Raw genomic sequence first — 121,896 nt, forward strand, 5'->3', positions numbered from 1 at the left:
ACTAAAAACCCTACGATCGTACTTTGCAATGTAAAATAAGTGACATATAATGCGACCGTCGATTTCACGTATTCAGGAATTAAATGCCCCCCCCCCCTTTTTTTTATGACTAGCTTCACAAAGTACATCTCCATCAACCAGGAATTCAGAAATTTAATTTTGCCACGCTTTACATTCTTTGCTTGTTAGTGAATTGCTTCCTAAATCCCAGGAATGATCAATGAATGCTGTAGATTTTTTCTCGACAAGCAAATTATGATCTCCATTCCCACCAATGAAACTTACACGAGTTAACTTGACCTGGCATTACTGTACCATATATATATATAAGCATTGATTACCATCATTAAATTAAAAGAAGGAATGAAGAAACATATCACAGAGCATATGTGCCCCCAAAAATCTAATTTGGAATTAATGTTATTTAGTAAAGAGTTTTATTTGCATATATGATTTAACAATAAGAAATAAGGTGGGATATAAAATGTGGGAAATAGTTATCACATGTATGGTAGCTTGCGCCCACATTTGAACTGTTAACTTAAATCTGCACCTATTTTAGGCATTGTTAGTTATAACAAAAATAGGGCATGGTTTACTTGTCAATAAAATGCTAGTGCTTTCACTAACTGTAGAACAGGACAATTTCTTGAAATAATCGGTCTCATAATCAGTATCTGCAATTTTAATAATCGGCTATACGCGGTATCTGCATAATCTGCAAAAAGTGACATCGGTACAGCTTTAAATCAAATAATCATTTGTTTCCAAAGATCTATCCATACAACAAAAAGGGTATATAGAATTTAAAAAAATCAGAAGTACACCTCTCATTCTTTATTCCATATTTCCTTTGAATTTTCACTTATTTTATTCATTTTAGTATCAGATTTTTACGTAAGATTTTCCTTTCAGATGCAAACAATTTTGATGATCTTATTGTATCATAAAAGAGAATAATACATTAATGAAAAAATGAGAATTTTCAGGTGAGACTGAACAACGCCCAAAAATGACAATTTCCGTGGTATAGTTTTGGACCCATAACAAAAACGTTAAATTCCTTACCCATGAAACTTCAGGTACATTTAGGGCACACATTTTCTCATGTTTTAAATCAAAAACTTGAAATGAGTCAATAAATGTGATGCAAGAGGAATATAACAATTACAAAAGAGCCAAATACAGTATTTTAGCCAGATACTAATTGAGCCAATCAACTGTTGTTGCATCCTATTATTGTCCTAAGAAAAAAATTAATGTTTCCTGATTTTTCATGCAGATTTATTAGACAGTAAAGAATGTTACTTCATCGAATAGAAAGCAGCATTAAAGCCAACAGAAAATGTTCACTGAGTTCAGCCTCTGGATTTTTGGGTATGATGACTAAAGCAACATGATTTGGGTAGTTACTGATAGGTCACTTGCAATAAAAAATACTAATTATTTTATTCAGAAAAAGCAATTATTTACAGAGAAAACAATTATTTACAGAAAAAACAACACACTGATGGAAATTATAGAATATGATGTATGCTAACAAGTAAAATAGTCTTGATGCATATGAACTTCAAACTAATGCACCAGATTTCATCACAAATCTGAAAATGTGAAGGAATACATAGGAACTTGGATAGTGTAGTGATGTATGTAACATCCCTATATCTTACAAACGTATTTTAAAATGATTTAAGAATCAGTTTTAGGAAGAACTCCCTAAATTTTACAAATGTGACAAATATCTGCCATCTGGTAATTTAAGATATGTTTGAAGGTAAAGGATACAGATGGCTGAAGAGGCAAGAGAGGGAACAAGTAATTCATTCAATTTCATTCTTTTATACAGATCTTCATTAAACAGACTGAGGACGAACTATAGAATCCAACTGGAAGCTGAATATTCAATTCCAATGTAAACATAACCTAATCTAAAATGTCATCAACATTAGCACATGATCATCATACATAATTAACAACTTGCATATGAAGTTAAATGTGCATAAACATGCCTCATGATTCAGGGACATTTTTATTTTTGCCTTCATCATCAAAAGAATCTCCCCCAATTCTCTGTATGATGCTCTTTGTGTCTTCGTCTACTTCTTCCCAGTAAACAGATGGTATCATTTTTGATAGTCTCTGTGAAGGAAGGACGCTTTTAGATCTCGCTCTTACAAAGAGAGCTTGAGAATTTTTGGAATCAAAGCCAGTTTTTGATGACTCAGCATCACAATAACTGCTTGACTTTTTATCATTGATATGACTCTTGTCATTCTGAGATCCATCCAATGAATTAGTGTATTCCTGAGGAAGAATGCTTGCAAGTCTTTTCATGGGCGACAGGGGTCGCATTTTCATATGATTGTCCAGAAAACTTGGCCCTCTGCTGTGTGAAAATGGAGGGTTTTCTTTAAGCTTTTCAGGGTCAACAGATGTGTATTTATTCTCATTCCATGTTTCACTGTCATCAGGAACTCCATCTCCACCATCTTTAGAATGTGGAACAGGACAAGTTGCTGATAATGATATTGTGCTCTTACATATAACATGAGAAAATACAATCCTCTTGGACAAGCATCTACTTGTTTGGCATATAGTTCGTAGTGCACAGTTATGGGCCATCCTGGTTTCCTCTTTCAGTTCACCAGTGCCAAAATTCTGTCACCGTCATGCAATCCTGAAGAAAGAATATATATATATATATATATATATATATATATATGATCTCAAATGGGTAACGATTTAATATTGAATTTATGAAACAAGTTGAATAATGTCCAGCTTTTGCGAGCCTTAAATCAAGTTTCACAAATTTAATATTAAATCATAACCCATTTGGAATTCTTTTTATCACATAGCTTTTATTTCAGTGGAAATTATTTTGATAGAAGAAGAACGAATAATTTTGTTCATTCTGACAGACGGTGCACCTTTCATTTGTTGTGCATAAAATATAGTCCCAAACAAAGTTGAACTAGAAAAAGTAGATTGTACATTTTTACAAACTGTAAATCAAAAAAAAAGTTTCCATCCAAATAAACAGAACATTTTATGATGACAAAATCATTTTTCAAAACAGAATGGTTAATGCGATGTGATGCCCCATTGATATGGTAAACAGTACTGTTACAATTTTTATGTGAAATAGGATTAATGGATGCAGAAATTCCAACATTTACTGCAATGCGTTTGTGACCGGATATTTACAGTATTTGACTGGAACAAAAGACTGTACAGGAGACGTAAACAAATTTCTTTTTGAGTCGGATTTGCATCCCATATATATTGTGTAATGATGCTGTGGTTGGATAAAGTTCTGTTGGTTAGGAGACCCATATATGTCCAAATTCTTCGGTGAACAGAGGTGAGTTTATTTACTTCTGTAATTTAACATTTAAACAACACTTGTATATACGGTGAATTATATATCTATGTTACAGATATACCATTCCCTCTCCCCACCCTGCCATCAAATATGCAATACCCTTAGTTTTACTTATTGTTGTTCTTGTCTTGTAGTTTTACGCTATGTTTCTCATTATGATATTGTTATACATGTCCTAACAAACCCTTGTGGGGGTAACATATCCATATTCAGACAGCGGAGGTAATTTTTCCTCAATTTCCTTTTGCTAGTCAAGTTCAAAAATGGCCACCAAAAACAAATATATATATATATATATATATATATATATATATATATATATATATATATATATATATATATATATATATATATACATGTATATATATATATATAACCAGGAATAGAAAGACCCACTTCTTTCACATGAAAGTAATGTGTGCACAAGTTAGAAAACAGAAATGAAATTTTATATAATGCTATTTTTATAACTACTTTGTGTCAGTTATACTTCTTCAGCTTCATAATACTAAGAAATTATACTTTTGTAAAATTCAATTCTCCAGTCAGCTTTAAAATAACGTATTCAACTCACTTTTTAAGAATTGTTGTACAAGTTCTCAGCATTATGTATATATCAGGTATGAATTCATTAATATGTTCTTTGACATTTGTTAAATCAGAGGTATAGCAAAATGGGTAATTATTATTAGTCAGCTGTTCCTTACCTTACATATACTGGTTTAAAAGAATATTTCTTAAACTTGAGCGGAGATCGTAGCCCGTTTAGTTTTGTTAGGCCTCTATACAAGGACAGTGGTTCAAATTCTGCTATAGACAAAATCTGGTTCAGTTCTAATATTTTCTGCTTTGACTCCTATTTTATTGCTTGGATTGACCTAAGACAGTTTTCTTGAAATAATACCTTAACAGAACATCAGCAGAAAGAAAAGGTTACATGTGTTCCAATGCTTTGGAATAAACCTGCAAAGGTTTTGTCCACCAGTAAAATGTCAGCCCCATTTTAAGCCTTTTTATTTCACGCATCCATCTGAACTATTTGAAGAAAAAAATGTCAACAATGTCACATTGTGTTGTGCTTATTAGCACACTACTGGAATTTATTGGTATGATTGTCTTATTCCCATTTATCTGTGTAACTAAGCAGTCTTCATTCTTTTATTTTATTATCATAAAATGCTAGTTTATGTATTTAGTTTTATGGACACAAAAAGTTACATAAACCTCAACAGAAATAAGACAACTCAGACACATGGGTTCTAATGGTGTGTAACTATATATCAGAATGAAGGTTTACGTCTGCATTAAATGAGCAAAATCAGTACATTTTTGTCCTAATATACTATGGTGAGGTTAAAAAAAGTTCACAATCATGAAATCTATGCTCAAGACATGACTTTACAGTGACTGGGGCAGACATGGAAATTAAAAATGTTTCACTGGCCTGTCTCAAAGGATAAAAGAGGAAAGCTGCCAAAAATTGATTATTTGAATAACAGGTCAGAGAGCATGATCTTGCTCTTGTTGTTGTTGTTATTGTGGGGTTTAACGCCATATTTCAGCACACAATAGGCTATGCATGGCGGCCAGTATTAATGGTGGAGGAAGAACCCTGGAAAACCCCGGGAAGAACCACCGACACACGAGAAGCTACTGGCGAGCTTTCTCAAATACCCAAGTTAGCCGAATCCTAGACTCGAACCCACGCAGACATAGGTGAGATGGCAGTGATCCATAACGGAGATCGCTTTAGACCACTCGGCCACTTAGGGCCCCAGAGCATGATCTTGAAGAAAAAACTTAACTTTGACATATGAGATGCAATCAAACTGAGAAGCATGTACCAGAACAGCTTTTATGTAAGCAGAAACAAAAGAAACCTTTAAATACTGACATGTGACCTTGACCTTCAAGATAAGACCCCAAACACATGATGCAACACAGCATCAAGTGACAATATATAATTACACCAAGCTTCATCCAATTATCTTCAAAAGGCACATATCAAATATTAAATCGATTTCTGTTTCATTTGTTAATCTATTAAATTCCAAACAAACACCTTAACGAAGTAAAATTCAAATGTCAGTAGGTCTAGTTTACAGACTGCTTCTTTGTCTGCAATCAACATTGATCTTGCTGACCAATCTTGTGTGGTCATTATATTTTGCCATTGCTTGAACAATCTATTGCCACAAAACACAATATAAAAGGTGTGAAAGCTCATCTCCTGGACCCATAAAATCTTTAAGTGAACAAAAGCCACGGGTCTTTACTATCAACATTATACGAGTCCCTTGCAACATGGGGTTTGTTGTGTGTATGTCAGCACACGATACCTTTAGAACATATTATGTGAAGCGATGGCCAGAATCAAGGGAGAAAAAAATACTAGCAACAACAACTAACTTTTATTATTCTCCAAGACTTTTTTTATATCATCCTCCAAGATTTGTTTGGGTTCTAAATCAAATAAAACTTCTCCATTTGACTATTATACTGGAAATTAAAGCTGTAACAATTACCCAGATAACTGCTGACTTTTTTAATATTAGTGGTAACCTGTTGCTAGCCCCACCCACCTCTTAACACCAAGTGTATTTAGTAAGCTGAATAAATGTATGTGCAAACTGAGAATGTTAATGTCCAACATGTACAGAATTATATTAATACCATCTTCCCTTTTACTTTATGCCAACATGTACACACATTCACAAACACATGAACCCTGTTTTCTTTGACACTTCATGTATCTTACAATTCTGTGTCAAAGTCATTTTAAAGCTGGAAATACTTGTTAAACACTTAGCAACCAGCGTGATTGGTTCACTGCATGACTGCATGAAATAGAGAATGACAAAACAATGGTGGGATGTATATTTAGAGCTTGTGCATAAGCAAGAAAGAAATTATGTTGTGTCAATTAGTGAAGCTTTAAGTTTCACCAGATTTTTTACATTGAATTATGTGATTATGCTGCAGTCAGCTTATTTTCAGTTATAATTTATAAAAGCATTAGTCTGTAAAACAATTCAAAAATATTGTTTTTGGGACAAATTATTTATAGAAGAAATTAGCTTGAGAAGAAAACAGTTCATCATGGAAGAATAATATTAACACTGAAGGATCAAGCAAACCCAGAACTGTAAATGACAAATTCCAATAATTTAATAATTAGGTATTTCAATGTTTTCATTCTTGTCAAACTATATACTCTGAATATCTTAGATAGACTTTGACCTTGATGATAGTACTCCCAACACCTTCAAGTGATGATGTACAAGGTACACGGTTTCATCCATTAGTAACAACTTTGTTGAAGTTAATGAATGGAAGGAAAGTGATGAAAATTTAAAATACTGACATGTAACCTTGATAGATGCCCCAATTTGGTATGTGAAACACCTTCTAATGATTATGTATATCAAGTTTCATTCTTCAATCTTAAGAACTTTACATTTATAGGGCATTACAGAAAGGGTGAAAACTTGAGCTGTGATGAGCAGTGACCTTGATAACAGCATGCCTACTGCTGTATGCAGTACACCTTCTAGTGATGGTATAAAAGTATACCAAGTATCAGCCTTTAATCTCAAGCAGCTTAAAAGTTAAGAACTTAAGGGAAAAAGAGATGAAAACAAAAAATATTGAGTGGTGACCTTAACCGTGAAGATGGGGCCTCCAATGTGGTACATGACACACCATCTTGGGATGATGTACAAACATGGTAACCAAGTCTGACTCAATCTCAAACTGAAGTATATTATTCAGCAGAAGAAGAAGCGATGCTGAAAAACTGATACCGATCAATGACTTTAATAATGACCTGAAGATAAGAGCTCCCAAATCTGTCACATGACACACCTTCTACTGAAGATGAACAAGTGTACCAAGTTTCATTCCTTAATCACAAACAGCTTTTAAGTTACTGAGCTGAAATGACAACATGACAGACAATGGATGTCCCCTGATGATACCAAGAAGCTGATTGATTGCTGCTAGGTTCATATGTAGCTGAAAAGTCATGTCACTACAATCTGGCAAATAAAAGGGAGATTTTGCAAAATTACTACAGATTGTAATGAATATGCCTTCATTAAACAGGTTTCCAATAAGATAAGGAATACAAATTGCATCAAAATCATTTTTTGCTTTTATTTTCAGTAGTTTTACTTCTGGACATTGAATATGCAGTGAGGTTGCAGCTCTTGAGTTGTTGTGTACCAAAAAAGAAGGGTGCATTCTGTGATTGCTTTGCATGTCTTGTAACAAAATTTGAGCACTGTGACCCACTTTTGCTGCTGGTTTAACATCATGCAGCATATTTCATAACATTAAGGGTGATGTTATATATTATATAAGAATGTTTTTTAATGTAGAACAAGTTATTGTGTAAAATGCAACCAAGATAATAATATTAGCAACCCCCTAACAGCAATAAAGTTAGAAATGATAAATTAATAAATGAAACAACAAAGTTTCGTGCAAATTTTATATCTTTGATGCTTTTTGCTTTTAATATTGCAAGGGGAAAACAAACTGCTGGGGGTGATAGGCAAATATTTTAAGTGGTTGTACCTAGAGAACTGCAGCATACTCCCAAGTTAAAAGCTCGTGTAAACTGTAGTTACACTTCACAAAGTCTTTAGGTGACATTGAGGAATCTACTAGATTTATCTGGAGTTAAACTGACAAATAACATGTCCATGAAGAGGTACATAAAGTAGTAAACAAGGCTAACAGTATCTTGGAGTCGAAGTATCCAGACCAAATTATCTTTGGGGTCAAAATACATGCGGGTTGAAATATGTGGCAGCCACCACCCACCAGAGGCAATTTATTGTAATCCGGGCTTGTGTAATTTGAGTCAGAGCTTGTGATTCTTTTACAGCCACCAGCCTGAGACTCTATTTAAAATTTTTGTATCTTTGAGCAATTATGATACTATTTTTCCATTTTTCAACCCTATAATCACCATTACTCTTCCACATAATTTTCCCCCAAAACCATGTGCATTCAAGTAAGACATGTAAGCTTCTATTCCCAAATTTGATGCTGCATCCAGGGCCAGATTACGGTTTGGGGTGGGTCCAGTAGTTCTACAAAAACAAATATATCAAGGGAGGCATCTTACACTGTAGGACTATGGGTTGAAGGGAACTTAAGATGGGGAAACCCTTACAGATCTACTAATACACCCTGAAAGCAGTCCTTAAAACAGTCCTTTTATATGTATAATTGTTATAGCTATATTAGGCTAGGTGTTAGGTGGTTTAGACCTATATATGGTTTACTTAAAAATGTGTAAAAGTGTACGTGGCAACGGGAGCTAGTCCGATAAAACAACCCCACAAATCTGTGTTGATACTGATGGACGATGTTGTGGGTCTGATGTCACCTATTCATTAAAATATGCTATTTTGCTGCATGCAAATCATTCCAGAACAAACCCGCATACACTTTAGACACATACCAGTAATTGGCAACAGCCATGTCAAGCGCAAAATTCAAAATGGCCACAGGACAGATGGTTGTGCTATTCCATGTGGATTTACAAGTCACTAAACATGATTTGCTAAGGAAATATAATCTACACATCACCAAAAGGACTCTTCAGCCGACGGTATCTGCAAAGCCATGAGAAATACCAGTAAGTGTATAAAATATACATGAATGTGTGCAGCCAAATTTGTATGCAGATAATTGCAGCTTTTAATGAATAGGTGATATCAGCCCCTCACCCGAAAATCAATATCATCATGGGTGAAGGGATGATTTATCGGCGTAACCAGTAGCTTCCTGTGGGTTGGTGGTTCCTTACTTCTTCCTCCACCATTTATATGGCCGCCACGTATAGCCTTTTGTGCTGAAAAATGACATTAAACCCAACAACAACAACAGAATAATTGCATTAACTGTCCTGACAAATCTATGAAAGCTCACAGCTGATACCTTAGTCCTACAATGTAAGACGTATTACATTTTATTTATGTTTTAGACGCCCAGTACATAAATATCATGGACGAGGTCTCGCACTGTAGGACTAGCTGATACCTAACTTAGGTCCTAAGACTTGGGCTAAGCATCCCAACTATATTTTTGTTTTCATATTGGAAGGTCATTTCTGACACAGTGATAATCACATAGTAAATGCAACCCCTTCGACTTTGTCATAATTTTCACTGTTTTGTACTAAAGAGACTGATGTAATTCAAACTAATTGCCATCCATGATCCAGACTGTTTCTGTGTTAGTCGACTTGCCTTGAACCCTACATGTGTAAACCGATGTTAATGCTATGGATGGCTAGTTCGGCTTCTTTGCCGACGATTGGTGCTGCGCTGTCTGTTGATACTGTGAGATAACAGAGGTCTCACTGGACAGTTTATCTAGTGAATTTTCATCCAACAATGACCTATTGCAAAAAAATAAGAATAATTTTACACTGAAGATACAAATAAAAACAAACTAATGATTTTTGTAGAAAGCATACATGTGAGATTTTGACTGCGGCAATCAGGTTAATTCCTAATGCAACTACTGGCTTTTATACTGAACCAACACTGCCACCAACCCCTTTTCTTACATTCATTTTTGACAAGAGATATTTTGAATATTTTCCTGTGACAAGGCAGCTAAAAGAATCATTATGTGCCTTATGCATGAATCAAGTTCACTAGTACTATAACAAATTAGTATACTTTTCATCACCCTCAACCATCTCGATTTTTAGATATTTAAAACTGTAGCAGACACATGTCAATACGTAAGCCAAGTCGGCTGCTCATTTGCAGCCTAAGTTACGCATTTGATCTCGTCTAACTGTGACAGGCAGTCGCCAACAATACAAACCATTTCCAAGCCTAACTCAAAGTAAATCTCAACCATATTACAAATTTAGCTTATGGGTGAATTTATAAATGCTAGGCTTGTGATAATTAGGTTCATGCCTTCTACCTTAAAAAGTAGAGGGTGTCAAAATACGAAACTATCCACTGAGACCTGAGATTCACTTGCATCATCTCAGATCCAATAACAGCGTACGCCCGAAACATCTAAATCGTAAATATATCCATATATTTAATTGTGAAACAATAATCACTCAAAGTCACATGACAGACTTCAGAAATTCGCCAATTTACGAATATGCACCTAGTCCTGCACGTAAGACCTTGACACTGATTATTTATGTTGTGGGCGTCAAGCACTAAAACAAAAATAACGTGCTATGTCTTACACTGTAAGACTAATCTACACCCTACTACATAAAGCGGAAATAAGCTGAAAGTACCAACGCAACATCAGGTAAATTATAATGCGTATGTATAAATGGAAATGGAAATAAAAAAAACAATACGCAGTGTTGCTACATTAATATGAAATATCAATACATTGCATGTAGATTGTTCTCGTGCTGGCAGAAAAGTATGCGCTACAATAATTGAAACATTACGTTCGAGCGAATTATCGGAATAGGGGTTCAGACAAAAAACAATGTACTTATCTACGAACAATTTCCTTTTAGAAAAGATCTTCAAAATTGTTTGTGTCAGATATGACAGATATTCACGCAAGCAAGGACTATATGGTCTAAAATTCACCTTTACAAGTTCTAGTGACAAAATGGTGACTAACAATAATTTTCTGAAATCTTTCACCCAAATGAGATGGACATTTCTACCCCCAAAAAATAAAACAATTACAATTATGAGTACTTTTCAAGGTCGTATTTTAGTGTTTAGTTTCAGTGATATACAAAAATCTTATATTTTTATTTTGTGCTATTTAGATATTGTTTTTTGAGATTTTTGCTAATTACGGCATAGCACGACAATAATCAAAATTAAACATTTAACTTCTTTGTAGAGAAACATTAAACTGGCATTTACTTTTTTTGTAATTTATTGTTGACTTTGTATTCGCCCGTGATGGAGACCAATTATTTACAAATTTATTATGTGACCATTATTTTCGTTTCTAGCTGCATCTTGCCTAAATGTAATGATAATATGATGGACCAAAGATTGCAGGAATATATATATATATATATATATATATATATATATATATATATATATATATATATATATATATATATATATGTGTGCAATCTGGAATCAAAGTTGAAATTGTAATAGTAATGCCATCTGAGTACACTAAAGAGCTACGACAAATCACCATAAACTAGAGTATTAGTCACCATATCATTCACATAACAAAAGAAGAAAAGTTCATAAACAACTAACCTGTGGTACACCACATGATATTGTCAGATGTGTGGATTCTGTATTGTTAAGCGACAATCTACATGAATCAAATCATTCAATGGACGCATCTCCTATTCCTAATAAGTGTACGTACACATTATATCATTGTGCACTGTGTCACAAAGCTATCTGAAAATCGAGTTGGATTATTCCGGTATAGAATACTTTCGACAACTGAGCTTTTATATGATCAGGGAGATGCATCCAGTATGTATCGGTGGGTACGTTCCGTTATTATCCATAATTCACAGACCAAGACTCTTAGAAATAATACTGAGTATATTAACATAGTTTGACTGGCTTGTTCATATACCTTTAAGAGGTTGTTGTAGGGTTTAACATGGCGGACAGCATCAATGGTGGAGAAAAAACTACAGAAAGAACCACCGACCCATGAGAGGCTACTGGCAAGCTATCTCACGTACCCAAGACTAGAACCCACCAGACAGAGGTGAGGCGGCAGTGATCCGTAACGGTGAGCGCTTTAGACCACTCGGCCACTCGGGGACCCTCTTTACAAGAGGTCTAATGCAAGCTAATTTCAGTGTAGCAAGTGCAATTATTTGACATAGATATGTTAACATTTATGCCACTGGGATTGTTAAAACACTTCTTTGACAAACATTGCTGAAATGTTGTGAAATCCAGTACCTTTAAATAGATTAAGATTATTACACAGTTTTATATAAACAAAATCTTCGCTTACAGGTTGAAGTTGGAGGGTGTTAAGTATTATTTACCTTGTAAAATTCTGTTTAAAAATGTCGAGCCTTTTGTAAATAAATTTGAAGACGATGCTTTCTTCACGAGAATTTATGCTGCATTATATTTTTTTTAAATGTTACGCAATAGCACAGGGATCACGGCAGTCGTTTTCATAAATAGACATAGTTTCTAACTTTGTACATTTTTCAACACATATTAACAGTACTTTATTCTTCCTGCAGATATGGAATAATTTAAATCCTTTTTTGGAATGTATCCCAATATTTCAGTTGTTATCAATAGTTATTTTCTTTGCTTTCATCAAACTCCCTGACTAGACAAATTGGCATTGAGAGAGATTTGTTAGTATATTTCTTTATTAATCCCAAAAGAAATCAGCATTATCATATTTAAAGAGCTCTTGCCAATTAATAGTGTTACCATTAAATCGATAAAGTTAAAGTTTGAAAAGACGTATTATCATGATTATACTAATAAAGATACTCTAAAAAAGTATAATAATCTTAACTTCTGACTCACTTGACCATTGACCATTATCCCCTAACTTTCGATCTTTATGTCTAACCTCAGGCATTCACTCTAAACCACTGATCATAAAAAGTCTACTACAAATATGGGACACCTAGACCACTGGCGTGAAAATATTACTTTAACTCACAGATCGCTGACCTTCCCATTTAGCTCAGTGGCCGCCTAATTTGTACGAGAAAAACCTGGCTCTCTGTCTTCAGAATTTTATGAGCGAAGGTCTTGGATCAGTTTTCGCCACAATTTTATCAAAAAGTATTGCTCAGTGGTCGTAAAATAGTTGTTGTAACCACAAAACCCTCTAACGATGAAAATAATTGTTAGTCACTGGATCATTTTATCAACTACATTACACTCTTAAATGTCATAATGTGAAATCAATGATCATTTATAGAAAACAGTGTGGTATGACATTTTGGGCAAAATCTGTTGCACAGAACAGTATTGATGCAAACATCTGGCTGTGGAATATCTTTTTTACATTTATTAGATAAAAATATACTTGAGTTAGCTAAATAAGTATATAAGTTTCGCATATACTTTCATATTTAAAAAAAACACACAAAAAGAAATGCAAATTGCGGTCAAAATGCTCAGTGCTATTACCATATGATAAACGTTTAATCCAACAAACAACAATTCATTCCTAACTCAGTTTGCAACAACTTGTAATAACTGTAACTGTCCATCATACGATGATCGGATACCTAAAAGTAAAGAACTTAGCTCTTAATTGATAATTTTGGAAACTATTACAAAGTTAAGGGAGATACAACTAATGCTAAGAAGAAACAAGGACCCCCCACACCCCAAAAAAACTTAGACAAATATTGGCAGAAAAGATTGTGTTTACCATATTCTTTTGAATATTATACCTCTCAATCAACATCAGATGAAAAAGTATGATTTATTGTTTCATACAAAATAGACGCGGATGAACAAATGAAGGAATGGCACATCTAAAGATCATTAGATGATATATTCTAGACTATTCAAATGTTAAGACCCTTGATCTTAAACTATATCACAGAAAGAAGCGAAACCAATCACTTTTATAAAATCAACAGTTTATTTCCCTAGAATTCAAAGTGAAAATTCAAAAGACGTTTTCACTATTGTGAATTAAGTTCCAAAATATCATAAATGTCCTATCAAAAGTCCAAAAGTTTAGAATGTAGCAAATGAATTCAAATAGTCTTGAATGCCCTTATACACCAATAACCTTGAATGTCTTGATATACCAATGATGCAATCCAGACTGTGCTTGAATTAATTCACAAAAATCCAAAAATAATGTTCTAATCCAGTCCATGAGCACTGTATATTTCCAATGAATGATTTAAAAAAATAATTGTTATAGAATTATATCTTAACATAAATACAAATAATTCTACATACTGATCTTAAAACAGGAAGTAATTATTTGTTTACCAAGTCCTCTTAATATACATCCCCACCTGACCTACGTCGCATCAGTATGCTACAGAAACTGATCATTTCCATGGAAAATTCCACTAATACTTGAACTCACATTTTAGTAAAAATAATCTTGTTTATCATTTAAAATCATGACATAAGTCAGATATGCAAAACCTTTTTCCACAACCCTCAATCACAGAACAAAGCCAAGCAAACATTATAAAATAAATATACATAACACGTCCCTCACAAACAAAAGAAAAGAAAGATTTATATAATAAAGCTTTCTTTTACCTAGTTGTCAAATATACATACGATACTATAGTAATTAAAATTAGACAAGAAGATGTCTTAAGAATGACAACAATATCTGATTTGTGTTTCTCATTCTGATTGTGAAAGTAAACGGCAGTGTGTGTGTGTGTGTGTTTGTGTGTGTGTGTGTGTGTGTGTGGATCACTGAATACAATAATAGGACAAGGAGCTAAACTAATATACAACTGAAACGCTGCCAAGCCAATATAATAATAATAATGAGGACTTTGTATAGCGCCTAATTTTTAGAAGCTCAAAGCGCTTTACAAATTAGACAACACGTATAAGATAAAAAAAAGCAAAAAACAAAACATAATGATATGATTACAAACACAAACACCATGAAATTAGAAAACATAGAAAAACTTGCTGAGAATATTTAAGGTAGAAAACATTAATAGGTCTTCAAATTTGTTCTTGCAGTCGAAATAAGTGAATTTTGAGAGTACTCTTGAATGTGATCACTATGTCTTTGTGACTAAGTTCAGAGGGCAATTCATTCCACGTTGCTGGGCCCTGGTATGCAAAAGAACGCTGTCCATATGACTTTGTTTTCATAGTGGGAATAATGAGTATACGATTGTCAGAAGAGGAGCGTAAGTATCTTGCTGGTGTGTGACATCGGTGAGGTCGGATAGGTATGTTGGACTAGAGTCCGTCAGTGAAACGTAGCACAGAGAACAAATTTTGTGTTTGATTCTGGATCGAATGGATAGCCAGTGTATGGTACAGAGCAGCGGGGAGGTGTGCTCTGATCGTAGTACTCTAAGTATGATCAGAGCAGCTGTGTTTTTAAATTTTTGGAGTAGATATTGAGATGAACCAGACAGAATTGAATTACAATAGTCCAGTCTTGAAAGTACTAATGAACACACAAGTGTTTTAGTGGCATCAGCTAAAAGATATTTGCGAATTGAGCTGATGTGTCTCAGCTCAAGATATGCAGCTTTGCATATGTTCATGACATGTTGGTGCAATGTGAGAGTACTGTCCAGAGTAACACCTAGGTTTCGTTATGATTGTGTGAATTTAATGTTGGTGTTGCTGATATTTATTGTTTGAGGTAAAGGATGTGAACGAGAAAGTCTTTGTGTTGTAATCAGAATGGTCTCAGTTTTATCATCATTTACCTGCAGCTTGTTACATGTCATCTATGATTTCACATCAGAAATGCACCTCTCTACACCTTGGATGGTAGCATCAACTTCAGTTGGGTGGCTAGATTTATATATTTGGGTGTCATAAGCGTACAGTTGGTGAGACACTGGATGATGATCTATGACACTTGAGAGTAGATGAGTGTATAGAATGAAGATAACAGGTCCAAGAACAGACCCCTGTGGAACACCACAACATAGATCAACTGGGCTGGAGTGTATTCCATTTGCAGACACAATTTGTGTCCTGTTGACCAAGTAGGACTTGAACCACAGTAAGGCTGTATCATGAATGCCAAATACATGCTGGAGACGGTGAAGTAATATATCATGGTCTATTGTGTCAACTGCTGCAGACAAATCAAGGAGGGTGAGGATTGTAATCTTTCCGCTATCCAACGCAGAGAGAATGTGATTAACTACTTTTAGAAGAGTAGTTTCAGTACTGTGGAAAGGGCGATATGCAGATTGTACATTGCTAAAAAGACTGTTTGAATTCTGATGAGATACAAGCTGGGATAGAACAACCTTTTCTAAGATTTTTTTATATGAATGGGAGATTAGAAACTGGGTGGTAGCTCTTTAAATCGTTATGGTCTAGTGTTGGTTTCTTCAGCAGAGGCTTTACAATGGCAGTTTTAAAAAAGGATGGGAATTCCCCTGATGAGAGAGGGGTATTAATAACATCAGTTAGTGAAGGCAATACTGGATCTAAGCACTCAAGCAGCAGTGATGTTGAAATCGGATCAAGTTCATATGACTTTGGTGCACTCTTCATCAGGATTGTACGTACGAAATCCATAGAGACAGGTTCAAATGCTGCTAATGGCTGCAGCTCAATTTCTGTATCCCAACTATATGGTGACGATGAGTCAATTAAAATTGTGGTGTCAGTCTTGTCTCTAATGGTTTGTACTTTGTCACGGAAGAAATTTGCAAACATGTCCGGAAGGTCGACTGGAGAGAAGGTAGTTGGAAGTGCTGTAGATTTGTTCCTTGACATTAGCTTGTTAATGATCTCGAAGAGCTATTTGCAGCTGGAACTTTCCATGTATCAAAGCCAAACTTTCTTCTCGAGTTGGACTAATTTATCTTTTGTTTGTTCGGCTTTGTATTTAAAATAAATAGCACACTGGATGATCCACGCCATTTTATATTCTTGAATCAATACTTATACCACCCCTACACCACTTGCATCAACTGCCATGTTTAATGATTGGTTGAAATTTGGAGCTTAAAATACTAGTGCACATTTAAGTATGGCCTTTAATTTGTCGAAAGATTAATTACATTTGTCAAGACAAATTATACTTGGATTGCTTACTCAACAAATTTGTCAGAGGCTTCGTAACTTTGGAGCAATATGATCATTAAACATTAATATCAAGGAATACCCCAAAATCGCATCATTTGTTTTTTACTGATATGCACTGGGAATTCGGAGAAAGACTTGACCTTAACTTCTACAGGTTGAACTTGGCCGTCTTCCACAATATGTCCTAAAAGGCGACACAAGCATGGCAAAACTGACCTCTACCTACATTAACTGTCCGATCTGCATCACTGAGTCGATCGATGAAATTCTATATGGTTTCCAAATGATCCTTTCAGGTATCGTTGTAGATCATGATGTTATTTTTGTTAGTACAGTAATTCTCCAGTAAATACTGAATATTTTTTTAATAAACATTACTGCTTGAGAGGATTCCTTCTATAATTCTGCTGTTTTACGGGCACAGAATCTACACTCTCAACGTCGTGCTATAATTTATTTATTCCTGTTTGAACATCTGGATACGTGTGTTCACATTCAAATAATAGATGTCTTATTTCATTCTTTTCCTGTCTTTGTAGATGTTAAAGTGTCTGCTTCAAAATGTTTAATATTTCTGAATTTCGAAGATCGGTTAAGCCAAAGTCGCTACAACCGAATTGCATTCGATCGCTTACATCCTCACTGTGTGGGACAGGTACAACTAAATTGACGATGATCAGCTGGGCGATCCCTACCAAAATACTCCTCTAACATATATTAAAAAGTTGTTTCAGTTTTATCCTTCAAGAAGTGTTGATGATATAATTTAAGGCACTTGCTTTCTTCTCGATCGTATATGGACCATAACATTTAGCCCGAAGAGGATATTGATGAATGGGCATGAGAATCAGAACTGTATCACCAGGCTAAATCTCCTTTAGTGTGCGTTTCTGTCATATCTTATTTTAATATTTTTTGACTGAATAGAGTGGATATTTGTTGAAACTACTTCAAAATCCTTTGCCAACTTATTTTGGAAATCGTACGCATGGTCAAGAAGATTACTCATGGAATCATCTGTTTTTCTTTTAATAATTGTAATGGTCCACGGACAGTATGTCCAAAATCCAGTTTAAAAGGACTAACACTGCACGATTCTTAAACTGACTCCCTAACAGTGAACAAGAGGAAATGAACACCTTATACCAATCTTTTCCTGGTTCAGAGTAATATGACTAAATCATGTTCATTAAATTTTTTAAAGCCCATTGACTTTCAGAGTGATATGTAGAATATTTGAACTGTTGGCTGCCTAATTCACGCATAGTTTTATTGGAAAATTCCAGACCTAAAATTTGACCCTTTTTCAGACTAGACAGATTTGGAAAGGTCAACAATTTTACAAAACTTAATCAAAGTTTTTAATACGGTTTTAGCTAATATTTCTCAAAAGAAATGCCTCTGGAAATCTTGCAGACGCACACATGATGGTCAACAAGTATTGGCTGCTCGACTAGGTCTTTGGTAAGGAACCTACAAAGTCTATCGTTGTTCTGCTAAATGGCTCGTCAGATGCAGGAATTAGTTGCAGATGAGCCTTGGGTAGCTTTTGATTGGGTTTTCTTAAAATTTGACAAGTGAGACAAGATCTACAATATTCATTAACATCATTTTTAATTTTGCTAGTAAAAACGACGTAAGATTTTGTGATAAGTCTTATCATTTAACTCCTAAATAACAAGTCAGTGGAGGTTCATGGTCTAGACTAAGAATTTACTGTCGATATGACATCGGAACGAATACTTGATAGCTCTCTGACAACTCGTCACCAGCGAGTATCTCATATTTTCTTCATTTAAATGGATCGGTACCCAAGTACAAAGCATGGAAACATTACTGTGGAGGGAGAATCTGAGAAACATACATTTTTAAAATCCCATTGATAAACGGAGATGGTAAATTATATATTTTGTTACAGATAATATTACAATATTTCAACAATCACTAAACAAAAAGACAGCTAAATTGGTTTTAAAAAAATACGTTCTACTATATAACCGATAAGAAATAAACCAAGACCATATTGATACCTGGAGTGACTGCAGATAGCAATAAAGAGAACACATGTATTGAATGTCAAAAACATATTTCACCAATACAACTCTGAATTAGTAGGATTTAATGGTGTGAGATATATAAATACAGCTACTAATTCAAATACAGTTTCTGGATTTTTGAAGCCTAAAACTTGTATATTTTATCACTATAGACAAACAATTTAATTATTAAAGTAATATATGGAAAATGTGAGAGGAACTTACGCTACAATGAAGTAAATCAAAATCAGTCCTTATAAAGGTCTACGAAAGTCCTAAACGAAATTAAAAGCCCTTTAAAATTTTAAATACCGAAAATTTACTGGTTCTCCAAGAAACGTGACGTTGTCAAGATGGCGTTGTCCAGAATTCCTTCGAATAATTTATAACTGTTCCAGAATAATATTATAGTCCAAATAATGAGCACTTTCTATTTCCACTGAACAGTTCAAACAAATGTTATTCCTCTCGAAACATATGTAAGTACAATATAAAATAAGTCTACAGACTTACAACATGAATACAATAAGTGTGAATGATTCCAAAAATCGAAATGAATCTGATTGCTTGACTTTCTCCATATATACACCGTATATTGCAACTGTACTTCGCAATAGACTCCACATAACATCATACACGCGTCAGTTAACAATATTCACATGACCTGTCACAACCACTGGGAAGCCACATAATTACTCCGGAAATATTGATATCGCTTCAGTCACTGAGAAATTACACTACAAACGCCATTTTGAGTCTTTTTTTATTAAGATCACTATTACTAATTGTCAACACATTCGTAAACATATATTCATAAATCTTACATAATGATGTACTCAAGACACGTAGACCAGACTGAACTCAAGATATTCTGCACACATTATAGAAATGAATAAGATTTATATAATTAACTAAAATCGTGTATCAGAAGTTACAATGTATAGAACAAATGCTATCAAATTAAAATTCGAGAGCAACTTATAGTATTATAAATTTAATCGAAAATAATCCTTAAAATGGCCAAAAGAGCGAAATCTTCTTTATAAATTTCAGATCCACGAATATACTAATCCGCAACAGTCCACCTTTATCAAATGGCTTTGTCTAGAACTCCTTTGAATAATCAACAATAGTTCTAAAATAGAATTTTAGTCCAATGAACACTTTCTATTTCCACCGAATAATCCAAACAAGCGTTTTTCCTGTTAGATAATATTGGAATACAACACAAAATAAGTTTGCAGAACTGATGTTACAACAAGAACACAAGAAATAAGAAAAAGAAAACTGTCCAGTCCGAACTATTTATATACAGGCCAAAAGACCAAAACATGCATAAATGTTACTCCGACGTGACGAATCGCAGAATTTCCAACTTCGAAAAACAATTCATATGATTTAACCTATCCAATGGAAATTAATTTACTTCTTGTAGGACATCACCTGCCCAACCTGTCCAGTGGTGAAAAGCCAGGAGCTTGTTAACATATTTACTAATATTTTTTATTATTAGTAACTGTTAACACGTATGTAACCATCTGTTTATAGATCCAATGCAATGCTGAAGATTTCAGAGTTACTTAAAGAGTTTACGTTTGTTTGCAATGTTTCCAGGATAAAGTAGTAGCTGTCAATAATAATTTTTCACAATTTTAGAGTAAGAATTAATTTAGAGAAATCGATAAAGAGGACTTAAAGAATAAGGTTAATGTGAATGAAAGGACAACCAAAACTGTGAAAATTACCTCCATCTTATGTGATAACAGGGGACTAGCGAGAGCTCAAAAATGAACAATCATCTGCAATACAACTTTTTTTAAAAAGATAGAAAAGTATATACAAAGAAAGAAGTCATTAATAATGTTGTCATGGTACCAGAAAGTATTGATGAATTAGATAAAAGTTGTAACGATTGAGAGATTTTAATGACTTATGACAAAAGATGACAACAGATACAAACTAAATATAGAAAGAAAATACTAAATTGAAACCAAATGAACAATGAGATAGATTTTTTAAAAAGTACTTTCAATTGCCGAGAGATGTATTACAACCAAATCAGAAAGAGAGAAACAATTAACAAAAATAAACCCGTATGGGGGTAAAGAGTAATTCAGTTGATGATATTAATAAAAGCTTGGATGATCATAATGCAAGGTCAAAGGTCATAATACAAGGTCAAATTAATGTGATGATGAATTACCTAGAAATAAATTATTTTTCAATATTTATTTTATAAAAATGGATATATTCTGGTTAAGAAATAAAACCATATGCGAATTCTAGTAGTAACAGAATTAAAATATGTGTTAAAACGATTTTATTTTCACAACACCACAAACAGTAGCTACTACTTATGGATTTGACTATTTTCTCGATTGGCCGAGTGATCCCGAGAGGACGCCTTGACATATCACTCTCACCTCGCCTCTGTCAGCGTTGGTCCGAATCTCGGGCTAATGTGTGTATGTGAGAAAGCTTGCCAATAGCTTCGCATGGATCGACGGTTCTAGCCAGGATTTTCACGGGTCCTTTCATTCCAAATATACTAGCCGTCATAATAAGCTCATCGTGTACTGAAACATGGCGTTAAACCCAAAACAACACCAACATTTTCCATCCTGTTTTTCACGTTACAGAGATCCCCGAACATCATTGTGTTATTAAAATAAATAATTCAGGCTTATATTAAAGTATATCAACTTAAACAGACAACGTTCAAGCCATTTACAATTTTATATTGTATCATTGGTAAATAATAAGAGTAATTCTTATGAATTAATATGAATGAAGAAGTTCTAGCAAAAAGGTTTGCCAAAAGAAATTCAGCATAAAAAGTATTATAGAGTTAAAGGATCAAAAACATATTATTTGGAAGAAAACAATATTTATTTTCGTTTAGAAGGGTTAGATAAGATATTCGTTTCTCTATTAGTTTAGATTTTGATATTAGTGACTAGCAAACAATTTATATCATTAAATATAAATGTAAAATATCTGGTTGGAAATGTATGCCAATGAACTATATCTTTAAAATAATGAAGCAAGTTTTATCGCTTTATTATTTGTTTCTTGTTTTCTCAATATCATTTTAATTTAAAAAAAAAGAAAAACGTAATGACTGAATTATGACTAACACTTCGGTTAATGTCTTTACGAGGTCCCCATTCTTTAATTTTGGAATAGCCAGGCAAATTTGATACGGTGAATGAACTAGATATTTAAATTTTTACTGAACGAAATATGAACAACAACCATATTAGAAATTTACTTGAGGTAGCAATTTAACTGATGCATCTACTCGACTATTAAATTCAAAGATAACAGGTATCAAAGATTTCGAGGGAAATACATTTGAAAGATATAACACGGAGAGGAGACAATGACAACAAGTAAATGTTATTGGTGATAGCAAAATCGAAACCGTTTAAACAAATATTAAGATAGATACAGAGCAAAAAGGAAATAAAATGTTGAACCAAACCACATCTATATCTTAAACGGAGAAATAAGTAAAACGCTAAATATAATATGATTTAGTATTATAGTCAATATGTAAACATATAGTTTGACAAATACAGTAAAGAATTAAATATAAAATGAAACTAAAACAAACACTAAAGACCTCACTAAGAAAGCTAATTATGGAACTGAAAACGTTTTATCAGTTGAAGATCTAACTATAAATTATATTGTCGAATTAAAAACAATTGCTAAAAAAACAGTTTTATTATTTAGCTTAAAGTTAAACATTTAAATTAATAATATTTTGGTCGATGATTATAAGAAAAGGTTATATCAATTAGAAAATGAATCAAGAAAAAGCTTGATTTATGATGATAAGAAAATGTTATATTAATTGAAGATGAATAAAGAAAAAGCTTGATTTAAACGTATGCAGATGCTGATCCAAATTCGTTGAGAAAAGAAGGCGAAAGTACATTATTATATGGTTTCCTGCATATATTCACTCCTTTCATATGGACAGAACACTAGCGAGTACCTTGGATATATTTACTCTTTTCATATGGACAGAACACTAACGAGTACCTTGGATATATTTACTCTTTTCATATGGACAGAACACTAACGAGTACCTTGGATATATTCACTCTTTTCATATGGACAGAACCCTAACGAGTACCTTGGATATATTCACTCTTTTCATATTGACAGAACGCTAACGAGTACCTTAGATATATTCACTCGTTTCATATGGACAGAACACTAACTAGTATGCTGGGACAAGATTATGCAACATTTTTGGTCAAAACCTCAAATATAAAATAAACAGGTAATGGCGAGTTAGGGGCGATTGTTATGAAACTATAACATACTTCTTGTATATACAATTGTATTTAATTCAAACTTAGAAGTTTAGTATGAACTACAATAAGGATGTCCTTACGTTGTTTTTTGATGATCAATAAGTATAACTATATACATGGCCGAGTGGTCTAAAGCGCTCACCGTTACGGATCACTGCCGTCTCACCTCTGTCTGCGTGAGTTCGAGTCTCAGGCTCGGCTAGCGTTGGTACGTGAGAAAGCCTGCCAGTAGCTTCTCGTGGGTCGGTGGTTCTTCCCGGGGTTTTCCAGGGTTCTTACTCCACCAGTTATACTGGCCGCCATGTATAACCTATCTTGTGCTGAAAAATGGCGTTAAACCCTACAACAACAACAATTATATTTATATCTCTGTCTGTGTGCGTATGTGTGTTTGCAGAAATATAATAGAATAAGGAAAATAAAAACATTATTCGGAAGGAAGAAAAAATCCAATATTTTGTTTTGGATAGTTAAACGATCAGAAGACCAAAATCATAAAGTGTGATTTTTTTTTTGTCATTGGAGACATTATTAAAATGTATTATTATCAAAAGGCAGTATGCAAATGTACTATCATCAAATAACAGTATACAAATTTACTATCATCAAATGACAGGATACAAATGTGCTATTATCAAATGACAGTATATAAATGTACTATCATCGAATGGCAGTATACAAATGTACTATCATCAAATGACAGTATACAAATTTACTATCATCAAATGACAGTATACAAATATGCTATCATCAAATGACAGTATATAAATGTACTATCATCAAATGGCAGTATACAAATGTACTATCATCAAATGACAGTATACAAATGTGCTATCATCAAATGACAGTATACAAATGTGCTATGATCAAATGACAGCATATAAATGTACTATCATCAAACGGCAGTATACAAATGTACTATCATCAAATGACAGTATACAAATGTACTATCATCAAATGACAGTATATAAATGTACTATCATCAAATGGCAGTATATAAATGTACTATCATCAAATGGCAGTATACAAATGTGCTATCATCAAATGACAGTATACAAATGTGCTATCATCAAATGACAGTATACAAATGTGCTATCATCAAATGACAGTATACAAATGTACTATCATCAAATGACAGTATACAAATGTACTATCATCAAATGATAGTATACAAATATGCTATCATCAAATGATAGCATATAAATGTACTATTATCAAAAGGCAGTGTGCAAATGTACTATCATCAAATGACAGCATACAAATGTACTATCATCAAATGACAGTATACAAATGTACTATCATCAAATGACAATATACACATATACTATCATCAAATGGCACTATACAAATGTACTATCATCAAATGACAGCATATAAATGTACTATCATCAAACGGCAGTATACAAATGTACTATCATCAAATGACAGTATACAAATGTGCTATCATCAAATGGCAGTATACAAATGTACTATCATCAAATGACAGTATACAAATGTGCTATCATCAAATGACAGTATAAAAATGTGCTATCATCAAATGACAGTATAAAAATGTGCTATCATCAAATGACAGTATATAAATGTACTATCATCAAATGGCAGTATACACATGTACTATCATCAAATGACAGTATATAAATGTACTATCATCAAATGACAGTATACAGATGTACTATCATCAAATGGCACTATACAAATGTACTATCATCAAATGACAGTATGCAAATGTACTATAATCAAATGACAATATACATATGTACTATCATCAAATAACAATATACACATATACTATCATCAAATGGCACTATACAAATGTACTATCATCAAATGACAGTATACAAATGTACTATCATCAAATGACAATATACACATATACTATCATCAAATGACATTATTAAAATGTACTATCATCAAATGGCAGTATTCAAATGTGCTATCATCAAATGGCAGTATATAAGTAGTTAAGTGCGGCACCCTAGCGACAATGGGAATTAGCATTACAGAGACCCCTGGGCAACTCTAGCGACAATGGAAATTTAACATGGAGAAAAATCGTGGGCAACTCTAGCGACAAGGGGAATTTAACATAGAGTTTGGGTCTGTCTAGGGACAAGGGAAATTAACATGGGGAATAGAGTTTGGGCTTGTCTAGGGACAAGGGGAATTGAATATGGGATCTTTTTAAAAAAAAAAAAAAATTTTAAATTTAAATTTAAATTTAAATTTAAATTTAAAAAAAGGGTAGGCAATTGAAAGGCTATCTCTTTTCGAGAAATATGGCTGGCCCTGAAAAGGGCCTTTGGGTTTATTCTGCTTCTTCTTCTATTTCCTCCATTTCCTCATCCATCCCCTAATCTTTCCCCAAATTCCTTTGTTCTTCCTTTTTTCTTTTTCAGGTAACCAGTCTGGGTGACCCATAGCCCTGAACTTCTCTTATATCTTGATCCAATTTTGATTGACTTTGTCAAAGGCCTCTTTCTTCTTTGTTGTTTCCTTATCCTGTTTTTCTTGACTCCATTTTTCTTTTATCTTTTTCACCTCTTCAGTCATCACTTGTTTCATTATTTCTTCTCCTTTTTTCAACCTGTTCAGTCCCCTCTTCATATATGACAACTCCGTCCAATACACTATATGTTCTAGGAAGCACCGGACTTGGATGACATAATCAAGTGCTTCCTTCAAACTCCCCACTCTGACATAATGTGGGTCAATAAATCCTCTTGATTTGTTGACTTCATCTTCTATCATTCCTTCTATTATATGTCTGGCAGTCTTTATACGTTCGACTTGACTGGTTACCAAGTGTTCTTTATCTTCATACTCCCATTCCTTTTGTATCCTTTCTATAGCGTATTCTGCATCTATTATCCAGAAATAGATATGCCTCAATTGATTAAATAAATCAGTCACTTGCGTCATCTTGTCTAGATTATTCTTTGTAGAATGGTTTGAACGACGAATACTGTGGGTTCTTATACGAAAAGCGCGGACGTGAAGGAAAACATCCCCCTAAAAACATAAAATTGATCTTACCTAGATCATGACCAAACATCGCGCGGACGTGAAGGAAAACATCCCCCTACTTTCTCATTTCATATAATAAAACCGAAACTATACTCTCCACATACGCTAAGAAACTACTATTCACACAAACTTACGTTAACAGTTACAAACACAAACACATACACTTGCACTATCAATAAAGAGTTAGTGTTTATATTCACACTACTCTACCTACACACATTGGCAAATTAATAGTTATTTCTTTTCTAGAGTATTGGGTAGCCCTGAAAAGGGCTGTTGGTTTTTTTTTTGAACTCCAGATGCACCTATCTAATGGTTGCACCTTCCTGGCCTGGCGCCACACACGCATCTTCTTCCCCAGTCTCCTTTCACCTTTCTTCTGGGGAGCGCAGAGGGAGGATGATTCGCTTCAGCACCCCAATCCTCTGTCTCGGGAATATTGTACGACATCCTCTCTTCTATTTTCTTTTCCTCTTCTTCCCTCTCTCTTCTCTCCTCCTCTTCCTTCTTTATTCTTGCTTCTTCTACGATAGCCTCCGCTGATAGTTCATTTACTATGCGCCTGGCATATTCCAGGTGCATCTGGAGTTCTAACAGTTTCACAATTCTCGTGTTCATTCTTCTGGTGGTGTTGATCAATCAACAAGGGTAGCTAGACTGACGAATGAGTTTCAAGTTATAGTGAAAGCGCGGACGTGAAGGAAAACATCCCCCCTAAAAAACATAAAATTGATCTTACCTAGATCATGACCCAAAACAACAACGCGCGGACCTAAACGAAACACTCACTCACTTTTTTATGCTACCCATTCCTATTCTAAAAATTTTTTATAAATCACTTCAATTGACTATTTACATACGCAAAGCAATCCAATCTAACTCCAAATATACACCTCAAACACCCAAAAAACATCATTTTAATCTACTATCCACACCAACGTACGTGAGCACTTACAAACACACAAACACATACACTCTCACTATCAATAAAGAGTTAGTGTTTATATTCACACTACTCTACCTACACACATTGGCAAATCGATCGTTATTTCTTTTCTAGAGTATTGGGTAGCCCTGAAAAGGGCTGGTTTTTTTTTGTTTGCTATGGCATTCTTTTTTAGTTTCTAAGAATGCGATGTCCTCTGATTATAGACTTTCTGGCAATAGATCTGCTTCTTCGGAAAGAGAAGAAGAACTCTTTGGTGTCGATACGGCAATCGACAAAGCCACTGTCAGGTTCAGGTTGCTGCTGCTGCTGCTATTGTTGTTGTTGTTGCTGTTGCTGCTGCTGTCTCTGAAGTCTGTACTTCTCTGTCCATTCTTCTTTTTCCCTGTTCATTTCTTCTCTGAAGAGCTCTTCTATCAGGTCTTCAGTGATTTTTAACATTCTCACATTCTCTATTTCTTCTGGCTTCGGTATCAGACTGTGTCTGACCCTATGCAAATTCACGTAGGCTTCGTTGAGTTTAGCTAGTTTGGAGCACATCTTTATAGGAGGATGAGTCGACAATGGATGGTTAGACTGGAAACAACCCCGGTTCTTAAAGTCAAAGCGCGGACGTGAAGGAAAACAACCCCCACACGGTTTTCGAGCCGCAACGTTCATGAGAGGGATAGTAAGAAATGAAAGAGCATCAATCCAACATTCTTATAGCTAAACAAACCACAAAGGCATTTTTTTCAAAACACAACATTTTTTATTCAAAAAACACTTAACAACAACAACTCTAACATTTTTAACAATAATCCAACAATATAACATCTAACAATCTTTTCAAATCACAAACATTTTTTTCTCAATTGACAATCTACTTTAAACAGGGCTGACAACGTTGTGAATGAAATTGTGATTTCCACTTTTGGAAATCATTAGGCCATTGATGGACACTACGTTTCCTAGCTTGAGACAAAAGATAAGCATAATGGTCACAAAACCATCGATCTACTTTCACATCATTTCTTGAAGAAGAACGAGGATCAAAATGAGTCACTAAATGTTCTAAGGAATAGCCCAGGCTGCGATGATGCAGAAAATACACGCAATATTGTCCACACACCAAGGAATCTGTGCCTTGTAATTTCACGTTATTGAATCGGGTGGTCTGAGCATTTCTTCTCATAAAGTCGATGATATCGTCTTCCAAAGGGGGCAATCCGTACGAATCGAAATATTCCACACATCCTTCTTGAGAAAAGTAGACGGCTACCCAGTGGGTTCCTGGGAGATGACTGTCGTCCGTGTTGATCACGTAAGCTTGATGGTCTTTAGGTTTGCGATGAGGGAGTTCATCTTTAGCACAGACGACAGGATTCCAAGAAGACGTATACGAACTGTGGTTCAAAAGGTAATAAAGTTCCCAGGTATCCATTGTTTTGTCTGTGTTGTTTTCTTCTTCACGGATAATAATAAGTCGTCAATTCGATCCTGACTTTTTGCTTGAAAATGTCTGACAAATAACCGTTTCTTCGCTTCGTCTCCTCACTCCTCTGATTCAGGAGAGCTTCGATACGATGGATCTCTTGAGTGGTTAATGGTGGACAAGAATGTTCACTGGTGCAACACGTCTTTGTCCGAGATGAGACTCCAAGCATCGTCCAGATACTCGTCCAATTTTTCTTCTTGACTCAGCATCAGGCATTTATCGTGTTGAATTTGACTGGGATGATCGTTTTGACATCCATAACAATTTTTCTTGATCAATTCCGTCATTTTTTCGACCAAGTGTTTGGCAAAACAGGAGACTAAATGGGCTTCTTGTTCTGGCCATCTCGATTTCATCATGATCACTTCTTCTTCTTTTTCCACAGTCTCCTCACATTCCATGTCCAAAGTTTCTCCACTAGGTAAAGAGGGATAACAATCTTCCATGACTTCTAATAGTCTAGAATGACTTCTCTCAAACTGTTGATTTCTATGGTATTATCGAATTCTGCATACAGGATGACGTTCAACGTTGGATTAGCAGTAGCGGGGTCTGGTTGGATTGCAAACTGAATTTCCACACGAATCTGACCTGATTTTATAGGGTGGAAATGTCCTTCGTCGCTGCCTTGGTCTGGAGTGAAATCAAAAGCCCACAAAGCATAACCTCCTGCATAATCCTCGTACGTAATGCCGTGACTGGTGTTGGTTCCTAACTGTCCCGTGGCTTCGTACAGGGACAAGTACGATCTCAAGTAATTCTTCTCTTTAAAGTCAGGTTCAAAAGGTCGGGTACACAAGGTCTTGCCATCGCGACTGACTTCGATCTTGGACACGTCAAAGTGTTTAAAGTAGAAAGGATTTTTTTTATAGCTCCGTTGAAGGCTTCATTCTCGACGATACCAAGGATTAAACGTTTGGGTAGCTGTCCTTGGAACAGATGATCTTGGATCATGGATCGCTGTCCCTTGGGAATGGTGAAAGTTTTCACTTCCACGCGTCGTATCGGATACTTGGCGGTCGTTCTGCTCAACGTTTCACTGATGTCGTTTCCCACTTTAGGTAACACTTCCACACGTCGCACGTAGAGTCTGGCTTCTTGGATTTTAGTTTTGTAATTGTCAGCATCAGCCAATAAATGGAAAGCGGCACTGCTACGATTCAGTCTCAAGCGGACATCCACCCCGTTCAGCAAATATTTTTCTTGCAACCACATGTCCAAATGCAAACGATCCATTAGTTCAAAACTTTGGTTGGGTCCCATGATTCTCTTTCTTCGTTCCACAAATCCCTCATTGTCTTCTTTCTTTTTATCAGTTGTATCAGTTTCTGATTCTTCAAACTGACCTTCATCGTCAGCTTCCCATACCACACAGGCATTGAGATGAGTGTTCTTGGCGTCTATTCCGTACGTCAAGAGATTTTCCAGGTAGGCACGATAAGGGTAAGTATCCATGCTGCTACTGACCAGTTTGTTATTCAAGTACAAGTCCACTCCACTGAACAAGGAATGCATGAAATTGTTGATGGGAGCTACTTTGGACGTATCAGTGAGAGGGTCACCGTCCGCTTCGGTTACTTTGACTTTCAAGTACAAGTAACTGCTATTCAGATCGATGTAATCTTCGGGCTGTCCTTTGATTTCAAACTCGATGGGAGCTGAATCGGTCAATGAGGAAACGGGGTGAAATTCCACCCATTGGGATTCTTGCATGGTCATCATGGTGGGCTGCATGGCAAACAGGTCCAGTTCCGTCTTGGAACAAGCGCAAGATTCTCGGTGCATCATTTTTTTGTTGCTGTGTCTCAATAATCGAAAACGTCTAAGTCTCGGACGGTTCTTCTTCTTTTCTTGGCCTTTCTCGCTTGAAGTCTGGTGAAAGGGTGTTTTCTTCGTCGTCTCTTTCTGCCTTGTCCTTGCTGAATGCCTGATTCGGTAGCGTGCAGGGCATTTATAGGTGTGTCTCGGCGGCCCAAAAGATCTTTGCCCGTTTGCAGCAAGACATTTTTGCCAGCCCTCATGAAGGCTTCTTTAGGGTTTTGTTTGTCGATGATGACATTTTGGAGAAATTCTTTGCCTTGCGTCAGTGCCGCATCTTTCAAGGCGTGCAATCCGCGTGTCACCATCGGTTTCAACACCGGGGCCACCGAACGAAAGGCCGATTTTAACATATCTCCTAAACCGTGTCCTCGCTGTCGAGCAACCCCTCGGTACACTGGATACATGACTTACTTACGAGTCGTGAGAGAACCGTTTTCGAAAATGGAGTTTCACCGTGACTTTTCCTTTGGTGAATGGAATATTTTGTCCCAAATCTCCTTTTATAGCAATGTTGACGGTGTCCAAATACGACTTACTGACAGGCAAATAATGAGGATGTACAAATTCGCGGTGGACGTGATAAGTGTTTCCACCTTCCTGGTCACTGGTCGTGGTACTATCCACTTTGAAAGGAATGACACGCAGTAACGGCACAGAGGTGTGTCCCACCACGTTATACTCCACCACATCGGAGTACACGAACATCAACTTCAGTCCTTGGTTCAGTTCTACAGGGAATCGAAAAAACTTGTAAAATTCCGTATTGCTGTTGATCTTCGGTTTAAAATTTGGAGCCATTTTTGTGTCTCCACCTAAAATATCAAACAAGTCACGATTAAAACTGATGGACAACGTTTGGGTATCCTGAAATTTCATCAGTAAGCGAGAAGCCACTTTATGGTACTCCAGGGTGACACTTTTTTTGACTGTGTTCAGGGCTTTGCCAAAGGCGAACTCGAACCTGGAAGTAATGGTGTCCACCAAATGTTGACCACTAATATAAAACCCTGCCGGAATTTTCAAGGTGTAGATAATGAAGGCTGGATTGCTGGCTGGTCTTGTGTCCCCTGAAAACCCGATGTCATTCATGGCTTCTTGTAATTGTTGGTTCAGGATTTCGACCTCAGAAGTGTTTTGCTTCTCGGTGATGTTTTGGATTTGTGTAGGGTGAATCATTTCCACTAAAGCCACTTCCCAATGGGCTTCGTGATCTAAGGGGATGGCTTGAGGTAATTTAGCCGTGTAACAGCACAACGTGTTGTGGTGAAACACCTCCATGGAACTGTCACTGGGTAAGGTTAAGTAAAATTGGCTTTCGTGACTCATAATTCCAGAGTTCTGTGGCTGTCCGAGGGGTTACTGGACGTCAGAGGCGTGTCTCCGCTCAAAATGGGGTTCTGGTTGTGGTTGGACTGGTGACTGGCACTGACACTGGACACAAGGTTCCCGTGGTTCCCGTTGGAAGAGAATTTCAGGGAGGGATTGGGAAGTAGGTAACCGATGAAACTGCTCAATAAAATGGTCCACAATTGTTTGTCTCCTTGTTGCAAACTCAAATTGGCAATGGCTGCCCCGATGACACAATACACCACGAAGATTTGGCAGAAAAGGACGATTTGCGTTTTAGGCACACGTTCTCCACACCACACCCACAAGGGTTGTTTTTGTAAATCTTGCACAGAAGAACTGGGTGAAGGAGGAGTGGTCGACGTAGCTGCGTCTGCTGTGTGAAAGGGCATGATGGTCACTTCTTTTTATAGTCGATGACTTGCGAAGCGTCGATCCAAGAATCAAAACTGGGTGGATATCCTTTCCAACGTACTTAGACTTCTTTGACACGTCGTTTGCCCACTTTACGGGTGCTTTAGATGTCGTACACGTCGTCTTCTTTTTTGGTGACACGTTGTAACTCGGGAAAATAAAACGTTCCTTTGAGCACTTCTCCGTTCATGTCTTCCAATTTATAGACGGCAGGATGACGGCCATGCACTCGTCCAGTGACACGAAACAGTTCGGTCGTCCAGTTAGGTAAGTAACCTTTGTCGAAAGTGCGTTTGGTTTTGCCAATGCGCACCCAATCTCCTACGGCCAACTCTCCACTTTTCTTGGGGACAGCCCTCGTCGGGGACGTACCGAACAGGCGCTCAAACACCAACACTTCGTTCTCGGGAGTCACGTCTTGCGGGGCACGTCCGATGCTTCGATGGTAAGATTGGTTGTACGCTTGCACCAGGTGCGGTAAGATGTCGATGTACTTCAGAGTGTGGTGATGCGTAAAATATTTCCACATGCGTTCTTTCAAAGTGCGTTGAAAACGTTCCACGATGCTGGCTTTGGTTTCGGGATTCTCGGTGGTAAAAAAATCAATGTCACGTTTCTTTAATTCTTTTTGGAAAGCTTGGTTCAGAAATTCGGTGCCTTTGTCCGTTTGCCATCGAAGAGGGTGACGACCACTTTGTTTCAACACTCGTTGCAGGGCTCGCACTAACTCGCTGCTGGATTTGGAAGTCAAGGGCACGACCCAGACAAATTTGGAAAAGACGTCGATGACACAAAACAAATATTTGTAACCACGATTGTAGCTGGCCAAATGAGAGACATCGGCTAAATCGGCTTGCCATTGATGATCGATGCCTTCCACTCGGGTGCGACTTCTGGCAAACTTGCGTCGAATGGGTTTGTGTAAAGTGTTGGTAGATTGTTCTTGTAACCATCGTTGCACTTGAGGTAAACGGAGACTTTTCAGTCGCGTTTTGGCAGCACGATACAATTTTTGAACTCCTGCGTAACCTGCAGGATGGGAGGGATCGTAGTAAATGCTGGCTAAGACTTTTTCCATTTTTTTTGTGTGTTTGTGTGTTAATAAGACACCCACTCTTGGAGGATGCTACTCTTTTTCTCTTGGGGTATTTTCTTGGATTGCAATGCTTTGCGTGTGCGACCGGCAATAGGTGTTGAAGAGGAGGATGTCTGAGCGGGGGATATCGGTTCTTGTTTCACTTCTGTCTTCACTTCTGTCTTCACTTTCTTTTTCTCTTGTGATGAAGAAGGGGTGGCCATCATCTTTTTAATCCATCCAATTCTGGAGGTAGGTGGTGTTGTTAACTTGCGTACATTTTCTGGTGGAGTTTGAAACCTTTCTTCTTCTTCTCCTTTTTCTGTCTTGGTCACTGGTTGTGGTGGGACTGGTACTGGTACTGGTGATGGTGCTGGACTTTTCATCAAGGTCTTAAAATCTTTCAGAGTGGGTAGAGCTGTTTCGTCTAAAGCTTTCTGGTGAAAGAGTTGCAGTCGTTGCAAGAGTTGACCGTACTTTTGCGATTTTTCTGTTTCGGACAAATCTTGGCGATCCATCAAGGACTGCAATTCGTGTTGTAACTGGGACATTTCGCTCAAATTGGGATTGGGAGGTAAATGCGGGGTGCGTTGTTCTTGCCACCGATGGTATTCCATCCATCGTTTGTAAGGCACTAAAGCTAGTTTTCGTCCTTCCATGGGGTTGTCAGGGGTCGATTCTGAGATCTTGGGACTTCCGAGGGCCTTTTTATCTTGCTCCCACTAGTCCTCCCAACATGGTTCCCAAGACTCCTTTCAGTATGGGGCCTAACAAGAGAGGCAAAATGCCTCCACGTTGCACTAACATCTTCTTTTTTTGACGAATGGGAATTTTCTTTCGAACCATTTGGCGAAGAACGTGACGATGTTTGCTTAAGCATTGTTTCTGGTGTTTGGACAAAGGGATCGTGCCTTTCAAAACGTTCAAACAACATTCGCACACGGTATCGATGACCTCTTTGGAGGCTGTTTGAATGAGTTTTTTTCGTAGGGGTGGAGAAGCTTTGGACAGGACAGATAACATGTCCCCATGTTTGGCTAAACGTGGTGGCAGTCCTTTCCTTTTCTTTCCTTGGGGTTTTCTGGAGGGTGACATCTTTGAGTCTTCAGGAGCACCAAAAAAACACTGATACCCTACTTGGTCACAGACCTTTTTTATACTGGAACGCGTCGCCACTGATTGTCTTTACGTCGTATCAGTTTGAGGACAGGCATGACACGTCATGCAGGGGTACGTAACGGACTAAATCGAGCCAGTTCTTGCTTGGACAAATCCAGTAAACTTTGTAACATGCCCGATCTTTCATGGACATTGATTTTGGGAAAAGGTACTTTGTGAGCAGCAGCCACTGCCGCTAAATTGGAGGGTCCTGCCACTGGGGAAGTTCTTTTGGGGGTCATCAACGGAGAAGTTCTTGGTGTGATCAACGTCTCCAAGTACTCTTCAGTTCCTGGTGTCATCAACGGAGAAGTGGACAAACGTCAGGATGCCGGAGACGTAGTCACTGCCGTGGCAGATCGTGGTTTGCGAGTGTAAGGTTGCGTCCTGGCCGAAGTGCCTCTCTTGCGACTAGTTTTCTTCTGTGGACTTTTCTTTTTCTGGGGACTTTTTCTCTGTTTCTTTTTCTGGGGGCTTCTTTTCTTTTTCCGGGGTGGTGGTGTCTGGTCAGAGGAGGGTCCTGCCACTGGAGAAGTTCTCCTTGGGGACCTGGTCTTTTTCTTTTTCTTCTTGGGGCTTCGTTGGACTTTTGTCTTGGGGATAACTTTGGGGGCATTAGGATCCCATCTTAAGAGTGAGCGAATGATGACCCCTCCTAGAGTACCGCTCCCTCCAGGTTTCAAAATGATTTGTTTTTTGGTTTGAGTGTCGATGCGGGGATCGGCCAGTTGGACCAAAGCGACTTTGTTTCGATCGAAAAAGCGTTTGGTTTGATGAGGAATCTGAATGATTCCTTGGAGTAATTGACGTGCCGTCACCGTGAACCATCGTAAGACTTCTTTGAGACTAGCTTCTAAGACACGAGCTCGTGTTTGTGGATTTTTTTCTCGACTGATGCCATACAAGGCACGAATCAATTTGACGGGAAGATGCGACTGAAGGGACGTCATATTCAGACTGTGTGAGACAGACGAAAAGGGGTCTGAGGTTTTTATAGATTTTTTTTATGGGGAGTGAAATGAAGTCGAGGACGGAGACGTGTACAGGACAGGCCCTCCGTCTTGGCACCAGTGGTGAAACAAGTGAGTACGAAATCGCAAATACTCGGGAGTCGTAGGTTTCAAATCGACGAGTAAATAGGCGTGTGGAGTTTGAGTGGCATCGTCGTACGCCTGAGTCAGCCAAGGCGTTCCTAACTGTTTGGCTAAGACTTGCACTTGCGATTTATCTCGAGGGCTTTTAAACAAGACCACGTAATGCGCATTGAGACTGATGGTGCGATGGGCTTTACTTTGTTGAAACAAATTTTGGGTGATGTAAACGACACTGGCATTACGGTGATGCCCTTTGCGCGTGAACCACAGTTTAATTTCTTCTTCGTCTTCTCCTAACATGTCGTCGAAAATGACCAAATAGGTTTGACGGGAGTCAGAGACGATGCCGTCGTCTTCTTTAGGAATGCCTTCCACAAACACGATGGAATCGCCTTGACTTTCTCGCAAGAGGCTGTACGCCGATTGCCACTCTTTGTAACACCACACGATCCGCTGAGGTGGCCGATCGATCAAATGATGTTTATGTTCGATCAAACGTTTGACGAATTCGGTTTTGCCTGAACCGCTAGGTCCAGCAATGAGCATGTTAAAGGGATGGCGAAGATACAAAGCCTCCCAACTGGCACGATCTAAGTGTTCGTCGATGAGTTTGATAGTAAAGGAAGAGGGAGGAGAGACAGCTGAGGTAGCCATTGTGTGAGAAATGTCACTTGTGACACGAAAACAAACAAGACAAGAGTTTATATACTTTTTCAGAACACCTTTATTGAATGTTTTTTTTCAAACATGAATACGAAAGACAAAAATACATAAAAGCCAAAAGCTTAAGTACAAGGATAAAAGGCACATGATAACCATGAACGTGGAATAAAAACAAGTGTCTGTACAACATGTTTTGGGTAATGTTCTAACCAGTTCTATAATAGTAGGGGGTAAGGTCACACAAGTGTCCTCCCGAAAGGGTCTTTCAGGCCTGTCCACGACAGTCCCGTCCTGGGTGACGGGTTCTTCTGGCACCGTCACTAACACGGGTTGAAAAGTAACTTTTTTCCTTGAACAACTCTCGTGCATACTGGGCCACTTCTTGGGTCCAAGCCTCAAAACCCCATTCTTTCCAGGCACGGGTATCTGTCCAGTGGGGATGTAAGTCACAAGCTACACACACATCGTCATACACGTCTTGGGTAGCTAAAAGTTGACGAATCTTTTTTTCTTGTTGAGGTCGAGAAGTATCCAGATGAAAACGCAAGGCTTTGAGCAAAAGGAGTTTTTCGTGACCATTTAAGGCCATTGAGGTGGTAAGTACTGATCGTAAAGAGTCCACAAAGAATCGGCTGGTAAACGAAATCCCAGAAAACAAGTCACTAAGACACACACCACTTGTCGACCCAAATTGAATGGATACAGTTCTTGTAATAATCGATGGTAATGATCCACGGTTTGAATATGGTCATTGAGTTCCTTCCACGGAATCTGTTCAATGACATGTGACATAAGCCGTGGCATGGCAGCCTGTTTTTATATTCTCTTTTTTTCGGATGCAATACACGTACTTTCTAGCCAGAGATCTTCGTTCTCCAGTAGGGAATCTAAATCTTGCATACTGTAACCGAAACGTCAGAGTTCGTTTAGAAGTTTCCTCTTCCGCTAAGTAGATTCCACGTAACAAATGTTGGTAATCCTTTAACTCGTCTTCCTCAATGCGTTGCACTAGGTGAATCTCGAAGTAACCATAATTATGAACATGTCGATAATTAGCGACCTCAAAGTTTTGAACAATGTCTGACCATTGAAACAATTTCTGATGAATCAGTTCTCTTATACCATTCAGGTACCAGTGGTTAAAGATCTGGTGACGTAACGGATGCAATTGTTCTTTACGTTTCACTTGTATTTTGACCAGCTCTCGGTAAATCCTTTCTCTCAATTCCACAGGCAAAGCACGAATGTTCTCTTGTAAAGTATTCATGAATAAGTCTGTCCGTACAATTCACAATCTTCTCATAGAGAGCAAAAGTAATCCACATAGTGAGTAATTTCTGACCACTGCCATTCAGGGTAACGTCCAAGAATGTCACTGAACTCTTTTGATGTAAACGGTCTAAAGCGATATAATAGGATGAATGCACCCTTGACCCAAAGAAATCTAACACACTGGTTGACTTTTTTCACTTTCCTCTTATGAATTTCTCGACACAAAAGTTCTACAGTGACCCATTGAGATTTCACTCTGGCAAACCCCTGCCAAACTTCCTTGTAAATCTTCTCTTGCAGTTCTTTAGGTAATGATTCAATATCGTTTTTGAAATGAAGTTTAAATACTGGTCTCGGTGATGTCCAACATTTGACTCCTAGCCAATCTGGTTTCTTCTTCGTCAACGACATGGTAAGTTACTTCAATGTCTCGGTCCCACTAAGGGTAAGTAATGACAATTCGGTGACCATCGAGCATGTTCAACGTAGGCCGAATCTTGCGGTTCCCAGTGGTGAAGTGACACACCGCAACTGAAGCACTTGACTTTATCTCCTTCGCCCAAGTAGAAAAATCCGGCTCTGGCTAATTCTTCGGGGGCCGGTCCTCCCAGATACTTAGGCCATTTTCCTTTGAACGATTGAAGACGATTTTCAAAGTCGCAGTATTCCGACAAACGCACAGGAAACGAATATTCGTCTTTCACAGGTTCGTTTCGATGAGGGTTGGGTGACATGAACAGGAGTTTGCTCAGGGCTGGATGACATCCGTAGGCAGGTAAACGTGAAGGTCGACATTCCCCTTTAAACCCAGTAAAATGTCCAAGAGGACGAGCGGCATCACTTTCGCATCCCTCAGGTTTGACACGCACAGCATCCCTTTCCATGATAGGGGTAGTGACACTAAAGTTCCCATGATGCTTTCCGGCATCGCTCAGGTCACAACGTACAGCATCGTACCCATCGCAAGGCTCACAATCGCACTCGTCTGCAAACTCCGTTACGCAGTTACAATGGTAACCACATGGACAATCGCAGTTTCCTTCCGGACATTTTCCGTCGCAATGCCTGTTTCTTATCCATCCAGTATTAGTCACACTAGAGGAAGATACAACTTTTTTTACAATCCCCAAACTGGAACGATGTCTCTTTCAAAGTATTCATCTTGTTCGCTCGGTCTTGGTAGTCCCAATGAACTATCGATCTTGCCTAGGGTTCCTTTTTATATACAGACCAATACCGACGTGTCCATATGGTAAGGTGAAATGATTGGGAAGTCGCACTCGCTTCTGGTACACGATTTGATAGACTTTTTCCAGGGGTCGACTAACGATGTGGTGAGTGGGTAAACGTACAATTTTGTTCAGTTGATAGGTGGTCACTTTAAAGTTTCCATCCTCTCCCGATTGCAAGGCTTCTTTCAATACCCCAAAGTTGATCACTCGACTGGTACGATGATTCAGAGTCAGTCCTTTCACTTTGCACGTCGTGTGCACTTCTCCTTGTTTGTCACGGTATTCGTAGCCGTAATTTTTGGGACCGCCACTGACGAAACTTAGAATCTTGTCGTCGGGATGCTCGTCTGTCCAGGCTCCTAAACGGTCTCCTTCGATGTCAGGGTGATGTTGAATCGGGTGATGGATGTAAATGCAACTGTCCGTGTCAAAGTACAGGACGCGTTCTCCTAACAGTTCTAAAGCTTCGTACAATTTTAAGCGAGCATGGGCTGTCACGTAAGCCGCAATGATGACATTTCCAAAAGGGTCGTCTTGTACAAAGTCCAGATCTTCTTCGTAATTGACCAAGATCAAATCCTCTCGAACGACGTCCACGTGTTTCATGTATTTGGTTTTGTCGTGAATCATCTGGAAGTAGCGGGAAGGCTCTGTCAAATATTCCGTCTTGGGTAAACACGGTCGTTGTGCCATTTTACCCCACAAGCAATTTAACATGACTTTGGCAAAAGATCGCCTGCCTTCGTTTTTCTCGATGTGGTCTAAAGTGATGCCTTCTTGTTCATAGTATTTCTCTTTGAATTTTATTTGGTCTTCGGGAGTGTGACACCAGGAAGGATAGCCGCTGGCTTCTTGTTTCAGTTTCAAAAAGGCATCCACGTAGTCGGCGAAAATGCTTTTCTGCGTGGGGTCACCCTTGTGGTACTGTTGTGTCTTGGGAAAGTGGCAAATTTCGTACACTTCTAACAGTTGGTATCCCATGTCCAGAGCTTTGAACAATTCCACGCTGACCCAGGTTCCCGTCAAGGCCCGTTCTTCCTGGCTGTGCTGACAAGGTTGGTCTTGGTTGCACGTTTCGGCACAAGTACGGCACAAGGGAAGCATCAGTTTGCCTTGACAATGGTGAGGTAAGACGGGATGGTATAGGTTCGTGGGAGGCAAAACTTTGCACTTGATCAAGCCTTCGTATTGTCGAATGTTTTTCAGGTCGATGTGTTCCGTCAGCAATTGCGGGTGCCCTACAGGAAAGCGACAATATTTGCACACGTAGGGATACAGCGAACACACGTCCAAGTATTTGATTTCTTCTCCTTTCTCTTCGTCGGCTTGGTACAGCAAACAGGTGGCATTGGTCCTTCCTCCGTACAAACTATCCCTCGGGTTCAGCGGGTCCATGAACTGGTAACTTTCCACGAGGCGTTTAAACTCGGGATCGGTTTTCATACGGTGATTGTATTCGTGTTCCCACATTTCCACCACTTGGTATCCTTGCTGTTCTAACTTTAGGCGCCGCTGACAAGTGTCCTGGTACAGGTCTTCCATGGTCCGTTGTAAAAACTGATTTTTAGTGTCTCGGTCAGGGTAGCAGACGGGACATCCGTGAAATAAGCAACCGTTAAACTCGTACACGATCTTGGGGTTTTCTAAGTCCCAGCCATCGACCGAATACGTTCCGATGGTCTTTTCGCCCCCTCCGTTGCGGGCATGCTGAATCCATTTGTCTTCCTTGTCGCACAAGTAATGTAACCAACGTAGGGCTTTGACCGAGTATTGACGTTTGACATAGTGGGTCGTTTGAGGGCTGATGACAGCCACGGTGTTTTCAGGCATGAATCGTTGTCGGTACACTAAGGAACACGCATTGGCAATGGTGCAAGCTTCTTTCAAAGGATCGACCCCTCCGTGTTCCATGAACAGTTCTCGAAATTTTCCACAGCAACGTCGTAAAATGTCCACGTCGGAACGACAATACTTTAGCATTTCTTCCTGAAAGTCGAAAGGGTCCGAGGTGTGAGCCTGGTACCAAGCGTAGAAAGCTTCTCGTTGTTCGGTACGCATGTTGTCGGGGTCGTAATAGTGAGCCTCAGGCAAATGGGGTAGAACGGCGTGTTGATTGGCTTCCGTATTGAAAAAGTGTGGAAAGTACCCTTTAGCCATTTCTGTCATTCCAAACGTTTTAGGCATTCGACTCAAAGGCATGGCCAAATAGCTCATCGAATCTTTAAACTGTACTTGTCCCACTTGCATGAAAATGATTTTGGCTCCGTTCAAAGTCACTTTAGGACGTTCGGTGCCATGTTCCGTATAGTACCTCAAAAGAAACTGTCCATCGTATCCGGAGAAATTGTGAGCCATCACCGTGGCATGACGATGACAATCTCCGTAACGTTCGATGTCCTCTTGGCTCCACGTCTTGTCGATGGGATCTAAGACCCATTGGGCAAAATCGGCTAACGTGTTCGGTCCTCGAAAGATTTTTTCACGCCCTCTGGGAATTTTGCTGCAGTGAGGGCAATGACTGAAGATAGGTTCTTGAATGCACTTCTCGCACGCTCGATGAGCCACGCAGAAATTAGGAATGTGAATGCCGGTCTCTTGCATGCATTCGAAATCAAAAAAGATGAAATTGCCTTTCTTCTTGTGACCGTCCTCTTTCTCTGGTGGGGGTTGGTATTTTTGCACGTAGCATTGGTGTTCCAAGTCCACGATGTGGTGACAAATGTGACATTTTTTCTTTCCTGAACATACGTGTGCCTTGGCATTATTGGTAAGTATGCCTTGTCCACACGTAGGGCACAATCTCAGCAGTTGACAAGCACATTTCTGCTGTGAACCTTGTGTTTTCAAATGTTGTTGGTAACAGGTAGGGCTGACAAACGTGCGCAGACAAGTCGAACAAGGCACTGGTTCTTCGCTCAGACAGGGTGGAGAGGCCAAACATCCTGGGCATTTCCATCCACAATGTTTGTGTTGCTCTCGATTGTTAAAACCATAATCACATTTCTCACAATAATAACTGTATCCCAGGAATCCGGTGATACTGGTAATGGTATCGAAATGTTCATCGTGATAATAGACATGAATGTATTTTCCGTCCTTAAAATGTTGGCCTCGAAACAACAGAGGCCCGCGCATTTCCTGAGGGTGCACTTTCAAGGTGTATCGTGGAGCTAGGGCATCTTGCAATTTTTGCATCTCAGGAATGCCACAGGGTGTGTCTTTGTACAGTCTGGCTTGTTGTAACAGGAGTTCTGCTTCATTTCGTTGTTTGGCTCGATCGGATCGTTGAATAGTTTTCCAGGTTCTTTTCCATTCTACCGTGTCGTTCTTGTTGACATAGGTTCGTCCCACCACGATGGCACGGGCTAAACACATCTGGTCTTGAGGGTTGTGAATTCGGACGAGACTTGTTTTGGTGTTGCGAATGTCGTCCACCAACAACATCTTTTTGCGTCCTGTCCCTTGAGGAAGAGAGACGTGGGCCATTTTCAGTGTGGCTTTACCATCGGTGATGTCAAACTGGTCATTAGATTGTTGTACGTGTTGAATCTTGTCCATGATTTTGGAAGGGGTTAGTTCTGCGGGTCTGCTAAACTCGATCCAAACAGGGGATTTCAAACCGTCGTGATCTATGGATAGTGTCAAGCGATCGTCTTCTTTGGGTTGACATTGTCGCTTGAGTGCGGTGAGCAAATAATCCCACATCTCGGTGATAAACCCTTCTGCTTTCTCCAAGGGTACGTCGGCCTTGAAATCTTTAAACTTCACCTTGTAGGTGTAAGCCGTGGTTCTAAATTTTCTAGAGGAGCGCTTTTCCGTCTCTCGAATGGAATAGTACTTTTCAGGGTTGACTAAGGGTGACGAACTTGGTTTAGAGGTTTCAAATTCTGGTTCACTCATGTCCTCTTCAAAATCACTGGCATGAATTTGTGCCAAGATTTCAGCTCTGGTACGAGGCGATAGATCACGTTTCTGCCTCTTACTTTCTTCTTCTCTCTTCTCGAATGAATGGGATCGTTTCATCTTGAGTGCAAAACGTCAAATGACTCAAGTGTAAACACCATAAACTAATTTATAGTCATGGCAGACCAGCGTATATAAAAGGGTGTGTGTCTTGTCCTTTCACTATTCATTTCACTCTCAAACCGAGCACAACGATGGAAGAGACTAACCAAATCGAACGTTTCGTCAGAGCTTTGCAAGGGGTCATTAGAAAATTCTCTTCAGACCAGCCGACGGACTACTCTCCTTCCTTTCGAGATAAAAGTCAAGATACTTGCTATATCTGTCAGAAGAAAGGGCATTGGTCTTCAGAGTGTCCAGACCGTCAAAAAAGAAAAAAAAACAGGGGCTAAAAACGACAAAAGTCAAGATACCTGTTATTATTGTAAAGAAAAAGGACATTGGTCTCCAGATTGCCCAAAAAAGAAACAAGAGGAGTCAGAAGAAAAGAAGGATTCTTCAGAAGAAGAGAGGGATTCTTCAGAGGAAGAAGAGAGGGATTCTTCAGAGGAAGAAAGAAGACAATTCTATTTACAAGAGGTAAAGAAACAGGAGAAGAAAAGAAGAACGGAAGAAAATGAGGAAAAAACGGTGAAGAAATTCAAAAAACAGAGAGACTAAACAAGAAGAAAGAAGAAGTCAATGAACTTTTTATTAAAGTGTTGTGTTGTGAATTGTGAATTGGATTGTAAAAAAATGGAGAAAAGAATAAATTAATGATATAAGGTAAGTGTCTTTGAGTTTTGATTTTAAAATAAGAAGCTAAACTCACGCACTCATACACAGACACGTACTATAAGGGTAAAATGGGTGGGGTTCATTTTTTTTGAATTATTGGCAATTGAAATTGTATTTCTTTTCGAGAAATGTGGGTGGCCCTGAAAAGGGCCTTTTTTTGGTTTTAGGGTGAGTTTAACCAAGCAACTTTAACTGCCTTAATCCTTTGCCACGGCCAAGGCCTACTTCTGAACTGCGTAATGTTGATGATGATGATGATTGGGTTGAAATCACTAAGGGTGGTACGGCAGGCTTAGTCACAGGGTTGACGTGTTTAGCTCGGGAAGGTCGTATTCTCTTCGGTCGTGATAAAGAAGTCTGATACATTTGTTTCAGACTTCTTAACTCCGCTAAAATGTCCAACAGTACCGTGACCGTTTGATTTTCACCCTCTTGTTTCTTTGCTGCTACTTCTTCTTGCTGTTGTTTTTTTTCTTACCTCTTCTTCTTGCTGCTGCTGCTGCTGTAGGAGAAAAGCTTGTTCCGCTTCCTTTTGTCGTTGTATAAATTTCTCCAATTCTTCTTTCTGTCTCTGTCTAAAATTCTCCACTTGCGGTAATGAAGAAGGTAACGAAGGTTCCGGAACAAATTCTTGCGAGGAGAGAAAATCCACAAAATCCCAATTCACCTCTTCTGAAAGTAAGTCCGGGTTCCCTTGGGCGGTCTCCCCTGTTGGTGCACCCCAATGAATCGTTTTCTGAGTTTCCGTCATGTTGAATCGCTGTCGCATAGATTGACTGCACACAAGCGCTAGCGAATCTATATAGACCACGTGACGTCATAGACTGCTCTCTTCGGATTGGATGCAAACTGACTGAATTTTGTAACGCGTGTTCGGATTGGTGAATGAACTCAATCTGTTTCAATCCTACCTGTACCTATAAATAAGCGCAGTTCACTGCATTGATTCACCTGTTCTCGTCACTTCAAGATGTGGACCACAGTTGAGTCATCCACCCTTGTGTCTTCCATGATGTTTAGGACGGACATGCTCATGTATGTCCGATCCAAGTGGACCATTGTCCACAGGACAAACACCAGCCTGTGGATACGTAGGATCTATGTTGAAAGACAAGGATGCCTGAAAAGAGTGCTGATTTACGGACCAACAGTGAGACGCAGCCTAAGGACAAAAAGAAGACCAATGCGGTGCCCTTTATGTTAATGAATACATTAACATAAACCCAAAGGCCCTTTTCAGGGCCAGCCATATTTCTCGAAAAGAGATAGCCTTTCAATTGCCTACCCTTTTTTTTAAATTTAAATTTAAATTTAAATTTAAATTTAAATTTTAAAAAATTTTTAAAAAAAAAAATCCCATATTCAATTCCCCTTGTCCCTAGACAAGCCCAAACTCTATTCCCCATGTTAATTTCCCTTGTCCCTAGACAGACCCAAACTCTATGTTAAATTCCCCTTGTCGCTAGAGTCGCCAACGATTTTTCTCCATGTTAAATTTCCATTGTCGCTAGAGTTGCCCAGGGGTCTCTGTAATGCTAATTCCCATTGTCGCTAGGGTGCCCCACTTAAATACTTATACAAATGTACTATCATCCAATGACAATATACACATATACTATCATCAAATGGCACTATACAAATGTACTATCATCAAATGACAGTATACAAATGTACTATCATCAAATGACAGTATACAAATGTACTATCATCAAATGGCAGTATACAAATGTACTATCATCAAATGACAGTATTCAAATTTACTATCATCAAATGACAGTATACATATGTACTATCATCAAACGACAGTATACAAATTTACTATCATCAAATGACAGCATATAAATGTACTATTATCAAAAGGCAGTGTGCAAATGTACTATCATCAAACGACAGTATACAAATTTACTATCATCAAATGACAGTATACAAATGTGCTATCATCAAATGGCACTATAGAAATTTACTATCATCAAACGACAGTATACAAATTTACTATCATCAAATGACAGTATACAAATGTGCTATCATCAAATGGCAGTATACAAATGTGCTATCATCAAATGGCAGTATACAAATGTGCTATCATCAAATGGCAGTATACAAATGTGCTATCATCAAATGAAAGTATACAAATGTGCTATCATCAAATGGCAGTATACAAATGTGCTATCATCAAATGGCAGTATACAAATGTGCTATCATCAAATGACAATATACAAATGTGCTATCATCAAATGGCAGTATACAAATGTGCTATCATCAAATGACAGTATACAAATGTGCTATCATCAAATGGCAGTATACAAATGTGCTATCATCAAATGACAATATACAAATGTGCTATCATCAAATGGCAGTATACAAATGTGCTATCATCAAATGACAGTATACAAATGTGCTATCATCAAATGGCAGTATACAAATGTGCTATCATCAAATGGCAGTATACAAATGTGCTATCATCAAATGGCAGTATACAAATGTGCTATCATCAAATGACAATATACAAATGTATTATAATGAAGTGACAGTATACAAATGTGCTATCATCAAATGGCACTATACAAATATACTATCATCAAATGACAGTATGCAAATGTATTATCATACAATGACCGTATACAAATATATTATCATCGAATGACAGTATACAAATGTAATATCTTCAAATGACAGTATACAAATATACTATCATCAAATGACAGTATACAAATGCACTATCATCCAATGGTAGTATGCAATGTATTATCATAAAATGACAGTATACAAATGTACTATCATCAAATGGCAATATACAAATGTATTATAATGAAGTGACAGTATACAAGTTTACTATCATCAAATGGCAGTAGCAGTTGTATTAATCAGAGGGTTAATTGCTAATGTTTTGAATTCACTCTCGGTTGTTTTCCATTTTAGTTATTTGATCGAAGAAGACCAGTTGAAGAAAGAAAATTACATTATTCATTTGAGAATATGCAGAGAGAAACTACTGAGTTCAAAGAAAACGGAGCAGAGACACATGGTTACATAAGTAAAGCAAATTAAGAATGCATTGTTAGATCGTGAGTATTTAAATTATTTAAATAAACCTTTTGAGTTGTATTCTATTATTATCCAGCAGATAGATATATTACTATAGAAAACAATCTAGTCAACCCAAACTCAGTGATTTTATTAACCTACTAATGAACGTAGGTCTTATGTGTATGTTCCTTTTAAGGTTTTGAGGGCTGATTGTGTTTAAATTGGATATAATAATAAAAAAATTCAGAAATAATAAACATCGAACGAAATAAATATGACTACATCTGGAAAATAGATACCGCCTTACTACCGGGCGTTAAGTATCTTAATCTATCAAACCGCTGTCTCTCACCCATCCCAGGTATTAAGCATCATCTGCAGGTTGTAATGCCTGGACTAGTACAAATTGCTTCCATTATACCAGGTATTTTTTTCTTATCGTTGGATATAAAGATTGAAGGAGATGCCACTAATTAAGTTGTAAATGATTTAAGATGGAGAGAATTGGTTATAAAGTCAATTGAGGTGCACTAACGACCTCTTGGGTTACGGGATGATGATGATGATGATGACACGATTGGATATCCGACTTGATCAGGGAAATAGACCAAAACCTGGAGAAGCATCAGTTAACCAAATTGTTCCGACATGCTATCCATATAAGTGGATAGTCCGTGTTTGTTAGTACAAAATTTCAAGGTCGGTAGATTAGACGCATACACTTGATATCCCCCATGAAGAACTCAGCCTTGATGATAAATACTTAGTTTTTAATAAACTAAATGGAAAAGAAGAAGAATTTGAGAAATACCAGCATCAGGTTAAAGGTGAAAATATTTTATTTAACGATACGTATAAAAACATATTCATATCAACAAAAGCCATTAGATAGGTTCGTTTCGTTAAAGAACTATAAGTCACCTTTAACCTACTTCGGCACCCCTTTAACCATTTTAACAAAATGAAGTGTATGTCAACGGAAGTTGAAAACGCGCTCACTTGGTAGTGTCAGATTTTGATTCCATCAGAAAAAAGACATTAAAGTAAGTAATGTCCGACTGAAGGAATTAAACTTTTATTTGTGGAAGAGTGTCATTATGGTCTACTAAGTGTACGAGATATTTCCGAACGATTGATCTCCAGTTCCCCTATTAGTAGACCGGGGAACACGCTACACGTTAAATACAATTTAGTTGCTGAAGTAGATGTTGACCTAAAGTAAACAACCTAAGTATCAGGGTAGACGTCCAATATTGTGGGATTAGTCTACTGTAGTAGTGTCTTTCAATTTATATGTGTCATTGTTCCATGTAAGCTTCTATAGATGTTTTGTCAATGAAATGCGACGAAAATGTGAGACAACATATAATAATCGTGTTGTCACATATTTTCGTCGTACCCTGTGATCAAAATGGGTGTGGGTGTACAAGAAACATCAATAACCTAACTACTCACCGAAATGCACATAAATATACGGCTATTTTGTGTTGTCACATTTTCGTTGTAGACAGGAGTGCATATGCTATCTTGACATTGATAAGGGTCGTTTCAAAATAACTTTGTAGTTATTTGGACTTAGTAAATAGACTGTTCTAGTTGGAGTTTATTCAGTAATGTTACCAATGTATAATTTCAAAATAGTAATCTAGGTACTACAATTAGTTATAATTTATTATAGATAGGGATGGACAGCTACCTAGTCCTACATTGTAAGATATAGCACATGTTGGTTTTGTTTTTTGTGCCCAAAACATAAATATCAGCATCAAGGTCTTACATGTAGGACTAGACAGGTACTCGGACTCGGCTGGCATCTACACTATTTATAAATACAGTTGAACCCGGTTATGTCACCGACCTAGGGGTTTGCCAAAAAGCGTCGAGATAACCGATGATCGAGATAAACGAAAACCAATATGGCGGCAATATATTAACATGTGCTTGAAATTTCTTTATGTACATGATGTGCGTTAATAAATGAGAATGTACATGCACGTGTTTTTGGAGGTTTTTTTACACAACAGCGTTGCCGCGATTTGTTTGATGAAGCGATCGGCATGCTATAAAAATGTACATACATGTTTGCTAACAACAAAAGGCATATGTGCACCAACTAACAGCAGACATTTACCAGTATACAATACAAACCACCGTCGATTCTCGATACAAACCTTTATTATATTCTCCAACATTGCAAACACAAAGACCGCTCACAAAATCACAAAAAACATGCGGGGTGTAGTTCGTTTTTACAAAAAGCTAACCAGTGTCAAAATTAAATTCGCGAGTCATTTCACTCTGACACAGCTCTGAAAAGTATCGTACACGCGGTTACTATGGTTTCTTTACAAAGTCTAAAATGCTTTGTTGCTTTTTGCCTTTAACAGTCTGCTTGAAAACATATGCTTCAATATTATTTATGCTGTCTAAAACAGTTTCATCTCCTACAAAAGAACCATACCGTCGAATTTTCTGTAGCATTTCTACCACCTCACCAGCTGAGGGAATTGGTTCCAAATCTTCGTCCGCATCTTCTTCATCTTCTTTGTCATTGCCGCATGCAGATGTGCTTGCCTGTGCTGACTGCACACTTGATACAATGTCTTCATCGGTGATCACGCCATCAGTAACGACGTCTTTGTCGATTTCTATATAATCTCGGAATTCCTAGACAGTGATGGCTAACTCCTGTGCCTCCTCTTCCAAGATAGCATCTGTAAGGCTTGATTTTTCCGCCACTTCCGCGAGTTCTTCTGCAGCTGCACGGCACTGTGCCTGAAACTCATCATCGGAAATATCCTGAATGACGCAGAGCATCCAGCAGTTTGAGATTGTTTCCTTCTTCATGTCATTCAAGGCTGATCTCAGGAAGTTCATTGCATCTAGAGGGGAAGGGGTGTACTGTGCCTTCTTTTCATCATGGAGCAGGTATTGGCGCATCAGCATTTTCCTGTAGTACACCTTAAGCACTTGGATTATCCCCTGGTCCATTGGTTGGAGCTTACTCGTTGTGTTAGGTGGGAGGTAAAAGATCTTAATGGCCTTGAGACCAGGAACATCCGGATGAGCTCTACAGTTGTCCACGATCAGTGCCACCTTCCTTTTCTCTCCTTGGAACTTCCTCTCCCACTTTTTCACCCATGCACTGAATAGATCTCCTGTGATCCAGGCGCTTGGCTGGCCATCGTAATCACATTGGAGAACTTTGGTCTGCTTACAGCATCTGGGATTCTTGGACTTTCCTATAACGTAGAGTGGGAGTTTTTGGCTTCCATCCATGTTAGCAGCAACTAGCACTGTAAGTCGGTCCTTCGACTTTTTTCCACCGTGACAAGCCTCCCCACGAAACGCCATAGTCTTGTCTGGAAGGCATTTCCAAAACACCCCAGTTTCATCAGCATTAAAAATGTTCCGAGTCTAAGTAGGTATCCAAAATTCTGTGCATTTCAGTCTTCAGCCATGAATCCACTTGTTCCTGTTGAACCGCAGCGCTCTCTCCACAAATTGCTTTGAAGACAATGTTGTGCCTCTTTTTGAAATGATCCAGCCACCCCTGACTTGCTTTAAAGTCAGGGTGTCCTAGCTTTGCAGCAAGGATGTCCGCCTTCTCCATCAGCAAGGGACCATTGACGGGAAGGTTTGTTGCTCGCGTATTTGTGAACCATTGAAACACTGCATCGTTGACATCTTTGTGCTCAGCCACTCTAAGTTTTTTTCTTGCTGGATCAAAGACAGACTTCTCGTACATTTGCTTTATCACGTCGGCCTTCTTTTTCCATCCTGAAATGGTGTTTGCTGGAATGCCATGCTGACGACTAAGGTCTGCCGGTTTTGTTCCTTTTTCTAGCTGCAGTATGATTTCATACTTTTTCTCTATTGACTGATTGTCCAGTTTTCTCTTAACACCTCCAGACATTTTTAGAAGGGAAAAAATAAACAGAATAGCTACAGCATGTTATCCTTCAGACAAGATCAACAAGAGTGAGTGAACTGTCATTGGAGTGAACGACCATATGGACCGTGATCACATGCTACATGAACTCAGCACATGCGCAGGTCATGGGGATTGAGATAACCGACCTTAAGTGGCAAATTTGGCCCTTTTTTGTGCTCAAGATATTAGGGTTCGGCGACATAAAAGAATCGACATAACCGATGAGAAAATGCTAAGACAAAGAGAGAATTTGGCAGTTCCACTTCAAAAGCGTCGACTTAATAGGGTTGGCGAGTTAACCGAGGTCGAGATAAGTGGGTTCGACTGTACCTGGCTTAAGCCAGGTTTTAAGATAAAGCTTCAGTAATGCTGGGCTGTTATCCCCACCCCTGTCTTTCTGGGTTTCATTAAAAAATTTATTAATAAAATGCTTTATGATTGATAAAAATTGGGTTGAGAGAGGGGGTGAGGAACCGAGACAAAATGTGACTGGAGAAGCAAGACCTGGTAAAACTGGCCTGGCCAGGTAGTTCTAGGCTGGGTGCCTGGCAAAATTTCCAAATTCGTCCATCCATAATTATAATGTACTGTTTTTGCTGTGTCTGTCTAAAGTCTTTTGGTCAAAGTACTTGGTGTAATGTCAGAAATTGTATGATGAATTTACCAATACTTCTAATAGGGGCTGAACATGACCTAAAGGATTCATGGGAGCTTGATGTTAAATACAGTTGCATATACATACCAAGAAGTTTCAAAGTAATTTGAAAAATCTATGAAAACTTATTTATCATTTATAATTGCTAAATTATATTTAGGTGAACAAGTTAGAATCAAGATGTACAAAGGGCAAATGGCATAGTTATGGGATCAGAACTACAAAGGGCATATTTATGGTATCATGGTACCAATTGTTTTTCCATAGACCTTAATGCTAATGTTTGGAGAAATAAATATATTTTCTATCCTACTTTAGCGTGCATGTCACACTTTTCTAGAGAGCAGTGTTAGATTGTCAATTTGACAAAGACAAAACCAGGTACTCCATTGCATTTAAGAGAGATAACTCTGCTGGAACTAGACAGGGGTAAGAATTATGTAGTCACAACACAGTTTCAGACATGTGTACCACATTTTAAAAAAATCATAAAAAATACAAAATTTCATCTAGATAGGAATTAACATAATCTCACATGCTGCCAGGAGGCACAACTTTTTTTTAAGCCTAACAGAAAGTACAACTCTTACATAATGCACCAATCACAGCTAGTTTTGTTGTTTATTTCGAAATACAATGTTCCCTACACCTTAAGCCATGCCCACCTGGACTTGCGCAATTGGTACCGTTATACCTATATGGGATAAGAACTGTGAAGGGGATAGTCTTGGGATTAGAACTATAATGGGCATAGTTATGGGATTAGAACAATGAAGGGCATAGTCCAGGACCACATACATTTCCTAAAGAGCCAAAGATCTTGAATAACTAAGTCTGTGCACTCAAATTATGGGATTAGAACTAGAAAAGGTGGGGCCCCGAGTGGTCTAAAGCGCTCTCCGTTATGGATCACTGCCATCTCACCTCTGTCTGCGCCAGTTCGAGTCTCAGATTCAGCCAATGTGGGTATGTGAGAAAGCTTGCCAGTAGCTTCTCGTGGGTCAGTGGTTCTTTACAGGGTTTTCCCGGGTTCTTCCTCCACCATTAATACTGGCTGCCATGTATAGCCTATTGTGTGCTGAAAAATGGCATTAAACCCAACAAAAGCAACAACAACAGAACTAGAAAAGGCTTAGTTATGTGGTTAGAACTATGAAGGCATCATTATGGGATTAGAACTGTGAAGGGCATAGTTATGGGATTAGAACTTCAAAGGGCATAGTTATGGGATTAGAACTATGAAGGGCATAGTTATGGGATTAGAACTACAATGAAAGAGACCTGCCATTCCTTCTCTGCATCACTAAATGTCTCAGTTGTACTACTGGGGTCTTCCAGCACTTTATATATCAACCCATTGCACATTAGATATTAACCATTGCACATTAACCATTGGTGATTTGTGTACCGTTTGAATTCATGTTGTAGGTATATTTTCAAACATAAATAGCAAAATAAAAATGAAGTAAATGAACAGAAGGAATTTAACTTTTTGTTGTAGTATTTTAAAGTAACATTTGCAGTTTTAGTTTGGAATGCGAATGTGAACCTTAAAACTATACCGGTATTCTCTGTCACAACATTAAATTCCACTTTTGGAGACCTCTTTTAATGCTGGTCAATAATAACATGCTGCAACAATATTTCAGTACACTGACAACAATATTTCAGTACACTGACAATAATATTTCAGTACACTGACAACAATATTTCAGTACACTGACAACAATATTTCAGTACACTGACAATAATATTTATACACATGGGTAATGATATTTCAATATGCAACAATATTTCAACACATGACAACAATATTCAATACACTGACAATATTTCAACACACTGGCAATGATATTTCAACACACTTAAAACAATATTTCAACACACTGGCAATGATATTTCAACACTTGACAATAATATATCAACACACTTGTTATGATAGAAATTGCATGAGCAGGAGCCATGAAGAAAAGTTCATGACTGAGTTCAGTTTTATTCCTATAAAGACAGTACACATTCAAGCTGATACAAGACACAGATTAAACCTCTGACCCTTGCTTTCCATAATACGGAATTCCTTTACATCTGACCTTGCTTTCCATAATAATGAATTCCTTTACCTCTGACCTTGCTTTCCATAATAATGAATTCCTTAACCTCTGACTCTTGCTTTCCATAATAATGAATTCCTTAACCTTTGACCCTTGCTTTCCATAATAATGAATTCCTTAACCTCTGACTCTTGCTTTCCATAATAATGAATTCCTTAACCTCTGACCTTGCTTTCCATAATAATGAATTTCTTAACCTCTGACCTTGCTTTCCATAATAATGAATTCCTTAACCTCTGACTCTTGCTTTCCATAATAATGAATTCCTTAACCTTTGACCCTTGCTTTCCATAATAATGAATTCATTTACCTCTGACCCTTGCTTTCCATAATAATGAATTCCTTAAGGTTTGAATGCAGAACTCATCATCATTTAAGAATGATTAGTTAAATTTGCTGTTTTAATTTTATTATTTGATTTTTGACATTATTTAAAGACCTATGGCCAGTTTCTGTGCTTGCCATAAAAGAGCAGATGTTTCAGCATAATGTTAGCAGTTCTCATAGAGAGAGAGTATTGTTTTATGATTTTACTCCATTGCAAATTGCAGCATCTTGTTATAATGCAGTTCCAACAGTTCTGTCATCGTGTATATCACTTTAAAGTGAACTAATCTCAGTATTTTTAAAAGTGTATCCAAAGCGAAAAGGTTAAGCAGATGACAGTGCAATAATGATGAACGGTGAACCTCAAGCTAGACTCCAACGTTTATGTATCTACTTATTTTTACCAATTTTATACCATAATTGTACTGTCATAGAGCAGAAGGGCTTATGAGATGATCTGTTCATTATCTGTTGGTTTTTTGTCATCACTCACCTAAACTACTTAAAGAATTGCCATTAAACTTTGCAGACTTATTCATCACAGGGTCTAGATGTTCCTAAGTGAAAATTTTACAGCTTTGAAATCCAGCATAGTCCAGGACCACATACATTTCCTAAAGATCTTAAATAAATAAGTCTATGCACGCAGATATTGTTGTCACCAAAAATTGCAGGGTATTTACTGTGTGGCTACTGGATGATAATTGGCTAGCTACGTGTAGCTAATTTATGCAATGCACAACAAAAATCAGCAGTAGTTTCTTGAAACAAAGCATAAAATGAACAAGAATATTTGCTTTGCAGTCATGTTTTTCATTTGAAAATTCTCAAAATAGTAAAACAAATGTTACATTTTATTTAAAATGTTTCACAAGGTTGCCATACGTTTTTTTTCCCCATGAGTTCAGGGATTTTCAAAACAATTACATTAATTTATCAAACCAATGCCCACACATACATTTATAAACAACCATGTTATAATAGAGTTTAAGCATCTGTTTACATAGGTAGGTATTTAGATAGGTAAGTAGGCATACCTGTCATCTTTTACACCAGGAGAAAAAAAGCTCCCTATTTTGGGGTCATTCCAGGCTTATCTCCCAATCTCATAATATCTACTATTGTTTGCAGAAAAAACCTCCCAATGTTTACATTATATCTGTCATGTTATGCAGTCCACAGAAGCCATGCTTAGTTTTATCCCCTGTGAATATTGTTCACTCAAAATTATTATCACATTACAAAGAATTGTTTCTTCGGTAAATAGAATGTTAGGTTTTAACAATATTTGCATAAATTTGTGAAGGTCTTTTTTTTTAGCCTTACAGCAATACTAAGATAAAAAATATACTACAAAAAAACCCCACAACAATAAAATTGTTAGCAGTTAGTTTCGATCCCTATAGTGAATGATGTGTAATTTCTCCACAAGTAAAATAGTGAAAAAATACATAACATGCAGCATATGTGGCCCCCCAAAGAAACTACTTCAGAATAAATATTTTGTTTAGTAAACATTGTTAAATGTCTTATGAGTTGACCATAAGGAAATAAGGTCAGATATTAAACGTGAAAAAATAGCTGCAGCGTGTACGGTTGCCTGAGACTGCAGATTGAACTGTTCACTTAAATTCACACACACTTTGCACACCATTAGTTACAACAAAATTGGGCATCATTTATTTGCCAGTCTGTTGCTGGTGTAGTACTGCATATACACACTTTAGAACATGGTTTCTTTTGAAGTATGTTAGAGGGCCAGTCCTTTTGGTAAGTTAATTGTAATGATAAGGATTAACTGTTAATTAGCCACACCAGCTTTCTTGCTTGTTTACTCAGGTCCAACATTTAGCTGTTATTATGCAGTTTGGCCACAGCTGCCCAGAATATGAAAAATGGGCACCTCCCTGGGGGAAAAAATGCGCATCATAGGGAGAAACAGTGTGTTCTTTGAGAATTTCACACGTGTTGAGCCAAAAAATGTATATCTGACACTTACAGAAATGTCATAAAAACCTGATTTTTTATCCCAGTCTCTCTAACTGGCTTTTGAAAAGTTGATAGGTATGCTTAGGTAGGTAGGTGGGAACCAAGATAAGTATGTAGATAGAACATAAATGCACTTCTGATTTATATGCTCATGACTACTATTTCTCCTGTGTTTCAGGGCTCATACAGGTGGATTGTTTGGTTCATACAGGTGGATTGTTGGGCTCATACAGGTGGATTGTTTGGTTCATTCAGGTGGATTGTTTGGTTCATACAGGTGGATTGTTGGGCTCATACAGGTGGATTGTTTGGTTCATACAGGTGGATTGTTTGGTTCATACAGGTGGATTGTTTGGTTCATTCAGGTGGATTGTTTGGTTCATACAGGTGGATTGTTGGGCTCATACAGGTGGATTGTTTGGTTCATACAGGTGGATTGTTTGGTTCATACAGGTGGATTGTTTGGTTCATTCAGGTGGATTGTTGGACTCGTTGTGACCAGTGATTCCTGTTGATTATTTCTATGAAGCACGGACTTCATTTTATCATCACATACTTATGTTTCCCGTCAACATACCTGATTGCTATGGATGTCAGACCCCAACAGGAGGTCTACACGCCAGATTATCACTACTACCACAACCTGGATGCTATCGACAGGGATTTGGTTGAACTTGACAACCAGTTCCCAAATTTTGTGCAGCTTAACAAATTCTACCACTCTAGGTTTGGCAGGTCACAGTACCTCCTGAGGCTTACGGATTTCAAACAGGGACGTACTAAAACCCTCTACGCTGATGATGAAAACAATCAGTCTGGATATACAAGGCTGAAAAATGAAAAAATCAAACTCTTGCTTTCCTATGGAGAGCATGCAAGAGAATTCTTACCTGTAGAATCTTTATTTTATCTTCTCAGGAATTTAACCAATGGACTATCATCACAGGCAGCTCCCGACAGCCATGCAAGAGCATTTTCTGTTGAAATTTTGTCAACTTTTGATATATATGTTATTGTGTTAGCCAATCCAGATGGTCGTTATTTTGTTGAAACAGAAAAAAACTATTGTTGGAGGGGAACCAGCACAGGCACAGACTTGAACCGCAACTTTGCTTGGGAGTTTGGGAATAAGGGCAGCTCAGGCAACAATCGTGATGAAGAATACAGGGGAAGCAAGGCTTTTTCAGGTATTGCAATAAATGCTCCTTGGATATACTATGCAGTTCATTAATTTTCATCGATATGTTATTGTCCCCTGCCTTTTAAACAAAAGTGTGGGACATTGAATCCACATGTTTGTCTTTCCATAACTATATCTTAACACTCTGTAATTGTTTTAAAGCCATTTGAGATCATAGGATGAAACTTGGTTTACTTGTATATCATCATTAGAGGTGTGTCATGTACCACATGGAAGTTGGCAGTGCTATCTTCAAGGTTTCAACTTAATATATTTTATTTTCTGTGACACTTTCCTTTCTGCTTTATAAACTTAATGTAATTTGACATTATGAAGTGAAACTCACTATATTTATAAATCATCACTAGAAGGTGTGTCATGTACCACATCACAAATACTTCATTTTTATATATTTTCAATGACACTTTCCCATCTGCTCTGTAATTTTAGTGCTATCAAAGCTAAAGGAATTCACTTTATGTTTCTAAATCATCACCAGAAGGTGTATTGTGTAACACATTGGGAATCATATATTGAAGGTCAAGGTCAGGGCTCATTTTACATCTAAATTATGCTTTCTGAGATTAACGATGAAACTGTGTATGTGTGTGTGTGTGTGTGTTTCATTGGAGTCTGGCCATGGTGGGTGTTATATGCTGTATTTGATATCACACTTCTTGTCCGTACTTTTAGAGCAATTTGAGATGAAGGGTTGAATCTTGGTTTGGCTATATATAATTACAAAAGATGTGTCATGTGCCATATTGACGGTCCTATCTTCAAGGTCAAGGTCACAAGTCAATGCTTTACATTTCAGTCACATTAGCTATTCAGTCTTCCAACTTCACAGCTGTTAAAAATGATTGAATGAAGTTAAATATATTTATATATCACATTACATGTTTGAAATCTTATCTTCACAGCTCACTATTTTAAGATTTCTTTTATTTCTGCTTTGTCTTAAATTTGTTTCATTTATAGAGATGAAACCCGGTACACTTATGCTTCTCAGTTTGAAGGTATCTCTTTTTTTCTTTAATTCCTTTTGAGATAGGACAGTGAAACTTGGTTATTTTCTCTGTCTTCCCATATTGATCGTCTTTTAGATAGGGCAATGAAACTTTGCTACTTTCTATGTATTCCCATTTTGATTAACTTTGAGATAGGTCAGTGAAATTTGATTACTTTCAGTGTCTTCCCATTTTATCCCCTTTGAGATAGGGCAATGAAATTTGGTTACTTTCTATGACTGGGTAATGAAACTTGGTTCCTTTCTAGTTTCTATGACTTCCCATTTTAATTCCCTTGGAGATAGGGCAATGGAATTTGGCTACTTTAATGTCTTGACAGCTTCACTACCTTGAAATGTTTTTACAACCTAATAGCAAGTAAATACTGCCTAATAAAAGTTTCATTTTGAAACCCAATTTTGATAGAATTATGGCCTATGACCCATGTAGAACTAGCATGTTTTTATGACTGAAAGTTGGAAATACAATAGATGTAAGCAGATTAAACCCAGTTATTGTACTTACATAATTACATGAATGAGCTCTAGGTTGATGTGGAACAAACTGTGGTAAAGTTCATGTATAATTTAATGTTACAACTGATATAATGGTATGTCATTCCCTTTGTACATGATACATTTCTTGGCAATGAGAGACCATGGTGATGTTAATTGCATCTTGTTGATAGCAGTATCATTCTTAATTTTAAGCATATAGCTTTTGCTCAGTAACTGCAATGATTGACAACCTAACTTTAGTTGAATATACTGCATGGAGAGTGAACACACATAATGGGGAGTTTGGTTGAACACATGGCATAGGGAGTTTAGCTGAACACATGGTGTTATGAGTTTAGTTGAACACATGGCGATATGAGTTTGGTTGAACACATGGCGTAGGGAGTTTAGTTGAGCACATGGTGTAGGGAGTTTAGTTGAACACATGGTATAGGGAGTTTGGTTGAACACATGGCCTAGGGAGTTTGGTTGAACACATGGCATAGGAAGTTCAGTTGAACACATGGCATAGGGAGTTTAGCTGAACACATGGCGTTATGAGTTTAGTTGAACACATGGCAATATGAGTTTGGTTGAACACATGGCGTAGGGAGTTTAGTTGAGCACATGGTGTAGGGAGTTTAGTTGAACACATGGCATAGGGAGTTTGGTTGAACACATGGCATAGGGAGTTTAGTTGAACACATGGTGTGGGAAGTTTACTTGAACACATGGTGTAGGGGTTTGGTTGAACACATGGCATAGGGAGTTTGGTTGAACACATGGCATAGGGAGTTTGGTTAACACTTGTCATATGGAGTTTAGTTGAATACTTAGTGTAGGTAGTTGAACACATGGTGTACTGAGTTTAGTTGAACACATTGCACAGGGAGTTTAATTGAACACATGGTATAGGGAGTTTAGTTGAACACATGGTGTAGGGAGTTTAGTTGAACATATGATTAGGGAGTTTAGTTGAACACATGGTATATGGAGTTTAGGTGAACACATCGTATTGGGAGTTAAGCTAAACACATAGCATAGAGAGTTTAGTTGAACACTTGGAATGAGAGTATACTTAGCATCAGTATAGCATATTAAGTGATGTGTTGAAACATTTTTTGTTTACGTATAAAACTTTAATTTGCTTTTCAGAGCCAGAAACAGAGGCATACACTTCAATTACAGAAGATGTTGAATTTGATTTGTTTATTTCCTTTCATTCTGGGGCACATCATATCTATGTTCCTTATGCAGGTAATGTCACCCAATCCGTCCAATAAAATTAACAGACTGATACCAAATTAAACTTGGAATATCTCCACACCAACTAAGCATAATGATGAATAGATAACAGGTAGAACATATTTTAAGATATGTGAGTTACTGTCAATCCTTTCTGTTGAAAAGCAAGCTTGTTGTTTACTTTTTTTAATGTTTATTATATGCAGAGATTTGGTGGGGGGGAGTATGGAATCTTTTTTAGGTTAGAAAATGATCAGAGCCTTCTTGTTCAGAAAATAATCAGAATGTTACAAATTTTATAGAAATCTGAGCCAGTTGACTTGGAAATTGAACTTGCCCTGGGGAGATTTGAGCTTGCCCCAAATTATAACATAATATAACAATGCAAGTTAAACCTAAGGTAAGGGATGTTTTCGTCAAATCACATTATATTCATTTTATAAATAAAGAATATTTGTTTTCTGTTTTCTTTCTTTGCACCATAAAGAGAGAGCTGTTTCATTAAAAGACCATGAACTGAAAAATTATACATGTGAAAGAACAAAACTGTGTTAACTTTATTTTAATCATCAGTAATGAAAGTTAGACTTTTATTGATTTGCTGAACAGTTATTAACTAGTCATTGAAATTGCAGCCATGCATGAAAACAGTCTTTGAGAAGCTGGCTTTTCAGAATAATTTATTTATCCCTTTAATTATTTGCAAAACAGTCTGGTAGTATTTATCTTGTGTAATTGTTATGTAAATGATAGATGGCTTATGACTGATGGAGTCTCCATACACTGAGCATGCTTTTAAAGAAACTAAGGTGGCTAATCATTAAAGGCAAGTGCCTTTTATTTCCAAACACACTTATCAAAGAAAATATCAGGAGCTATATGATTAACAATTATAACATAGTTGCCTTGAAATCAGTTACATGCATGAAAACCATCTTGGACATGTCAACTTTTGAGAATTTATAATCTTGGGACAGTCATATCCTAGTTGCAAATTGCCCCTGACTAGGACTTGATTGTCAAGGAATCTGGTATTCTTGCAAGTGTTAAAATTAAAATGTAGCTGATCAGATGAAATATAACTGTTTACTAGCTGCATAGTGTACATATTCACATTATCACACGCACATTAAAAAATGCAAGACTGTGATATTAGCGACAAGATGGGAATGAGACTTTGACCATATAGCAGGTGAAATAAAAGGTTTGATATATAAAAGAAACTGCAGAATAATAAAAGAATACAGTATGTGTAACCACTGAAGGTGTTGATATATGTAATGTGGTGAGATTGCAAATTGTATAACTTGCATAACATAATACATTATGAAATGAATGCGACCCAACTGTTATTTTTACTTGCCCATTGCCAGATACCATGCAAATCTGAGTTTGCCCTGCCCTGATGATTGCAATATTATTGCTTTGTTAAACAATGCTTTTCTGTCCATTTAATAGACTTTGCTTTGACACACATGACTTGTTCCTGAAATATGTATATGTAAGGTCATGCAGGTGTATATAGGCATTTATCAACCATTGTCAGGTAAGGCCTTGCAAGTGTATGTAGGCATCTGTCAACCAGTTTCACATAAGGCCATGCAAGTGTATGTAGGCATCTGCCAACTAGTGTCGCATAAGGCCATGCAAGTGTATCTAGGCATCTGTCAACTAGTGTCACATAAGGCCATGCAAGTGTATCTAGGCATCTGTCAACCAGTTTCACATGAGGCCATGCAAGTGTATGTAGGCATCTGTCAACCAGTGTCACATAAGGCCATGCAAGTGTATGTAGGCATCTGTCAACCAGTTTCACATAAGGCCATGCAAGTGTATGCAGGCATCTGTGAAGTAGTTAAGAGGAAGTATGCCTTTCATTCAACTGGGTTTTTTATTGTTTACTCTTTATGAAATTTTCTGACTTTCTACATGTTATAAAAACATTCTCATGCTCAGACTCATACTCCACTAAAAATTCTAATGTTTGGGTTGTTGTGCTCAGAAATTAGCCACTTTGACATGCATTTTGTCAGTGCTCGTACATTTGCCAATCAGAATTTTGAATTGAGCCTGAGTCTAAGTGTGAGAATGTTTTTATAATGATCAAGCCAGATTCTTAAAGTCAGTCAAAATGTACATAGCCTTTTCTTTCACATGCTTGAATAAACCTTGGATATAAATAATGGCTATTTTAAACTGCTCTCATCCTCTTGCTTATCATTTTATTATAAGAACTTGATAAACATCACAATGACTAGATGACACATCATCACCAACAACAATGTTAGGAGTAGTTTTAGGCTGTTTAAACTGAATGATTTTTCAATTTCTTAATTACAGGGTGGCAGCAATAACATCAAAAATTAAAAGTGATCAGTTGTGATCAAGTGTTATTTTTGGTACCAATAATTTTATAAGAATCTGTTCTTTTCGTAACCAGTGAATGTTCATCCACCAAAACCTTACCAGTTTGGGAAGTGTCACTATGATTGCCTCCAAGTCTCCTTCAGAGAGTTGAATTTATTTGACTAGCATCAGAAAGAAACAAGGATATTCTCAATGTTCTCAAAGTTGATACCTTAATGTTGCCAGTTCCAAGTCAGGTATGAGAGCCATCTTAATGATGTATGAAAAAGTTATCCTTAAAAGTTATCCTCCAACTTCATTCATTTTGATCAGATACCGTGTCCAAGGCCACTGGGAGAGAGCCGGAGAATGTAAAGCAGATGCTGGAACTTGCTGCCACATTGTCCGTGGCAACCAAACATGGATACCAGTATGGGAAGGCCACAAAACTCAATGAGTACACAGCAGATGGCACCATCTTTGACTACATGGCTGGGGTTAGAAAGGTACTCTAATCATGTTACTCTCAGCATGTTTTGTGTTGATATCTTACTATATGCATAGGTGTGTTGATTTATTATATACATATGTGTATTGATGTTTTATTATATGCATAGGTGTATTGATGTCTTTTTATATGCATAAGCGTGTTGATGTCTTATTATATACATAACTGTGTCAGTTGTTTATGTTGTATTATTTTATCTGTGGAAGTGTACATCATTATTCAGTCTATGGAAGTGTACATCATTATTCAGTCTATGGAAGTGTACATCGTTATTCAGTTTATGGAAGTGTACATCATTATTCAGTCTACGGAAGTATGCATCATTAATCAGTCTATGGAAGTATACATCATTATTCAGTCTGTGGAAGTGTACATCATTATTCAGTCTTTCACAGACCAAAACCAAGGGTTAGAAAAAGGTTTCAAAAACCAGTTTTAATGTTTTTATACTCTTACCTCTGTCAAGGCAGGGGTATATAGTAATCCTCATGTCTGCCTTTCTGGCACTTCATGCCATTTTTGATGAATTACCCTGAAACTTATTAAATAGTATGTTCATTACCTGAAGATGAGGTTGTCATATGCAATTTTTGTTAGTGTCATTGCCATTTTGTAGCTTAACACAGTGTTTGAAATAATCTCCATGCAGCTAGTCATGGATTGCTAAATATTAAGGCCTTGACCAGAAGATGGGCTGCTTATTGACAAATCACCTCGCTGCCTCAAATTTTGTTACAGCTACTGCCATTTTTTTTATGCTGCAGTGTATGACACAAAAACATAAGTGCAACTAGTCCTGCGGTATTTGATTGATTGATTACCATAAAACATGGTACAGTGTGACCCTCCTATAACACGGTAGTTGGAAGCCATAAAACCTGACCACGATATATACCGAACCGTGTTATATGCAACCAAGTCAGTTAGCTGAAGAAAATGTACCCCCACAAAAAAAATTGTGTGGGGGTGGCTAGGGGTAATAAATGTGGACAGTAAAATATGTGCTTCGTTGGCATAGTTACCATTTTAAAAATTGATGCATATTAAATAAAAAATACACCTGTAGTGAAAACAGAGAAGACATAATATAATAGTGTACTTTATTTAGAGAACCATGAATTGGTACATATATGTAGCCGAGTGGTCTAAAGCGCTCTCCGTTATGGATCACTGCCATCTCACCTCTGTCTGCGTGGGTTCGAGTCCAGGATTCGGCCAATGTGGGTATGTGAGAAAGTTTGCTAGTAGCTTATCATGGGTCGGTGGTTCTTTCCGGGGTTTTCCCGGGTTCTTCCTCCACCATTAATACTGGCCGCCATACATAGCCTATCTTGTGCTGAAAAATGGCGTTAAACCCAACAACAACAACAACATATATGTAAATCCTGTTTATATATAAATGTCTAATGTATAGCATGACTAGAGTATCAACACCGTATACTCACCAGCGAACCTCATCATATACATTGAATCCACAATACAAGTGATTCCATCGAAAATATGCACACACACAGCTTTAAAATATTCATTATTTTTGTAACAGGTCATATTGGTTTGAATTCAGTGGAAAAACGTAACACAATCACATAACAAATGACAAAACACATTTGCTTTAAAGTACGTTCCAAGTCGGTAAAAGTTAGTTTGCATTTTAAGCCACCGTTGGTAGCGTTCATAGCCATAAACTTTTTCCTTACAAAAAGGAAACTTTTACAGCACAATTAACGTGTTCCAGTCACGTTGGAAAATAGAAAAATCCATCAGATTCCATCACTTTTATTTAAGTTTGGTATTGACGTCCTTTGAAGAAAAGTTCTTTGCTGTTGTTGAAAGATTGTAGTCGGCTTTCTTTGATGAAGGGTGCATGCGCTATTGAAGTAACCGCTAAAGGACAGCTTTGGAGAACCAAACAAATGCCCATTTCTTATTGTGGCGGCAACATCAAATAATTGTATTGCATGATTGAGACTGGTAATTTTTCAATTTGCTGAGTACGTTTTCATAACAGTTGGTGCTTCAAAGGTAATCTTTTTCCTTTGAAATTTTGGCAAACTATTTTATCTGGGTACATTTTTAAAAAGGAATTGGCAGTCGTTTAGACTATTCTAGTTACCGTCCCTCCATGCCTACTGAATAAACCAATAAGTAAGATGTATTTTTTTAAAAATTTATTTTATTATTTTTTTTACATTTGTGGTAGAAGCGTGATGCTGCCTTCCATGCATTGACTTCTGAAAATTAGCAAAGGGTCAACAGACGATAGAGACGCAGGTGTTCTGATGACAGGGATTTTTACAGAAAACTTGAGTTTTCTGAAGGATTTAATTATGAGTGAAAAGAAGAGGAATTTTATTTACCATCCACATTTAAATGTCAGTCTTTGTAAATATATTACTAGTGAGCGGCTGAAAATCCGATGAAAGATAGATTACGAGACAATGCCTCATCTGGTTGATCTCCGTTACCAGAAATGTCAACAGCAAAAAAGCAGATATTTCAGAATATACAGAACTCATGCTAGATGTCAAGATAAGCAGATTATGATATAACAATGCACTGTTTAGATGGTTTGTCAGTATGGACAAAGAATTTGTTGTTGTTGTTCTAGGGTTTAATGCCATTTTTCGGCACAAGATAGGCTATACATGGCGGCCAGTATAACTGGTGGAGGAAGAACCCTGGAAAACCCAGGGAAGAACCACCGACCCACGAGAAGCTACTGGCAGGCTTTCCCATGTACCCACGCTAGCCGAGCCTTGGACTCAAACCCATGCAGACAGAGGTGAGATGGCAGTGATCCAGAACGGTCAGCGCTTTAGACCACTCAACCACTTGGGGCCCCCAAAGAATTTGTTTATGTAACAATAGATAAATTTCAGTGCATTTTATATCCAGTTTGTGGCTTCCTTTCATGGGGCCTCTGAATTTCTGCACTCCATACCAATTGTTGTATAAAAAAATTTAAACAGCCAACAATGTGGCCAATAAATAAAAAAACCACATGGTATGTTTTGCAGTCAATAAGGAAAAACAATCCAGGTTTGCAACATTGGCGAAAACCTACGCGATCCCAGAATAAACTTTTTATGTGTTTTTTTTTCTTCTTACTTTTAAGAAGAAAAAAATACTTTTTCGTGTACAAGAAAAATGCATATAAAATTTCAGGAGCCAAGCCACGATCGTCTTGTATTATTCATACACGATCTCTTCCCCAAAATGATAAGCAACTTTTTTTGCAGTTTTTCTTTGAACATTTTAAGATTGTTTTTTTGTGCACAAGAAAAATACATGTATATGAAATTTCAGGAGGCATGCCACGACCGTGTTATATCTGAATTCGCGTTATAACGGAGTGCGCTATAGCAGGGTCACACAGTATATATTACCACCCAAAAGAAATTTATTGCCCTTTTTATCTTCTAGCTTGTGGGTTTAATGCCATTTTTCAGCAAATGATAGACTATATATGGCATACAGTATATCTTATACAGGAAGAACTAAGGAGAAGAACCACCAACCTATGGGAAGCTACTGACAAGCTTTCTCACTTACCCACCTTTTCTGAGCCTGGGACTCAAACCCTTGTGGACAAAGGTGAGATGTTAGTGATTTGTAAAGGCAAGCACCTTAGACCACATGGCAACCTGGGGCCCCAATACAGTTAGTTTAACTGGTCCTGTAGCTTAGATGGTTTGTCATGAAACTTGGTAGATAATATGGGTATCATGGGAAGATACATATATTGTCAAATCACTTTGCTCTTGTCATATTTGTTAACCATAATTGGCCTTTTCATTTTGTTGTTTTAATACGGTGCAAGACATCATCTCATTAGCACAATTAGGCATGAAGATTGACTTGCTGTGAAACTCCATCATATAAAGATGCACATATTGACGAATCTTTGTTACAATGAGTTTTGTAAGAGTTATTGCCCTTTTTATACTTTTACCTGGATGCAGTGTATGACACAAATGTGTGTATGCAGTTACTTCTGCAGTGTATAACACATTTTTGTATGGAATTACTCCTGCAGTGTTTCGCACACATTTGTGTATGCAATTACTCCTGCAGTGGATAACACACATTTGTGTATGCAGTTACTCCTGCAGTGTATCACACACAGTTGTGTATGCAATTACTCCTGCAGTGTATAACACACATTTGTTTATGCAATTACTCCTGCAGTGTATGACACACATTTGTGTATGCAATTACTCGTCATTTTCAATGGATTGTTGTGATACTTAGTACATATAATAGTCATCATCAAAAGATGTGCATGTTGGCAAATCATTTTGTACTCCCACAATTTTCAGATGTTATGTGCTTTGCTTTACTGTAGATTGGTCAACATCATGGGGCAGGGGTGGGATGCAAGATGTGTGTGTTGGGGGGGGGATATTTACATAGGCAATTGCTTGCCATTCCTCAATTGGAAAAACGTAAATGGTCCTTTCTGCGTCATTGTTTGAATGATGTATTTTTTTTAATGATGGCTAGTGAACATAAGTAAAAAAAGATCATTTTGCATTTGTCTTTTTTTGTGGGGTTTAGCACCATTTTTCAGCACAGTTTTTTACTATACATGGCAGCCAGTATATATGGTGGAAGAAAAACCTAGAAAGAACCATAGACACACTGCAACCTACTGACATACTTTCTCACAATTCTGCTTCAATATATTATGGCATGAATGAGTAATTTCTCTTGTAAAGAGCAGTATCTAAAAAACTAAGACACCAAAAAGGACTAGGATGAGGGTCAAAAGTTCATTTCTAAAACATTCTAAATTGTCAGCACAATTAGGTATATTACTAAATACATAATCAAAAAGAAGGCAAACATCAGATGAACCCGATTTTCCATGGGGAATACCAGTGTCCTACTAGCAATAGAGCTACATGCAACAGTGAATAATGTACCAGTTGTAGCACTAGATCTTTATGATACATAGTCACAGATATTTATAATAGATAATGCTGAAAAATAAAAATATATACTAAATTTATTTTAAAAAAATATTTAATTACTGTACTATTTCAGGATTTTTGTGTCTTTGAATTTTCATGCAGCATATGTACAATGTGTCATTTAATTATTTTAGAAAAAAACTATTGTATTGTTAAAAGTTCACAAATTTTAGGTAACTAATAAAATGATAATTTTGCTTATTGCCATTAATTATTTTGTATGCTGAAAAATAATTAGTAAAATATATATAAAAATTACAGACAATACGCTGGTTAAGTAATAAATACCATGAATTAATTTATGAATTGGGTATAAATATTTGGGGTTTGGGGGCAGAATGTTATTTTTGTATGTTTTCTAAATTTGTTGATTGGAAAAGATGCAATGTTATTTCCACATGTCACTTTGTGTTGGTTCTTTATTATAATGGTTTTTAAGAACTATGCAGTCCGTAAAAATTTATATGATATGAAAATAGTGAATTCATGATATATGCATACGAGTTCTTTAAAATTGATTTCATATGAAAATTGTGCATTCAGAATATATGCATGTGAGTTGTTGATCAGGTGGGATGGGATATGACTATGAAATGAAAGTACACATATACCTAGTATATAGCATTTAGAATTAGAGGATATATACATTACCAAGTAGGAAGTACATTGTAATACAATTATTAGCAAGGCTTGCTTTTGATGCATGTTATGGAGGTAGAGGTATTAAGGAGTCTTGCCATTAATGCATGTTATGGAGGTAGAGTTATTAAGGAGTCTTGCCTTTAATGCATGCTATGGAGGTAGAGTTATTAAGGAGCCTTGCCTTTAATACATGTTATGGAGGTACAGTTATTAAGGAGTCTTGCCTTTAATGCATGTTATGGAGGTACAGTTATTAAGGAGTCTTGCCTTTAATGCATGTTATGGAGGTACAGTTATTAAAGGAGTCTTGCCTTTAATGCATGTTATGGAGGTACAGTTATTAAGGAGTCTTGCCTTTAATGCATGTTATGGATGTACAGTTATTAAGGAGTCTTGCCTTTAATGCATGTTATGGAGGTACAGTTATTAAGGAGTCTTGCCTTTAATGCATGTTATGGATGTACAGTTATTAAGGAGTCCTGCCTTTAATGCATGTTATGGAAGTAAGCCTCATATCTCGTACAGTTGTAATATTGCTATGTACCTGCATGCACAGATGCTCGACGCAAGCTTGGTGTTTAAAAAAGAAATAATATGAAGGAATAAAATGATAAAGAGTGACAAAATTTCCTCATATTACCCTCATGACCTGTTCTGACATAGGACCCTGTCTATCATACTATAAAAGAGACAAGGTAAGTAACTTTTTCTGAGTTGCACCAAGCATACGAATTTCATGAATTTTGCTTGGGGGGACATAGTTGCACCCATATGCAATGTAATAAAACAAAGTAGGTAACATCATGAACCAGATGCATGGATGTTATTTAAATATTATCCTTGGAGCCTATCATGTTCACCATGTGTGCTGCATAGTCAGGATATTTTGAAAATAAGTATTTGTGTGTAATTCTTCTTTGGAACAGAATTCTTTGAGTTGAATCGTGTTAATGGTAAGTAGGAACATACTTTTGCATCTACCACTGTTGTCAGATTAATGAATGAATGTACTGTAGAGTCGCAAACACTGTATCTCTCAGTAAAATAGAGCTCATTGCACAGGAGTGCTTCTTCTATACAATGATAAGACAGGGTCCTATGTCAGAATGGGTCTTCTGAGGCAATTTTGTCACTAAATATGATATTTTCCTTCAGATTATTGCTTTTTTTGTATATATCATCAGGCTCGCATTGAGCACCTGTGCCTGCATGTTTGTTTTACTGAGTTTGAACTTTATAGTATGTTGCTCTAATTTTACCATGTGATAATCAAGTCAGTTGATATGTTGAATGGCAATTATTCTGCATATATTTTACAGATTCCTTTTTCTCTTGCCATTGAGTTGTGGGGACCATTTCAACACAGCGGTCCTTCCTGTTTTGATCTCTTTAATCCTGCCAGTTACAATCTCATGGTAAGCACTAATATTATGTCACTGTGAGGAAAATAGCGAACTTGCAGATTGTAGGTTAACCATGTTGGCAGCATTGGTATCAGTGATAGTAAACTACCGGTATGATCAATAAACTACATGTATCTCACTGGGCTTTAGGTCTAGTTAGTAAACACCACAATGATCAATAAACTACATGTATCTCACTGGGCTTTAGGTGTAGTTAGTAAACACCACAATGATCAATAAACTACATGTATCTCACTGGGCTTTAGGTCTAGTTAGTAAACACCACAGTGATCAATAAACTATATGTATCTCACTGGGCTTTAGGTCTAGTTAGTAAACACCACAATGATCAATAAACTACATGTATCTCACTGGGCTTTAGGTCTAGTTAGTAAACACCACAGTGATCAATAAACTATATGTATCTCACTGGGCTTTAGGTCTAGTTAGTAAACACCACAATGATCAATAAACTACATGTATCTCACTGGGCTTTAGGTCTAGTTAGTAAACACCACAATGATCAATAAACTACATGTATCTCACTGGGCTTTAGGTGTAGTTAGTAAACACCACAATGATCAATAAACTACATGTATCTCACTGGGCTTTAGGTGTAGTTAGTAAACACCACAGTGATCAATAAACTATATGTATCTCACTGGGCTTTAGGTCTAGTTAGTAAACACCACAATGATCAATAAACTACATGTATCTCACTGAGCTTTAGGTCTAGTTAGTAAACACCACAATGATCAATAAACTACATGTATCTCACTGGGCTTTAGGTCTAGTTAGTAAACACCACAATGATCAATAAACATCATGTATCTCACTGGGCTTTAGGTCTAGTTAGTAAACACCACAATGATCAATAAACTACATGTATCTCACTGGGCTTTAGGTCTAGTTAGTAAACACCACAATGATCAATAAACTACATGTATCTCACTGGGCTTTAGGTCTAGTTAGTAAACACCACAATGATCAATAAACTACATGTATCTCACTGGGCTTTAGTTCTAGTTAGTAAACACCACATCATTTAGGTATGATTAGTATTTTGTCAAAAATAAGCAAAATCATTTATTTTTTATTTTGGTTTTTATGGTTTTGAGGACATTTTTCAGCACATTGATAGGGTATACATGGTGGTCAGTATGTTTGGTGGAGAAAGAACCTGAGAAGACTCAGGGAAGAACCACCAATCCACAGGAAGTTTGTGACAAGCTTTCTCACATATCTACATTGGCCAAGCTGAGATTCTGACCCACATGGTCAGATGCAAAGTGCGGTAGACCACTTGGGCACCTGGGACCTCAATATGCAGAATTAGATTGCAACTATTGGCAGATCTGCTTCACATTGTATTCACCAGTCATTAGTTATTGTGTTGTGTATCTATCTATCCATCTGTTACCCATTTTGTTCTGCATGATAACTTTAGTTCTCCACCACCTGAAGGTTACTAGACTGTGGATGGCTTGCATTTGGGTAAGGAAGAGGCCTATTGATTTAGGCATCAAAGTTCAAGGTTGCTTTGACTGATTGAATACATTTGGTTTTTACACAATAACATTAGTTACAAACCTAAAACAGACTTTGTTGTTGACTTGGCTCTGGAGTAAGGAAGAAACATGTTGATTTTGGGGTCAAAAGGTCCAAGTTCAGTGTAATGATGACTAAAGGAAGAAGCATGGTTTCACCTCATAGTAACATTATTTCTCAATAACAGATCTGGACCAAAATGTGTAGATGGCTTACTTGTAAAGTGGGTTAGGAAGAAGCCATAGAATCTTAGGGTAAAAAAGTCAAGGGTCAAGATAACTGTTACTTTAAGAAGAAAAATAATTTATGTATAAAAATAGTAGTTCTCAGCTATGTTCCTTCACCAAAAGTTTGTCAGTAGCTTATACATTGGGTTAGGAAAAAGCCTTTTGATTTTGGATTGAAAATTTCTAATTTCAGGGTCACTGATTGAAAGTAGAAAAATGATTTTTTTTTGTGTCTAATAACTTGTAACTTGTATTTGATACCACATACTTCATAAAAGAATGTCTTCTCTGCCCGATTTGGAATCTGCAATACCTTTATTTTCATTCTGCTGATGCAGTTCTTAATGGTTTTCTTGCATTATTGGTCAGCATGTTTTGGAGCAACCTAACCTTTATGTTGCAAGGTTTCTCGAATAAATATGCTTGTAAAATATACTGGAATCTTTATAATCAACTTCTTGTGAAATAAATGTATCACTTTATAATGGAATAGTTTCAGACATGATGCACAAAAGAGCTAAATTCATCAAAATATGTCACTTGATATTTTTAACCAACATCAAAGAATACAGAGATGCGGTTTGCTTGGTGAAAATTTATCATTTACTACTTCAAAAATAGTTTTCTTGTGTCAAACTGTTGTTCTTTGTAAAGATTGATTACTCAAAGTAAGGGGTTGAATGCTTTAATAATAATGATCAGAATTGTGGCATCACCTTCACACATGCAGTTAATTGATGGAAAGGTTTATTCAACATCCTTAATGTGAGATGGGCTGGTTTGATATTAGGAGTGAGCTACTCTCTGCAATCAAATGATTATTGGTATTAATATTAGACTGTATAATACGATACAATTTCCACAATTTTTTTATCATTATAATTGCAAGCACTTGTGGAGCTTTCCAACCAAACTAATACTATAAAAAAACTACCCTTGATATGAACTTGGTTAAAATAAATGTTTTTTAATACAAACAGATTTTTTATCCCCATCATCTTATATATAATTCAGAACAATATACCTATGATGGATAAATCAAGTGTGACAATTTTCCTTTAGAGGTACACATAGCTTGTTTAAAAGAAAGACCTGATTAGCTCCCCCACTCTAGGGGACCCAAGTGGCCGAGTGGTCTAAAGCGCTTACCGTTACAGATCACTGCCATCTCACCTCTGTCTGCATGGGTTCGAGTCTTGGATTCGGCCAATGTGGGTATGTGAGAAAGCTTGCCAGTAGCTTCTCGTGGGTCGGTGGTTCTTTCTGGGGTTTTCCCAGGTTCTTCCTCCACCAATTATACTGGCCGCCATGTATAGCCTATCTTTTGCTGAAAAATGGCATTAAACCCCACAACAACAACAACAACAACAACCCCCACTCAGAGTCAAATCCTTTAAATTTATTGAGTGATATGATTTATACACAATCAGAAGATTTTATCTCAATTCAGCCAACTGTTAAAGAGATATTTGAGTTTAAATGCCCATTTCACACAAAATTTCCTCAAGTCATTCTTGCTGTGCAGCTTTCTCTGACCAAAGTCCATGTGATATTATGTGGGGAAGGCTGACTGGAGTCCATGTGACATCACATTGGGAAGGCTGGCCAAGTCCATGTGACATCACATGGACTCTGGTCAGACTTTCCTATGTGAAGTCACATGGAGTCAGGTCAGCCAATATGATGTCACATGGACTCTAGCCAGCCTTCCCACTGTGATGTCACATGGATACCTTTGATGTCAGCCTTTCCCATGTGATGTCAGATGGGCTGACTGGAGTCCATGTGACATCACATTGGGAAGGTTGACTGGAGCCCACGGTTTTTGTCATTTTTATTATCATCTCTTTAATTCCACTCGTATAAATTTTTAGAATATTCTTTAAAAATGGTGACTGCAGTGCAGATGGGTTTCTTCAAAAGTTAACTTTGCCTAACAGAATAATTTTATTGATAAGCTAGTTAGTTAGTGAACTAGTCTATATTTTTAAAGAAAATGGTGCCAGATATTAAGTGAAACACTTTACAGTGTGAGTTGTGGATATTATATGACTGAAAATCTTAGAGCAGATTAATCTTTTCAAACTTCAAAAAATGTCAGATCAGAAAAAGGGACATATCAACACTGCTTACAAACTTTTAAAGAAAAATATGAGTAATGTAATACAGCACTCGTGAGAACCTGACCACGGTCATTGCAGAATTACAGTTCACAGTCATTCAGCGAAAGTTACACATGTAGACTAATTAAAGTGAGTGCTGAATATAAATAATTTTTCAGTGTACTTTGTGTTTGTATTCTGGTTCTAATCCATGTGGATTTTGCCCATTGTGACAAGAATTTTGACCAGCTGCTGAGATTGGTTTGCTAGTAAAAATATATCTGTTTCATATATGCTGTAATTCATGTTGGTCAATAATATTCAGAATCAACAATGCCCTACTAATACCTGCAGAGATTATTCAGGATGGGTTGCATTTACAACTAGTACGTGCATAGATTATTCAGCATGGGGTGGTTGTACAACTAGTACAGAGGTCTTGCTAGGATTTTAAAACTAGGAGTCCAGGACTCCAATTTTAGTTAAAATAGGAGTCCCACCAGCAAAAGTTGCAGTCGCTTCCCAGAAAACTGCAAATTAGAAGAACTATTGGTTGCCATTGAGTTTAATTTCTACATTCTTTATAACATTGATATAGCTCTTGTTTGTCCATCAGAGAGAGACTGAATTTTGTCAATCCAAGAAAGCTCTTTCTCCAAGCACTAAGCTAGGTATCACACACTTTCTTACACTTTGTCACTGTCCCATTTGTTCTAACAACTTTAGCTCTCTTCTGAATCTCATTACAATCTTTGTCAGTTTGCCGCTTAACTCCAAAATACTATCCAAATTTGTGAATGGCATTTTGTCTAAGTCTCAACATGTCTTGATTCCGAGGTCACGTGCACTGCTTATTCCACTACACTTGGAAAGCTAAAGTTGTTTATTTGATATACTTCTTATAAATGACCACATGTATATCTCTGTGTCTTTCTGCCTCTGAATTCAATCACTGTAAATATGAGCACAATTTCCCACCCAGCAGCCAGTCAGTGTCTTTGAACTTGCTGCCCAGCTATTGTATCTTGTTCTTTTGGTGTACTCTTATAAATGACTACATGTTCTTCAGGTTGGTCTTTCAGCCACTGACTTCTGTCATTGTAAATATCAGCACAGCTAATTGATCAACACATTTTCTCACTAAGCAGGTGGCTGAAGCAGGACTAGCAAGTCTTTGAATGTTGCCACCCACCTATTAAATGTGTACAGGACTCCCGCCTAAGTGATTTTCTACATCCCATATAAAAAAAAATTGGCAGTCAAATATGCGTGATTAAGCATTTCTGAGACCTTTATAGTACCTGCATAGACTATTCAGCATGGGTGGGTGTACAGCTAGTACCTCCATAGATTATTCAGCATGGGGTAGGTATACAAATAGTACCTGCATAGATTATTCAGCATGGGGTGGGCATACGACTAGTACCTGCATAGATTATTCAGCATGGGATGGGTGTACAACTAGTACCTGCATAGATTATTCAGCATGGGGTGGGTGTACAACTAGCACCTGCATAGATTATTCAGCATGGGGTGGGTGTACAACTAGTACCTGCATAGATTATTCAGCATGTGGTGGGTGTACAACTAGTACCTGCATAGATTATTCAGCATGGGGTGGGTGTACAACTAGCACCTGCATAGATTATTCAGCATGGGGTGGGTGTACAACTAGTACCTGCATAGACTATTCAGCATGGGGTGGGTGTAACTCTAGTACCTGCATAGAGGACTACTGATAATGAGGTTGGTGTACAACTAGCACCTGCACAGAGGACTGTTCAGCATGGGGTGGGTAAAGAAATATGTTTTGTTCTCTAACTCTGTAGTTCATGTTCATATTTGTACTGATTAGATTTTCTTTTTGGCATTAGACCAGGATTGTAATTCTGATATGTGCAAGAGGGGTGGTGCGCCATGTTTTAGAGCTAAAAAAGTAAAAAGCAAACGGTGCATGTATTTTCATACCTGAGCGATGGTTAATACCCAATTTGGGATAGAAATACTTTACATTGCAAATTCTCATAATGGGTAATATATAAACCTTCACCGTGTGGGTGAACATTTAGCACTGAAGTGATTCGCATAGTAAGGTTGTGTTTGAGCAGTGGTTCCCAACTGCCTGATCTATAGTACAAGTCACACAGGTCATGTAAGTGCATTTACTGATATAGGTTTAATAAACAATTTTATTTTAAAAATTTAATCATAATAGAGTCTTATATTACGTGTTTAGGCTTGCATAAACAGTAACACAAGAAAGAGTGAAAAAAACAAGCGTTGAAAAATTTAACAATTTTAATTTTCCCCTGGAAAAATACTGTAACAATGAAAAAAATAAGAACTTATAGTTTCAAGATTCAAATCCAAAAATAATCCAAGAATAATTCACGAATACAGTTTTAGAAGTCCTAATAATGAAATGTTCTAAAGATTTCAAGTTCGAGTCCCGACGAAGAATCCAAGATGAAAGGTGATGACATATGCTGAATCCTGTTCATTGTTGTTGTCGACAGTTCCTTGTACAAACACAAGAAATAATCCTCCGGTTTTTGGAAATCCAAATAATTTTTTTAAGAAATGTCTTTGTTCAACAATTCTGTATGAGCACTCAAAAATATTTCCAGAATAACGAATTAATCCTTTTTAATCCAAATAATTTGAATGAACATTTAAATGTAATTCCCAAAATAACACAACAAAAGAAACACCTTTATGTCTCAGTGTTTAGAAGCCCAACTGAGATTATTTCTCTAAAACAATGGTTTAAAACTTGAATTTTATGCAAAACAGATGTCTGGATAAGGGTCACGTGATCATGTTTACATAGGAAAAATCACGTAGCCCCTGTGTGTCCTTGATAAGAACCAATCATTTTACTCAGAGAATAAAAATTGTTAACTTCACTACAAACTATTTACAAGTCATGGGTCATGTATCTAACACAGCCTCAATCTCAACTTTATTTTTCCCACAATAAAAATAAAGTTTAAAAATACTTGTTGAAATGACTGTTACTAAATTGGAATTAAGGTCGGGAACCAGGTCTGGAAAAAATATGAGTTTCTAGGAAACAGAACCACATTATTTTGACATATAATAAAAATATAAAATAAAAAGATTGTAAAACTTACAAACAATTAAATCAGATATAAATTAAATATACATGACAAGAGTTATAACAAAGTTGATGCAGTCATGATTATTTTAGTAAACTAGACATTAACTGTCATAACAGAATTTTCAGATGAAAATTATCAATCACTATGGATTTTTACATTGGCAATTCGGCATTACACTGGTAAACAAAATCTATATCGAATTGAACTATTAATAGTGCAGGAGGAATCAAGGTATGATCACGGGAACAAGAATTCGCACGCACTTCAGTTATCTCTTGTATGGATGTTCAGCTGTGAATGGGATAGGGAGTAACATGCAGAAGTTTTAATCTTAGTTTGTACGTATGACATTTCTTCAAAATGATAATTTAGGATGATGTAAAATTTAAATAAATAAGTCTGCATTGACAGCAGTGTTTCTGTAGTCATTTATTTTCATGAAAGCACATGTTTATATGGGAAAAATAGGTATTATGTAGGAATTGAAATAAAAGACATGACATACCATATGGAAAATATATATGAAGTTACATAATTGCCTCCAATTTATTGGACTTGTGTGTCGATTTTTTCCTGCTAATATTTTTCCAGGCTTTGTCTATAAATGATGACATATTCATGTTGTTGTAGGACTGTTTACGATAGTAGAATTTTCAGTGAAGTTGTAGGACTGCTTACCATAGTAGAATTATTTTTTCTGGATCTTGCAGAAGGTATTGGAAGAGATACATCCACTGTATGTGACCCTATTCCAGTACATGACACAGTGGAAAGAAACACAGCTGATGATGGCACAGGCAAAAGAAACAAGTGTGAGTAAACAGTCATAGTTCCTCCACTGCCTTCTCATCACCAACATTTACATGTTTTGAACAATTGGACAAGACTAAAAGAATTTATTTTTTGTGGTTTTTCAGTAACCTCATGGGACTAGAATTATATTTAGTACATAATTAATGTCATGACATTATATCATAACAATTGGCCATCACACCAGTGTTGCACCTTGAGTGTTGAATTACATGCTAGTGACAGAGGGGGCTCATTTGTGTGTGTGTGTGGTAACTTTCAGAAATACACAGATTGGCATTTAATCAATGAATTTTTAATTTGGAAAGAAAATCAAGAAAAAATGTGAACTTTATGATATGCAATGCAAGATAATTAATGTCCACTTCACTAATTAAGGGACAATCATTTTTGCTTTTACAGTTTTGCCATTTGACCTTAAAAATCTTCTCTACTGCACTGTTGTACTAGCATCTCTTTATTCTTTGGACACCAATATTATTACTGTAAACATTTGATCAAGTTTTCATCTAACCCATAAATATATTTACATCTTTGGACACTGACATTATTGCTATAAACATTTTATCAAATGTTCAAATAACGGACAAAAACATTTACATGTTTGAAAATCTGGTTCAAGAGAAAGGAGCTGCACTTTGATGGAATTTTAAACCTTGCTCTCATTATTGGTGCCCAAAGAATAAAGAGATATAGTACAGCAGTGCAGTAGAGATGATTTTTATGGTCAGGTGGCAAAACTGTAACAGCAATAAAGATTGTCTTTTTTTTTATATCACTACTAGTGCAGGAAGTAAAATATAGTTTTTCTTTGTCTGATTGAAATTTTGCATCATCCTCAAATTCACATGTGGACACAAAATCCCCTGCCCCTGGGATTCTAGGTAGACACAAAATTCCCTGCCCCTGGGATCCTAGGTGCAACACTGGCACACATGGCATAACACTAAGCCACATCACTGAGTAATACAAGTCTTAATGTTATGCAATAGAATCAAAAGATTGAATAGCTGGTTAGAGGAGAAACATTACACTCTGCTGTGTTATTTATGGTTTAATCTCTTTTCTGGAAGCTAAAGACTAACAATAACGTGATGATCAAGCTCAACATTAAAATGAATAGAAAAGAAAATGTGGTTCTTTTTAAGGGTTTTGTTTTGAGCTTTCACCTTTGCGCAGGATATTTCAAGCTTTTATACCTTTGTTCAGGTCTGCATCTATATTAATTATTTTGTTAGCAAGCAGTGTATTTGTTAAATTCTGATTGATTTTTGTTTTATCACTGACAGGGTGTACTGCCATCCATGGCACTGGGAAACATTCTGCTTTTGTCTGTCATTGTCCTTACTGTAATGATAGCCGTCCGTGGAAGATTTGCAGCCTGGCGATGTTTGAGGCAGAAAAGTGCCAATTTCCAGAGGTTGCTTACCAGCACGTTTTCAGTTGGATGGACCAGATCTTAAAGTGTATTACTTATTACCAGGGATCAATATTTTCAGGTGTTGGGTTTGTTTGATGGGTCACGTTTAACAAGTCTTCAAAATATATAAAAAAATTTTCTGCAGATTTATCCTCTTGAAATTTGAAGCAACTAACTATCAATTTTTTTACATTAATTGATCAGTGTTGTTCATTTATATTAACAGATACCCGTTCAGAGATAGAAATTAAAAAACAGCCGTCGAAAATTGTCTTTAAATTCAGAAGAAAATACTATGGAATAATTAACCTCATCATAATGCCACCTTCACTCACCAGCCTCGTATTTGGACAACAATGCCATATCCTACACTGATTGAAATTGGTATGATGCCAAGTAATTTTATTAATGAATTATATGTACAATCTGTCTTTTGAATGAATTGTTGGTGTTTTTGAGTAGCTTTGTGTGAAAAATACACAGCAGACTACTTAGTGAAAAAGTGAGATGATGATAGCCTTAATATTGAGTTACTGCTTAGTCACATTCTAAAGACTGGGTAACAGTTTTAACACACTTTGATTGTAAATAGATAAGAAACTTATAACATTTTACCATTCAATATTGGTAACAGTCTGTAATTTATGTTTTGAGGGCCATTCCTTTTGACTATATATTGTTCTTTGGAAATGGAGCTGGATGTGAATCTATTAGTGCATTATTGCAATTACCATATTTACCATATATATTGGGGCACAATAAAATAATTTATGTCCTGTCCTATTTATGGTGAAACGTTTTATGGTGAAACGTTTTTCACTTAGGTGATATGTCCCATGACTTAAGAGATGAAACAAATTTGTGTTGAATTTGTGTCCCCCCCCCCCCCCCAGGCTTGCATGTTCAGTAAAGTAGATAAACAGAATGCTTACTTGATAATAGAATGAAAGAAGCTAACCCTGTGTTATTATCATTTATTCCTCATTTTTTCATCATGAGCATTAAAGAAAAAAAAAATATCCATGACTCTGTATATGTATTGTAGGCATCCATGCTGTAACGTGTATCTCTATGTCCAGTAACACATGACACATTGTTCATTGATGTGAACACAGAGAAACAAGTCATGTTTGGTTGTACTCAAAGGTCTTAATATGTTATAAGACTGAAAACTGGATCAAACAAAATCGCATAGAAGAGAGGGAAATATTAACCGATTGCTTGAAGGCATCTGCCATTCATGCATGGCATGATGTTAGGTGCAAAATAGCATAGATTGTATTATATCCAGGTCAACTATATGACAGTAACTTGCAAATAAAAATCATTGTTTGAAAATACATTTACTGTGAGTCCAAATGACAATCTTTCCATTTGCATCGGTTAGAAAAAGTGTTATTCAAGCAAGTTGTTGCTGTGTATATCATTTACCAGACATAAATGCCCAATTGTATTAATTATGACTACAGATGACAAGCAAACAGAAGCCCTGGTGGTGAATAAACACAACTGGCACCGAGCAATAGACTCATTGTTTGAATTTACCGACAGGATATGAAATACGAAGTTATTTTATTGCAAAACAAGCTGACCTCGGAAGCCAAGTTTTTATTCTTGTAAGTGTGCTGATTTTTTTTTAATATATAAAGTTGGCCGACATAGGGAAGCCAACTTTGGTTCCTTTTTACTGGTATTCAGGGGAATTTTTAAAATAAAATGAAACAATGGAAGAATTTTTTAGTGACGCAATATAGTGCTTCATGCATGGACATCAATAATGCAACATTGCCCAGAAGATTTGGAGAAAATAGGATCATTCGATAAATTTGCAAAGGCCAGAAAAGAAGATGATGATTTTGCCAACAATATGATCATTAACATGGGTGAAGTTCCTGTGTACTTTGATCTCATTCCTGGATGGACTGTCAGTAAGGTCAGGGTTAAAAGTTTGAAACTTAGCAAGACTAGTGCAGAGGTTTAAAAAATCTGTCTTTAGTCCTTGTAGTTTCCGTTTCAGGAGACTTGTTGCCTTCAGTGATAATTTTTCTTGGCATGAGAAAGCAAATAAATATTCATGCACTGAAAGGATGGATCGTAGGTGAGCAGGAGAAGGATTGGATTGATGAGATGATGCTCCAGTGGATTCAAGTTTTATCTCAAGTACACAGTTTTAAGTTTTTCAAAAATAAAATTTGCATTGGAATGCATTTTCTGATATGTAATTTTCAAATAATTTAAAAAGTTGTCTCACATCTTACGACTTAAAATAAATGACTTATCCCAGCGCATACAGTGCACAAAAAATTAATTTATGTTGTCCCAACAAATAGATTGTCCTAACATATACAGTAAATATGGTAACTATGATTTTAAAAATTTAATTTTGTGCAATGTTATTTTTTGCAGTGATTATATAGATGTGTCTATCCTTATTAAAGTAATTAAGTACACAACACCTTATACTACCAACTTAGTTATAAAACCACTTTTGTCTATGGACGTTATATAGAGTGTGGACTGTATATACTTCTTAATGTTGAATAAATAAAGATTAGATCTCCATACTCTTGCTTTAAACTTCTGCATAATGTATACTTACTGAAGATGGTGGAACTGGATAAGTAGTATCCATCTGTCAAGTGCCTAGTGTACTGGATAAGTAACATCCATCTGTCAAGTGCCTAGTGTACTGGATAAGTAGCATCCATCTGTCAAGTGCCTAGTGTACTGGATAAGTAGCATCCATCTGTCAAGTGCCTAGTGTACTGGATAAGTAGCATCCATCTGTCAAGTGCCTAGTGTACTGGATAAGTAGCATCCATCTGTCAAGTGCCTAGTGTACTGGATAAGTAGCATCCATCTGTCAAGTGCTTAGTGTACTAGAGTAAATATCACCCATCTGTCAAGTGCCTAGTGTACTGGATAAGTGGCATCAATCTGTCAAGTGCCTAGTGTACTGGATAAGTAGCATCCATCTGTCAGGTGCCTAGTGTACTGGAGTAAATATAACCAATCTGTCAAGTGCCTAGTGTACTGGAGTAAATATCACCCATCTGTCAAGTGCCTAGTGTACTAGAGTAAATATCACCCATCTGTCAAGTGCCTAGTGTACTGGATAAGTAGCATCCATCTGTCAAGTGCCTAGTGTACTGGATAAGTAGCATCCATCTGTCAGGTGCATAGTGTACTGGAGTAAATATAACCAATCTGTCAAGTACCTAGTTTGCTCATGGTAGGGGTTATGTTGTTAATGATAACTGAATGATGCAATATGTATCTTCCTTTACAAAAGTGATCTGATGTTCAGGTTAGCATAGCATTAGTTTTTATCATTACAGGAATTTACATTGCTTTAAATTAAGCCAAGGATGCAATAAACTTTTCATTGATCCCATGATTTTGTTTAAACTCAAGTACATTTGGTAGTCAGTCTAATTAAAATCAAGATCTGCTTATAATAAAAAGTAGCTCTGATGGACATCAATTAAGGTTGTGAGGACCTTGGTATTTCTAGCCCCGTTATTTTAGTAACTTGTCAAATAAAGCATTGCATTTTGTGTTAGGGAGAGGTCACATAAAGCATTGCATTTTGTGTTTGGGAGTTATCATTAAGCATTGCATTTTGTGTTAGGGAGAGTTGTCATTAAGCATTGCATTTTGTGTTGGGGAGAGTTATCATTAAGCATTGCATTTTGTGTTAGGGAGAATTATCATTTAGCATTGCATTTTGTGTTAGGGAGAGGTCACATAAAGCATTGCATTTTGTGTTTGGGAGTTATCATTAAGCATTGCATTTTGTGTTTGGGAGTTATCATTAAGCATTACATTTTGTGTTTGGGAGTTATCATTAAGCATTGCATTTTGTGTTGGGGAGAGTTGTCATTAAGCATTGCATTTTGTGTTAGGGAGAGTTATCATTAAGCATTGCATTTTGTGTTAGGGAGAGTTATCATTAAGCATTGCATTGTGTTAGGGAGAGTTATCATTAAGCATTGCATTGTGTTAGGTAGAATTATCATTAAGCATTGCATTTTGTATCGGGGAGAGTTATCATTAAGCATTGCATTGTGTTAGAGAGAATTGTCATTAAGCATTGCATTTTGTGTTGGGGAGAGTTATCATTAAACATTGCATTGTGTTAGGGAGAACTGTCATTAAGCATTGCATTTTGTGTTCAGGAGAGTTATCATTAAGCATTGCATTTTGTGTTAGAAAGAGTTATCATTAAGCATTGCATTTTGTGCTAGGGAGAGTTATCATTAAGCATTGCATTTTGCATTAGGGAGAGTTCATTAAGCATTGCATTGTGTTAGGGAGAATTGTCATTAAGCATTGCATTTTGTGTTGGGGAGAATTTTCATTAAGCACTGCATTTTGTGTTCAGGAGAATTATCATTAAGCATTGCATTGTGTTAGGGAGAATTGTAATTAAGCATTGCATTTTGTGTTGGGGAGAATTGTCATTAAGCATTGCATTTTGCGTTAGGGAGAGTTGTCATTAAGCATTGCATTGTGTTAGGGAGAGTTGTCATTAAGCATTGCATTGTGTTAGGGAGAGTTGTCATTAAGCATTGCATTGTGTTAGGGAGAATTGTCATTAAGCATTGCATTTTGGTTAGGGAGAATTATCATTAAGCATTGCATTTTGTGTTCAGGACAATTATCATTAAGCATTGCATTTTATGTTGGGGAGAGTTATCATTAAACATTGCATTTTGTGTTAGGGAGAATTGTCATTAAGCGTTGCATTTTGCATTAGGGAGAGTTGTCATTAAGCATTGCATTGTGTTAGGGAGAATTGTCATTAAGCATTGCATTTTGCGTTAGGGAGAATTATCATTAAGCATTGCATTTTGCGTTAGGGAGAGTTGTCATTAAGCATTGCATTGTGTTAGGGAGAAATGTCATTAAGCATTGCATTTTGTGTTAGGGAGAATTATCACTAAGCATTGCATTTTGTGTTAGGGAGAGTTGTCATTAAGCATTGCATTTTGTGTTGGGGAGAGTTATCATTAAGCATTGCATTTTGTGTTAGGGAGAGTTATCATTAAGCATTGCATTTTGTGTTCAGGAGTTATCATTAAGCATTGCATTTTGTGTTGGGGAGAGTTATCATTAAGCATTGCATTTTGTGTTGGGGAGAGTTATCATTAAGCACTGCATTTTGTGTTGGGGAAAGTTATCATTAAGCATTGCATTTGTGTTCAGGAGAGATGTCATTAAGTATTGCATTTTGTGTTAGGGAGAGATGTCATTAAGTAATGCATTTTGTGTTTGGGAGAGTTATCATTAAACATTGCATTTGTGTTAGGGAGAGATGTCATTAAGTAATGCATTTTGTGTTTGGGAGAGTTATCATTAAACATTGCATTTTGTATTAGGGAGTTATCATTATGCACTGCATTTTGTGTTTGGGAGATAAAGCATTGCATATTGTGTTAGGGAGAGTTACCATTAAGCATTGCATTTTTCATTTTGTGTTAGGGAGAGTTACCATTAAGCATTGCATTTTTCATTTTGTGTTAGGGAGAGTTACCATTAAGCATTGCATTTTTCATTTTGTGTTAGGGAGAGTTATCATTAGAAGTGTTCTGTTCCAAATCATGTTTTTAACTTTCTTAAACGTGAAGGTCGTATTTTGATTGGTGAATTTCAAGGCCAAAAAAACCACAAGATATATCATTGAAGTCCATTAGATCTGCATTATTCTGCAGCTCTAGATTTTAATCTGATTGATTTCATCCTAAAATAATGTCTGGTACAGACTTTAAAGACACATTTTATGATTTGCTTAGTTGTCAATGATTAATGAAAATTTCCAGAACATATGTTACAAAGAAAATTACATTTGAACACATGAGGAATTTGTATATGTATATGAATGCCAATTATTTTATATCATTGTAAAGAAAAATATCAATTCTGTTTATATATGAGGATGGATTTTTTATATAGAAAGTTTGTATTTTTCATGTAATTTTTATTATTATTATTATGCATAATACTTTTAATATTCCTTCTTTGATAAATAACACGAGAATATTTTTTACTTATTTATTTTCATTCTAATTTTGATCTCAGTTATTGCAATAATATATTCCAACTTTCCAGCATTGTTGAACAAGACCAATAAATTTGCAATCAGCCTTCAAAATTATTGTCATGGTTGTCTTTTTATACACTTTGTTATTACTTTCTGGTAGATCATTTTAAGAAATTCCTCAATCACACGTACAGTAATAATGTGCTAAAAATATCAAAAGTAGGACTCGAGAAAAATGGTCTTTTTCTCAAGGTGTCCAAATGTCATGATCCTATATCTGAAGTCCAGCATTTATGTGATTTGTGTGATGTGATTTTGATTTATTATGTAGCTTTAACAATTTTTCTGTTATATCACTATGGTGTCTGCAATGTGGCAGTTTATAGTGATGTCTAGCACTGGGGCATCATGCTGCAGACATGTAGCACGATGTCCCACCCAGTCACATTATCCTGACACCAGACCAACCAGTACTAACACTAACCTCTTAATGCTGAACACCAAGCAAGGCAGCTGTTAGTACCATTTTTGTAAGTCTCTGGTATGACTTGGTCGGGGATTGAACCCACAACCTCCAGCATCAGAGGCAGACACTCTGACCACTAGGCTACCAGAGCGGTCCTAGCATTTATGTCCATCTTTGTATATGTATTCTTTTAATGAAGTCCAGCATTTATGTCCCTGTTTGTGTATGTATTCTTTTAATGAAGTCCAGCATGCATGTTTATCTTTGTATATGTATTCTTTTAATAAAGTCCAGCATGCATGTTTATCTTTGTACATGTATTCTTTTAATGAAGTCCAGCATGCATGTTTATCTTTATGTTTTCTTTTAATGAAGTCCAGCATGCATGTTTATCTTTGTGTATGTATTCTTTTAATGAAGTCCAGCATGCATGTTTATCTTTGTATATGTATTCTTTTAATATAAATCTTGTATACTGACTGATAAGTACATGTACTGTCTTAACATGAAATTTCAATTATTCATCCTAGGCATCGCTCACCTGAAGAAAAATGTAAGGATATAAAACTTGTTTTTTATCTGGTTATACATACTTCATTGTTCATTCCATTTGTTTGTCTTTTCTTGTATTGATAAAACTTAAATGTTTGGAGAATAAGTCTCTCAAACTTTTGTGACATCTATTCATATTGTATTCTCATATGTGTTTGATTATGAACATTTTATATAATTTTAGACATTGTTCCTGATTTTCCAACTGACCATTTTTCATTGCCACACGTAAACTATTAGTCCAGTTTGGATCTTAAGTATATTTAATGGCTAGCTTTACACTAGCAACATTTCTCTTCAGTGCAAGGTCAGCATTTCATATCATTTAATCAGCTGTGGCCATGATTTCAACTGTAGTCTGTATACAGCTTGTATTAACATAATCATTGGTTAGACTGATTGTCAGCATTATACTGTTTGCATTTTATTTCAGATTTAGGATAACTGTTTGAGTACATTTTATGAGGTTTCAATTCATAGGCACCTTTTTTTGACTACATGACTTCTCTCTTAAATAACATGACAAATTAGTTCCTGTGATACTTTGGGGAAAAGAGTTACCAACCATTTTGGAATTTGGAATTATCCATCCGCTTACTAAGTTGTATTTAAAACAATCTCATCCTAGTATCCTGTCACCACGCTGTCATGAAAAGCTTTATTCTAATAATTTCTAAATTAAATGTAAATCCATTGGAGGATTATCTCTGCAAAATTTGGAAAATAATCAAGATCCATAGTTTTTCATTCGATTGCTACAAGTGGGTGCTCTCAGTTGCTTCCAGGTATCTAGTTTCTTTGTACAAAGCACATATTGCTAGATTTTCAGTTCATCCAAATGCTTTTGGTATTAGGAGCCGATTTGATGCCAATATACCTGTTACAGAATAAGATTTTAAATGTATTGCTTCCTATTCATTTATCAGTACTTATAAATGCAAGATGAAATAAAAACAAACCTGAAGTTGCAGAGTATTATGCATTTTGTAAAGATAAAAACAAAAACAACTTGTTTTACCGGTCTCATTTGTTTGCAACTGGCAAGAAGTACGCATTCACCTGTACTGTTTTACTAACTTTATATGTTTCTTGTACATGCTACTTACTGTTCTCTTGTTGAATGTCTGAAGGGGTAAAATATCGAGCAAAGATACTGTTTGTCATTAAGTTTTCCTAATACATTGTGTAATGCAAGTTCATCCAGTTCTTGTCAAACTGGCTTTTTCATAGTACCGTATTTTCCAGCCTAAAAGTTGATACTTATTTACTTAAAAGTTGGGCTTCGTCTTGTACTCTGTTTTGACTTATATGGATTATGTCATTGAAATTGCACCAATTTGTATATGGATTATGGTATTTTGGTATGCTATTAAAATTGCTCTATAACCAGCATAATCGAAAACAGGTCACATAGAAGTATCAATTCTAGTTCAATTACTATGTCAATAAATTGTTATAAACTAATATGACTGCGTTTATATTTATAAGTTTTGTCATTATTTAGTTTGCATTCTGCATGTATTTTCTAACATGAAATAAAAGAAAACAATTACCGGTAAAAAAATTAACCAGGCCGCATAGCACACTTATGGTCTATACTCTATAGTGTATTGTACTAATTCAAAGCATATTGTTTGTTCCTAAAAAAGATATGAAATAATTTTGTTTTATTCATCCTTTTTAACCATACCTCATTCTTCCTGATCACATTTTAGAAACTGGTCCATTGATATGATTCTCCAGTATACTGTTGGACACACGAGCGATTACTGGTATAGCTTTTTCATTTATATAAATATCCTACAAAGGGTTGTAATCCTTATTAAGTTGAGCGTTCTATGATTATTTAGAAAAATACAGTAGATTATGCTTTCTGCTCAAACCCCCAGATCATGTTTATAATTGTATTTGACAGTTTCTCAAATAAATATGGTTTAAACTAAACTAAAATCAGATATATCGATGGACTACTCAGATCATCAATGATCCATTTTTAGTTTTGCATTTAAGTTTAAAATGTCAACACATCACATATATTCTTTTTCAATCAGCTGTTGTTTCAGTGTCTCTCTTTGATTATACCAGTAGTTGATAAATTTGTCTCCAACAATCAAAGCCAGTTGCCGCAATTGTTTAAACCCTGATATTGGCTTTAGCTACCGACACTAGTTACCGTATTGCCAGTACCCCATTAATCAGCAACCCGTTTTCAATATCAAGTGGATTTAGAACTACAGGAAATGATGCCCACTCCCTTCTCTGGATGTAAAAAATGAATTTAGCCGTGGGCATTGTTTTCATTGCTATAGTACTGGCACATTTTAATGAGTGAGGTATGTTTTGATCAATCTTTTCAGTCATAATCATTCATATAAATATCCCTGTACAAATCAAACAATGCCTCCCGTCGAAGCAGGCAAGTCTTACACAGTGGCTTTTTAAGCTGGAAGTTGTAAAGTTTGCAGAAGAGAAAGGTGGGAATATGGCTGCTAACAGGAAATAGGGTGTAAATGAAAAATGTGTCCGGGATTGGCATAAAGCTAAAGTTGCATTATGCGTTACAAAAATACAAAGAAAGCAAATAGTGGCTGCCAAGCTAGATGGGTTAATATATAAGTATAAGTCTTGACACAACGTGCAGCATGTCATGAAATGAACTCTGTTGAACTCAGACTCAAGGCAAAGAAATCGCAACAGAATTATGAATCAGACTGTTTATTCAGCTGTGTCAATTGATAATGGAATATAGCAGTGCCTTGTACAGGAGTAAAATCACAAGCATGTTAGCATCGGTGAAGAAATTTCACGATTGCCGGCAATATGGAATATCATACTATATTTTTCAATTTTAGCTAGAAATATTTCTAATTTGGGAGTGCCTGTATTAAACAAAATACAAGTTATTGTGTAGAAATGCAAGTGAGATGGATTAACAGCCCATATTTACGGTCCTTTTATTTACCTAAAGAAAGTTTTAAAAAAAGAGCTACTGGAACTGCAAAGGCTTGACACTAGAGTGTTTCTACTTTTTGTTTTTTCATTCTTGGATCATAACCTCAGTAACTAGAATGTAATCACCAATTACACAGCTTTACTCTACTCCTATAGCTATTGTAAATATTATCAGGCAGGAATTAAATTCAGACTAAGGTGATCTTGGTCCTTTTTTAAATAATTTTTTTGGTTGCAATCTTTATTCTTACATTTGAACTTTTAATCATTCTAAAATTGACAACCTTTACTTTTTAATCAGTAATATATAATCAGTATTGTGCTGACATATTATGAAACCATTCACCAAACTTCAGTGACAGGGCATAAAAGACATAATAACAAAGAACATTCTTTTTTCAGTTATCAAAGTAGATTTACTATAACGGTTTCATGCTGTTTTGTATTAATTTTAAAATTCATCATACATATATCCACCTGACAAGCTATCATCATTGTTGACCTAGACTCTACTGCAGGAAATTAACAAGCTATGAGTAACTTTGGAGAGACATATGGCTGGACATTGTTTATACATCAATAATTACCTTGATCAGCCTACTGAAGACTATATATAGCATGCAAGAACCCAAAAGGTTACAAGTTATATACACAATCCTAAGCTACAATGTGAAATGAAGTCACAGTGACCTTCCTTTATGGTAAGGCTGTGGTACTGCAATAGTTTGATGACATTTGCATGAGCAGAGCTTGAGAAATAAACAACGTTGAGTCCCTCAAAGGAACTAACACTCTACTCATTCAAAACAAAATTCGAGATTTCTTTTTAACCACAGGGTGTTGAAACCATCTCTGATATTCGAGTTCAAAGACTTTCTAAACAGCCACTATGGCAGCCATTTTGAATGCTAGACTGGCACTATTTTTTATTGGATACCAACCATACATTATTAAAAATTCTGGCAAAACCAAAACAATGCCAGTCCTTAGTTGCTACACAAGCATCTTTTTAACCATCTTACTTCAGATACAATGCACCATTTATCTAAAATAACACGCCAGGCTGATAATTTTTTTCAACAACTTGCCAAAGTGATTTTAGAAAATGCACTTGCCCCTCCTATTGATTAGCTAAAATAACAATGCAATCATGACACTAGTCTGTATAATTACTTCAAGATGGCATGTAAACAAAAAAGCAACAATATTTCATACATAATGGCTGCATTCACTGGATTGGAATTGTAACAAAATTGTTGTAATTAAATTGCAACCCAAAACGACAGGAAGTCACTATCTACTTAAACTACTAGGATTATGTTGTGTGCTTTTTTATGGCAAGTACTGAAACTATTCACAGGTCATGAAATAATTTACAAAAATGCAAAATCTTGGTTGAAAAAGCAAATTTATCTGTGTGGTTGTCAAATGATCAGTTTTACAGTCAAACTATAAAGAATTCATTATTATTACAGAAAGCAAGTGTCAGTAGTTTAATCTTGTAGACATTCCATGTGATTACGTATCAGCAACAGCATTACTGTCTTTAGGTGAATAAAACATTACCAGTGCATACAAAGTGTGTGGCTGATGCACTATAACTGACAAGTAAATAATGAGGGCAAAAAGTCAAAGTTTGAACATTTTTTAAATTTATTTAATGACAAAGTGAAGATGTAAATGAAAAAGCCATGTAGCCATGTACAAAATCATGAAACTTAGAAATTTTAAGAAAATTATTTTACCTTGTCACCTCTCATCTCACATGTAAATGTACACACAAACACACCCATGCATACACAGAACTCTACGCACATACAATTTCTTCAAAAGACGTACATGAAACTAAGTTGTCCTTTTCCATATGTTTTCACTTAGAAGTTGCCAAAGGATTTCTAAGGACTAAAATCACTGAATCTCCACGCAAGAACATTTTAGAAATGAATCTGTCCTTATTGACAGGCTTGGACTTTTTCTTCCCTTTCCCTGTTTTAGGAACTTCCGTCCACATTTCCTTCACATTTTCCAACACCATATTGCAGTGCCTGAAACAAAAAAAAACATTAAAAATTTGGGTAAATAACGACCAGAACCTCATAATGGTACTAGCCTTTGGAAGTAATAATAGAGCATTATCAAAGCAATAGATGCTTTGAACAATCCACTGACAATACCATCAATGTAACAAATATTGTCATTTCCCATGAATAAGTCTGTCAGAAAGGTAAAAGTTATATCCACCTTGGCCTTTTAATCAGCAATTTTGATGCCAGTTAAATAAAACAAACTTTCTGATTAGCCTACATCCATATTTCTCAATCAAGCTGTCACCAGCTATGGTAGTGTATATGCAACACAGTGGGCTTGGTTATTGTGTAGCCTCTGTTGTGGGGTTTAACACCATTTTTAAGCACACAATAGGCTATGCATGGTGGCCAGTATTAATGGTGGAGGAAGAACCCAGAAAACCCTCAGGAAGAACCACCGACCCACGAGGAGCTACTGGCAAGCTTATTCACAGACTCAAACCCACGCAGACAGAGGTGAGATGGCAGTGATCCGTAACGGAGAGTGCTTAAGACCACTCGGGGCCCCATATACATGTCAGATATTAGACCTTGCCCTACTTGATTATTTTAGTAATAAATATAAATATACTACCATTCTTTTATGTGTAAGCTGAAGCAAATAAAGTGAAGCATAAAAGAATAAAGAAAATAAGCTGGATAACCCCAAATTTCAAACTAAATGCAAGACATTTACCAAGGCTGAAAAGATGATTAAATATAATAAAAAGTTGAACAAAGTAAATGGCACTGCTTGCAAAGGTCCACTGGCAATCAACTGCAGAACACATATATGGTTTAATCTAGTCATCATGTAATAAATGCACATTTCCATTGATGATTAACAACGAGAACATGTGTATGGACTATTCTAGTCATCATGCACTAAATGCATGGTTCTTTTGGTGATTAGCAGCAATTACATACCGTATAAGCTCGCGTATAAGCCGAATAATTCTGGAAAAAATAAAGGCCTGGAAGAAGGGGGGTAGGGGTTGGCATATCTGCTGGCCAATGTGTAAACTTTACAGTTTGTAGGTCTTTTTGCTGATTACTGTAATGGCTGTAAATCTTGGGACACACGAAAAAAATTCCATGTTCTAAGACATAGGCATGTAAAAAAAAGGTAACTTTTGATGACCCGACAATTATTAAACTGTTATAAAGTACTATGACCGCTCAGGTGGCCTAGTGGTTAGAGTGCGGATGCGGGAGGTCGTGGGTTTGATCCCCGACCAAGCCATACCAGACTTACATAAATGATACTAACAGCTGCCTCGCTTGGCGTTCAGCATTAAGAGGTTGGTGTTAGGACTGGTCAGCCTGGTGTCAGGATAATGTGACTGGGTGGGACATCATGCTACATGTCTGCAGCATGATGCCCCAGTACTAGACATCACTATAAACTGCCACATTGCAGACATCACAGCGTTATGACTGAAAAATTGTTAAAGCTACATAAAAAATCAAAATCACATCACATCACATAAAGTACTATGATTGCTTTTGTTAATATTTTGCATGTGCATGTGCATATTTTCTGTATTCTCCAACACAAAGTTAAATAAAGTAAATACAGACTTAATAATTAGTGGGCCAGTTGAGTTTACCAGGAGACCATGCTGAATTATAATGTACAGTACTTACACAGTGCAAAGCATTACTTAAATCCTTACTTATTCCCAAACACAGATGCAGATTTTGCTTTATTCATTGTTTCGGCCAATTTGAATTCTTCCAGATAACATTTCAGCTAGTCCTTAATAGCTGTTTCACTTACATTGAATCACACACGCATGACTTACTCATTTCCAATGATATGTGATCCTACAAACTGAGGTAATATTTTTAAAAAGGTACGCACGTTTATTTGTACAAGGCACATAACCATCATAATTTACATGTCCACGAAGAGTGGTAATAATAAAGGCTGAAATTCTCATAGAGATCAAGTAAGACGAACAAAAATCGATTTTAGTTTAGTGTTTTAGCTGCACAAACATAACTTTCCACGCAATGGAAAGCTAGATGTTTCGGTATCTCCTATGTTGAAAGTTGGCGAATTTCTCTTTCGTTTTGCAACAGCAGTACAGGCTGGTTAATCATTAGAACCCTGAAATTGGCTTGTGATAAGAGGGAATTTTGACCAGTAACTATACCAGTTTAACACTGGTATATAGGGTAAAAAATGTCAGGTGTTCATTCGGGCAAGTTTCTTTCGTGGGAATGGAGCTAAAGCATATGGAGTTACAGCATTGGTAGTGATCATTCTTGGGACTGAAATTAATTGTGGACGATTTTATTGTTGCAGTTTATTTTTTGTTCTTGTTTATTTTATTTTTGCATTATTGTAGAGGTTAAAAAAAATCATTAATTTACGTGAATAATGTTAAAACTTAACATTCTATTTAGTGAAGAAGCGAATTCTTTATAATAAAATAATTATTTCATCACAACAATAATTCACAGGTGATACAACAAAACATGTAAGACTTTTCTTGTTTAGAAGATCTGAAAATCGAAGACATGTAATAATCAGGTGTTCTCTGCAAAAATCGGAAAGTCACCCCCACCCATGAAAGTTGACAGGTATGGTGTAAGGTCGCTTACATCAAAGCAAACTACAACTCGGCTTTTATGGTATTAGCATAATTTTCGAAGCATTATTTCCGATCAATTTAGAAGTACACTGCTCCGGTGGCCTAGTGGTTAGAGTGTCCACCTTGGATGTGGAAGGTAGTGGGTTTGAACCTCGGCCCAGTCATATCAAAGACATAAAAATGGTTCGTGCAGCTGCTTTGCTTGGTGCTCAGCATCAAGAGGTTAGTGTTAGGACTGGAGTCAGGATAATGTGGCTGGGTGGGCTCCATGTCTGTGACATGATGCCCCTGTGCTAGACATCACTATAAACTGTCAAACTGCAGACATCGTAACAATATGACTGAATTTTTTTGAAGCTGCATTAAAAATCCAAATCATAACACACACACACACACATTAAAAATAGTTGTCAAGCAAGCTGGTATTTACCCTGTGATCAAATGAGTTTGCTGAATTATTTTCAAAAGGATAGTAATAAGGAAATCTAGGAGAAGGAATATTCACATGAAAGCTGAGAGAAAAATGTAAGACTGCAACAGAGTACGAGAAAACTATTAAACATGTCAAAATTTTAGCAAGTCAATCCTAATGAATGGTTACCCTGGGTACCCGATCAAAGGGAAATTATATTAACTATGAACCTGAATTGCTTTGTCGTATGTTGATCCATGCTAACCCATACCCTCCGAGAGGTATTAACATGATTTTTCACTAATATGGGTGGCAACAGAGAGCAATCTGAACATAAAGAGAGTAATCTATACATTGTCACGGAATTGTGTACGAGTTATATCAATATGTATATGTTGTCAAAAATGTACTCTGGTTTCGTTGCCGCATACAGTGTCACCCAAGGGTGGTATATTTTTTCTGCTCTAGTTATTTCGAAATCCTGAGTGAAACTCAGACCCCTGCACATGCATATTGCCTGCAGCGGGAAACTTAAGTACCTAGCTGTGCATATCTGTCACAATGTACATATAGAGCAAATTCTCTATAACCAAATCACATTACACCGAGTCTTGTCAGGAAGCTTACCCCTTTACGGAAGGAAACCTCCAGCTGTAGAGGTAATGAAATTTACTTTATTACTATTCGTTTATATGACAGAATTGTTTTCATATTTTAGATGTTTTAGAACCTTAATTAAGGTTTCAAAAAGACGTACATCTGCAAACATATTCACTGATTGCAGTAGCTAATGAGCAGGAAACATATATTTATTCTAAATTCTACAGAGAGTCAATACCTAGGTTATACAACGCCATATTAGAAATACTATAGCTTGAGGATTTTAACCTAGACACAACTATCAACTGTTGCCTTAGCAATGGTCCTGGTGGCAGATGTGTACACTAAAAAATAAATTTCAAATCCAGCCGCTGAAACATAAATACCTGAAAGAGCAAAATGTGAAGTATCAACCAGTATTTTTGTCAAAATTCAATTAATTTCTTTTAAAAAATAATTATGTTGTACATTATTTTGTTTCTTATTTCTATGGATTAATGTGCATATATCCAATCAAATCATGGCACAAGTTAAAAGGTGGGACAAATTAATTTTCCGGAAAAACTTGTCCTGGACAAGTACATGAAAACAAAATTTGATCAGCCATGTCAGGATACCAAGATACTACAAAAGTACAATAATAAACAAGAATGGAGAGTTATGGACATATGCCGTGCAATTCCAACCCAAATAATGCAACACATTACAAAAGACAAGACAAAATCTCATAAAATCAGAATGTTGTAATCATTGTAAGATACGTCTTTAGAAAATCTCTACCAAATAAAATATTTAGAAGTCACAATTACTAGTGATCTTAAATGAAACCTTCAAATTCAAAAAGTATACACACTACAGCAAATTGTTTAGGTCTACAAAGATGTAAATTTTCATCTTGCCCACAAAATGCAAAATTAATCAGCTTCCATGGGTTTAGTGCAGACCACCCGAGTTTGTGAACTTTATTCTCAAATACTGAAGGAAGAAATTGAAAGAATCCAAAAATGAGCTGCCAGATTTGTTACATCAACTTAATGATTATATCCAAAGTTGCCCATTGCCAACCAAGGTAATTAGGGACATGTGGGTAAAAATGAGTTATTCTACTGAAAAAAATTGGGGACATTTGCCACAGGCAATAATAATTCTACATGGACGCCAGAAGAACGATAAAATAATTAAAAACATTACACAATATGCCTATATAGTTATATAGCACTATTTACAGTAGATAGTTCTTTGTTAAAAAAAAATAATTTTGTCCTCCAAAGTGCTCCTGGCTCTTTTCAGCTTTGCTAGAAGCTCCTTTTCCGAAATTGTTTCATGGCAATTACAATTGTTATCCAGCATCACGATTCTTGGCACTAGTTGGGATCAGAGGGAATCTGACCCCAGGTATGGTCATGAATCCAGTCTCGTCTTTTTTTTAACCAATCTGAAAATTCTATCTGAATCAGAATTAGAATGAAGGATACTCATGATGGCCAAAGGTATCCATGATGAAAGACATGGCTTTACAATAGTCACTAAACTTTCTTGGATTACAATCACTATCTGATATTTACAAGCCGAGACACACACAAAAGGTTTCTTGAAAATATGGCGGCCAATGTTTGTATGTGAGAAAGCTTGCCAGTAGCTTCTCGTGGGTTGGTGTTCTTCCTCCACCATTAATACTGGCCGCCATGTATAACATATCATGTGCTAAAAAATGGCATTAAACCCTACAACAACAAAAATCTTGAAATAATACTGATTATAGTTCACAAATAAAACACAAATGTTGTAGAAATCTAATTAAATAAAGCATGCAACACAGTATATCCTGAAGAAAACAATCAAAGAAAAGAAGTGTTCCAACTGATCATAAAATATGAATACCAGGAAAGACCAGGAGGACTGAAATTAACTGTTCTCAATAATAGCAAACTACTAGAAGAGACTTGAAAGGACCAAAGACACCTCAAGTTATATGCCAGAAACCAATAATAGATTACAAATTAGTAAAAGAGACTTGTAAAGGACCAAAAATACTCCTATGGATTCAACTACGATTTATTTCATTTCCTGGGTTGTTTGTTTTTTTTTTTTACAGAAAAAATCTTGATTTTTTTCTACAGCATTTGAGAACATGCTTGGCAGGCCATTCAAACTCAATTCAGGATGATGGCCATCTGTTATATGTCAGAAGATATGACCACAATATTCAACAAGTTGTCTTGGTAACCTTTAATCTATTGCAACTTAAAAACTGATTAATATTCTTTTACCGAGATTCCAAATAAAAATAAAATATATTGTTGCCATTTTATAAAATAAAACAGAACCAGTAGTAATTAATGTGAATATATCCTCCTGATACCATATGCACAAACTGAGTGACAAATTTTTCTCTTTCAAAATGTTTATCACAATTACTAATCTTAACTAAATTTTCAGTAAACAGTGTAATGTCTTTTCAAAGTCAATGAGGTCATGTGTTGTATGAAATTGTAAATCTTTCTGTCAAAGTTAGTGCCACATGGTACATCACTGTCATTATGAGATGGCAACTAACTAGTCTAGATCAATGGACCACTATTTCCTAAATCGAGGTTCAATTGCTAAAATGAGGTTCATTTGCGTTGTCTTGAAATCGGACATCAATACTTTACCTATCAAAAGCTTTCACACGACCCAAGAGTTTCTTATTGTTTCTGCAGTTGATGAGGACCTGGGTATTGTTTTTCACTGACTGTGTGAGGACAGACAGCGGCCCAGTGTTGAACTCCTCTTGCTCCCTCTGTGCCAGTTCCTCTGGGGTCATCTCACCCTTGGGCTTCTGCATCAGACTCCTACAATATACCAAGATATTTTGTGCACTGCATCTTATACCAGGAATAAAACAAATATCAATGATGTCAACTGCATCCCTACCATAGCAAAAGAGGATATGGAATCCCGAAAAATTTAGTCTTTCATTCCCATCAGTAAGCAGAACATGATACAAAACACAAATTTATTTAGGCAGCAAGACATCAACCCAAACAACATAAATATCAAGGCAGACTTCTTACACTGTTAGACTAGGTATCCAAGATAAACATTTGTGCAAAATTCATTACACCATGTGAAGTGTGGCTTCAGGTACCACATCTGTTTTTAAACATCATGAAAGTGAAATTGAAAAAGTGTAAATAGCACTTGTATTAGATAAAGGTACATTTGAGGCAATGATACATTGACTACCATTCCCTGTGCCCAAGATGTCTTCCCTGATATTTGTATTTTTGGGGTTGCTGTCTTACTGCCTACATAATGGCACTGTGTATCATGTTCTGAGATCAACAAACATTGGAAAGAGATAACAGATTTTCAGGAATATCTCACTTAGCTGCCCATGTCCATGCTTCAGTCATATTGCCTTAGTCAGACTTTACTTACTGTCTTTTTTAAAAATTAATTCAAATTCTCACACGAGCAAATGGATATGTTTTCATGCTCTGATGACCTATATTTAATTCAGCTGGAAATGCCAAAATCAGTTAACAGGATAACGTATCTTGAAAGAAACAAAGCTAAACACTTCAATTTAATCTGATTTCAGCATTCCAGACTTTTACTGTAGGACTATGCCATACCTACACATAACTCCTGATATTTGTTTTGGTGGTCAAGGTCTTACTGCCTTAATAATGGCACTGTGTAGTGTGTTCTGATTTCAAATAATGGTAGTTTTATCATTTGGTATGATTTTTTTCCTTCAGATTATTGTTGTCTTTCAACATAATCTCGTATTGAACACCTGTGGATATTGCAAAATGTCATCAAAGACTATAGTCCTACAATGAAAACGCTCAACCATGATATTTATGTTTTGGCATCAAGGTCTTACTGCTTAAATAACAGTGCTGTGTGTTTTATTGTTGACTGACATTGTAAGTAAGGTAAAATTTTCAGGAATATCTCACACACTTGGCAGCCCATGATGATGCTTTTCTACAAATTAAAGTCATAATGTTTTGGTCAGACTTTACTTACGCTGTCTTTTTTTGAAGAAATTAAAATTCTCACAAGTAAATGGACCTGTTTTCAAGTTTCATTGGCCTACATGTCAGTTCTTGAATGCAATAGTAGCTGGGAATGCCGAAATCTGGTTAAGTCGAAGTACATTTAACAAAACGAATAAAAATATACTAATACTGAAGAAAGTGTTTTGATAACTTTGTTTTGTTCAAAGTTCTTATAATCCTTTTAACTGCTTTTGGTAATCTCGGCTTCCATTGCAATCCAGCTAACTGAAATCTAGGCCAACTGAAATTAAAAACATGTCCCTTGCTTTTATGGGAATTAGAATGTATTAGGAAAAAGACATCAGAGTAAGTAAAGTAAAAATAAAACAGTAAAAATAAAACATAACTTAATTTGCTGAAATGGGCTTCCAAGCGAGTGAGATATTCCTGAAAATTTGACTTCTCATTTCAATGTTATCAACATCAGAACACGCTACATGGCGCAGTTATTTGGGTATTAATACCTGAATGCCCAAAACATAAATATCAGGGTGGAGGACTAGTCCTACAATGTAAGATGTATAACACGTTATTTATGTTTTAGTGCTGTCTTACTGCCCAAATAACAGCCTTGTATAGTATGTTCTGATGTCAGCTGAAACTGTGACTACTATACAAGCCCGTTATCTGGATAAGAAGACATATCACTTAAACAAAAACAACATGTGCTATGTCTTACATTGTAGGACTAGGTCGAGGGCTTACAGTGTAGAACTAGAATGTCTAATATTAGAAAACGTGCAAGGTACATGTTTGAATGCTACTTGTCAGTTCATCAGAAAATGCATCATAAAGATGAGTTTCTTTTTTAATTCAGCACTCTCAAATTAATCAGAAAACAGTCCAGTTTTATTTATTCTGATGTTCCGAAGTACCTGTTGGTAACAAATATTTGGGTCGATGTCTTACATTGTTTAGAACTATCCCAATCGTGTTAGACAAGGCGAGATTTGTTTATTTTGGTAACAACTTACAGAAGGCATTCAATGCAATTTAAAACTATTTTATCATTAACACTGAAAATGACGCTTTTAAAAATCAATGTAACAAAATATCACGATTAAGCAATAATAGATGGTACGCAGATGCCACTTCCGGTTTTAAAAGTTCCATTTTAATCATTTTTAATGACTTGAAAAAAGAATATTTGTACATAAATACAAATGTACATATATGTTAAAATATTCAATTAACGATTATAATGCTATATGATGCTTACGCCATTATTAATATTGATGATGTCGTCTGATAACTTTGAAGATAGCCAAACGTTTACGACGTACAACAAGCGAAAATAGCGCCACACAAGCTCACCCTATTACACAAACAGGCACCATCATATGTGAAGTGAAAACGGAATTTTGATTAGGGGCCGCATTTGTGCAGCAGCAGCAGTACAACAACGAAAGTTGAATGCGAATAATATTTATGATGGTGACTGGCTGATACTTTTAATATTTATTCTGTTGCTTTTATTTAGGCTTGTCTGTTGATACTTAACATCTGGGCTGCTGATTAAGGGGATCATAGTCCATCGACACGAAGAAAATAGCTAGAGAATTTTTTATATAAAAATAGTGTTTAAAAAAATACATAATTATATCATATTTGCATGGAAAGTAGCAAGTGACAAAACTGTATATGAAAAAATGTGATTTTTTTAGGGTTAAATTATCAGACATTGTAACTTGATCTTGATTTGGTAATTTACTACACAACAACATATGTAGCTTATATTGTATTGTATTGTATTGTATTGTATTGTATTGTATTGTATTGTATTGTATTCTATTGTATTGTATTGTATTTGCATTGTATTGTATTGTATTGTATTGTGTTGAGTCTAACATTTACGTACCAAAAGGACTTTTAAAAAAAATAAACCCTTAAAAACACAAGGCTAAATAAAAACGTTTATTTATTTATTTATTTATTTATTTATTTATTTATATGTTTTCTTTCTGAATTTTGATGTCAGTTTAGCATGGGTTAACATTATTATGCCAGCAAGGGTGGATAAAAAGTTGGAAAAGGACCAGTCCTATTTGAGAAATGACTTGCCTTCTGAGAAGACGACCAAGGATCTTTTTACTAACAGTTGTAATCAACATTTTTATTTTGCAACTTAAATGATTTGTGTAGTGACTCATTTTAAATAGCATTTAATATATCTTTTTAACACAAAGTGTTAAAATTGGTCCATAAGTGCTTACGATCTGTGAAAAGAGCGCATTACGTTTTTACAAAAGAATCAATCAATATTTCCGTTTTCCAAATAAAATTGTTCTGTGTAGTAACTATTTTTTCATAGCATTTAATATATCGTTCTTAATAAAGTGTTTAAAATGGGTCCTTCTAGCTAAACAGGTTCTTTTCATGATAAGGACTTACCTTCTGCAAAAATGGACCAGATACATATTTACTAATAGTTTGGATCAATATTTTTATTTCACAAATGAAATTAATTTGTGTATTAATTCATTTTATATAGCATTTGATATTTCTTTTCAAGATAAAATGTAAAAAATGGGTCCTTTTTGAGAAAAGGACTTACAGTCTGCAAAATGTTTCCAGTACGTTTTTAATGACAGATTCAATCAATATTTTTCTTTCATGAATTAAAATAATTTCTGTATTTACTGAATCAGTATTGTATACAGATTTATTTCTTTTAATCCAATAAATCTCAGTAACCTCAAAAATTGTATGTCATGAAACAGGCATGAACTCTGGGTTATGTTGTTACAGATTTTCCTGGTAACATTATAAATTATTTAGATAATAGTTTTAAAATAAGGATGATTCATTAGTCAAACGAAACTATCGGGAGTGGGGAGGAGGGTGGGGATGGGGTGAATATAAATTTGCTGCAAAGTAAACAGACTTTATAGCTAAATCCAAAGTTGTCCTGGTAATTTTTCAGATTTATTGTATCTATATGTATCTCTTATGCGTCACACTGAAATGTCATGCATTTGGAAAAAAAATGACATCATTTTTCAAAGTACCTCATAGAGTATCTTTATACTAGCGTATTGTTAATGATATACCAACAGTATTATTTCTTAAAATAAAAGGTCTACAATAAATTGAAATTACAGTCACTCTCCTAAGTTGGATTAATGAAACAAAAATGCATTCTAAATTTAACTTTAAGTTTAATTTCTTTAATGTGACAAAAAGTATTAGAGACACTTTGGAAATGAAGAAACCATGGGATGCCGCTGCAAGTTTTGAATCTGCACCTATTGTGTGTTAGCCTTGACACAGACAAATGTGGGTCTTTATATATAAAGATTCAAGAAAGTTAATTTCCCACAATATCCTAGATACAATTATGACAAGTATAGTGGAAAGGGATTATCTTATAGTTATGCTAGGTGTATATTGGCCTAAATTGTGGAGCAGTTGTAATGATTTGTCTTGTGTGGATACTTGGCTTAATTTCTTGTATGTGTAAAGGCTTGCTTATACTTCAATAAACTTCTTGATAAACATTGTCCTTCATTGATAATTTTTATGCTTGAAAATTGTACTACTTGGAACTGTTCTTCCATCTACCCTCACCTATGCCATTTTAACGATTTTATTCACTTAAACGGATCACATCAAATTCAAGCCAACAACAAATATTAAATGCTACGTAAATTGAGTTAATACAAAATTAGTTTCATTCATTCATTCTTTTGCATACCAGGACCCAGAAACCAAATTCAAGCCAACAACAAATATTAAATGCTACGTAAATTGAGTTACACTGTAATACAAAATTAGTTTCATTCATTCACTCTTTTTCATACCAGGGCCCAGCAACCAAATTCAAACCAATAACAAATATTAAAGGCTACCTAAATTGAGTTAATACAAAATTAGTTTCATTCATTCATTCTTTTGCATACCAGGGCCCAGCAACCAAATTCAAGCCAACAACAATATTAGTTTCATTCATGAAATATAAATATTAATTTGAACTGTTAACAAAAGTATACTGGGTCCTTGTTGCAGATGGTAAGTCCTTTTCGCGAATACAGTTAATTATTTATATTAAAAAGAAATATTAAATGTCATGTAGAATGAGTAAATACAGTAGAAATGATGTAGAAATATTGATTGAACTATTAGCAAAAACGTACTGGATCATTTTAGCAGACGGTAAGTCCTTTATGCAAAAGGACCCATTTAGAAGAAAAAAAGGACAGAGTTTTAAACACTTTATGTTAAAAAAGATACATTAAATGCTATGTGAAATGGGTCCCTACATACACAATTTCTTTTGTAGGATATAAATATTGATTGAAACTGTTAGTAAAGTCATCTTCGGTCCTTTTTGAACACGGTAGGTCTTTTTTGCAAACAAACACACGTCCGTTTCGCGAAAAGGAGTCCTCTTCACACCTTATAGCCACCGTACCAGCGTGTACTTCCGTTTTCGTCACTCTTTAACTTTTGGTTCCTTTCACGAGGGGACCGGAGAAGCTGCTCACACCTTTTTTTCAACTCAGTTCGACCTTTTGGTTCTTCTTTGATTAATAAGTATATACAAAAATAACACAATCACTCAGCTACATATAAATTAGAATTAGTTTCAGTGCTTACTTTCGTGTATTGTCCCACCGGTTGGTTAGTCCCACAATATAAGACATCGACCCAGATATTACGTTTTGGGGTTTTTTGTCTTACTGTATATGTAATGAAGCTGTGTGGCGTGTTTCGAGGTCGACTTACATCGGAACTAGAAGTCAAATTTGCCGGAGTATCTCAACACTTGGTTGTCCTACAATGTAGGACGTTTCACATGCTATGTTTTGGTGCTGTACTGCTCAAGTAATGGCCTTGTGTATGCAGATTAAGTTATGGCCGTCTGAAGAATTAGGTCTTTAATTTTGTCGAAAAACATCAATATAGGCTGCCAAGTGTGCGAGATAATACAATATTTAATACTTTTTAAATGTCGGGGTCAGTGTCTTACGTTGTAGAACTAGGTTATGCAGTGTAATGAAAGTCTTGTGTAAGATGCATCACACATATTTGTGTATTTGGTAACCTCCAAAACAAAAATATCAGGGTAGGCATTTTACATTTTAGGATTTATGTGATGGTTCATTGCAGGTACTTGAACAAAAATAAGAAAAATTCAAAGTGTTCAAGTTCATCAGAACACTGCATTTTACAATGGACCCCATATATAAACTGCATTTAGTATTACAGATGGGGTTAAGTTTTGAAGAAGGTGAGGAACTGTAGTCACTATGTACGAATATTTCTTCAGGTAATTGTTTTCTTCCATTGAAATAAAATTCATCCCAATATTACCCTACACTCCATAAAAATACACCAGGAATAAAACTTCTTGCAACTGACACAAATTAATTTGTAGATTTGTTTTAACTAAATAGTGTGTTGGGGCATTATTTCCAGGTAAATTGATGCTCTAGATCAGTGTGAAAGACACGTCAGATTTATGTGATGATTCATTGCTGCTATTTGTATAGAAATATTTTAAATAGCTTTTCTAAGTCTTATTTATAGAACTAGATCCGTAATTTTATACATATGAAGTTATGATAATGTTTAATTCATAATTCTGGTTGTTTAGAAAGCTGAAAATGGATCCAAATGACAACTAATTTATTTGTAGAGGACAGTTGCTGACATCATGTGGCAGATGAATTAAAAATGGCTGCCATTTATAGCCTATCTTGTGCTGAAAAATGGTGTTAAACCCTGCAACAATAACAACAACATGAAAATTAAATCTATCTTTCTGTTACCCGATATTTCCTTGGTCTTAAAAGTTCACAAGTTTTTTGACTGAAATATTTGTTTCAGTTAATACAAAAAATAAAGGTTAAAAGGTCTAATTTAGTGGTGTCATTATGGGAGTTTGGGATTAACTGAAAAATTATGGTTACAGATCCCTTACCCACTTCTGATACACCCAAGATTGCTCTTCCACTTGGGATTTTTGTACATGCATGCATTCATGATTGTAACCCACTCAGAATCATGATATGATTCATGTTGTCACTGCTTGGTTTGTAAGCATAAGAATATGCTCAAATGCTTTGAATATGCTTTGAAATGACCAAGCGAATTTTCCATGAGGCATCCCAGTATTATATTACTGAAGACAAATTTATACACTTACAAACATTTACTTGATTTTTACTGCCTGTAGATCCACTACCTGTTTTGAGTCAGTAATGCAATGGTTTTATATCTGTAATCTGTGACATCAGTGGTTTTCCATTTCTGTTTCTACCAGCATCATTTTGATCTCCCATGTGTTAGTAATTTTATCTTCAATGGCCATTGTGTACTTCTTGGTAACTGAACTTGAGTTCACCCAGGTACTGTTGATATGTTTGAAACTGGTCTGTATAATCACTTGCAGGATGCAGTGAGGATAAGATTGCCATTCAGAACATTGGTTCTCATAATTCTTTCATTGATCGCTACTTGCAGTGGAATTTACACTGGCGATGGAATGTAGTTCGATCCACAAAAAAGTAATATCCATCCTTGACCCAGATGTAAAAGTAAAGTTGCCAGTGATATGATTCATGTTGTTACTGCTTGGTTTGTAAGCATGAGAATATGCTGAATACTTTTTGAAATCACCAGTGTGCTTGTTCAGCTTGAAATTTGGCACTTGGAGTCATTGACAATCATGCACATACTTTATAGCCTTTGTGGCTGTAACATCTCTATTAATCAGTGACCAATTATGTGATTTCAGCCCACTTGTCCTTGGTATGTAACTGCACTACTGGATTGAATAATGGGGATCCTATAACTTTGTTTACTAAGGCAGCAAGTTGTCCTCTCTCAATGAAGCATTATTTGCATATTATTTTAAATGAACTCGGTACTTCAAGTACTGGAATAAACCAGTTCAACTAGATGTACTGATCAATTTCAGGATTTTTCTTTTTTCTTTAAACATTATTTATGTTATAATGAATAGTATATTTAATGTACTAAGCGCTTCACATACTGGGATAAACCAGTTCAGGTACACAAATGAATTTTGGGAATATTTTTTTAATTTTAAAATAATCTTTTTAATAGCCTCTGTGGAAAAAGTACAAGGGTCATATTATTTTGGGCATATAGATAATATCAATATAGCCAAATTGTCTCTCAAACTGTATTAATACTACTATACAGCTTTTCACCTTGAAAAGGATGATCAACATCTTTTGTAACAAGTTAGTTTCCACTTTTACTTTATTCAAAGAAGTATGAACAGACTTACTCAATGACTTGACAAGACCTTGTTGAGGTTCTCTTGAACAGTGTAAATTTATCTGACTGTTTAAACATGAAAAGTAATCCTTTGAGGTATGGACAGTTAAATTCTAGATGACAACCACTTCTGTTTAAAAACACAAAGACCAAAACAGAAAACACTGAATTTACACTTTTAAATGTGAAACTGTGTGTGTAGTGCTTAGACAGTAATGGTCCAGTAATCAGGCTGAGTTTACATGTACACAACTATATACTTGATCATTTCAGACTGCACATGTACTGTAAGGGACTGGTCATTTAATTTATGGGGTTAAATTGATCCTTCTGACTGGGGTATTCCTTATTCTGTCATTCATCATAAACTGCATTTATTTTAAGTAAAACAGGATATGGCATAGTGTCCATTTTACAAATCAGAACACTACTTTAGTTTTCAAGCTGATATCACCCCACTTTAGAAACTTAAATGGTCACTTCATAATAAAGACTTTGCCTCAGCAGATGATTAGAAATTGTCAAGGCAGTGACCATTTGTAAACACCATTATAAAATGCTAGCGTCAGTAGATAATATCAATTTCAGCTTGGGAAATGTTTCTTTTTTTTAACATGTGAAGCCTTCCAACTTGGCACATAGTACATAATAGCTCAAATTATGGTTCTGTCATTAGCAGTGGAAGTTTAGTAATTGTTCCTAATCTGACTTCATTATTTTGTTAAAATGAATAATAGTGTGAAAAACTGTGAAATCTTAAATGTTGAGAGATTTTATTGCTCTTTCTCCTTCCCTCCTCTCTATGGATAAAATGGCATTAAATTTACATTTGTCTAAGATGATGTTGTAACTTTGCACAAATAAAAGCATGATTAATAGCAGTAATAATGTTTGCTTTATCAGTTCCTTTGACCATTAAGCAGTACAGTTCTATTTTTCAGCAAATGTTTGAATCACAGTCATATACAGTACGATGCAATAATGAATCAGTCTGAGTGGAAACGACTGTATGGATCTCATTTATCACATTTTATATGTAGTAGAACCAGTTAATAAAAGAAGTTTGGTCTCTACATTTATCTTGTATTGGTTTAGTGGTTTCTACTGCATCCTGCAGAATCCTCTACTTAAAGTAAAATACAAGCATAAGAAACTGTTAGATCTATCTCAAGTACTTTTTTGTGCAACAAATCATATTATTGTTTCTCAGTGATATGTTACTGGAATGAACATGTGCATTCATTTCCTTATTTCTGTTGCAGTTCGCACAATATACTTTCTTAATTATATGAAAGTCAGTGATATTGCACTCCCTGCAGTGGACAGAACGAAAATGAAAAATAAACGTCCCAAATTTTTTTTAGAACAAAATCATTCATTCCTGACTGAAGTAAAACAATATTGTGCAAGTTTTGATAGTTACCCCATACATTAGGCTGAGTTTACTCTGACTTCAATATAAATGTTTAAATATTGAAAATGAAGTGGCAAGGATAATAGGAAACTCAAACTATCCACTCAGAAGTCCTCATTAACATAATTTAAGATATATGTGGAGACAAAATGATATACATTTGTTGGAAATGAAAATCTCATCTGAGATTTTAAAATTGTCCACATTATTGTTCATCTCAATGATTCACTGATTTCAGAATATTTATAAACAATTAATAAAATTCACTTGCTAATGACAGAACAATAAATTGATCTGTTTAACATGTCAAGTTGGATGGCTTCGTGGGTTTGAAATGCACCTTTCCGAAGCTGAAATTAACATCATCTTCAGATGATAAAGTTTTATAGCTGTGTTTACAATGGTCACTACCTTGATTTCTGCTGAACATCCACTTAGCCAAAGCCTTTACTAGGGAGAGGCCATTTAAGTTTCTTTGGGGAGGGGAGTAAATACTTGAAAAGCGATGTCTTGTTCTGATTTATAATATAAAAGGGTCATTATACCATTCCTTGCTTTAATTGATTTTTTAAAATTATTTTGTGACAATTGACAGAATAAAAAATACCCCGATAGGAGGGGAAAATGTAGGCTTATAAATAAAAATGACCAATACAGTACACATGGAATCAGAATTGAAGTTTCATAGTTGTGTATTCAGCCTTGTGACTGGTTCATTACTTTATAAGGACTAAACATGTGGTTCCTATTTAAGTTTAAATTTGTTGTCTGATAAACAAGGTGTGTCTCTCAGCAGGTAATTCATAAGTTTGTTCAGATTTTTTAAAACTGAAGTAAAAGCATTAACTTATAACAAAATAAATCTATCAACATTTTATAAATATACTGAATATACAAGACTTTGAAATTAATTTTTGTTGCCTATATATGTGATTGATGTCTCAGTCCATGGTTATTTTTCATTTTATTGGCTCTTCAAATGTCAATGGGCAAAGTCTAGGCGCTATGGAGATTTGTAGGTATTTATTGGTCTGTCACGGAATGTTATCGTGGAGCAAAAGTGGAGGGGATTAAGTCCACCACTGTGACACGTGGGTTCCTAAAATTTATGTGAGCTGTACTGTGTGAGTATTGAAATGTGATACTATGAGTAATGGCATGTTATTCCATGAGTAAAGGCATATCTTATTATGAGTATTGACATGTCTTTCTGGGAGTAATGGTGTGTCTTACTATTAGTATTGACATGCCTTACCTGGAGTAAAGGTGTAGTTTACTGTGAGTATTGACATGTCTTATTACAAGTATTGACATGTCTTACAATGAGTTTTGACATGCCTCACTAAGAGTAATGGTGTGTTTTATTTGTGTATTGACATGTCTTATTACAAGTACTGACATGTCCTACAATGAGTTTTGACATGCCTTACTAAGAGTAATGGTGTGTTTTATTTTGAGTATTGACATGCCTTACTATTAGCATTGGCATGTCTTATTACAAGTATTGACATGGTTTACTATGAGTAAGGGCATATGTAAAACTAATGGTTTATAATTTAGAGAATAAGTTTAAAATTCAGTGCAAGGGAAATTACAGCTTTTTATTCTGATTTTCTTTTGGATTAAGTACGGAATCTACCTCATCAGGTGAAGTACCTGCTTTTTAATGTAAATTTTTAAACAGAGTTGCATTTTATTCTGTTTTTCCCCCACAGTAAAAAAGCAGATTTTGTATATTTATTTTTTTGGTCCTTTGATGCATACTGCTCCGGTGGTCTAGTGGTTAGGATGTCTGCCTTGAATGCAAGAGGTCATGGGTTCAATCCCCAGCCGAGTCTTACCAAAGACTTATAAAAATGGTACTAACAGTTGCCTCACTTGGCATTCAGCATTAAGAGGTTAGTGTTAGGACTCTTCAGCCTGGTGTCAGGATAATGTGACTGGGTGGGACATCATGCTACATGTCTGCATCATGATGCCCCAGCGCTAGACATCACTATAAACTGCCACATTACAGACATCGTAGTGATATGACTGAAAAATTGTCAAAGGTACGTTAAAAAAATCCTAATTGCAAACACACAAATCCTGTGCTGCTTAACAAATTTAGACAAAAAATTTCACAGGTCAAAAATATGTCAGGTATCACTCTATGGTCTTAAAATAAGTAATAGAAAAGAGCAATAACCAACAAGTTTAACATAATTTTCTTTTTTAGAATACAAAGTGCAAATGTAAAAATAATGTACAGTATTGCGAATTAAATCCTGAACAATCCTAGAAATACTAAAACAAGCCCTTTTGAATAAAGTTAATGAATAAACTTTAGTGATATTTCAAATAATTTTCTGTTCTGAAGGTGTTGATGTGCCATTAATGGTCTCTAGTCACCAGTACAGTATACTAATTAATATACCAATGGCTATATTGGGAATGATTTGCCAACAGTCTTTTGCTGAACCACAGCAATATAATCCAAGGTTTCCTTGCTTGAATTCACTTTAATTCCAAATTAATGTCTTGTTCCAAGAATATTTGAGAGCACTTATGTATTTCAAGAGAATTATAAATAATTTCACCCAAATCAAATTCTGAATACAACAATACTACTGATTTGTATAAATATTTTTGTTTCTGTTGATAATGATTCTGATATTAAGAGAAAGTATTAGCTATGTATTAGTTGTTTACAGAATTAAAAAAAAATAAAGGATTCTGGTCAAGTAGGCCATGAACTTGATTTTGGATAAGGTCAGCTAGAAGATAAAATTTTACATAATCCATGGCATATAGTGAATAAAAAAAACTAACAAACATTGCAAATTAAATGTACATTACTCAAGTTAAATTTTAATGCATATGAAACTTCTCATTTGGCTTGAATCTCTAAAATTGATTTTGTGATATTGAATTCTATATTAGGTTTATTTAAGGCCAAATCTTTGCATACATATTTAATGGAAATGGTCATTTGGTAGGAAGTACCCCTGCTTACCATTCTTTCATATTTTTTTTTTATCTTGCTTAGTATTAGACTTTTAACTTTATTCATAAGTATAACTTTGGAGATCAATAGATTTAATGAATCTCAGTAATGCAAAATGTTGTTAATAAGGATGCATTTATTCAGATGGAAAATGTAGTTACAACAAGTTCAATGAATCAAGCCACTGAAGAGCAGTTAGCATCTTACTGGGTTGCTTTTTTAGTCTTGCACATTGTTTTGTGTATGCCTTTGTTTATTAAGACATTTGTAATCCTGACCAGAGATACTGACTACCATTCGTCAGTTAACATTGTAGACTAATTTGCCAGCATGTCCTTTCAAATCAGATCTAGAGGGCCCCAAGTGGTCTAAAGCACTCCGTTTTGGCTCACTGCCATCTCACCTCTGTCTGTGTGGGTTTGAGTCTAGGATTTGGACAATGTGGGTATGTGAGAAAGCTTGCCAGTAGCTTCTCGTGGGTCAGTGGTTCTTCCTGGGTTCTTCCTCCACCATTAATAATGGCAGCCATGCATGGCCTATCATGTGCTGAAAAATGGCGTTAAACCCCACAACAACAACTACTAATCAGATCTAGCTCTTTGATGATATTTGGGCTGTACTCTAGAACTGATAATTAGGGGCAAGTTTCCTCTCAATAAAAAAAGATTAATTTTTGAAAAATGGTAAATTTCATAAAGTAAAAAGGGTGGGGTTTGCAAATATGACAAGCAAGTGTTATAGTTGACTTTTAACATGAATTCTGTAATCATATATCCTAGAATAGACCTTGGTTGGATGGGTGCAACAGTTTTTCAGTGTTATATACTTGTATGAATCATACTGTAAAAATGTGAGGTCACAATCTCCAATAATTAGATGTATGGACTTTGTAGTCTGAAATAAAGAATTTTTATCTTATCTTCTTATCTAATCTTATCTTATCAGAGGGTCCTTGATGGCTACATAGTTTAAACTGTTCATCTTGATCAATCACTGCCATCTCACCTCAGTCCACATGGGTTCAATTCTTGGTCTTGGCCAGTATGGATTTGATAGCTCACCAATATCTTCCTGTGGGTAGTTGGTTCTTGGGTTCTTCCTCTACCAGTTATACTGCCTGCCTTGTATAGCCTATTGTGTGCTGAAAAATGGCATTAAACTCAACAACAAAAATTTTTATACAAGAGAATATGATATGATTTACTGTTCACAGATTTATGTCTAAGGAAAGCAAGTAACCTGAATATATTGTCTTTTCAGACCTGTGCAGGATGAGGTCTAATGGTGTGTGCATTGTTGTGATCTTCATGGGGTTAATATGCCTCAGTAAGTCAGACGATGATGAGAAGAAAGTCAAGAAATTGCAGATTGGCATTAAGAAAAGGGTGGATCCGGAACAGTGCAAAATGAAATCGAGGAAAGGAGATGTGCTTAGCATGCACTATACGGTAAGTGACACAAGTGGAAATATCAAAGAGTGAGAATAGCAAATTTTTATCATTGTTGAATAAAGAAAAATGAATTCTTATTTTTTAGTTAATCTTGAATGAATATGTAAAATAAATGTAAATACATACCACAATTTCATTTAATTCCACTGAGCAGTTTTATGATGTGGCCAATTTATTTCCAGCAATCAGATTGATAGCCAAGGGTATGAAAATTGCCACAATGGATACAGTTATGACATCAGTAAGTTTCTCATGGTACAGCCAAGGGTATGAAAATTGCCGCAATGGATACAGTTATAACATCAATAAGTTTCTCATGATACAGCCAAGGATATGAAAATTGCCACAGTGGATACAGTTATAACATCAATAAGTTTCTCATGATACATTGGTTGACCAATTTGCTGTTGCTGTAAATTTCATGTTGGATTTATTAACAAAACTGCACTGAGCAATAATGTTACATTATGTAAGTGAAGATGAATACAGATTATGGAAATACACAAGAAAGCTCTACATGCTGTCAGATATGTGCAGCCGATTATGATAACCTTGACACAATAGCAGTATGACTATAAGTGATTCATTTTTTGTACTCTTATTAGGAGACTAGTAAGCTGTGTTATATAGAATCAAACTATATCTAAATTAAATCCAAACTTTCACCAAAAATTTCAAGTCACAATAAATTGTCATCTTATCACATTCCAGAATTAACTAAACGGTGTAACAGTATGGATCATTACTGCTTTCACAGATAAAGAGCTTACAGACAATGGCAGCATCCTTTGCAGTTAGTTGTTTATCAATTGGAGGAATGAAAGAGACAAATTATTCTACACAAAAGTGCTAAAAGTAGAAACTTAAGTGAATGCTGAATTTTATACTCCTTTTCGTTGAATAAAAATTGGTCAGTCACAAGCAGTTTGCTGTCCTTTAATGTGCATGGTAACAAGAATAATTAAGAATCTGATCGATGAATTATGTGGACCTCTATAGTAAGCACTTTTTTTCTCTCAGTCCATCCATCTCTTGAGATGCCTATTAGTGTATCAATGTGCCCTTCACAGTTTGACATGATACCTTTAATGGGAAGTATTGGATTTTGACAAAGTTTTATTTGAATTTCATGTAGTTGAGATGTCAAAAATGTTTGAGTTTTCTGTCATCTTCAGAGTGCTAGTCCTCTTTATTTTTTTGTCTCTGGAACCTATCTTTACCAGGGATGGTTGAATTTCAGTCAGATTTGGCATGCTGCTGAGGCCATGAAGTGGTTTAATCCACACTCTGTATTATCATTTGCATTTCACTCTGACTGCCGGACCTGCTGGCTTTGACATTTTGGCATTGTGGATTGTTGGATTTGATGAAACTTTCAATGAGTTTAATTTCCAGAAATTCATATTATGACAGAAGAATCATGACCCATCCTCCTTACTTTGGTTCCACAGCCTGACTGGTAGAGCTGAAATGGATACCTTAATTTTCCTATTTTGAACATTTCTTGATCGAGTTCATATAGGATTAAAATATTACGTATCTTTATTGACATCCCTACCCGCTACCAGGTAGCGTTGAGAACTCTTGTCATCAAATATAGAATTAAATTAAATGACATTTTAGGGGTCTTGAGTAAATTTGTGAGGATATATGAATGAAAGTCAAATGAATATATGCTATTTTCATCTTCACATTCAGTATGAACTTAAATGTTTCTTTAGTGCTGAAGACACTATATACAGAGGTAAAGAAGGGTTGAAACTTGATAAGGGCTGTTCCATTAAAACATACATGGCACCCAAGGAAGGCATTTTTTTAGTTATAAATTAAATTAAAAATTAAAAAATCACAAATTTTAAGTAAATGCTAGGGTGCTAGGCTTACTCAGTGAAAAGGATACAGAGTGCTACATTTCAAGATTGCCTGAGCAAAAATGAATGGAAATAGCTATGTTATGTGCAACGTGATGATTCATAATTTATGCATTATGATCTCCTTGTAAGTTTCAATTTCAGGTCATTTAGCAGGCTTTATTCAGTTTCTATGTAAACTAATTCAGCATTGCTTAGTTTATATTTTACATGATTGTTTCTTGTAACAAATGCTGCCAAACTCACTAGGTAGACCCACAAATATTTTTCAATTTTCTTTTCTAATAAGAAAAAATGGTTCCAATTTGAATATTATATTATTCATTTCTGACCATAAATCATAACTTAGGAAGGAACATTAGAAATAAAGAAAACTTACAATGCTCCATTGAATTGACAAGATCTTGAAGGAATTGAGATTCCAGTATTGCATGGAATCATGGTCCTTGAATACTCATCATCTTCTGACTTGAGATTTGCAAATTAATAATTTTAAGGCACTTATCATGAAGAACATGCATTATGCACCCAGTTCTTGTTATTTTGATTTTGGTCCTTATGGTGCATGGAAAGATGTATTAACTTTGTGATTCTTAAGTTGCATGAAACACTTCAAGTATGTTTTCTCAAATATAAAGTACCAAAATTTAGCAAATTACTGGCCCAGTATTTACCTCATGTCTTAGCTGTTCAGTATAGTTGGCACTGGATATAGAAGTGGATTCCATCAGTCCATCCATCCATTTGTCAGTCACACTTGAGTTTCTTTAACATAATTCAGACAATTTAGATTTGTAAATAAAGCTTTGTAAACATATCAGTCTTATCCCTATGTGTCATTTGTTATGAAGAATTGTGTTCAGTAGTTTTTGTTTTACATCATGAAGTAGTTTATTGAAATCCTTCGTATTTTTAATGACTGAGAATTTTCCATCACCTAAATATGTAGCTGACTTCTGTCCATGTACACTTCATATGCAGCTATGATCTATCTGAATTATAGAAACTTTTTGTGTAAGAACACTTTTCAGTTTTAAGGCTTTAGCAATTTCCATTGCCTTTTAGTATTAATGTACAAGGTGTTTTGGTACCAATGTTCTGTACAAGGCCTTTTGGTATTGGTGTACAAGGCCTTTTTGTTTCAGTGTTCAGCTTTTCACAACAATATACGCGGCGTTTGGTACCATTGTACAAGGGTTTTTCAAGTTGCTGTGAAAAGTTAATTTGCAGCATTCATAATTGTCTTGCATGCAGAACTCATCTTCATGACAGTACAAATGCAAAGTCTAGTATACATGTATTATTTTATTGATTTTGGTGTCCACAGGATGAGAGGTTGAAATCTATTAATTTTTTTTAAAGGGTAAATTGGAAGATGGTACCGAGTTTGACAGCAGCTTAACACGGAATGATCCTTTTGTGTTTACCCTGGGATCTGGCCAAGTTATTAAGGGATGGGATCAAGGTTTGCTCAAGTAAGTGTATATTGTCTTTTTTTAAAGCTGTCTTAAATTTTTCATGTTTTCTTGCAATTTGCATACAACTTTTCTCCTTGAATGCCTACTATCTAATTTTAATCAAGTTGCTGTTTATAGTTGGCCATGTTTAAGACAGGTAAGTGTATATTGTTGTGATGTTGTATCTACACACGTGTAAGTTAACATAATGAATTTTTAACATATGTTAATGTTAAAATGATCAAGCAATTCAAGGCACAGGCTGTAAACATGATTAAGAAAATGCATATTCATAAATATATACATTTTTAAGGCAGACAGGTTACTGCAGCTTATATTGCATGTATTGGTGTCATTAGTTTTCAGTTGCTGTAGCCATATGCTTTACATGCATGTAAAATGGCTACATTTCTGTTTTTTTTTACAGCATGTGTGTCGGGGAGAAGAGAAAGCTGGTGATTCCCTCAGACATGGGATATGGAGATAGGGGATCTCCACCAAAAATACCAGGTATTATAGGCCTTCTTTTTCATTTATGACATCTGTGTAAATCTGGCATGGTACTAACTTATCCAAGTGTGGTGTTTATTGTCATGAATAATCCAAAAATACCAGGTATTATAGGCCTTCTTTTTCATTTATGACATCTGTGTAAATCTGGCATGGTACTAACTTATCCAAGTGTGGTGTTTATTGTCATGAATAATCCAAAAATACCAGGTATTATAGGCCTTCTTTTCCATTTATGACATTTGTGTAAATCTGGCATGGTACTAACTTTTCCGAGCATGGTGTTTATTGTCATGAATAGTCCAAAAATAGTGATAAATACTTAAAGACACAGGTTGTTTCTTATATCATTGACCTCCCCCCACCCCACCCACCAAACATTGTGGCCAAATACAAAGGGTGATAAACAAAACGAAAGGCAGGCTGGTGTGGAATGGAGTAGTGGTAGGATGAACTATTAAAGTGGTTGAGGGTCCTGCTACACAGCATCTGATACTTGCATTGACCTAAAACTAGACAAAGTCCATCACATCCTGTGTTTATTTTTCTGCCATTTTTGTGTTAATTTGTTCCCAAACAGAATTTATACGGATTTGCAAAATTAGTTTTTTCAGTCTGATCTTCAGAACTTTATATTAGATTATTAAATTCCTTTATACAAAACAATTCTAATAAAAATTGTGTACATTTTTAGACTTTGTATGCTCCCTATAGCATAATCATCGCAGATCTTACAAGAATAGAGAAATTTGAACTGATAGAAAGTTTGAAAGAAAAGACAGATAGACAAAGAAATGTAGAAAAAATGCAATTTTGCTAGAAGGTTTCCTCATTTTGGTCTTTTTTTTCTTTTTCAATCAGGACTATATTACTTTCACAGAACACATGCACAGTTGTGTACAGAAATCAGATTTAAAAATGTTCATGCACTGTTGTATGCAGGCATCAGATTTAAAATATTCATGCACTGTTGTATGCAGGCATCAGATTTAAAATATTCATGCACTGTTGTATGCAGGAATCAGATTTAAAATATTCATGCACTGTTGTATGCAGGCATCAGATTTAAAATATTCATGCACTGTTGTATGCAGGCATCAGCTTTAAAATATTCATGCACTGTTTTATGCAGGAATCAGATTTAAAATATTTATGCACTGTTGTATGCAGGCATCAGCTTTAAAATATTCATGCACTGTTGTATGCAGGAATCAGATTTAAAATATTCATGCACTGTTGTATGCAGGCATCAGATTTAAAATATTCATGCACTGTTGTATGCAGGCATCAGATTTAAAATATTCATGCACTGTTGTATGCAGGAATCAGATTTAAAATATTCATGCACTGTTTTATGCAGGAGTCAGATTTAATATGTTCATGCACTGTTTTATGCAGGAATCAGATTTAAAATGTTCATGCACTGTTGTATGTAGAAATCCGATTTAAAATGTTCGTGCACTGCTGAATGCAGGAATCAGATTTATAATGTTCATGCACTGTTGTATCCAGGAATCAAATTTAAAAATGTTGAAGTACTCTATGCAGATAAATCTTAGTGTAAAAAATGTGTTTCAAACTTGAACTTAACTATACAGTTATGCATTGGCTGAAAATGAAAATGTAATGCAGAATTGACACTTTCCAATGCAGAATAGACACAAACAAAATGAACCAGAAAACAAATGTGAATCAAATAAAGAATGCACATTTGAAGACAATGAAGAACACATATGCAAAATGCAGAGTGTGTGTGTGTGTGATTTGGATTTTTAACGAAGCTTTAACAATTTTTCAGTTATATCATCTTGATTCTGTAAAATCTTTATTTGAAAAAGAAAATGGAAAGGAAAGAAAGTTTTCTCACAAGTACTTAACTGTTGTAATTTTACACTTATTGCAGTTATATTTTATCACAAATTCAGTTCAGTTGATTTCATTTTATGCACTTTACTTTATTTTCAAATGAGTATTGATCAAAATAAATAATTGAAAGTAATTAGCACAAAATCGGAATACATTTCTGGGACTATTTACAATCACAGGGCACAAGTGTGCTGCCTAATGTTTCTCACTTGGGTAGTGGACATAATGTCAACTTGTAAACTCAGATTTACATGTGTTGAAACTGTAAAGAGGAATGAAAGTTTTGGAGCACCTAGATGCTACATTGTCTATTAATGTTGGCATTGTTTAAAATGTATCCATAGCTATATGTATCAGATCACTTTCTGTGTGTAAAAACGATTATACAACCAGCACCTTATCTTACCCCTCGGGACTAGCCCCAGATTCATAACTTTGAAACTATTTATAGCCCCAAAGTATGTACACTTGGTTTAGGTTTGGGGTTTTGGATCTGTGCAATCAGCATGGATTGCGGAGTCTGTCCTAACCATTTAGAAGTACATCCAGGGGAGCTGCAGATTGCTTGGTGGTTTACTTGTTGGACTTGTGACCAGAAGGTTGTTAGATTAATTCTCCTTCTGATCAGGCAGGATCAACTTCCAAAATTACTTTTGTTAAATTATTTTTTTTATACTTAAAAGCAAAAGATGATAGAAAATATACCTCTAAGATAGTTTGTGATAATGGCTCTGAATATATAATGTACAATACATATGAGGTGGCCCTGAGTTGCCAAGTGGTCTAAAGCGCTTTCCATTACAGATCAGTGCCATCTCACCTCTGTCTGTGTGAGTTTGAGACTCGGATTCAGCCACTGTGTGTATGTGAGAAAGCTTGCCAGTAGCTTCTCGTGGGTCGGTGGTTCTTTCCGGGGTTTTCCCAGGTTCCTTCTTCACCATTAATACTGGCCGCCATGTATAGCCTGCGTGTGCTGAAAAATGGCGTTAAACCCCACAACAACAACAACAACAACAACAATGCATATGAGCATACAAATGACAAATGTTTTATACACTTTAAAACATAAAACTGTTGCACTCTTAACCAAACCTATGAAACTTACTTCAGAATAGTAAAAAAATTCAAATGTGGTGTTCAATTATAATTCTCCGCAAGTAAATTTATAAACTGGTTTCTGCAATCTGTATGTTCTTAAAGCAAAATCTTTATCTTGCATATAATATGTAGAGTTACATTTATTAATGGGCATCATTGACAATTTTAGTTGTTCATACTAGATGCTACATTGCATTATTAGCAAATCGCACACAACTTTTTCCCTTAGAAAAAGAAAACATATTTTCAGGTTTGATCGAACTAAGCCCACTTTTTAAGGTGTTTTGTCTTGTGGCTTTATTTAGGTTTTGTCTGGCAATAAGGTTAAAGTGTCCTAAGGATAATGCAGCAGTAAAAACCTCATCCACAAGATTGTTAGAATTAAATGGTATTGTGCAATGAAATTATTATCAGCTCAGATTGTTACTTGTTATATTGCTATTTTTAACCTTCCTTTTGTTTAAATTACAAATCATTCATTACAGTACCTAATTGTGCAGCTTTTTGTTATGTTGTTAAAATACCTGTAAATAAAATTTATAAAACTCCTCTGACAATCATATTTTTCTGCAAGGGGGAAAATTTTGCATACACATAACCTTTGATACTAAATAATCCTTACAATAAGTTACTTTCCATTCCTCAATTAATTTATTTATCTATGTTTAGAGTTTAATGTTAGCACAGTCCAAGCTGTGCAGTGCAGAGTAAGCTTAGGTACCCACTAAATGGCACAAAACAAGATAAATCCCCAAATGGTAAAATCCTAAAATACAAGGTCCAGTTTTGTACATAACTGCACTTTTATAAAAGACGAAGACCTTCTTTGTTGGAGCATCATGGGACAGGAAATGCTTCAGGACTTCAGTGCTACCATGGCGGTCGGGTTGTGATAGTAGTCAGGGTAAACTTCACTGTGAACTGGATCTGCTACAATCAAGAAATTTTGTAGGATGTTTCTTGAGGTTGAACAGATGAGAACAAAAGTTTCAGTTCCAGATCATGGAGTCAGGCTTATGAAATGGATGGGGTAAAAAATGTTTTCATCCATGTTAAAAAGTGGATATTGCTATGTCTTTATTTGGAGAGTCTTTACATGACTATACGTTGAATCGATTCCACTTGCATCTTAGATAAGCATGGTCTTTATCCTTCATGTAGTCCTTAAGTTTAAAACCGTATTTTATATGGACAGGTGAGAGGGTAGTGATCAGTAAAGGTGAGCTCCAACACCAATGTAGGGCCCCAAGACCATTGTAAAATTAATAAAAATGCACTGTTTCCCAAACTGTAGAGGAACTAGTGTCAAAGGTAGAGCTAATTATTGGCAAGAGTAAAAACAAACAAAAAAAAGGTCCAGCACTGAATTAACTTGTAAGTGGTTGTGGTTGTAGGGTTTGACGCCATTTTTCATGACAAGATAGGCAATACATGGCGGCCAGTATCATTGGTGGAGGAAGAACCTGGAAACCCCCAGGAAAGAACCACCAACCCATGAGAAGCTACTGGCAAGCTTTTTCATGTACCCACATTGGCCGAGCCCAAGACTAAAACCCATGCAGACATAGGTGAGACAGCAGTGATCTGTAACGGTGAGCACTGTATACCACTAGGCCACTTGGGGCCCCAACTTGTAAGTACTAATGACTACCATAAGTGTAGTTAAGATTGCACTGACTGAAGTCAACAAATGCAGTGATAAATATATGTCACAAATTGGAATTTGTAAGTCCTTCATAAAAGCATGTGCATTGGCACTATTAGAAGTAGCACCTGGTGTCTACATGGTTTTCATTCCAATCACTGTTGAAAGGGAGACTACTCTCAAAAGTACACCCTTTTAGGACTATTCTTGTCTTGCTAGAGAGGGCTGATAAGATAGATAATGGACATACCAGTTCTTCTAAAATATTATGATTAGGTAATGTGTTCAAGAAGATAGTATAAAAGGTTAAATTTAACGTGCAGACTAATACTGCTTTGACCCACTGTTCTGAATAGAGAAAAACTCCAATGCTTCCAGTCTTGATTAAGAATTATTTCTCTTTTCAGGTGGAGCAACACTAATCTTTGATGTGGAGCTTTTGAATATTGAAAGAAAGGATGAATTATAGAAAGAAATCTTTGCATTTGGTAGTTTATTGTTTTATGTTGTTTCATTCCGTATGTAAATGTTGGATAATTGAAATTTGTGTATGTTTATGATATTGTCATAAAATAATGTCTCATTTGTATAGTTTAATTCAGTTTACTATGCATATGTCATCCTAAATAGTGTCATTGTGTAACAAATCAACAGAGAGAATAGTGTCTTGTGTAACAAATTAACAGAATAGTGTCTTGTGTAACAAAATCAACCAAGAGATTAGTGTCTTGTGTAACAAATCAACCCAAAACAACAAAGAGAATAGTGTTTTGTGCTTTAAACATTTATTCATATAAAGACAAATTTGTGATAAAGTAGTCAAGCCCTGAGAGCCAAAATGTTGATTTATTACTAAAGGTCACAGAGTTCACAGAGCTGGAGCATGAAGTGGCATAAATAAATACTATCAATTATTATAACATTTTATCCATGTGATATTATAACATTTGTGACATGTTATAACATTTTGTGATTTTCTTCTTATTCAGCACTTATTGATAAGCAATCTGCTCACTGACACTTGAATTCCATCATGAATTGTAAATTTATACCTAAAATTTTAATATTTGGTAAACTTCTATATATTCAGAATTAATGTAATGTGTTGGATTTTCTTTTATTTTTAAATGGTTCCAACCGGTTTTAATTTTCACCCATCATCCACCACTTTCTCCAAGTAAAACAAAAATTGTAAATGAAATAACTCTTCTTGCTTGTTCAAATGTCCATAGTTTTCATCTGAAGTACAGCACTACAGCTACATCACTGTGATCTTCTTACATAATTATGTTCAGTGGATTTGTCTTGTCTTTTTTACTTAACTGAATAAAATTCTATTTCTCCTTCTTGTCTTTTTATTGTAGCACCAACTTTGTTTAATTGAAATATGTGACAATTACTTTTGGCTACATATTAAATATGGACATCAATTTGGAATATTTTTTATATAACTTCTGTCCTTTTTCAGTCACTGACATATAGGTTAGGGCTGTTCCAGTAAAACTTATATCCCCCCCCCCCCCCCCCCCCGGGGACGGCACTTCAAAAGAACTTCTGTAGGAGGTTGTGTTTCGAACTATTTTGATTCTGGCTGGAAGGTTGGTTAGGAAAATCACTTCTGTAGTGGGTTGTGTTAACAAAATGAGAAATCGCTGGTGGGGTTGTCAGAAAGAAGGAAAAAAAACCCGAATATATATTTAAAATCGCATCTAACCCTCTCCTAGCGGTCTAACATGAATAAAACATTGGGTCAGAAAATGATGCCAGTACACGCAAGTACACATAATTTGTA

At 36.0% G+C, this 121,896-nt stretch overlaps 4 protein-coding genes across 12 annotated transcripts in view; 2 read left to right on the forward strand and 2 right to left on the reverse strand.

Moving 5' to 3' along the window:
* LOC149804729 (uncharacterized) overlaps positions 1-10,598 on the reverse strand; it is a 10,893-nt gene extending 295 nt beyond the window's left edge. The window contains exons 1-2 of one of the 7 annotated variants that reach the window (XM_089943533.1): positions 10,507-10,598; positions 1-2,677 (exon numbers count right to left, since the gene is read on the reverse strand). The exon at positions 1-2,677 is cut by the window's left edge and continues 295 nt beyond it. In XM_089943533.1, coding sequence (XP_089799659.1) covers positions 2,011-2,622 — 612 coding nt within the window. In that variant the 5' untranslated portion in view covers positions 2,623-2,677; positions 10,507-10,598 and the 3' untranslated portion in view covers positions 1-2,010. Of the gene's footprint in view, positions 2,678-8,360; positions 8,483-9,206; positions 9,927-9,971; positions 10,195-10,342 lie in introns of those variants that run through there. The other 6 variants (XM_089943527.1, XM_089943520.1, XM_089943514.1 and 3 more) reach the window with 6 other exon arrangements.
* Positions 10,599-47,717: 37,119 nt separating this feature from the next.
* LOC149804730 (carboxypeptidase A4-like) lies at positions 47,718-87,340 on the forward strand. 3 transcript variants are annotated; one of them, XM_089943555.1, is made up of 8 exons: positions 47,718-47,809; positions 55,961-56,015; positions 56,236-56,969; positions 59,625-59,726; positions 62,394-62,566; positions 69,503-69,598; positions 77,296-77,397; positions 78,685-87,340. In XM_089943555.1, the coding sequence occupies exons 3-8, from the start codon at positions 56,306-56,308 to the stop codon at positions 78,856-78,858; spliced, it is 1,311 nt and encodes a 436-aa protein (XP_089799681.1). In that variant the 5' UTR covers positions 47,718-47,809; positions 55,961-56,015; positions 56,236-56,305; the 3' UTR covers positions 78,859-87,340. The 3 variants fall into 3 exon arrangements, with proteins under 3 accessions (XP_089799681.1, XP_089799697.1, XP_089799689.1); XM_089943571.1 differs by having other exon boundaries at positions 47,728-47,809; positions 55,994-56,015; XM_089943563.1 differs by lacking the exon at positions 55,961-56,015 and adding an exon at positions 56,170-56,191 and having other exon boundaries at positions 47,728-47,809.
* A 1,235-nt stretch (positions 87,341-88,575) lies between these two features.
* On the reverse strand, positions 88,576-99,932 carry LOC149804731 (small nuclear ribonucleoprotein Sm D2). The gene is made up of 3 exons (XM_089943583.1): positions 99,778-99,932; positions 97,161-97,340; positions 88,576-90,873 (listed from the first exon to the last, which is right to left on the reverse strand). Exons 1-3 carry the CDS (start codon positions 99,780-99,782, stop codon positions 90,699-90,701), a joined length of 360 nt encoding a protein of 119 aa, XP_089799709.1. The 5' UTR covers positions 99,783-99,932; the 3' UTR covers positions 88,576-90,698.
* Positions 99,933-102,961: 3,029 nt separating this feature from the next.
* LOC149804732 (peptidyl-prolyl cis-trans isomerase FKBP2-like) lies at positions 102,962-121,448 on the forward strand. The gene is made up of 5 exons (XM_089943597.1): positions 102,962-103,091; positions 111,467-111,654; positions 114,891-115,003; positions 115,413-115,495; positions 120,512-121,448. Exons 2-5 carry the CDS (start codon positions 111,478-111,480, stop codon positions 120,571-120,573), a joined length of 435 nt encoding a protein of 144 aa, XP_089799723.1. The 5' UTR covers positions 102,962-103,091; positions 111,467-111,477; the 3' UTR covers positions 120,574-121,448.
* The last annotated feature ends 448 nt before the right edge of the window (positions 121,449-121,896 follow it).

Source organism: Sinohyriopsis cumingii, chromosome 2 (genome assembly GCF_028554795.1).
Source record: "Sinohyriopsis cumingii isolate HCF-2022 chromosome 2, ASM2855479v2, whole genome shotgun sequence".
NCBI classification, from domain to species: Eukaryota; Metazoa; Mollusca; class Bivalvia; order Unionida; family Unionidae; genus Sinohyriopsis; species Sinohyriopsis cumingii.

Coding starts and splice junctions, on each gene's coding strand:
- LOC149804730 (XM_089943555.1), top strand. CDS start 56,306: ATGAAGCACGGACTTCATTTTATCATCACATACTTATGTTTCCCGTCA. Junction 69,599..77,295: donor CTGCCAGTTACAATCTCATG/GTAAGCACTAAT, acceptor TGGATCTTGCAG/AAGGTATTGGAAGAGATACA. Junction 77,398..78,684: donor CACAGGCAAAAGAAACAAGT/GTGAGTAAACAG, acceptor TATCACTGACAG/GGTGTACTGCCATCCATGGC.
- LOC149804731 (XM_089943583.1), bottom strand. Junction 90,874..97,160: donor CGTGTGAAAGCTTTTGATAG/GTAAAGTATTGA, acceptor TTTTTGTTTCAG/GCACTGCAATATGGTGTTGG.
- LOC149804732 (XM_089943597.1), top strand. CDS start 111,478: ATGAGGTCTAATGGTGTGTGCATTGTTGTGATCTTCATGGGGTTAATA. Junction 115,004..115,412: donor TGGGATCAAGGTTTGCTCAA/GTAAGTGTATAT, acceptor TTTTTTTTACAG/CATGTGTGTCGGGGAGAAGA. Junction 115,496..120,511: donor ATCTCCACCAAAAATACCAG/GTATTATAGGCC, acceptor TTCTCTTTTCAG/GTGGAGCAACACTAATCTTT.